General features: G+C 39.4%; 14 protein-coding genes across 21 annotated transcripts; 9 read left to right on the top strand and 5 right to left on the bottom strand.

Moving 5' to 3' along the window:
- Window positions 1–2444: 2444 nt before the first annotated feature.
- Window positions 2445–5577, top strand: LOC122671771 (1,4-dihydroxy-2-naphthoyl-CoA thioesterase 1-like). Its single transcript, XM_043869199.1, has 3 exons — window positions 2445–2649; window positions 2894–3085; window positions 5408–5577. Exons 1-3 carry the CDS (start codon window positions 2521–2523, stop codon window positions 5558–5560), a joined length of 474 nt encoding a protein of 157 aa, XP_043725134.1. The 5' UTR covers window positions 2445–2520; the 3' UTR covers window positions 5561–5577.
- A 4127-nt stretch (window positions 5578–9704) lies between these two features.
- Window positions 9705–12872, bottom strand: LOC122671471. The gene is made up of 4 exons (XM_043868701.1): window positions 12588–12872; window positions 10274–10324; window positions 10049–10182; window positions 9705–9952 (listed from the first exon to the last, which is right to left on the bottom strand). Exons 1-4 carry the CDS (start codon window positions 12867–12869, stop codon window positions 9904–9906), a joined length of 516 nt encoding a protein of 171 aa, XP_043724636.1. The 5' UTR covers window positions 12870–12872; the 3' UTR covers window positions 9705–9903.
- An 8641-nt stretch (window positions 12873–21513) lies between these two features.
- Window positions 21514–22449, bottom strand: LOC122672574 (agamous-like MADS-box protein AGL80). Its single transcript, XM_043870034.1, has 2 exons — window positions 21887–22449; window positions 21514–21766 (listed from the first exon to the last, which is right to left on the bottom strand). Exons 1-2 carry the CDS (start codon window positions 22447–22449, stop codon window positions 21514–21516), a joined length of 816 nt encoding a protein of 271 aa, XP_043725969.1.
- Window positions 22450–23720: 1271 nt separating this feature from the next.
- On the top strand, window positions 23721–25090 carry LOC122672573 (alcohol acyltransferase 9-like). The gene is made up of 3 exons (XM_043870033.1): window positions 23721–23752; window positions 24290–24995; window positions 25085–25090. Exons 1-3 carry the CDS (start codon window positions 23721–23723, stop codon window positions 25088–25090), a joined length of 744 nt encoding a protein of 247 aa, XP_043725968.1.
- Window positions 25091–29482: 4392 nt separating this feature from the next.
- LOC122671470 (guanosine deaminase-like) lies at window positions 29483–46601 on the top strand. The gene is made up of 5 exons (XM_043868700.1): window positions 29483–29638; window positions 30706–30765; window positions 42857–43047; window positions 46174–46278; window positions 46385–46601. The coding sequence occupies exons 1-5, from the start codon at window positions 29623–29625 to the stop codon at window positions 46571–46573; spliced, it is 561 nt and encodes a 186-aa protein (XP_043724635.1). The 5' UTR covers window positions 29483–29622; the 3' UTR covers window positions 46574–46601.
- Window positions 46602–55306: 8705 nt separating this feature from the next.
- LOC122672572 (probable WRKY transcription factor 47) lies at window positions 55307–58569 on the top strand. Its single transcript, XM_043870032.1, has 6 exons — window positions 55307–55462; window positions 55629–55709; window positions 55854–56003; window positions 57119–57577; window positions 57674–57787; window positions 57889–58569. The coding sequence occupies exons 1-6, from the start codon at window positions 55340–55342 to the stop codon at window positions 58567–58569; spliced, it is 1608 nt and encodes a 535-aa protein (XP_043725967.1). The 5' UTR covers window positions 55307–55339.
- Window positions 58570–67212: 8643 nt separating this feature from the next.
- On the top strand, window positions 67213–68134 carry LOC122672571. The gene is made up of 2 exons (XM_043870031.1): window positions 67213–67541; window positions 67639–68134. The coding sequence occupies exons 1-2, from the start codon at window positions 67213–67215 to the stop codon at window positions 68132–68134; spliced, it is 825 nt and encodes a 274-aa protein (XP_043725966.1).
- Window positions 68135–70945: 2811 nt separating this feature from the next.
- Window positions 70946–88538, top strand: LOC122671752 (G patch domain-containing protein 8). Of its 2 annotated transcripts, none has more exons than XM_043869161.1 (8): window positions 70946–70964; window positions 71529–71602; window positions 72076–72271; window positions 75325–75479; window positions 75724–75867; window positions 76024–76127; window positions 76269–76422; window positions 88424–88538. In XM_043869161.1, the coding sequence occupies exons 2-8, from the start codon at window positions 71537–71539 to the stop codon at window positions 88505–88507; spliced, it is 903 nt and encodes a 300-aa protein (XP_043725096.1). In that variant the 5' UTR covers window positions 70946–70964; window positions 71529–71536; the 3' UTR covers window positions 88508–88538. The 2 variants fall into 2 exon arrangements, with proteins under 2 accessions (XP_043725096.1, XP_043725094.1); XM_043869159.1 differs by lacking the exon at window positions 70946–70964 and adding an exon at window positions 71199–71272.
- Window positions 88539–89993: 1455 nt separating this feature from the next.
- Window positions 89994–97915, bottom strand: LOC122671751 (probable transcription factor At3g04930). 2 transcript variants are annotated; one of them, XM_043869158.1, is made up of 2 exons: window positions 97846–97915; window positions 89994–91233 (listed from the first exon to the last, which is right to left on the bottom strand). In XM_043869158.1, the coding sequence occupies exons 1-2, from the start codon at window positions 97898–97900 to the stop codon at window positions 90029–90031; spliced, it is 1260 nt and encodes a 419-aa protein (XP_043725093.1). In that variant the 5' UTR covers window positions 97901–97915; the 3' UTR covers window positions 89994–90028. The 2 variants fall into 2 exon arrangements, with proteins under 2 accessions (XP_043725093.1, XP_043725092.1); XM_043869157.1 differs by lacking the exon at window positions 97846–97915 and having other exon boundaries at window positions 89994–91380.
- LOC122671753 (rubredoxin) lies at window positions 95962–99395 on the top strand. Of its 4 annotated transcripts, none has more exons than XR_006334379.1 (3): window positions 95964–96786; window positions 98984–99022; window positions 99069–99395. XR_006334379.1 is itself a non-coding variant. In XM_043869164.1 (3 exons), the coding sequence occupies exon 1, from the start codon at window positions 96154–96156 to the stop codon at window positions 96754–96756; it is 603 nt and encodes a 200-aa protein (XP_043725099.1). In that variant the 5' UTR covers window positions 95964–96153; the 3' UTR covers window positions 96757–96786; window positions 97289–97290; window positions 99033–99395. The 4 variants fall into 4 exon arrangements, 3 of the variants coding, with proteins under 3 accessions (XP_043725097.1, XP_043725099.1, XP_043725098.1); XM_043869164.1 differs by lacking the exon at window positions 98984–99022 and adding an exon at window positions 97289–97290 and having other exon boundaries at window positions 99033–99395; XM_043869162.1 differs by lacking the exons at window positions 98984–99022; window positions 99069–99395 and having other exon boundaries at window positions 95962–96095; window positions 96137–96952.
- A 2991-nt stretch (window positions 99396–102386) lies between these two features.
- Window positions 102387–106475, top strand: LOC122671749 (protein S-acyltransferase 18). The gene is made up of 9 exons (XM_043869153.1): window positions 102387–102603; window positions 103108–103221; window positions 103310–103633; window positions 103738–103806; window positions 103949–104020; window positions 104108–104236; window positions 104349–104429; window positions 105543–105704; window positions 105786–106475. The coding sequence occupies exons 1-9, from the start codon at window positions 102520–102522 to the stop codon at window positions 106296–106298; spliced, it is 1548 nt and encodes a 515-aa protein (XP_043725088.1). The 5' UTR covers window positions 102387–102519; the 3' UTR covers window positions 106299–106475.
- Window positions 106476–109613: 3138 nt separating this feature from the next.
- LOC122671750 (probable polygalacturonase) lies at window positions 109614–113713 on the bottom strand. 3 transcript variants are annotated; one of them, XM_043869154.1, is made up of 6 exons: window positions 113617–113713; window positions 112577–112894; window positions 111956–112076; window positions 111702–111876; window positions 111482–111552; window positions 109614–110627 (listed from the first exon to the last, which is right to left on the bottom strand). In XM_043869154.1, the coding sequence occupies exons 1-6, from the start codon at window positions 113632–113634 to the stop codon at window positions 109930–109932; spliced, it is 1401 nt and encodes a 466-aa protein (XP_043725089.1). In that variant the 5' UTR covers window positions 113635–113713; the 3' UTR covers window positions 109614–109929. The 3 variants fall into 3 exon arrangements, with proteins under 3 accessions (XP_043725089.1, XP_043725091.1, XP_043725090.1); XM_043869156.1 differs by having other exon boundaries at window positions 109614–110600; XM_043869155.1 differs by lacking the exon at window positions 113617–113713 and adding an exon at window positions 113381–113448.
- Window positions 113714–117006: 3293 nt separating this feature from the next.
- LOC122670535 lies at window positions 117007–121093 on the top strand. The gene is made up of 6 exons (XM_043867456.1): window positions 117007–117197; window positions 117301–117354; window positions 119952–120009; window positions 120120–120251; window positions 120698–120865; window positions 120983–121093. Exons 1-6 carry the CDS (start codon window positions 117118–117120, stop codon window positions 121070–121072), a joined length of 582 nt encoding a protein of 193 aa, XP_043723391.1. The 5' UTR covers window positions 117007–117117; the 3' UTR covers window positions 121073–121093.
- A 3246-nt stretch (window positions 121094–124339) lies between these two features.
- On the bottom strand, window positions 124340–126744 carry LOC122672664. Its single transcript, XM_043870135.1, has 2 exons — window positions 125604–126744; window positions 124340–125567 (listed from the first exon to the last, which is right to left on the bottom strand). Exons 1-2 carry the CDS (start codon window positions 126742–126744, stop codon window positions 124651–124653), a joined length of 2058 nt encoding a protein of 685 aa, XP_043726070.1. The 3' UTR covers window positions 124340–124650.
- Between the last annotated feature and the right edge of the window lie 14713 nt (window positions 126745–141457).

Raw genomic sequence — 141457 nt, 5'->3', positions numbered from 1 at the left:
TTAGTGAGTGTGTATGTTTGCAAACACTATGTAATGTCTTCTCCTACTCTTATATATAAGGGTAGTCGACCGTTGTAGCACGAATAGTTACAGAGATATACTTTGGAATTTGGATCTTCTACTACCGAGCTGCCCGGCAGGACTGTGCTGCCCAGACACGATGTTGCGCGTAATGTCCATCTTACCCCTGCCCAAAAGCCTTGCTCAAGTGGGGATAAGACAATCTTTGTGCGCAGCGCCGTGTCTAGGCAGCACAGTCCTACGCCATTAACATGTTTAGGGATGAAGAAATCTCTTCATCTATTACAGTGACGATGACATTTACCCTTGAATTAGGTCGTTGTGAATATGTGTCATTAAAGTAATAGGTTTCAACTTTCAACTCGAGAAAAAGAAAGAGCTCTCCGTTTTTTTCTCAAATATTAGAAATAATAATAAGAGAAAAATATATCTGAGCTGTTGGGGTTTCCTAGGCCCTCTCATGAAGTTTTTTGTTTTGGGTTACCAAAAATGTAATTTAATAAGGGCAAGAGATTACTGATTGGTCGTAGAACCCCTCTATCAGTGCGGGGCTAATGAAAAAGCACTTAATCTATACACGGGATTTTTTTATTTCAAAAGAAATTAAACGATAATTTTACATGTTCCTGTATGGAGGGGCAAGAACCATGGTCAAGCAACTTTCTTTTTCCCCTTAATTATTCTCTGTGAAGGGATGCAAGATACCGATTCGGAGAACTCCCTCACTCTAATAAAAAATCCTAAAAGATCATACCATTTTTTTTATTTAAAAAAAAAAAAAGTCAAATGGATAATTGGATATAACTTGTAAGGTAAGGTGGCAAGTTACCCACCTACCACTTTTTATTTTTTTAATAAAAAAAAACAAGTCAAATGGATTTAACTTGTAAGCTAAGGTGGTAGGTGACCCTCCTACCACGTTTTATTTTGACACCAAATTATCCAACACTGGATTTTAATCCTCTTCAATTCCTAAAAGCGTGCAGTGCGATAGTGCTAGGTGGAGATGTCGACACCTAATGGATTGGGCATCTAACGTAAGATTATTTTTTGATTGTAGAGCAAAGGAAAGTGGAAAGTCACTGGCAGCGCTACATAATCCTATTAGCGCAATTAGGTAATTACATTATGGGGGAATAGAACACTACCTGATCGTGTGTCTTGCGTGGCGACCACGCCTAGGTACAGAACCACCTTGGGATGTCCTGAAAAATCCACCTTTATATGGGATAAGACAGTCATTTTCAGGAGCCCCAAGACACTTCTGTGTCTAGACTCTGGACGTGGTCACCACGCTAAGCACAAGATCGGGTAGCATTTTTTCTCCCTTACATTATATCAATATACCAATATATCATACACTATAAGCAAAAAATAATGGAGACGATCACAAGGAGAATCAACTTTGATTGTAGGGTTGGACCCATTGGGCTACGTAGTTACCTTGACTATGTGAGCCTATGAAGGCAATGATTAGATCACTCGCAGCGACTTCATCTTCGTTGGATCAAATTTTTTTGGTGGAGAAGAAAGCTTCGGTTGCATATGGGAAAAAGATACTTGAAAGGCAACACGGGATCGTGATCGTCTACGGTGCACTGTCCGTAGTAGTCATAACGGCCCAGACACATCGCCTCACGCAATGTCCACCTTACCCCTGCTCGGACATTGCACGTGGCGATGTGTATGGACCGCTATGATCGCTACTAGCAGCGCACCGTAGAGGATCTGAATTGAGGCAACGTGTCCAATGTGCTCAAACGTCGACATAAAGTTTCACAAAATGACCATCCCACCCCCATATAAAGCGGAAATCCTACCCTTATTGATGCTTCTATGCACTCTCATTAGTTGTTGGGGTTAGGGGCCATGTTTTCAGGGAACCTTCTCCCACTGCATATTTACAACGTAAGGAAACGTGTTCTCGGTCCAGGAGTGTGGCCCCCCAATCCAACCTAAGCAATGAGAATATAGAAGCATCAATACGAGTAGGATTTCAGTTTTTCATAGTGGTGGTCCGATAGACCACTCATTTGGTCATATATTGTGTCTAGACGCAGGCACCACGCTCCTTAAGAGAGTCCTTTACCTTTTTTGCAATTACCGGTAAGCAATTAGTTTCATGAACAACATAAGCAAAAACCCTGCAAGCGAGCATACAAATTACAAAGCATCAATAGGTATCGAATTTCTGTTTTACATAGGGTTGGAACGGTCATTTTGTCCCGTTTTATGTCAGGGACCCTGACAAAGTCGTTCTCCAGTAATTACAAGGAAGCAATTACTTTCATGAACAACATAAAGAAAAAACTCAGCAAGCAATTAGGATTTAGGCGATGTTCCTTTTCGTCTGTCTACTCAATCCCATATTCAGACCTCGTCATCATCGCATCGATCTTCGGTTCCTATCTTATAATAGAGAGAGGGAGAGAGGGAGAGAGGGAGAGAGGGACAGAGATCCTAGAAACAAATATTGAAGAGGTTTAATATCAAACAAGAATGGCAGAGCCGCCGAAGCTGATGGGTGCGGCCGTGGACTTCCCGTTGGAACTAATAGGGTTTGAGATAGAAGAACTGTCTCCTCAGAAGGTCGCCGGCAAACTAAAAGTCACCCACAAATGTTGTCAGGTGAGACGGTGCTACATGACATACTCCTGCACAGTCAAGAGCTTCCCCTTCCATCTGTTTCTTAAAATTTTGCTTAATTGATTCTACTCTTCTTCCTGTATAGGATATAGGTTAGGGCTTTTTTTTTTTTTTTTGAAAATAAAAAATTTCTTGATTATTACAGAGTACTGACCTTCGATTTGGGTTTTGGGGATGGTCGGGCAATGAATGAATGGATGAATTGTATATAAATATGGAAGCGAAGCCATTCAAGGTGTTACACGGAGGAGTATCTGCACTGATAGCAGAGGCTTTGGCCAGCATAGGAGCCCACCTGGCGTCGGGCCTCCAGAGGATAGCGGGGATTCACCTCAGCATCAATCATCTGAAGTCAGCTAAGCTCGGCGACCTCGTTCTTGCAGAAGCCAAACCCATCAACGCTGGCAAAACCATTCAGGTAACTAAATTGTTCCTTCCATTGTCATGAAATTACTATTCTACTGTAAGTCTCTGTGTAACATATACAGCCCAGTTGTGTATAGTATTCATCAAGGGAATCCATCTTCTCTGTCTATCCATATTCCCATAATCCATCATATTCCTCTCTATTTTGGGTTTAGGATGTATGGATGGAACCCATTTACATGTTTTTTGCTTTTTGGAAGAGGGGGGGAAAAAGCTACTTTGAAGTGTGTACCAATTCTAAGTTTTTAAAAACTCAATTTAACTGAAAACAGTTTTATCTTTAGTTGAATCCAGTTTGTTCCATTCTTGAACTGGAAATTTAGAGTCTGTAACTCTGAATATATATATATATTTTTCATTTTGAAAAATAGAACAACAATTTTCAGAAGCATTATCAAACAACTAGATGTCTTAGCACCACTTTCTGAATTAGGATTTTGTTGTGGGGCACGAGATCCCAGCCATTAACTTGGTGCAGTCGATCCTTGTATTGTTGCAAAACACTCTCCCTGGTCTGAGTCGTCTGACATAGTACTTGATATAGGGGAAACAATAAAAAACAAGGTTTAAAAACTCAGAATCTGGTTTGGAATTGATTTTCATTGATTCTGGTTCGAAACACTCTGAGATATTTGGATTCACCCAAACTGGTCTAACTTGATTGGATCTAATACTTGTAGAATCAGGATTAATCGGACAGAGCCCTGATTAATTCTTAGTCAAATAGGCAGATTCACCGATTTCCCGTACATGCTTTATAGCCCTGATTACAAAATAAGAAAAAATTTATACAAGAACAACTATTTCGTTTTGGTGTTTCATGGGTTTGGTGGATTATTCTTCCATCTTTTCTTGTTATCTTTGACTCTTGCAGGAGGTTTGCCGCCTCTGTTTTTTTTTTTTTTTTCCAATAACTTCTTGGTTGATGTTGTTTAAAAAAAAAAAGGAAATTATCTTCTCAAGACTTCAAAATGAGGTAAAAAACCATAGCATTTTTCATTGGCAAGAGCCCAAGAGCACATTCTAGTTATTAAGGATGTGGAACCAAATGTAATTCTCATGGACTGAGGCAATGAACCAGCAGCTTCTTTCCTACTTACTTCCCTTGCAACTGCATGAGCCATGACTTCTCCATCCACCATTAATTTCAATATTTCAATACATATAATTAAGATCAACAAACAAGTCGACCGACCTTTATGAATTTTCTTTTCTTCATATAATTCCTTTCTCTAATCTCCCTCTGTATTTATCCATCCCTTAATTATTTATTTCTGTGTTTGGTGCACTGCATGCATGTCTTCATGAGGTAGTGTTTGCTCTCTATCATATTTCCATGTCTGATGGAGGTTTCTTTCTTTCTCATTTACATTGATCTTGTTGAGTGTCCCCTTGGATCTTGTATGTATAAGGTGATTCTTCAAGAAATGAGAGTAGTTTCTCAAACCTTTCTGCTTGGTTTCCAAAGTGGGAATAAATTCAAGGTGCCAGCTATAGATGTAGATGGATAACAAAAATCCATATTTAATTTAGATTCATATGTGCTTATCTTCGATATCTATTAGGTAATTGGATATCAGCTGCATAATATATATCCACTCCAAATGTATCTTCTCCCATTATAATCTAAGCTTCCTGATAATTGTATCCTTGATACATTTTATATGTTCCATATTAAGATCATTTCTGTAAGTTTGAAGTAATACTATTACTTATGTAGCATAAAAAGTATCTGAGGTATTATTGGACCCAAATTTGAATATCATCTGATACTTAAGTGAAAATATCCATCGAAAGCTGAATTGGATTCTGATGATGGATAAACTGACCAGATACAAATTTGGATACTAAGATTATATCCACTCTGGATGTATCCATCTACCTATGTAGTAACAGTCAATATATCTCCTACGTATGTATTCATTACAAATTTATTTATAGGAGTTTCTTATTGACACCCCTCTTGGTCTCAAATAATTTGTAACCTTACTTTTTGCCATTTTGTATTACATAATTTTTTTTCTTCAATAAAGGTAAATATTATCATTTCACATGTATACTCAAAATATGTGCATGACAATGACTTCTTTTGATAATGACATAATGATATATCACTTTAAATTATATTTGAAAACCTTTTTATTCCCCTAACTTAAAATACTTTTGAGAATAAGTCAAGGGGCAATTAAAAGGTGTCAAGTTCTAAGTGCATCTATAGAGGTGTCATTCATACACAACATCCTTTATTTATTTATGTATTGTTCCCCCTCTTTCCACTATGTAACAACTGACAAGCAAATGTTTTTGAGTAAAGGTGTGGGAGGTGCAACTTTGGAAGATCGATCCTTCAAACTCTGGGGGCAAAGCCTTGATATCATCGTCGAGGGTCACTCTCCTATGCAACATGCCTGTGCCGGAACATGCAAAAGATATTGGACAAAATCTCAAGAAGTATGCAAAACTATAAGTTTTTGAGAAAGTTTTCTTGCACTGTAGGTGAAGGAAAAGTACACCCATCTAGGTTATAAATGCTCTGCCTAGTTTTTATGAGTTTGCATCACATATTTGTATATGTACGTTTCACGTTGAGTAAGGTGATGACATCTGTCCTACTTGCTGCCATTGAAATGCATGGAGGAGTATTTATGGAAACAAAATGGAGAGATGTCATCACCTAATCCTACGTGAAGCGTACGTGGTTGTTGGTCTGTTGTCGTTTTTATTTATTATACCTGCCTCCAATTATGTGCAACATAAATCCAACCATAACCAAAATACACTTTTGAGTTATTGCACATTTTCATATTATATGGGAAATCATATGAATAACCTACTTGGTGGGAACAAACAATTTGGTTGTCACTAAATGATGGAATTTGTGTATATGTTCATTAGAACCCCCATTGGGTGGTGTGATATTCTAATGTCTATGTATTGGGGATTTCCACATGGCCTTCAAATATAGTCCTTTTTTTTTAGTTAGATTTCAAATATAGCCGTTAGAATGCCCAAATTATTAGTAGTCTATAAGGCTTCATTTGTTTCCAATGTAAAATGCCCGGAAGTAAAATAAAGTAGGGAAAAAAATATATTTTCCCTACAGTATTGTATTGATGGTGGACACAAAATGGCGTATCCAATTGTTAAATTTCTATTTCTACTAAAAAAATTCTTAAATTTCTATGAAAAAAATACGTTTATTTATTTATTATTATTAAGGGGAAATTCTTCAATTCATGTGTATATTACTGGTTTTTTTTATCCCGTTGAAATTTTTAAACGTGTAAAACATGTACCGTCCGTTTTCACAAAATATTCTACATGATTTGAAACCGTACTTGATTCCCGAATCCATACCAATTGGAATCCTTGCTAACATAGACCCGTAATATAAGCTTATTTTATTTGGCCACCCATTTGAGCCATATGTTAAGCCCAACATTGGATGAAGAATTTATCCCTCCAAATGGCAAAATGTCAAACTTGCATCCTATCTTTTTTTAACTCCCCCATCCCACCCCACCCCCACCCCCACCCCCACCCCTCCAAAAAAAAAAACTGGGGTTCTATCTCAACCATGGTTAGCAAAAATAGGAGTGGCAAAAAAACGGAGTCCTACAGAAAACGGACGTTAAATAAAATGATCAAAAAAATAAAGAACGATAAAAAATAGAAAATAGACATTACGGGTTTTTGACGTTTATATTTTAAAAAAACAGCATTATTCTCATATAATTGAGGAATTTTTATTTGAAATATGCTTCTATTTTCGGCATCCTTGCATTAACCTTGAGTTGAAGGTGACATCATAAAAAATATAGCCCTTCGAGTCATCTTTACGTCGGTGAAAGAATCAAGCTGATCAAAGTCCGAGAGAGAAAGATATGGTCAATTAAATCTAAGGGCTTAAAAAAGGCCAAAAAACAGGAACGTGTTTTAAATGTATTTTAAATGCGTTTAAAACGGGAATACTTACCGTTTATCATTTTTTACCGTATGTTTGGGTAACGTATAGCAAAACGTGTTTGAAATAATAAAAAACAAGAACACATTTAAAACGGACGCATTTTTACTAACAATGATCTCAACCATCCACATATATATATATATATATACTGAACTTTGACACACATATCACCCATTGGAACAAAAGATGCAAACTTTTCAACAATTTCCAAACCTCGGTATATATATATATTAGTTAAAAACCTTGATATATTCACATATAGGAAATTGTGTTTGGACTGAAATTTAGCAGGTGGATAGAAGGTGACGACATCAACAAGATATTCACAAAGTTGCCGCATACAACGTGACACAATCCATATTTCCATTTCTATCAAGAATTGATTGGATTTCGTAAAGAATTCAAAAAATGGAATATCATGAGTTCGAATATCATATGGTTAAGATGTGTTACAAAATTCGACATAGAAACAATCCATGGGGTGCTCAAACTACACTTCAAGGACAAAAACTCTGGCTATGCTACAGTCTCTCTTCGCTATAGCCTATAGGTGCCTCAAAATGATCCATCTCACTGACGACACCTCCCATTCAAGATGGATCCAGATTCCACAATGCACAACACCAGTAAAAATTTAACAGTTTCATCATCTTGCGGAGGCCTCCTTTCAGGTCTAACAACTTCCACTTCTCTGGATGTAAGCAGTTAGTTGGCTTCCAACCCGAACATAGAAAGTCAAGAGGGGTGAGGGGATACATTTAAGGGCATCACTGGGAGCTGTGTAATGAACCACTTAGTGTTCATTTTGTTCATAACCACCTGAACCTCTGAAATTACGTAAGTCAGCCTCCGTTTCTTTCTCCCCATTTGCACCACATAGTCTGAAACTGGAAAGTCATTGTCTAGCAGCATTCTAACTACACTATTTCAACCTGAACCACCATAAATCTTCTCATAATGGTGTTTATGCTTTAGTGAACAATCAATAAACTAGTATGATGAGCTGATAAAACCCTCAATTTCCATAAATCCATTAGAACAAAGCACCAAAATAGTTGCACAGCCTTTTGAGACTCATAACAGTTGCAACCAAACGATAACCATACAATACCTACATGATTAAATCTTCCAACATAGTATTTTAGATACCAGTATCAAGTTTAATATCAAGCTAATTTCCATGTTCTCCAATGGTCACTATCATCCTAAATCCTCATCTTCAGATCCATTCTCCAGTCGCTGAAATAACATCAGCCTTCTTGCTAATCCTCTACATTGAAACTGGAGTCTTCCTCTTGAATAGTGTAACAAAAGAAACAAGAGAACCAGGCCAAGAGGGTGGAGAAGAGAGAAGTGGACTGATGTTATGTTGGATCGAACTAGTCAGTCCTCTCTCACAAACCTTTATTTATATACGAATCCAAAGTACAACCAAAGATTCCTAATCCTACTAGGAATCGTAGAAACAACATTAGAAACACACTAGGAAACCAACTAAGACTAGGACTAACTAAAACCCCTAATCATAATCATAAAGTGAGACACCTAGGAGCTAGGTATCTCGATTAGAACAAGGAATATTCTTATCAAGATACTCTCTAAACCTAGGAGCTTGATATACATGTACTTCAACACTCTCCCACAAGCTGGAGCATACAAATCACAAGGCCCAGCTTGGAACAATTTCTTCTAAAGGCAGGTCCAAACAGCGGCTTGGTAAACATATCACCGAGATGGTTGATACATTGAAGAATCCACTGAATCTGCAGTCTTCAATAAGGTTCCACTGATATGGATCAAAATCAAGGTAGTAATGATCTCCAATCGAACTTGGTAAGTAATAAAACCCTAGTTTTCAATTGAAAACTACATCTAGGGTTTAATCTGTAACAGTATGCAGCATAGGGTGCTGTACCCCTTTAAGAGAAGCTTGAGAAGACCTTCAAACCAGAGTCTGATTCAACAACCAACCATTGATTGCGCTCTGATACCATGTAACAAAATAAACACAAAAGAACCAAGGCTGAGAGGGTGGAGAAGAGAGAAGGGGACTGATGTTATGTTGGATCGAACTAGTCAGTCCCCTCTCACAAACCTTTATTTATAAGTACAACCAAAGATTCCTAATCCTACTAGGAATCATAAAAACAAAATTAGAAACACACTAGGAAACCAACTAAGACTAGGACTAACTAAAACCTAATCATAATCATAAAGTGAGACACCTAGGAGCTAGGTATCTCGATTAGAATAAGGAATATTCTAATCAAGATACTCTCTAACCCTAGGAGCTCGATATACATATACTTCAACAAATAGCATCTTACCTAAAATCACAATATCACTCAACAAACTCTCACCAGCATTCACATAAATCTTGTCTCAGGTGGACATTTTTCATTCCTCAAAGTTTTCTTCCATAAAGATCAAAACTGAAGTGTTAACTCAGATAATTGGAAATTGAATTTCACAATAAAACAGATAATGAGCCTAATAACATACAAATTTCTAGGATTTTTCCTCTAAAAAATAAAAATAAAACTTACTTCTTTTCTTTTTCACTTTGGATTAATTATTAGTTAAGGAAAGAGGCAAAGGAAATATCCACAATCATGAATGAAGGAAAACTGCTGATATGCACTATACTAACTCCTACAGATGATAAAACTACAATTGTCATAGAACCATTAACAAAATATGAATTACACACAAAAAAGGAATAGGGGTGCATGCAATGCAACACATCATGTCATTATATATCTACAAAGTCATTGTACAGCTTCACTATTGCCTTGCATGTATTAATCTGTTATAAGATCATTCGTTCCTCCATTTGGCCTTCGCTAATTGCTCCTGCCTTTCTTTCCAGTTTGATATCCAGTTATTTTTTGCCTTCAGAACCCACACCAAAAAAAAACAGGAACCCTCTTTTCATGTAATTATAAACACACAATGGCAATCAGATATAGGAACTGGCAAGCACATTACCTGAGAGTGCTAAGTTGTTGAGTCAAATCATTAATCTCAATGCCAGATAGCTTTAGAGAATGCAATGTTCCAGGCACCTCTTCTGAAACCACCTTTGACAGTTTACCCATTGAAGCTGATAATCTTCTAAAAGCCTGTTGTGGAAGGAAGGAGGAGGGATCATATGAGCTGAAACTACATTAAAAATGAAACTAAAAGCAAAAAAAAAAGTATTAGTTCACCTACATTCGTTGTCGGGATTGAAATTAAAGCCAGTAAGAAAATTGCACCAGCAGCCTGCAGGGCAGTCCAAGGAAAAAGTTTGACAAAAGTGAGGAACTGAGATACACATAGGTCAAGCAATGAAACAGAGGGAAGCACCCCTCATTGTTCCAAAAATTTTAAAGAATTTTATGCTTATTGTCCTTGTAAAATATAAACCTGTTTCCATACTAAAATATAACGCTTAGTAAGAATTTTTTTGTTGTTGCAAGAATATGAAACTGAGAATAAGGATTTTTACAAAAGTAAAGCAAGCAGAGAATCAAAACAGGTATGCCTACACAAGGAGTGGCACTGGCTAGATGATTTAAACGCTATTCAATTTTTCTTTGTTTTATCTTCTCTAAGTTTGGGTAGTTAGGGGTTATTTTGTAAGTTTTGGATTTTAGCATGGTTTGGTTTAGTGAAGTTTTGTCTGGTATGTATTATTCAGATCTGGGTCCCACTTAATCAACAACTCCTAGGCATTTTCTGACGGATAGTTCTCATGTCCTTAGCATTTTCTGTCATTTCTATTCACTTATCTTTATACTTTATTTTCATTATTGGAGAGAGAAACAATAATTCCAATGCTGGGTTTAATTTCTGCTATAAATCCATGGTTGCGATGATGTATGTTGATCTTTGTGAGAAACAAAGAGAGTTAGTTTCATTCTAGTTTGCTCGGATCTTTTTCTTCTTTCTTCCTCCATTATTTTCTCAATTCCAATAGTTGGATTACATGGAAGGATACCTCCACAAGTCCAAACCCTTTCCCTCTTACTCGGTACACAATCCTATTCTCCAAACCCTACAACCCTGACCTGCAGACGCCAAGCACCTAGATTTTACTAAATTTCTAGTTTCCTCGTAACTTTACATCCTATTTTAATTGACCAGACTTAGTTTTCCATAGAATTATCACCATTTCAACTTTTTAGCACTTTCCATTTTCAAGGTCAAATATAGTTCCTCAACAAACTGGAACTCCTCTGTAACTGTTAGCATTCTCCATCTGATAAGAATTGTGGACTCGTTTTCTGGCATTAAGCAAAAAGTGATAAAAGAGATTACAAATGATTAGAAAAGAGAACTGAAGTTGCCAGCTCATTAAGTCTGCGGCATATTATACGCCAAGATATGGGATCAAGAAGAAGAAACGAAAGAATAGGGGAACTCAAGGTGCAGAAAAGGTTTGATAGGTTTCCTCAAAGGTTCCGCAGTCATGGTCAAATCTCTTGGACAATTGGAGAAAAGTCGCTCCTAAGAACATATAGTCAGGCTTAGTGTTTGTAGAAGAGTGAGATGCTGAGATTTATGGTTGATCATTTAAAAATAAAAAGAATAATATATTGAAAGACATGGATATCACCTGATTATGTACTTTTCCAAGATCCACAATCAGGGGTCATTTTCTATGTGTTGATCCCTATAGCATAATTGTGCAAGAAAAAAGGGAGTGGATATTAGAGTTCAAAGAAAGATAGAGAGAAAAGGCTATTCCAAAGAAGAGTTTACAATGCATTCAGGCACAAAATATTACAGAAAACATTTCACATCCCTGCAGCATTAGCAACACCATGTAGCATCAATGTAACCTTTACAAGTTACAACAACTGAGAAATTCAAACGAATCCATGACTAACTTTTTAGTTCTCTCTCTCTTTGGGGGGAGGGTGGTCAAATGTGCACCAATGATGATGCGTAGGCATTCACAGTTTCACACCTAAAAGACTAAAACCTCACCTGTGTTTTTTAAAATTGAACCCACCATTGTTTGCCAGAGTTTCCCTAGCAATTGAGAAATTACCACTCTTCTCTATCGTTTCAATCGTTAGAAAATGCAGTGTGATGTGAGCAAGCTAAGAGCGTCATGTGGAAGAAGAAGGAAAAAGACGACCGTGGAACAAATTTTTTAACCTAAAATAGTTAGAATAATTCAAGCACATTCTTCTTTGCCAAAGCACAGACTCATCTCCAGAATCCTATCTTTCCGCTTCAGATGCCAAGTTCAACAACTTCACACGACATATGGAGTATAATATGAATTTTTTTTTTTATTTGGGGGGGGGGGGGAATGAGCATATGAAATGTTCGTTTCCTCAGATTCCATAGCCAACCTCAAAACAAAAGAAATACATTTTATGATTTATGGATTGGTACCCTAAAGCAGCACAGCAAAAGCATGGACAACCATCCCATAGTTCTCCATGAATGGAACGATGAATTTCCAGTTATACCACCAAATTTCCCCCCCGGCGGGGAGGGAGAGGAAGGGGAAGAGAGGGGAAACAATTACCGTAGAGAGCACGAAGACAAGGGAAAGAAGCCCAAGTTCGGGGCTCGGACGTCGAAGTCCTAATCTTGTGGCCAAATGAGAGATGGGTGCCGCAGTCGAGCATTGCTTATAAATAATTGGAATCGGTTTCTCTGATCCAGAATTAGATGCTGCTGCTAGAATCAGATTCGCAGGTGAAGCGACCGCTCTCCGACGAAGAAGTGATGATGGAATCCGACGAGATGTCGTCTGTCTTATGGTCAGCTGCTGGTTTGAGAGGAGCAGAGAAGATGTTTGAAACATTGCTCCAACTACAGTGGCAGCAGTAACAGTTTTATGGTACTATTACTTATATCAGACTGACTAGTGACTACTTGTGATGGGCAGAAACCAAGAGAGTCAATGCTTTCATCTTCGCTGCTGCGCGAAGTGCCCATCCAGACAATTAAAACTGAATCAATATGCTCATCATTCAAAGTTGTAGGATCATGATTTCATCCTTCCTGTGTAACTAAGGTAGAAGCAATCCATCCAAGTCAGGGCTTTAAAAATCAAAATCGGATCCATTGGTCAAACAGACCAATCCGAACCAAAATGGGACAAAGTTTGATCCTGATTTTTTCCGATCCAAATTAGTGTTGAACACTTAGTTAGATGGCAGTGTGTTGGTGGTCATTGTTGTCAACATAGTGTATGGCAGCATTGTAGGGGTTTGGGAGTGTACACAGAAGTCCCAGAGTGATTGAGAGTCATACAGGGGCAATTTTGTTATTATAGTGAATTGGTAGTACATATGGTAGCATCCTTAGCAGTTTGGCACGATGGATGTGCCTACACAATATGATCTAACATGTGTACATATAACCTAGTGTTCACAGGTGACGTGAAAGAGTTGGGAGTGTATCGGTGGGGTGGCACATCGTTTGTCAGTGATGTGGGAATATCAGAGATGTCAAGTAGTGATGTTTTAGTGTTTACATGTGTCAAACAACGATTGGAGAGAGCAGATAGCATGTTGGGGGTGGAAGATTGGTCAAACAGTGGTTTGACAGTAATGTGGCATGTTGGAGTGATTCCCGAATATCCAAGCTCATGTAGCAGCATATGACACTTCATTGCAGGTTTATATTGTGTTTGGCAGCCTTGGATAGCTTTGGATGAAGGCTAGATGCCCCCAGAATGTTAATTTCATAGGTCTATGCACTGGCAACAGCCAACAGGTTCATTAGCATTTTCGAAAGGTGAAATGGCAGAACTAGGCAGAGTAATCTAATGAGAAATGTAGAGCATCGATTCGTCTTTCCAACGCAATTGAAAACGCGACGTTTTCGATGCCGGATGATGAAGATATTGCAACTTCCGTGCAATCGCACAGATTAGAAGTTAAGTGGGAGAATTTTTGGAATTCTGAGATGCATTCTAGAACATTTGACTGATTTTGGATATGTGGAGTGATAGTTCTTCTCGTCAAGAATGTGACGTCCTAAACCACACCCAAAAATTCTATCGGATGAGAGATATGGTCTAGATACCATTTCAAGTGTTCTGGTAGGCTGGGAGGACAAAGAAAATGGTGCACTGTCAAGCATCAAGTCAAACCTTGAGTGGCTGATGTTCTGCCACATCAACAAATTCGATTTCAACAGCCTAGATCAAGGTTTGTAGGTGCGCGATCCACACCACGAGCCCTCCCATTGGTTCGGATGTACTGATGACCATAGACTATGCTACATAGAAGTAGATAGTTGATTCTGTGTATCGCATGTGTACGTGAACAAATGATAAGATTCCTTCTGCAACACTGTCCTTCGATGGGCATACCGAATTAATATGACGCGCCACATAAAATCAGGCCCCATGTAGTCACTTCAGTGTTTCACCAATGATACACGCTCTCCAAGATTCCTCTTCGTGAATTCTGATTCACGGTGCTTGAGAATACCAATGGAGACACGAAACGCGTCATTATCACTTTTTGAGCGACGATTGTCATCGTCATGACTATTTGAATCCAACAATACAGATACGTCGACCGATCTGGGATTCACGCTGACACGTTAGACCACGTCATACTCCGATCTGACGCCTTTTAAATGAGATGCCTGTCAAGATTCCCATCCAAAGGTCTTTGTTGTAGGCGCCCATGCACATGCGCTCCACTCGATCAAGCAGCGTTATAGATTTGCACACGCACACGTATATGCTACCTGGAAGATTCCATCTAAGCCTCTCTAAATGGTCGAACTTCAAACTTTTTTGTTTCTAGCCTCTTTGAATGGCTGAACTTCAAACTTGAATAGCTCCCTCATTTGATGTCTGCTGGGGGTGTTGCAAGTTGCAGAATGCTCAGGAGAATGAGCTCTACATATGAGTTAAAAATCGCAAAACCGCATTCCCCCTTGTTGTATGCATTTGAATCCTTCCTTTACCTATGTGTTTGCATTCATGGAGCTCATTGAAGATAGAATGAAGGCTAGGATTGTGTGGTTTATTGCATAAAAAGAGAAGAAAAAGAGAAGAGAAAGGGACAAGAGGATTTCCTTGATTAGGTTGCTAAAGTTATAAGAAATTTTTGCTCATATATCCTTTCTGAATGAGAAAAAGTGTGAACACATCCTCACCAAGTTTATTTGTTATGCATGTTTATGGTGGGATGTCGTATTATATTCAAGGCTTGTTAGGCGTCTTGAATCCATTATAACTTGAGAGGCCATGAAGTAGATTCTGAATGAGAAGTCCATTCCTCTTGATTATGAGAAGGTATTATTTCATAAATTGGTTAATTTTCAGTAAGGATGCAAGGATGTGGATTCCTACATGACAGAATTCTACAAATTGTTTTTGAGGTATCGACTTTTGGAGATAGACCCCATCAGCAAATTATTGAGATATATCAGTGGGTTGAGTATCCAAATTTGACTAGAGTCGACCAATGGTGATTTCGAGTATGTTAATGTAATAGCTGCCAATGCCAAGCAACTAAAGAGAAGTACAGCTATTTGAAGAACATGCTCACAACTTCTTTAGCTTACAAATTTTCCACCCCAGATCATGAATCCAACATAGTGGAAGGAAGACAAAGGTTATCAAAGGCAATGAGTGGTTGAAGAGCATTGTATTCTTCGACATACGTGTCACCTTAGTTTCAAGATAATTACAAAGATATCCTGGGTTTGCGACAAAACTCAACGAAGTTGAGTTCTTTTAAAAACATGAGAGTTGATGCAATAAGTCACAGGAATAAATAGAGATATTTACATATGTTTTTTCCTTTTATCTTTATCTTCTTAGAGTCGTCGTTAGAAAGTAGGGTATAAAGTTTTAATTGCATTCAAACTTGTTTTTAGTTTTAGACTCCAGTTATGAGGCTTTCTTTTATGGGAAAAGATCCATTCCATTCTTAATTAGTTGCACCATCCCTCCCCCCCCCCCCCCCATGTCCTCCCACAGGGCACCTTGTAAATGATGTCTTTTCCCCATGGGTGGATACCAAGGTATGCTCTCCCATTGGCTCAGACGCTGGAATAGATACCATGCGACCAAGCAGAGACCTCTTGCCCTTCTTTTATTTATCAACTGGCATGTAACCTAATAATAAGGGGGAAAATGGAATGAAAGTGATTATTGTGCAGTGCGTAGAGTTGTGCACAAAAGTCTATTCCTCTCCTTCCAACTCCTCTCTTTTGCTAAGTCTGATCTCACCTTCTCTTAGTCTAATCGTTCAGCTAGTATATTCTTCTTTCCCGCTTTCCTCATATCTGTTGAGCATCCTTTTGATTTCTTAGTTGAACCCTGTTTGGGCGGTACTTTGCAGCCCCAAATCCACGGACAACCTATTTTTGTTCTCATTGGATCAACACCAGATATGAAGAGGTGATCATGATACTAGGAACAACCCAAATCGTAGGTTCTACATTCAAAATGCAGTCATAGTAGGAAGTTTTAACCAGATCTTTGAATTACTACTGGTCCCTCTGATTTCAAAGATTTGTGGTTAAGTATCGATCTGGTTGCTATTTCCAAATAGGGAAGTATTTTTCTGTCTAAGAATGTGGCATACATCAGCACTCCCATGTGTCTATCTCTCTCCTCCTAAAAAACAAGGGGGCAAAGGTATCTTTTCATATGGGGAGGAGAGAGAGACTCATGGGAATGTTAGCGTAGGCCACACTCCCTGATAGAGACCTTTCTCCTTTCGAAATATTATAGGTTATGAAATCGACACACTATAGGGTGATCAACCTTTTCCCGAAAGTGTCGAGTTAATTCAAGCTTGTTTGAAAGAGTTCGAACACCACACCTCCTGCTAATTCAACTAGTTGTACTGCTCCCATAGTGAGGAAGAAGAAGCATTCCTTATTATTAAAGACAATTTTATTCTATTTACACAATATCCCTCATACCACCAAGTTTGTTTATTTTATTCCTCACCTTTATTTTAGGTCTAAAAACAGCCCTTCACTTCTAGTTTTCTATTCCAGTTTGACCTTTTCACTTGTTACTTGACATATAAGGTGCATACTTGCTTCTAAAATTACAAGATTGCCGCTGATCTTCTAAATTGAGTTTTTTTTTCCTTGGTGGGCCCATAGTAAACCAATTTAAGAGTTTTGGAACCCGAGATCACGTCACTATTCACTTATTTGGGCACATGATCAAACTCAAAGACACAAGGTAGGACGAGCCACGATTTTTTTACAGTACAACCTAAGAAACGCACTTAGAAAGAAGCAGAGGAAGAAGACAGCCAACATACAGATGAATTTTTAATTTTAAAAGAAATAGGAAAGTTTTTTATTTGTATTTATTATTGTGAAACCTACCTAAAATTCTTACTGAATTTTTTAAAGATTAAAGATTGGCATAATGTCAGCTTAATCTCAAAATTGCATGCTGGCACCCCTCATAAGACTCAGATTATTGTAGCACACCCCTTGTAAAATGTCTAATATGCTCCTTACTTTTAATGTTTTCCCATAATGCCCTTCTTCCAAGCCATGACGCTAATGTGCAAATTCTTGCACATGCACTCACATCCAATCCTCACTCTCGCATCCCACCCGTGGACCTCACACACACACTCTCTCTCTCTCCCATTGCTAAATGACTCCCCTACTGGATAATTCAAACATCCACCCCCTCATTGGTAGGAAACTGCATTATGGCATCATAACGATCCTTCTACCTTCTCAATTATACTTTTAAATTTAACCTTTATTTTACTTTTCAAGTCAAAAGGATTTCATTGCAGTAAAGCAATATTTAAAAAGATCCTTACGGCGTCAATGTGTAGATTCCATCCAATGTCCTATTACATTCCATGCTATGGACGCCACACTCTTTTTCTTTCCACATTAAAGTTTAATAAACTTTAAAATTTAATAAACTCGAATGTTTTAGAGTTAATCACATGTCTATTGACGGGAAACTACATTCCTACATCATGGGAAACCTTAGCCCAAAATATTTATTACTAAAGTTTCTGTTTTTATTATTGATTTCACTTGTCTGCCCTTCATTTCCTCGCAACTAGACAGAGCCTCTAGGCATTATTCGTAATCGATCGAGAAAATACTTAAAAGTAGAGAGCATTTGTGGCCAGGTATTTTTGCAACTACAAAATACTAAATCATTTCATTTTGGACTTCTACATCATATGAATGCCCAAAATGCTAGAACTCTTGACGAACACTTCTTAAGTCTGTCACCAAATATGAAATATTTAAAAACAAAAAAACTATATTTATTTATGATCAAACTCAAAGACACGCAAGATAGGATGAACCACAAATTTTTTTCATAATATAGATTAAGAGAGACACTTAGAAAGAAGAAGAGGAAGTAGATAGACAAGATACTGATGGATTATTAATTTATAAGAAATAGGAAAGTTATTTGTATTTATGACTGTAAAACCTACCTAAAACTCTTATTGTAATTCTTTAATTAAGAAAAAGAAGCTCACGACGCTAGTGTGTAGATTCCTACGCACGCACTCTCACATCCCACCTGTGGACCTCTCTCTTTCTCTCCTTGTTAAACGCCTCCTCGAATCATCCACCCCCATGTTCGTAGGAAATTGTACTTTGGCGTCGTAGTGATCCTTCTCCCTTCTTAATTATACTTGTAATGTAATCTTTATTTTAATTTTCCAATTAAAAGGATTTCATTGCACGAAAGAAAAATTTAATGGAAAAAGATCCTTACGACATCAATGTGAATATTCCACCCAACGTCCTCTCACACTCCATGTTATGGATGACGCCACACTCTTTCTCTTTCCACATAATTGCTCAATGCATACAAATCGCTTCCATGACACATATTGGTGGGAAACGCACCGACGTCCACGATGTCTATTGGCGGAAACTACATTCCTACATCATGGGAAACCTTAGCCCAAAATTTAATAAACTCGAATGCTTTGGAGTTAATCGCAAAGTCATGCAAAATATTTATTACTAAAGTTTCTATTTTTATTATTGATTTCACTTTTCTTCCCTTCATTTCCTTGCAACTAGACGGAGCCTCTAGGCATTATTCGTATCGATCGAGAAAGGACTTAAAACTTGAGAGCATTTGTGGCCAGGTGTTTTTGCAACTAGAAAATACTAAGCCATTTCATTTTGGACTTCTACATCATATGAATGCCCAAAATGCTAGAATTTTGCCATACACTTCTTAAGTCTGTCACCAAATATGAATTATTTAAAAACAAAAACTATATTTATTTATGATCAAACTCAAAGACACACAAGATAGAATGAACCACAAATTTTTTCCTAGTATAGACTAAGAGAGACACTTAGAAAGAAGAAGAAGAAGTAGATGGACAAGATACTAATGGATTATTAATTTATAAGAAATAAGAAAGTTATTTGTATATTATGACTATGAAATCTACCTAAAACTCTTATTGTAATTCTTTAATTAAGAAAAAGAAGCTCATGACGCTAGTGTGTAGATTCCTACGCACGTATTCTCACATCCCACTGTGGACCTCTCTCTCTCTCTCCTTGTTAAACGCCTCCTCGGATGATCATCATCACCCCCATGTTGGTAGGAAATTGTACTTTGGCGTCATAGAGATCCTTCTCCTTCTTAATTATACTTGTAATATTGTAATCTTTATTTTAATTTTTCAATTAAAAGGATTTCATTGCAATAAAGAAAATTTTTAATGGAAAAAGATCCTTACGACATCAATGTGAATATTCCACCCAACGTCCTCTCACACTCCATGTTATGGATGACGCCACACTCTTTCTCTTTCCACATAATTGCTCAATGCATACAAATCGCTTCCATGACACATATTGGTGGGAAACTGCACCCTGACGTCACGATGTCTATTGGCGGAAACTACATTCCTACATCATGGGAAACCTTAGCCCAAAATTTAATAAACTCGAATGCTTTGGAGTTAATCGCAAAGTCATGCAAAATATTTATTACTAAAGTTTCTATTTTTATTATTGATTTCACTTTTCTTCCCTTTATTTCCCTTGCAACTAGATGGAGCCTCTAGGCATTATTCGTATCAATCGAGAAAGGACTTAAAACTTGAGAGCATTTGTGGCCAGGTGTTTTTGCAACTAGAAAATACTAAGCCATTTCATTTTGGACTTCTACATCATATGAATGCCCAAAATGATAGAATTTTTGCCTAACACTTCTTAAGTCTGTCACCAAATATGAATTATTTAAAAACAAAAACTATATTTATTTATGATCAAACTCAAAGACACACAAGATAGGATGAACCACAATTTTTTTTCCTAGTATAGACTAAGAGAGACACTTAGAAAGAAGAAGAGGAAGTAGATGGACAAGATACTAATGGATTATTAATTTATAAGAAATAGGAAAGTTATTTGTATATATGACTATGAAATCTACCTAAAACTCTTATTATAATTCTTTAATTAAGAAAAAGAAGCTCATGACGCTAGTGTGCAGATTCCTACGCACGGACTCTCACATCCCACCTGTGGACCTCTCTCTCTCTCTCCTTGTTAAACTCCTCCCCCACTGGATGATTCGAACATCCACCCCCACATTGGTAGGAAATTGTACTTTGGCGTCATAGAGATCCTTCTCCCTTCTTAATTATACTTGTAATATTGTAATCTTTATTTTAATTTTTCAATTAAAAGGATTTCATTGCAATAAAGAAAATTTTAATGGAAAAAGATCCTTACGACATCAATGTGCATATTCCATCCAACGTCCTCTCACATTCCATGTTATGGATGATGCCACACTCTTTCTCTTTCCACATAATTGCTCAATGTATACAAATCGCTTCCATGACACCTATTGGTGGGAAACTACACCGTGACGTCACGATGTCTAATGGCGGGAAACTATATTCCTGCATCATGGGAAAACTTAGCCCAAAATTTAATAAACCCGTATGTTTTGGAGTTAGTCGCACAGTCATGCAAAATATTGAGTAGTAAAGTTGCTATTTTTATTATTGATTTGATCACTTCTCTTCCCTTTATTTCCCTTGTAACTAGACGGTAAGAATTATCCCTAATCAGTCGAGAAAGGACTTCAAATTTGAGAGCATCTGTGGCCTGCAGGTATTTTTGCAACTAGAAAATACTAATCCATTTCATTTTGGACTTCTACAGCATAGCATCTGAATGCCCAAAATGGTAGTACTCTTGCCCAACATATCTTAAGTCTGTCACTAAATACAATTCGACTCCTCTACTTCAGCCTGCTATGAATTAGAAGAAAAAATGAATTATTTAAAAAAGACAAACTACATTTATTTATGATCAACCTCAAAGACACACAAGATACACTAACACTGATGGATTATTTACCGACAACTCAGCATAGATTATAGCTACTAGATATACTAAGAATGAACTTGCAGATGGAGAAACGACACCTAGCAGACACCACTATAAGCATATATAGATGGAGATCTTCTTCAAGGAAAGAAAGGACTATTGATCCAGCTGGTATTGTTATCCATATAGGGCATCACCATTTCATTGGCTTCAGCGGGGAAGCCCATGTTATGATTGTGGTGCATCATATTCATATCCATGAACCAGGGTTGTTGTTCTGCATGCATAGCCTCCACGGCCGCCACCTGATCTCCTCCACCACTATTCACTTGATCTCTAGTAGGAGCAGCAACAGCAGCAGCGGCAACAGGAGTGTTGTTGTTCCTCATGATCCTCTGATTCATGGCGTTGGGCATGTTCATCATGTACTGGGGATGGGGATGGGGATCGGAAGAGGGAGGGAGAGGGAGAGGGAGAGGGAGAGGGAGAGGGCGAGGGGAGTTCAACATGTACTGGGGATGGGGATTGGGATCAGAAGGGAGAGGGAGAGGGGTGTTCATCATGTACTGGGGATGGGGATGGGGATCAGAAGGTGGGGGGGTCCTGCTGAGGAGTTGGATCCTATCTATAATGGCCTTCTTCTTGACATCGGCGAGCCACATCAGATCGCCCAGATTCTCGAGGGTCAAATCGTTGAGATCCTTTTGACCTGACATGCACTGGAATAGGAGTTTAGTGTTCTCCTTCTCTTGATTGTCCATGACTTGCTTCTTCAGTTTCTCCTTGAGCTTCTCGATCCTCTGCATCAGGAACTCTTCTTGATTCAACATCTTCTTGCATTGTTCCATTTCAGGCATTCTCTTAAACCGAGCCACCACACGTTTGGCTTCCTGTGGGGAAGGCCAAACCTCTGGCTCTGATTCGTTGGGCCCGTACACGATGGCGCACGCACTCACACCACACAGTGTGCTCAGTTCACTCACTTTCTTCATAATCCCCATCTTCCTTTTCCTGAAGGTGGCTCTCCTGGCGGAGTCATTTTGAATAAATGCCAGCTTAACCTTCTTCCTAGCCATTTTGCCAAAACAAAACAAAACAAAACAAAACAAAAGTGATATTATGGAGATCAGATCAGAGCACTTGGCTTTCTGAGTGTGGTTGAAGCTAAAGAGGAAGGCCTCTCTATATATAAATCAATACTCTCATATATATCAGTGAGTAGCTAGTGAATGGAGATATCATGATAAGAATGACATTGATGGTCGTCAGAAGATATTTTTAGTTTGAATTCATATATATGCATTGAACTGAAGAGAGAGATTTTAGGAGAGCTTTTGACCTGCCTGATAAGCTGCTTTGTTTATGGAACTTATATAGAAATCTCAGATTTAAATTAGATTTGGTCATTAAACTGGCGTTGTGAAGATCTTTTACCCATGATTTTTGTTGTCATGAATCTGTACTAGAACGGTAATATGGTTATCCTGTTAATGTTTGCTTGGTTGTACCACTCTACTTCCTAATAGGCAATGTACGGTCTTATTACTGTTCTAAATATATGGCTTTGGTAACTTTTCTGGAAAATCCACAGACCGCATCAGGGATGTCTGAACCTCGTTAGCACATTAAAATTTTAAGTATCCAGAGAGAGAGAGAGAGAGATGTTTTGATCAATTCTTCCAATTCTGTGAATTCGGGCAGCCGTGTGCAGCGACTGACTTCAGGCAGTGCGTTTTGACCACCTTTTACCCTTACTTATACGCCTTGCCCGAGCAGGGGTAAGGTGGTCAAAGCGCCTTGAGCCTAACACTGCACATGCAGCCCGGATGCACTGGATCTTTTAAAATCTCGTTTGATGATAATAAGAGATCTTATTTCTATAAGATATATGGTATGTCCATAGGTCTCATTATTTTCCTCACTCAATGGCCAATTTAATGGCTAATTAAACAGGTCTCATTGACAACCAACTTTCTAGAACATTACAAGCTCATGTAGAGATCGCAGAAATTAACAAGGTAACCGGTCGGTCGGTCTGATCACCGGCTCAATATATATCCAACCATGCATCTTAATTAACCAACTATTGCTCAACCGGAGGTTTTGGAGTCTGAACTGACTTTTACGCTGCGAATAATGAAGTACATCCGGAGTTAATAGTTCTAAATCATTAGTACGTACCTCGGTCGCTCGGTAACCAAATATATACGATACTCAACTTAGATTCCAAAGAAGTTAATTAACTAATGGATCAACTAATATACGATATCCAAATTAGTTATATGATGTTTACCAAGAAAAAAAAATTAGTTATATGGTCAACAATTTTCTTGTGACCATTTTATCAATGTGCATTGACTATCTCTGCGAAATTGAATGGTAGGTAATTAGCAAGATCGAGAACCTGATAAAATTAATGAAATAAGGATTATGTTTTTTTTTAATGACAAAAACTAAAGGGAAATCTTCACGTACCACCCCTGAGGTAAAAATTAATATGTGCCCACATTTCTTTAGTTTAGGACTAACAACGTTAAAAATATGAGGTGAACTGACAAAAATGCCCTTGTAAGGAAACAAAAAAACCTACAACTCATCTTCCCAAATCGATTGGGCTGGGAAGCTGAGTTGAAGGTATTTTCTTGCAAACATGGGCCCACATCACGACCAAGTCCAATGATCCTCTCCCTATCTCACCATTCCATGATCGCCACATGTTGAGACCAAGAAACCCTCCAAACATAACATTCACACACCTAGAATACCAATTCGGATCTTCTACTGCCTAACTGTCCGACAGGACCCTACTGCCAAGACACAACAAGGTGGTAAATGACCGCCTTACCTCCACTGGGGCAAGACGCTCGGGCAGGGGTAAGCCTTGCTGTGTCTTGGCAGTAGGATCCTGCCGAACAGCTCGGCAGTAGAGGATCAGGGTCCCCTGGAATACAGCACCACCACCGGCACCGGCACCAAAATTCAGTCTCAGTGGCTGGAAGAGGTGCTGCAATCCCAGTCAAAATCACTCGTCCCCATAAGCTTAACCTTCAACCCCTCTCAGATCCTCCACCTCAATAGGCTCTACGTGCCATCGCTAAAATGCACTTCATTCGAGACCTTGGCATCGCACACATGGCGATTATGGATTCAGTCCCTATGCCCACCACTATCTCTGAAGATAAAGCTCCTGTTCTCTGTGAACTTAAGGAAAAGATTGACGCCAAAGCTACCAACGGGTTACTATGGCAATAGGTTCGTGCTAGGGTGTGCTGAGACGACGGTGAGGGAATTGGTGGGAACTAACTACCCTAACATCCACCATGGAGTGAAACTGGTGCAAGAAGCCAAGGCGGTGCTCACAGAAGAATATGTGAGGTCCATGCTCGATTATCTAGAGGAGCGACGTGTGAAACCAGACCTGTCCATGAGTTTCGTAATATCTCAATGGGCGAAACTAGGGTTAGAGAATTTGGATTTTGGGGAAGGGATGCCCATCGACATGGGTCCCTTAGCTAGTGAGATCTACTGCATTTTCTTGCCGCTCGTCGGCGACTTGGATGGGGTTCGTGTAACGGTGTCGGTATTAGAGAGTGTTGTAGAGAAATTGGGGTGTCCCCAACAAGTATACTTGCAACTCATCTTTCCCAAATGGTTTTTTTTGTCTTCTAAGGGAATTTTTATAAACTCACCCCATGTTTTTAACGTTGTTAGTTATAAACTAACGGAATGGAGGCATGTGTTAACTTTTGTGAACCTCAAGGGGGGTATATAAAAATTTACAAAACTGGGGGTGTGTTTATACTTATGTGATACCTCAGGGGTGGTATGTGAAAATTTTCCAAAACTAAATTATCAAACAATTAGATTGTACAGGATGTGAATGTTAAACTAAAAGATTAAGTTTCAGAATTCAGTGTGCATTATGGTAATGAAAGGAAAATGTTATGGGTTGGAAAAAGGCTTAGGTTAAAAAATAAGAAGGGTTCTGGAGACGAGTTTAAGGTGAGAATAACAAGAAATATAGGGAAAAGAAAGTAGGGATGCAAGAAACTTCAAGAGATCTATTATTCAAGGTGGATCTTTGAAGTGAAACTCTTCAAGGCTGCACAAGGGAGATCTTACTCTTTTAGGCAAAGAAAACTCTTCAAGGTTTCTTTAAAACTCTTCTAGGCTCTCATAAGATGCAATTAGACAACTTGAAATTTCATTAAAAATAACATCAATGAAATGCCTTACGTTCAAGGGAGTTCGAGTAGCCTTTATATAAGCTACTTGAATGATGTTAAAAGACTAAAAAACTCTCCCCCATTACATTGAGAGTTGTTGCCTAATTAACTCAAGTTGTAGTCCCCAGACAAACTTAGCAAATAACAAGAAAAACAAAAACTAATTTTAGACTTTTGTTGAAGTCTCCAAAACTAGAACAACTTTCTATGCTTTGATGCAAGCTCCTAGGAGGTGAGAGGAGAATCAAAGGGTCTTCTTAGCTGACCAAGAGAAGGGAGCCTTCAAGCTTGGAGAAGAGCATGAGTCACTCCTAAAGACTCCAACAGAATTTTCGAACAATGGAGCTTGGGCCAGCTTTCTTGGTGCTATTTGATGACCTGGTCCATAATGTAGTTGGTGCTTGATTATACCTTGGTCCAGGGCCAAGTAAGCTTAATGGGCTTGGACTTTGATGTGGGCTGATCTCCTTAAAGGCTTGTGAGTATAGGCTGGATGCACTTGGGCTGCATCCATTATGGATCTCCTTCAATACCCTTCCCCTCTAGTAGCATCATTAGCTCCACGAAAATCCCTCTCTTCTTCTTTCATCAGCCTTCTTTTGTTCAACAAAATCGTTGAATCTGTCTCTCCTCCCAAGTTCCTGTCAATGTCTCCCAGTCGAGAGATTAATTAATGGTAGTAAAAGTTCCTTCCCGTAAGGTGAATCTCTTCGGTCCTGATTATTTGAACTTGATTGGATTCAAGGAATTGTGAATGTCGTCATTTTTTTTCTTTTTTGATAAGGAATGTCATCATTAACTTTCACCCGGTATCTTCGAAGTTCTAAAATATCCTGCTTCCCAACTCAATCAGAGGGTAATATCCTGTGAAATAAGAGATTATCTTTTCACAATGGTTGAAGGAAAACTTGATCCATTAATGACTACCTTCCCAAAACAATTAATGTTTTCTTTTTCCTATTGTATCGTGGATATTGAGTCCTAATACGTGAAACTTTATGGCATTCATACTAAAAAAATAAACTCTTTCCTTCTGGAAATATAGGTTCCTTTTGCTTCAATGTAACTTTTTCCTTTCGGAAATATAGTTTCATTACTTACCGAAGAAAAGGACATATATGTTCATTATGATCATGGTTTTAGTGCACGGTATCGGAATGGGTATCAAATATAAAACCGATACGATATTGATACGGTATCATCCTGGATCGACTGTATCAAATAAAATTACCCCTAAATCTCCTTAAAAAATGAGTTTTCTGATCATTTTACCTCTTGTTTGTACCGTGCCACCGATACGGTATCGGCACAGTGTCGATATCAATGACTAGCAAAACCGATACGTATCGCCAGATACAACCGATACTTAGAACCATGATTATGATTAAATGTAAAATTGATCGCAGTAAACCCTAAATAATATAGAGCTGTGGAGTGTGCACTTTGGTGTTTTTTAACTTTAAAATAATCTTTTTGAAATATATATATATACTGAAAATGCCTCCCCATAGTAGCAATAAACATGTCTCTAATTAATTATACTATGTAGCATCAGTTTTCACATATTAGATTTGCTTGTTCCACGAGTACCCCCAAAAAATAAAAGTATTTTCTTACACACTAGTTATTAGTGACAACACATGTTAATATAGTGTGCATATATTAAGATACTAAAAGATAGTGATTACACGTAAGAGATTATAATAATACCACGTTAATTAGGATTGAGTGCTATCTTCTATGGATGTTGCATGGATTTTTCTTGTAAAGAGTGTCATGTGATTGTGAAATTATTCATATATTCAAGTACCCTCCTTGGTATGCATTGTCGTAATGTATTCTAGGTCAATAATGCATTTCAAGAAATCATATAAAATATTTAAATACACCCACTATTTATTTAATGTAATATTTATCATCCTATCTTTCTCAATCTCAACACACTCTTAAGATCTCAACTCTAAACCGTGGCTAAAGAGAATGAACTATACAACTATATTTCAAAAACATTTGTAATCGTATAATGGACTTTTTGAAATTCAGGTACGTTTGATATGAATTCTTGAAATGCATTATTGACCTAAAATTCATACCAAACACAACAAAAATTATCCAATATAATGTAGAAAGCAAGTAGTTTTTGGAGGAAAGTACATAATTGAAAAGGCCCTACAGACAAATCGTTTAAGCATGGAACATGAAGATTGGATGGTGAGGTGCAAGGCATCAATTGTCTTCTAGCTAGTTAGGACGTGGTATATCTGTCCTTATTAGGAAGCTTTGTCCAATATTCAGAATTTACTTTAAACCTTTTTAATATGGAAAAAGTTACCAAATGAAGATTATGAAGAAATAATATCTGTCCTTATGGGCCTAAGGTTACCTCATTCTAGATAATAAAAGAAATCTTCTAGATAAAAACAAAACTTTGTCATCATTTATCATTGGTAAAATTTACTGATCATCGATCATTGTAGTTACCGTAAATCGATTAATTCGTTATTTTTCATCGAAATCACTAGGACACAACTCGGGAAGAAGCACCAGAATGTACAACTCCCTTAGAGCCGATCTGAGTAAGCTCATAATAGAGTATACCCTAACTCTGGGAACTAGGGGACCATCCTTCGTTTGTGGTCGACATTAGGCCTGAAAAAAGGATCTCAAATAGCCTATCTTTTGTAATTAGGGGTTTTATTCGCTCGTCCACTCTTCTAGTTCAAATAGTTCAAGGGGTGAAATGACCTCATGATTGGATTATTGGGTCATCATTAGTCTCATATTCTTATTGATGAAGTTGAAACTAAACTATCATCCTCTATGAAGGAAATCATCATTCACCATGAATGACGGGAAATTTGGTTAAAAAAACATGGATGGTCATACCCCATAATCTCTCCCCAATTGTTAGGTGGAGTGCCCAAAAAAAATTCAAAAAATTCTTGGCATACCTAACATAATTGTATCTTTCCTTTTTAAACAATAAAAAACATTATAACACGCAACAGCCATTGATTAATGGTGATTTAACCACAAATTAAACAAAAAGATTACTGGGGATTCGCCTGCATGTCGGCCTTTCCGCGTGGTTGTGAGTTGTGGGTGACACAAGCAAGTGTCTGTTCACTGGTGTCCCTTGCATTTCTCCCTCTTTATCAGGGTTTTGTTAAGCATAAAATCGGGCTGAAGCCGATTCCGATACTCCCTCAATCCGGCTCGGATGAATCCTGTATGAAAAATGGCCCATATATCTGGATTATGAGTAGGGGTGTAAATGAATAGTCGAAATCCGTCTCCGTATTCATGTCCGTATTCGTTTAATACTATCCGAATCCGTCCGAAAGTTAAACAGATGCGAATATGGATAAGTTATAGCTATCCGAAAAACTATATTTACATGTAAATGGATAAAATATTCGATCCGTATCCGTGTCCGTATCCATTTAGCACTATTCGAATCCGTCCGATAGCTAATCAGATGCGGATGCGGATATAGCACTATCCAAGACGAATCCGATCCGTTTACAGCCCTAATTATGAGGCCGATATAGGTCGACGAATCGGCGGAGAATGGATCCGGCTCCGGAATCCATGTTTTCAAAACCTTGCTCGCTTTATATCTCTCGGTCGAATCCGTCGGTTTCAAGTAAATTAAATGGAGTGTTCTTTCATAATCACACGCTTTTAAAAGCAAAAGGACAAATGGACAAGTGGAGAACGAGAGACCAAAACGGAAACAACACCCCTTTCTTGACTCTTGGTTATGTTGGGGTCTTTCTTTCTTTGTTATTCTCCATACACAACAACACCCCCCCCCCCCCCCCTAACTCTCTCCAGGGGTTCTGGATCTCGTCTCTTCTCTTTGTGTTTGTATAAATATAAAGGGATACTGGTTGTAATCTGTGGACCAGTTTTCTCTCGCTTCGATTGAATTTCTTCTCTTTTATCTCTTCTTCGTCTTTTCTACCCAATTCGGCATCTATTTGTAATTTGTAATCCAATCCGTTCTTCTTGGTCGCCGGCATGGAAGAAGCTAAAGGTAAGGCCCTCCACCCCTGTTTCCCTCCAACTCCTCTCTTTCTGCTCTCTGGTTTCTGTTTTTTCCGTTCTTGATCTGTGGCATTTTTCTGAACATTTTCTGTCATTCTCTTGCCTTATTGGCTATCATCATTCATTTCACAGTGGTTGGGTCTACGACTCTGCGAATCAATCGTAGTTAATTAATTCGTGATCTATTCTCTTTCTATGTTGTGCTTCTCTGTTTTATTCCAACTGAAGAGTTTAAATTTTGTGTGTGGTTGGAATTCTCAGTTCGAACTTTTCGTCTTTTATGTGGATCATGGTGCTATTGCTTTTCTTCTTCTAAGTCTTCTATTTTCTCATTTCCAGTTGTCTATCTGTGGGTTACGTCCAGTTCCATTATTTTTGGGGTTTTTAGTGTAAATTCTCATTTGGGTCCTCCCCCCCACCTCTCTCCTAATCTCAATTTTCGGGTATATATAGGATTGCAGTGGAAGGTTTTACCTATACTGTGTTTTGAGTTTTCAATAGATTATTCTGATTCCAAGTTGATTCCCATTCCTCGCATTGCTATTGTGTACGACGCTGATAACATGTGGGCCATAATGTTTGATTCGGAATTGGGATTATTCGTCTGAATTATGGTGTTTGTAGGACTATAATTATCTCAGACTTTATATATTCGTAAGAATTAGACTACGTATACGTGTTGCTGATTTCTTTGTATCCGTTTTATTTTGTTTTTTTTAATTTATACGTTCATTATTATATTTGCAAGTTGCCTAGCCATTGTTTGTGTGTGTGATTCCCAGTTGGTTTGTCAGATTGTTTGGATGTCAGCATTCATTTTCTTTTCAATATACATGTTCGTAGCACTAACATGAGTTGGAATCTTCAAATGTTTATTAATTTATCTCTTTTCAGAGTTGTTAATTCCCTTTCTTTGTTTCACTTATATCCTAGTTTGTTACTGAAGGGAATAGAGTCCAAGTATAGTTTGATGATGTTCTTATAACGATTTATCGGAAAACAAAGTTCCAGCCTATCGATTTACTTACACTTCTCTTACTTGTTCTTTTTCTCCAGTGGTGGAAACTAAGGATGGAACCATTTCTGTAGCTTCTGCATTTGCTGGTCACCAGGAAGGTTAGTGCGTCTATATTTTAGCCTTATTATGTCATTAAGAGTTGTAACTTCTATTTTCTTTCTCAAAGTACTTAGTAGACATTATCAAAGGCCCAAAATCCCCTTAAGAAGACATAAAAGGGCTTAAAATGCTATACAAAGGCCCCATGAAATTAATATGCCATATGCTCCTATGCAAAGAAAAGAATAATCAGTTACTGATTTTGGATTGATGCAAATTACTTAATTATAGTAGAAGGATTTTTTTTTCTGAATCCTCGTAGGTTGTCTAGGATTTCTTTTTGCACCACTCACAGGTTGTCCTCCCCCCTTCCCCTTAAATTCTTAGAAATTTAATACACCTGTTGATAGAGTAAATGACAGGCCGATGGCTGCAGCCTAAAGCTCCTCCCCCCAAAATAATGATTAAAAAAAAGCTTGTGTTGAAGAAAGAGGTTGTCAATATAATTTGCACTTACGCACCCCAAGTAGGATTGGATGAAAGTAGTAAGTTATAATTTTGGAAACACATGGATAATTTAGTGCAAGGTTTTAGTCAAGGAGAAAAGATTATTATAGGGGGTTGATTTGAATGGACGTGTGGGGAGAGATTGTTGAGGCTATGAAGGCGTACATGGAGGCTATGTTATCGAAGAGAGGAATGAGGAGGGGATCTAAGTTTTATATTTTAATGTAGCTTATGATTTATCGATTGTGAACATTTTTTTCGAAAAAACGAGGAGCATTTAGTTACCTACAAAAGTGGGCTATCAGCCAAATAGATTCTTCCTAACAAGAAGGTCTAACAGATTTGGAAGGACTATAATGTTATACATGGGGAGAGTCTAACCACTCAACGTAGATTGGTGGTCCTGGATATGTACCTTATTAAATAGAATGGTAATATTGAGGAGCCTACATGCCCTAAGATAAGGTAGTGGAGCTTAAAAGGAGGTTCCTTGAGTTAATTTACTGATAAAGTAGTCAAACAAGGAAAGTGAGACTCTGAGGGAGACAATGATATAATGAGGAACGAGATGACATCTTGTATTAAGAAGGTGGCTAAAAAGGTTCTAGAGGAATTGAAAGGACAAAGTGATGCAGCAAGGGCTCTCGGTTGGGCCAAGGCAGGGCTGTATCTGCCCAATATTCGGGGTTTATTCAAACCCATATCGAGTAGCACAATGCCAGCCCACTTTGCCACATCGTCCAGCAGCATTAAAGTGGATTTAGTTCTAGAATTGAAGTAGTATACTGATCAGTTATTTAAGGAGATATTTTCTGTTCTATTTCCTATTATATCGAGCAGTTTATTTCCAGAACATTATGAGGTGATTGAGCCAGCCTGTCAACAGATAAGTGGGCCCCACAGCCAGCTAGTGAATGCAAATTGAAGACTCAATTGCCAATACAAAGAGGACTCCTACAGCTGTTTTAGATAGGTTTTTAATTAAGATGTTATTCAGTTATTTGATGTAATTAGAGTAGAGATCATTTAGGAATATTTTCTTTATTGCAGCAAAGACAAGAGGAGGTATCTACCCAGATTTGGTGGGCCCATGACAGCTTGCATGGAGTACTTTGAATCCAAGAAGGTTGCTGCCTTGCGTTTGGCTTTAGAAGTTTATTGTTTTAGTTATTTACTGGATTAGTAATGGGAGTTTTATTGGGACTTTTATTTTGAGATATTCCTAGAAGAACTTTGGATGTAATCGGTTGGATTTATAAATAAAGGAATAGGCTGATAACCAGCCAAGTCGAGTTTGAGAAGAAAAAAAAAGAGTTTTGGTTTTTAAACCATGCTATATGCTGTGAGATGCAGTAGGGAAGGTTGAGATGCCTGTACCTGTGAGTGGGTGAGAGACCCAGGAGAGAGTGGGATACTCGATCCATTTCTGTTATTCTTCTCAATTTTCTATTTTCTTCTTTGTTTCTATTTCAATCGATTTCATTGTGTGATCTGCTACAAGTTCATCAATTGTTGCCCAGTTTTTGAAGACCAAATTGGCATTAAACTTCGTTTAAGAAGATCCTACCTGGGGTTAGGTACTTAGTGATCCAGCTCCACATTAAAAAGGCATGCCCCTAGGGAGACTTGGTGGTGAGATGATGAGGTTCAAGCAGCCATTAAGACTGAGAAAGCTAGTTTTAAGACATGGCAAAAGAATAGGAGGTAGAGGATCTAAAAGGGTATAAATTTGCTAAGAATGAAGCTAAGTAAATTGTGGGGTACAAAAGGACGAAGAAATATGATCATCTTTATAACAATCTAAACACAAAAGAAAGGGGAAAAATGATCTATAAGATAGCTAAACTGAGAGAAAGGAAGAGTAAAGATTTTGACCATGTTAGATGTATTAAAATGAAGATGGTAGAGTACTAAATGAAGTTATTTCGAGTAATAGTGTCATAGAAGACGACATTACCCATCGAGACACCATTTGTTGTAGATATATACGCAAAATTAGGGTGTCTGAAGTAAAAGAAGCTTTAAAAAAGATGAAAGTAGGCAAGGCACTGGCCCAGATGGGGTCACGATAAGTGTGAAAAAGCTTAGGAATCTATGGTTGTTAAAAGAGAGATGTAGAGAATGCTTGAATGAATTAATCGATCATTCAGGCCCTGTTTATGTAAAGAACAGAATTACAACTGAAAATAGAAACTTAATTCAGTCGTAGTCCTACTAGGAATTCCTAATACAACTAGGAATCCCAAACTAGGACTCGACTGGGGAAAAACAATAAAAGGCATAAAAAATAAAGAAAAAGAAACATAAATAAAGTGGGACTAACCACCCTAACTCGACTAGGACTAATCCTAGTAAGCTAGGACAGGTAGGACCAATCCTAGTGGAACTAGGGACCGCTTACCCCAATTGGGTAAGCGATGGCACCTATTTCAACACTCCCCTCAAGTTGGAGCAAAGATGTCGATCATGCCCAACTTGACTAAATTGGGATGAAACAATTTTCCAGGACAATCCTTGGTGAAGATATCGCAAGTTGATCCATGAGATGTCACAAAAGGAATACAAATCAGCCCATCTTCTAACTTCTCTTTGATGAAATGCCTATCCACCTCAACATGCTTGGTACGATCATGCTGTACGAGATTGTGTGCTATACTCGATTGCGACCTTGTTGTCACAAGACAACATCATAGGAAGACGAATAGGAACACCAAGATCTTGTAACAACCCTTTAAGCAAGAGTAACTCACAAATACCCTGTGCCATAGCTCGAAACTCAGCTTCGGCACTAGAACGGGCAACAACATTTTGCTTCTTGCTATGCTACATGACAAGATTTCCACCTACAAAGGAGCAATACCCAGAAATAGACTTGCGATCTGCAGAACCAGCCCAATTAGAATCAGTGTATGCTTCTATCCATAGATGACCATGCGTAGACAAAAGAATTCCTTTTCTAGGAGCTGACTTCAAATAGTGTAAGATACGAAGAACAACCTCCATATGAGAAGAATAGGGATCATGCATAAATTGACTTACAGTACTCACGGCGACAACAATGTCAGGACGAGTGTGTGAGAGATAAACCAACTTCCCTACAAGTCTTTGGTACTGGCCTTTATCAACAGGCTCCCCTTCTTTCTCCTTGAGTCGAACAGTAGGGTCCATTGGAGTATTTGAAGGATGGCAGCCTAGCAACCCGGTTTTAGCTAATAAGTCTAGGACATACTTCCTCTGGGAGAGAAAAATGCCTTTAGAAGATCTGGCCACTTCAATCCCAAGAAAGTATCGTAATTTTCCTAGATCTTTAATCTCAAATTCTTGTCCAAGGAAGGTCTTCAATTGTTTGATCTCATCACCATCATTACCAGTAACTAATATATCAACGACGTAGACTATAAGAACAGCGAGTTTTTCACCAGTCCTCTTTATAAAGAGTGTGTGATCAGCATTACTCTGCTTATAGCCCATAGAAATCATAGCTTTGTGGAACCGGCCAAACCATGCTCGAGGTGACTGCTTCAGCCCATAAAGTGTACGCTTCAGTTTACACACTTTTCCTTGGTTTCTTCCACAAGAGAACCCTGGTGGGACGTCCATATACACCTCCTCATCCAGTGCTCCATTTAGGAAGGCATTTTTTACATCTAGCTGCTGCAAATCCCATCCAAGGTTGACTGCACAAGATAATAACACACGAACAGTATTCAACTTTGCAACAGGTGCAAAAGTTTCCTGGTAATCAATGCCGGATGTCTGAGTAAATCCCTTGGCCACGAGCCGTGCCTTATACCTATCCACAGTGCCATCAACCTTCTGTTTCACCACAAACACCCATTTGCATCCAACGATTTTCTTCCCAGGTGGAAGAACCACAAGCTTCCATGTGTTATTTTTCTTCAAGGCCTCCATTTCTTCCATCATAGTTGCCTTCTACTTTCTGTCTGATAGAGCTTCCTGCCAATGGTTAGGAATACGAATAGAAGAAAGAGAGGAAACAAAAGCATGAAAGGATGGGGAAAGTGAGTTATAAGAAACAACATGAGATATGGGCTGCTGAGTGCAAGCCCTGACACCTTTGCGAAGAGCAATAGGTAATTCAGGAGAAGGAATATTACCAGGTGGAGAGGCAGGTTCTGGATCCGGGTTCGGCAATTGGATGGGTACTGGAGCAACAGTTGATTGAACCTGCTTATGTTTCCTTCCATAGGTCTTCACAGTACGGTCATCAATCCTCCTCTGAAATTCACTAATAGTCCTCTGGATAGGAGTCTGGATTGGGGTAGGTTGTACCTCTTGAATAGAGATAGTCTCCCCTTGTATAGGAACCTCTCCCCCTGAGTCAGGGGAAGTACTGGGGACAGGCCGAACTGGTTCAGACTCGTGGTAAACAGACTGAAGTGGAGGTGGAGAGTCAATAGTCAGCACATCTTTACTAACACTCTCCCCCTGAAGAGGTGGGGACACATAATATGAAACATGTTCATGAAAAACAACATCCATGCTAACAAAAGTCCGGCGGGAAGGAGGGTAATAACACTTGTACCCCTTCTGGGTAGCAGAGTAACCTAAGAAAACGCAGCGGAGACTACTTGGGTCAAGTTTACCAGGGGACCTTGTATCCCTGGCATAATAAACGCAGCCAAACACCTTAGGTGGGACTATAAAGGAAGAAGAGCCAAGTAATAGCTCAATAGGGGCCTTGGAAAGAAGAACCCGACTGGGCAGCCTATTAATTAAATAGGCTGCAGTAAGAACTGCATCTCCCCAATAAAGGGAAGGGACATTGCGAGCAAACATAAGAGCTCTAGCCACCTCCAAGAGGTGCTGATTTTTCCTCTCAGCCACACCATTTTGGGCTGGAGTGTCAACACAGCTGGTCTGATGGAGGATTCCATGGGCAGTAAGGTATTTTTGGAACTGACCTTCCGTATACTCTTTTCCATTGTCACTCCTCAAAATTTTAAGAGTGGCAGTAAATTGGGTCTTAATTAATTGATGAAAGTGCTGAAAGCAAGAAAAAACTTTATTTTTTGTGTGCATAAGGTATACCCAAGTGAACCTAGAATAACAGTCAATGAAAGTGACATACCACCGATGGCCAGTCAGGGTAGCTTTCCTACTAGGCCCCCATACATCAGTATGAACAGTATGAAATAAGGAAGAGGATTTCTTATTAGATATAGGATAAGTTGAACGTGTCTGTTTAGCCAAGACACAAGGTTCACAAAAAAAATTTTCCTTATTACAATCCTTAACTAATGTTGGAAATAAATTTGATAAAGTTCCTAAAGGGGGGATGGCCTAGTCTAGAGTGCCATTTATGTATTTCAGAAGAGAAAGATGCCGAAGGTAAAGACTGAGTAGGTGTAGGATCTCCATCAAGCAGGTACAATCCGCCATGCACTTTACCCGATCCAATCGTCTTCCCCGAGTCCAGCTCCTGAAAAACACAGTGAGTTGGAAAAAAAGTCACTTTACAACTTAGGGATTTAGTGATACTGCTAATGAAAAGAAGGGTAGTTGTAAATTTGGGAATATGCAACACAGATGACAGGGTAAGGGAAGGAGAATAACCAAAGGATCCTTTCCCTGAGATGGAGGAGAGGGACCCATCAGCAATTTTGACTTTATCCTTACCAGAAGTAGGAGAATATGTATCAAAAAGGCTAGAAGAACCTATCATGTGATCAGTGGCACCGGAGTCTATGATCCATGGAGTGGATACTACCCATGCACAATGACCAGCAAAAGAAATACCTGTATGGGCAAAGAAGGAACCTGAATTGGCAGCAGACGTAGTAGAAGCAGCGGATGTGTTCAACATACGACGGAGAGCCTGGAGTTCTTCCTGGGAGAAACCGATGTCAGCAGTAGGAGTTGGGGCTACACTTTTAGTGTGATTGGTTTTGCTTTTAGGCTTAGCACGTCCTCGTTTGGCCTCAAAATCAGCAGGCTTACCATGTAATTTCCAACACTGAGCGTTCATGTGATATGGTTTGTGACAATGCTCACATTTCACTGGCTCTTTAGTAGTGGTAGCACCAACACTGTCAAAAGAAGTAATGGGAGTGGAGGCAGCAGTCAGTAATGCTGATCTCTCAACTTTGGGAGTAATCATCATGGCAGCCCTTCTTGTCTCTTCACTGTGAACATAAGAAAAAGTTTCCTCTGAAGTGGGGAAAGGAATCCGACCAAGGACTTGTACCCGGATAGGATCATAATCATCATTGAGGCCAGCCAGGAAATCATAGACCCGAAACTTAACAACATAGGAATGATAGGCAGTGATGTCAGTAGTAGTAGTAGGTGAAAACCTAGCATAGTGATCCAATTGCTGCCATAAACACTTGAGGGCAGCATAGTATTTAGTGATAGACAGCTCCTGCTGAGTGGTATGTTGGAGTGTCTTCCTGATGTCATACACCTGAGCATCATTACCTGAACGGCCATAAGTTCCCTTAACAGCAGTCCAGATCTAGGTAGTAGTGTCAAGGAGTAGATATTGACTGGAGAGGTCAGTGGTCATAGAATTCGTAATAAAGGACATCACCATAGCATCATTGGCAGCCCATTTAGTACGGGCAGCACCTTCTTCAGTAGGCTGTGTGGTGGTGCCAGTAAGATGGCCAGTGAATCCCCTACCAGCCACAGTCAAGGAGATAGATCTGGCCCAGATGAGTTAATTTGATCCCTCAGGTTTAATAGCTGCAGCATAAGGGAGAAATTCTGTCCGCGGCTGAGAATCAACTTCAGAGTTGGCCGTGGTTACATCTGAGTCCCCCATATTGCAGACAAAACAGTATAAAAACTGAAAGATGAGTCCCTTCTGTAGCAACAAGAACCCGCAGTAAATAAAAAATCGATAGGTAGGGTTTTGAGGAAACCCTAAAAGAGAAGTCGATTGAGATTCAGGGGTCTTCAAGTCGTAAAAAAAATTGCAGAATCTGTCTTCAAAGTTGATGCAGATCTATGCAACAAAACTGCCCACGCAGAGAGGAGAAATAAACCAGATCGAGAAGCAGCAGGCCTTGAATATTTGTTCAAAAAAAACCTGGAGAGTGATATGGATATATGCCTCAATGGTAGGAAGAGAAACAGAGACAGCAGCTGTCCAGAAAAAACTGCAGTGTTGGATCCCAAGAAAACCAGCCTATAATTGTAAGAGAATCTGATCTTCAATAAGGGAGAACTCCAAAAAAATTTTGCAGAAGTGTGGGCAGCAGCTATCGATCAAAGAACTTCTTAAATCATCAATTGTTGAGGTGAAAAATTAGGGCAGCATCTACAAATCACCTCATTAGATCTGCCCTAAGTGGAGAAAACACCAGAAAAAGTGAAGAGAGTTGAGTGGGGGGGGGGGGGAAGATGGAGATCAAGTGATAATGGAAGGAGGGGGGTGGCTAGGAACCAGGCTAGATCTGAGGGACTAGCTCTGATGCCATGTTAAAAGAGAGATGTAGAGAATGCTTGAATGAATTAATCGATCATTCAGGCCCTGTTTATATAAAGAACAGAATTACAACTGAAAATAGAAACTTAACTCAGTCCTAGTCCTACTAGGAATTCCTAATACAACTAGGAATCCCAAACTAGGACTCGGCTGGGGAAAAACAATAAAAGGAATAAAAAATAAAGAAAAAGAAACATAAATAAAGTGGGACTAACCACCCTAACTCGACTAGGACTAATCCTAGTAAGCTAGGATAGGTAGGACCAATCCTAGTGGAACTAGGACTGCTTACCCCAATCGGGTAAGCAGTAAGCAGCCTATTTCAACAATGGTTTATCAGGTAACCAAGCTATTTAATAAGATTATGAGCACAAAGAAAATGTCAGATGAATGGAGGAGAAGCATTGTGGTCCTGATTTACAAAAATAAAGGTGATATCTATAGCTGTTGTAACTATAGAGGCATAAAATTAATGAGTCATGTGATGAAGTTATGGGAGAGGGTTATTGTGTTATTGAAATCCACCTAAGAAAGGAAACTACTATTTCGAAGAACCAATTTGATTTTATTCCAGGAAGATCCATGATTGAAGCTATTTTTCGTACTTAGGAGGCTCATGGAAAGATATAGAGAGGGAAAGAAATATCTCTATATGGTCTTTATAGACCTAGAAAATCCCACGACAGAGTCCCTTGGGAAATCTGGCATGTACTAGAGAAGACAAGGGTCTCAAGTAAATATGTGGACATAATTAAAGATATGTATGATGGTGTGGTGATAAGCGTAAGAATTGTTGGGGTAAGTTAGTAAAATTCCCAATTTCAATGGGGTTACATTAAGGATTAGCCTTAAGCCCTTATTTTTTTGTGCTTATCATGGATGATTTAACCAAAGACATACAAAATGAAGTTCCTTGGTATATACTTTTTGCTGATGATATTGTTTTGGTGGATGAGATAAAGCAAGAATTAACGTCAAGTTGGAGTTATGGAGATCAGCTTTGGAATCAAAAGGTTTTAAGATAAGTAGAACAAAGACGGAGTATATGGTGTGTAACTTTAGTTAAATTAGGACAGTTAATGAGGTGGTGTATATTGATGAGAGGGAGATTCCACAAAGTATCATGTTAGGTATCTGGGCTTAGTCGTAAATAAAGAAGACGCTATAGAGGAGGATGTTGCTTAGAGAATTAAAATAGGATGGATGAAGTGGAAATCCAGAGTGTTGTGTTATTGGCGTATTTCTTTAAAGTTTAAAGGATTTTTTTTTAGAATTGTTATAAGGCTGGCTATAATGTATGGTGCAGAATGTTGGGCAGTTAAGAAATGTCATACAGATAAACTAAGTGTAGTGGAGATGAGAATGTTGAGATGGATGTGTGGCAAAACTGTGGAGGATAAAGTTAGGAATGACCATATTAGAGCTGAGTTGGAGGTAGCTCCAATACATGATAAGCTACGAGAAAGTCGTTTGAGGTGGAAGGTCTTGTTCAACAGAGGCCTTGGAATGCTCCAGTCCAGAGAAGTGATTTGATTCAGATGGAAGGATCTAAAATAGCTAGGGGCAAGCCTAAATTAACCATAGAAGAAGTGGTGAGGAAAGACATGCATAGTTTAGGCCTTGTTTCATGTATGACTTCGAATAGAGCTGATTGGAGAGCAATGATCCATGTACCCAACCCCATTTAGTTGGGATAAAGCTATGTTGTTGTTCTTACAAAACTTGATCTTAACAATCATGACCTGTGAAGAAGAAGAAGGAAGAATAAGAGAAGAGAGAGAGAGAGCGAGAGATACGATAGGAGAAAAGGGGAGAGTATCCTAGAGCAACGATGGGATTTAGAAAAAATAGTATAGGATGGCAGAACTTGAATTATATCAAAAAAGTCAAAGGGGTGGCAATTCATAATTAAACAGAATGTTAGAGGATTACTAAGCTAGACAAATGAGAAGAGGACACAAAGGGTAAGGGTTTGGCTCAGCAACGAAGATGCCAACAGAGATATCAAAATTGAAAATAGAAAACTTTATGTTAGTTAATTGTAAAAAGGAAGTTCAGGGCCCACTTTGTACTTTTTTTTTTTTTTAAATAGAAATTTTATTGAAAATATAAAAGAGGCAAACAAGCCTATGACAGAATACTGGCAAAGAAAGCTAAAGCTTAACAAGAGGGAACTCAATCCTAAACCATATTGGCGAGGGCTTCAAGCTACTCGCTACCTGAGAGAAAAAATAAAACAAGGCTACGGGGGATCTGCGAGGCGCACTGAGGGGTTCCTTGTCCTATTTGATCGTCGGGGGATCTCAGCATATACACCAAGCCGATCAAAAGCCACACGAGCCAAAAGAGCCTCCTCCTCTGGTGAAAAGGGAGATGAATTCTCCTTTTCAACCAGAGGTTTTTCTACTGCCGTGTCCACCGCTTTAACACCAGGCTTTGCCTTCTTTTGACGTCGAGTTCTACCAATAACTGGAGTTGCCATACGGCAACCCACACGACCACCTCGAGGGGCATTCCTACGGCCATCACGATTTTTCGACCCAACACCTGAGTCCACCCACCTTGCATTTCCTCTTGATCAAATTGGTCATAATCCGACCCACCCACATCTGACCCAGATGCACAAGCAGAACCCATACCCATATTTAGGCCCGAATCCACTCCATCCGACCCACCTACGTGAGGGTTCAATCTGCCAGAAATACGAACATTATCCCTAACCATAACAGCCTCCATCGTATGAGGCTGATTAGGAATTTGAGATTGAATCAGATTCCTACCATTCTCGACTCCACCGTCCACTGTCCTCCCCACAATAGATGTTAAGTGAGGCTCAATAGGAGATTTAGATAACTCCAAAATCTTTCCACCTAACTCATTCCCAACAGAAACGCCCCTTTCCACATTTAACTCCACGATCAAAGGAAGCCCAGCTCCATTATGTCCAGCTGGCAGGAGGGGAAACTCTTGGCACATTATAGTGGTCACCACGTTCTCTTGCACATCACCTTCAACCGTCCCTCTAACCATTGTTTCTGGTTCAGTCTCCGAATCCGCTGCCTGATCCGAACCCGGATCCGATTCATAATTCCCTTCTATACCAGCCTGGTGGTCAATGCAAGGGTGGAGAACCACCTCTAACGTGCCCCCAGCTTCCTTATTTTTACTCATAAATCCACCATATTCGTTGGATTTATCTCTCACCACAATATCTCCATCCAATAAGATAATAGAGTCTTGGTGCGCCCCATTCCCCTCACTTAACTTATTTGTTTCATCCAAACTTGGAAAGTCAGGTGTAGTATCTTCCTTTTGGTTGTAGTTTCCTTCTATGTCACGATTCTCAAGAGAAGTGTATTCATGGGATGCCTCTTTCCTTTTACGGCGACGTCGGCTCGGCCATCATCTCCCTCACCGGGAGGAATGTTGTTACAGTCATCTCCACTGACTCTACCTTCATCATCACGTTTAGCGCGGCACTTATCTGATGGATGACCAACCTTTCTGCATATGCCACACCAACCAAGTTCATCTTCAAACACAATGTTCTGCTGGAACCAAAAAGGTTCATGTGTTGTCGGGTGCAAGTGTTCCACTTGAATTTCTCGTATTCTGTCGGGCCCACTTTGTACTTGGAACACTGAAAACTTTGAAACACAAATTCCAAATAAGTTCCAAAAGAAAGTCAAGAAAACCAAACTAGCCTACTACCAAACATAGACCCAAAGTCTAAAAATTATACGAGTATCATTGTTGGCCCAATCTAGTTCAGTCACCCTTTATAGTTTTTATCAATCTTTGAACTCACGTGGGTTCCATGGCCTAGTCAAGCTTCCTTATGTGTCTACCTCATGCTAACATGTCAGATCAGAATTCAGGATGTATTCCTCATCAACTGTTGCTTTGCTTTTTTCTATTTTAAATAATAAAGTAGATTGAATAGTTATGATGGGCCCCATAACAGAAAACAAAGTAAGATTATAACCACAGAAATTTGAACATCCTGGGTTGACATTTGGTCATGTCTTTTTGGCAAGAGCCATGCAGTTGTTTCATTGTCTTCCAGTCTTCCAGACAGTATCTTATGTTTCTTCTTCTTGACTAGTGTTATGGAAAGTAAGAGTGCACATATTGTTGTCTTGTTGGTACATGTGATTACATTTGTTCTTTTCTTTGTTGCACTTAACCAGCTGTGCAGGACAGAGACCACAAATTTCTAACAAGTGCAGTTGAAGAAGCATATAATGGGGTAGATTGTGGAGATGGAGGTCCTTTTGGTGCTGTTGTTGTTCGGAATGATGAAATTGTTGTGAGCTGTCACAACATGGTCTTGAAGCACACAGACCCAACTGCCCATGCAGAGGTGACTGCCGTAAGAGAGGTTAGATCAAATATAATTTTCTGTTCAAATGTCATTTGGGATGCATCTAATTAGAGTTACTCAGGTGACTATGATACCATGTAAGGGTAATGTACCAAGGGCATAATAGTGTTTCTTGTTCATAGGGCCTACCATTTGATAAGTACTGGCAAGAAGATCTCAAACATATAAACATGGTCAGGTTACTTAATAAAGTATATATAGTGGATGGCTAAAAAATTGGTTGAGTGTCAGTGGTTGGAGAGATGTGGGCGGGTGTTTGGTTATGTACCTGCGATTTACTTACCCTGCTTCTTTCATTATTGATTTCCTTCTTCACTGCTTCTCAAGTTTGTATGGGGAATTACACCAGAATCTTGATTAGGTTTGCATAGTGTAGTTGCACGTGTATGCATGCATGTTTCCAACTCAATCATGTACTCTATAATTCATGATCTATGCTTAGTTGTATTACTTCGACCATTTTGGCTTTTGTGCTTATTGTTTTCTTCTTCTGCTTCTTTTTCTTTACACTTTTTTTTTTTTTTTTTTTTTTTTGGGGTGGGGGGTGGGGGGTGGGGGGAACATGGTGAGGGTGAAGGTTGGAGTCTATGAAGGATTAGAGGGAGACAAGCAAACCTTTCCCCCTTTCTGCTTTCATTGAGAATTACTGCCTACCTTTGGAGCGGTGTGTTTACTTTCTTAACCTTCTTGTGCTGAAATGAGGAATCTAAGGTGGGATTTCTGATGTCACAATAGAACAGGAACTTGGAGATATTGACTTCTTAAACTCTGAAACCTTTGTTTGTTGGGATTGCCTTGGACTGCATGTTCCTCCCATTAGGGGTATACTTGTCCAGTAGCATCTCGGATTCCATTGGAGTGATTCCACAGAAAGCTGGCCATGCTGGAAGATTGATGCTTCCTCTGATGGTCTACTTGACCTCAGCTTTCCATACACGTAATGTCTCTTTGGAAGATGTGAGCCTTGGTTTGTAGTAAACAAACTTTTAAAAGCTCTGATCATCAGGGTTTAAGTCGAAATTTCGAGATTGTGCTGGTTTTAGAGTCTCCAGAATTAGATCCAAGGATTATTTAATTTGTTTCAAATTAAGAAATCTAGAGAAATAACTGAAAGGATGGAGTACAAACAGGTAAGAGTTTGAAGATGTTAACTGACGAGAAAAAGTAGAAGAAAAACCAGAACTTATCAGAAGTCCAGAGATAGGTGTTTCTGGTGGAACACCGTCATTAGCAATGGGGATATAGTATTTTGAGAGCTTTAGGAAAATGAAAATGGGAAAAAGAGGTCCAAGGAAGAAAATCAGGAGACAGGAGAAAATTTCTTTCATAGATATAGGAGTAGAAGTAGGTCTTTGAATGAGAGGTAAATTCAAAGAAGCTAAGAGCCACAACATAGCCATAAGGTTTGGGTTTGAGATATCTGATTAGGGTTGCAGTTTCAATCTGAGAAATTTGAACTTTTTTTTTATTTTTTTATTTTTTAAATAAAAAATTTATTGAAGATTCACAAAGGGGCAAACAAGCCTAAAGACAGACTAAAGGCAAAGAAAGCTAAAGCTTAAAAAGGGGACTCAGTCCTAAAACATATTGGCGAGGGCAACAAGCCACTCGCTCATCCAAGAGAAATAATAAAATAAGGCTACGGGAGATCTGTGAGGCACACCGAGGGGGTCCTTATCCTATTCGATCGTCAGTTGATCTCAGCATATAAACCAGGCCGATCAAGAGCCACACGGGCCAAAAGAGCCTCCTCCTCTGGCGTAAAGGGAGATGGAATTTTTTGGACTATTGATCTGATTTAACATTACAAAAAGTTTCGTGTTTGATCAGCATGAAGTGGAGTGTGGATTTAGGACTGGTTCATTGGAAAAATAGGCTGGGAAAGAATGGTTGGAACAGTGGTGGATAGATATATATAAATTTTGACCATAACTGGTAGTCTGGTAGGCAGAAATAAATGAGGCTGGATAGGGGATTGGATCAAACACTTGTGACTGTGGTGGTGTCACAATCCAGCGAATTGAAAATAATAAAAAAAAAATACAGGGTAAATATTATTTAAATATGTCAAAGGTTTCTTGAGTGGCCTCAGGCTCTTTTGCTAGAGTTTTAAGTCAATGTCCTTTTATCTACTGATCATTGTGGACCTTTTGCTAGTTGCAACCATTGAAGACTAACCAAGCGCTAAGTGAAACACTTAACCGTATGTTACAGTATCAGTTCCTTTGGCACCAAAATCTTTGAGCCTAACCAACCAATAACAAAAGGGAAAACACATCTCTTTGTTTTTCTTTGTTACTTCTTCCCTGTAGCATTCCTAATTCCAGTCTTTATTCCCTGAACCACATACAGCCCCCTTTCTTTTCAGGTGGAGTTTTGCTAGCCTGATGCTCACCTTTCAAGGGAATGGCAGTCTATTCCTGACATCTCACTTGGGATGGCCCCGCATAAACAGCAGAGTAAAACAGATCAGGAAAAAACATAAAAAGGAGAATCCAAGTAAACCTTTAGTCTGTCAGCCCACTCCCAATACCGTAAGGGTAGCATTTTGTTTTCCTCTCTTCTTTTTTTGAGGGTTGTGGCTAGGGATCATTAAATTTGTATTTATGTTTATTCCCATAAAAGTGGTGGCATACATCTGCTACTTCTTTTTTTTTTTTGGGGGGGGGGGGGGGGGGGGGGAGATTGGTTGGCAGGGAAGCATTAAGTTTGGATTTTTTGTTTACGTTAAGTACGAATACATATGCGAGAATCAGCTGAGCCATTGTTATCCTACTGTTAGTGAGGTCATTTTATCGCACCCATTCCCCTCCCCCTCCCCAAAAAAAAATTCTCACATAGAATCAAAAGTGAGTACTAGGGTGTAGATTTCCCCATACTGCTGCATGCTCAAGCTTGTGGAAGTTTCATGATATAATGAAAATTTTACCTCAATTACCATGTGGGTGTCGAGCATAACCTTAATTTATCCTTATTTGTCTGGCCATGTAAGAAGCTTGAAAAATTGCATTGCTTTGATCGTGAAAAATTTCCCTATACATCTATTATCGTGGAAATTGCATCGATGTTTCATTTCTACTTGTGTATGGTTCTCATCTTAGACATTATTCATCCTTTGTTTAGGCATGTAAAAAACTCAACAAAATTGAGCTCTCAGATTGTGAAATATATGCCTCGTGTGAGCCTTGTCCAATGTGCTTTGGAGCTATCCACCTTTCACGAATCAAGGTCTGGTTTTTTCTTCTTTCTCCCTTCCATGTGATCCAGTCTTTACAGGTGCATGTTTGGGTTGCTACACGAATTGTGTGCTTAATGTCTGGCGCTTATTTTGCAGAGGTTGGTTTATGGTGCCAAGGCCGAAGCAGCTATTGCCATTGGTTTCGATGATTTCATTGCAGATGCACTAAGGGGTACCGGGTTCTACCAGAAGGCCCACTTGGAGATAAAGCAAGCTGATGGTAATGGTGCCATTATCGCAGAACAAGTCTTTGAGAAGACAAAGGAGAAATTTCGGATGTACTGATTTCTCTCATATCACATAACAGGATTATCAGAGATGAACACCAATTTGTTTTGGGTTTTTAATAATTTTTTACCCTTTTGACTTGCTAGTTATCTAATTCAAAGATTGTGAAACACTGGGACTGTGATTACATCTGTTATCTAAATTCAATTGAATCTGATGATTGTTTCATATGAATCTTCAAATTCAAATCCTTATCCTATAATATTAGATTACTTTGATGACCTATAAATATCAATAATAATAGCAATAAATTCCATTTTCCTTCTTTTTTTAAAGATAACACTCATCCCTTCATCTCCTTCACGAAATAATGTACAGACCATCTGTCACACTTTCCATACTGGTGGACTTGGGTTTCAGGAACCAAGGATGCATAAGCGCCATGCTAGTTTGACATTTATTTCGTGATCTTGATTCGACTCTGGCGAGATTTATGAAATCGGTGTATTTTCCTACGAGAATTTCTATATCGTTAGACCAAGGATCTCAACCATCATGGGTGTGGTGCAATATCCTAGGAGGGAGGAAGGTTCTTAAAGCAGGCTTACTATGGAAGGTCGGGAGGGAAAATCAGATTCACATCTGGAAGAATAATTGGATCCCAACCCTCCTACCCATCTTTAAAATTCAGCTTACTCGGCAGCTTGAAAACTCGATAGTGCTGGTTTCGGAGTTGATAAATGAGAAAACACACTTTTAAATTTTGTAATTTATTTCACCCATTGAAGCAATGCCCATTCTATAGATTCTTTTACCTTTGTTTCCGTAGGAGGATTACATGGTGTGGGGAGCAGCGAAAGAAGATGGTCGGTTCTCGGTTAAGTCGGCCTATCATCTCGAATGTATACAATAGAAAATGAGGGGGGATTCAAATCCGGCTTCATCTCGTCTGAATTCTTGGAATAATGCATTGACATCAGTTTGGAGGAAAATATAGAGGTGTTATATATTACCAAAGATAAAGAACTTTCTTTAGCGAGCATGTGTTGATGGATTGACCTCAAGGGAAGGATTAACTCAATGTAGAATGCCAATTGATCCTATGTGTCAGCAGTGTGGTGAAAGAATTAGAGATTCCAGCTCACATTCTGCTAAATTGTTCTTTTGCCTAGGCAGTTTGGTTTGGCAGCTAAGTTATTGATTTGAGGTTCGTATCATTTTAATCGTCCAGGAAAGTGGATTAGTCGTGAAAGTTCTAATCTCTATGGCTTTATTGCATGGTATATATATCTGTGGAGGGTTTGGGATGAGTTAGTATTTTTTTATAAACAATGGTATCCCTTTGAGGTCATAGTAGCAACACAAAATGCGCATAGAATTTCTTCAATGCCGAGCTCAGCCAATTAATAATTGTTGCCCCAATGTCCCATGAGCAATTACTTAGTGTGTGACAAGTTTGGACGCCTCCTCCGGTACACTAGCTTGTATAAGTTGAACTCTGATGCCTCATGAACTATAGAGAATCAAAAAGGGGGGTTGCGGCTTTTTATTAGTGATCATACAGGTCAGGTGCTCTGTGCCATTTCTGAACCTATCAATGTTAATTCCATTATGGTAGGCAAAGCAATGGCAATGAGAAGTGGATTGCTGGAAGCAATCTCAAAGAGCTTCAAGCGGGCTTATGGTGGAGACGGAATATGTGTTCAACCTGTGATTGAGGATATTATTTATTTAGCCACCTACTTTTTAAAATAGAATTATTAGTATATATCTAGGGAGATTAACCTTGGAATTCCTACTTTTTGTTGCATCTTAGTTAGGAAAACATTGTCGATGATAGGTAATGCAGTTTGGTCAAATTCCACTTTATAGACAATAAAATCTTGTAATCTAAAATCTATGACACTTTCTCATCCTAATGAATAGAAGTCTTTTTTAAAAAATGTGTATAAAATACCTTTACAATTGAATAATTTGTCCCAATATATGAAATCTCTATGATTGAAATTTTTGTTATTGTAATCTAATTTAGGAATAGTTCTCTATGTGGGAGCGTGGCCCTTGCATGTGTGGGGCCAATAGGAGCGCACAAAGAAGCATCAATAGGTGTCTTGGCGCAATGCACTCGCTCCCTATATAAACCTTTTTCCTTTATTTGTTTATCCATACTATAGTGTGAGTATGTAGATATTAAAAGTATGGGTTAAAATGAATTTGACAATCACATGAGGTGTCGGCAAGAAAAACCTTCAGGGTTTGAAATGTTCATATTTACAAGACATTTGGGTCCAAGCAAAACAGCTATGTATAGATTAACCAAGCCAAGCAAGATAAAATAAGGGATAAAGAATATCAGCTGATCGTGTAGTACACGTCATATCTGCACCCAGACATAGGAGCGTGCTAAATGACCGTTGCACCCCTGGTCATTTCAATCTTTCCAAAGAGGTGTGGTGGTCATTTAGCATGCCCCTATGCCCCTATGTCTATTTGGGCACAGGGGGCATGTACTACACCGATCGGATGGCATTCTTTCTCCCATAAAATAAATAATAAATAAAGGGATTGGGTAGGTCAGAACTGATTTAAGTCCTCTATAACGAGATAGAAAATATAGTATATCATCCAATGGCCTACAATATTTGGACACGCAACCCAATACCCCGTCCAACCCAGATAGAGACTGGGAGTGATTTAGCTCTCTCTCACACACACACACATACTCACGGAGGATGAATTAAATTCAATTGTAATTCGCTTCAATAAAAAAACACGGAGAGAGAGAGAGAGAGAGAGAGCCTTAGAAGTCATAAAGCTTGAAAATAGGAGCACTAGCAGAGAGAGAGAGAGAGAGAGAGAGAGAGAGGTCGCTATCTAGAAGCTTAAGGTCGTCCTCCTTTCAAACCTTCTACGAATAATTGAACTCAAATCAAAGAAAAGAAAAGAAAAGAAAAGAAAAGAAAAGAGATGGGCACTTCACTTTAATACCAGCGTCTTACATATATAGTCATATGGTCCCACTCCCACCATAACGGGTGAATGAATACTTACTTTCTTTTTCGGAAAGCCAATCCACCCTGACCAATGACCCTCCCTGCCTTTCTTTTTCTTTGCATTTGCTAGACTCTCACAGAGCCTTCTACAAACTCATAATTAATTAAGATAGATAGTTTGCTCAGTGCCAGTGATAAGAAGAGGAAAAGCATCTCTTTGTCATTTTCCATCACTAGATGTACTTTCGTAGTAGAAAGTAGAAAGTAGAAAGTAGAAAGTAGGAGAAGGACTTGGACTGAGACTCGATCGCAGTAGGATCCATGTGGTTGGTACATGATTCCGATTGGTACTGAGTGGTGAGCCTTCCCAATTCCCATATTCCAATCCATCTTTCTGTGTTTTATCTCCAACCCAATGGGCGGATCCAGGAATTAAAATCAATCACCCTCCATCAACACCGGCCAACACGAGAATGAATTAAGCTGGAGATCATCAGGTTATAGTGTGGGCAAAGACTAGCTAGCCCGCCACTACTTGACCTTGGGGATGATTAGTTTGGGGTCTTCCTTCTCCTCCTCCTCCTCCTCCGCCACTACGCGTTTCTCTGTCTGGGCCAGCCTTCCTTGCTTTCTTTCTTTCTTTCTTTCTTTCTTTCTTTCTTTCGTGGGTGGAACGACGACTGGAGTCAGTGATGGCTAGGATCGCACATCACTTCATGATCAAGAACTAAATGGACTATAGACTCTACTGGTAGGAGACCTGTCGTTGCGTTGGAAGTTGGAATTGGAGTGCCGGCTCGGGCGCTGCTTTCGTTTTCCACCTTCTATCTATCTATCTTACCCAAATCCACTCTTTCTTCCTTCTTACTTCCTCCATTATCTATCTCTTTCGAGTTACTTTCTTCTTCTTCTACTACCTCACATATTTGACTCAATAAAGGATTCCCACGTCGCACGTGTGTGACTGACTGGGACATCCTCCTCCTCCAAGACCCATTAAAAGCCTTTTAGGCCGTTCCCCACCCACCGGCCCATCACGATTCTTATATATATAAACTAAATTAATAGATACCTCTTTCCTTTCCTAATTAGTCAAATATCTCTCTTCTCCATTGATCTCGATTTCTCACCATCCACCATCACCCCCCCACCCCCCCCACCCCTTGTGGTTGTAGTTGTAGTTGTAGTTGTAGTTGTAATTGTAGCTGTACGTAATTAAAGTAGGGGGATTGTTATTTACGTACGTGTGCCCACTTCTATCTAATACTAGCTAGCTAGCACTAGCTACTAGCACAGCAAGCTACCTAGCTACATTCGTGATTCGTCCAGCTACCAGAGATGAACTCCAGAATTGTAAAATAAATAATATTTAGTTAGTAGTAACTCAAAGTCGATCTCCTCTCATCACCATGCATGCGTCCTCCATTACGACCATTCACCAATCACCATGCATCAATCATGATCAAGTGATCATGGCCGGTTTAATTTGTGGTCCTCCAGTATTCCATTGTCGTCCATTGGAAGCCTGCCATGCAATCACCAATCAATCATGGGTCCACAGGCTTGATCAGCAGAGTATATATATAGTCGTGCGCATTGAACTTCAACTTGGAGTAGTAACCTTATTTGACGGCCCATCGTTTCGAAACCTAGCTACCCTTTTTCAATAATCCAAAATAATAATACTAATAATAATAAAAACTTATATTCGACTTTTCTAGTTCTTCGGTGGTTAATGACTTAAACACGTTAGATGACTCTAATTGGGTCTCAGACCTTAACCACTGCGACCCGGGCCCCAAGTTTCAATTTCATGCAAACCCAGTTGATGATCACCTGGATTCATTTATCCTTCACCCAAAGGATTGACTTTGATTCTCCAGTCTCCACCACGTATGGTAAGAGTCGTCGTAGGACATCTAGACAAATGCTTAATGATGTTGTTTCCTTTCTGTTTCCTCTTCCTCTTTTATTTTATTCCTTAAATTAAGAAGTATTTTTTTGAATAATTCGAATCTTACCCACAATATCCGGAGAAATCCAACTTTGGCCAATTAATTAAGACCTGGTCCCATTTGGGTTCGATCAGATCTTGGGATACTCGATCCACTCGATATGAAAAAAGTCTTCCATCAAAACGTATGTTATATGTGCAAAACCACGGAATAGTCTTACATTGCTTTAGATTAGATGTGTCATGCAATGCACATATATATTTCAGTCTCTTTATTTGACATGATACGTTTTTAAACCAAATCATGCAGGCCTTGATCCACGGAACCACGAAATAATAGATCCGGATCGTCACACAGATAGCGACGCAATGACCGCCCTACCCAATACTACAGCACCAATAGAGGATCCAAATTACGGAATTGTCCCACAATGCCGTGTCATATCATGGGGCCGAGTTTGTTATATTAAAACCTCCTTACACGATATATAAATAAAAAGCTTCTAAAGTCTGTTCCCCCTATTTCATTCACTAAAAAAGAAGAAAAGAAAAAAAGTCTTATGTGGAATTGTATCATCAAACGGTTCACCCCTCTGTCAATTTAATTTCTAATAAAGAAGAAGAGAAGAGCGTTGGGTAACCTCTCTCTATCTCCAGTTTTTTTTATTAACTTAGTACTTGGATATTAATAAAAAATGTAGACAAGGAAACATTTCCATTCAACCCTTTTTTTTCCTTATTAGAAACAAATTTCTCCCAACCAATTACAAGGAAATTAAGAAGATGAGAAGGGCAAGTGCAACATGGTCTAGGTTTTTGAAAGTGTACAAGTTGGAAGATTTGAGGTTTTTGGATAATTTTTTGATTGGATGGAGGATCGGCGAAGGGTCAATAGGTCATGGGAGATGCCGTTGTTGACATAATTGGATGAGAAGAAGAAGTATTATTATTATTATTATTATTATTATAGCTCTCTTTTTCAACTACGTAAGAGAAAACGAGTAGAAGATATCCTTTTCCTCATTGACAATTTAGATATCTTTCACATGGAAAACCTCGCCTAGACCTGCCTTTTATTTTTATAGTATGAGAGCTAGAGGCACCCCGCCCCCTCACCCTATCATTATCATACTTAAATGATGGCTAATTAAATGTAGAATCGTAGAGGGGTGAGTGAGGGATACGTCTTCCCGTCCCTGTGGTTTTCAGTGTCTACTGTCCACAGATAACCTCTTACTTACCAACCACAAAACTTTCAAAATCTCTTGACCAACGAAACTGAGATACATGAACATATATATAAAATTAGTGTTGATAACACTCCTTGCATATCTAATTTTTTTTTTAAAAAAAATAGCCATGATCATCTTCGTGCCATGTATTTAATTAGAGTTTCGGGGAAGGAAAGATACTGATATCAATCTTTCTTTTTTGGAAATAGAAAGGACATAATTAATATCAAAAGATTAGGGTAATCTTTATCTAACCTTTAGAGGGGAAAAAAAGAATCTCTAGAAGGTCTAAATAAGTTACAACTTACAAGGCATGGATCCACGTAATAATTATAAGGGCAAGAGATTATTGTTTGGTCGTGTAGCACTTGAACTAGCACGGAGTCAATGAAAGCCCATGCAAAAGCATCAACATAGATGTGATTTTTTATTACATGTAGGGTAGGGTGGTATTTTTGCACGCTCCTATGTTTAGGTGTAGGAGCCATGTGACCATGTAGTGATCTTTTTCCCTAATTATAAATATAGTTTTATGTCGAGAGTGAGGCCAACGAAAGCGCTCTCTTGGTTTATCTCTCTCCTCCTCCAACAAGGGGCAAAAATGTCATTTTGTAGGGGAAAAGAGAGATAGACATAGGGGAGCTCTAGCATAGGCCACGCTCCCTGACATAAAACATTTTTCCTTAAGGGCCCGTTTGTTTGATGAAACGGAGATCGAATTGGAAAGATGATTCCATAAGCTCTACCTTTGGCCTTCATTGTGTTCGTTCAAGACTCATGAGCACAGAAGAAGCTTATAGAGATTAACTCCACCTTGCATGGAAAATGAAATTGCAGGGTTGTTGAAGATAGAGAATCGACTATGAAGCCACTGTAACACTGCTAGAGTTGGAGAAGATGAAGCGATAAAGAGGAAAAGGTGAAGAATTGAAGAATTACAGAAGAAGTCGTGATCATGAAGAAATTCGTATTTAGTAAGACGTAAGGACTAAGGAGTAAGTGAGTCTAAGGTTTTAGGGCATTAAGGGTTAACCGTCAACTTAGAGTCTTAAAACATTAAAACTCTAAACCTAATAAACTATTAGGGTTTTAAGTTAATTTTGAAGGCAAATATTTGGTTCGGATTCAATTATATCCTTCGGTTTAGTGGGTAAATCCAGATCCGAACCAAACCGAATTCTAATGAAATTTTCAAGTCCAGAACTTTATCATATTAAATTTGGTCTGGATCGATTCAAATTATTCGATTAAGAATCGGGTTCAACATTTGATTCTTGGTTCCTCATTGACATCCGTAATTCATTGTTCTAAGAATCCAATCATAGTGTCCAATCACCTTGGATGAAAAAATATTCAGACTTCAACCTGTGGACCGAAAACTTTATCCTTTCATTATAAAATCAAGGTTCAAGTTTTTTTTAGAGGAATATCTTCTTTACAATCCATTGGTATCATCGGAGGAAAAGATATTTAACTTTACCATAGGGCGGAGGAACACTTAATCCAAAAACTTATTTCATTTTTTTTTTTTTGGGGTAATTATTTGCCTCCTTTTCCTTGTCACTATTGAAAGGAAGAAGTCAATATCGAGAAGACGATAAGAAGATGAAATGAGCCTCACGAGCCAATGCGCGCGTTTCTCTTTGTAGTCAGTCAGCAGTCACTAGTCAGCTCACCATGGGAGAAGGGCCAAGTGGGCCCTAGGCTTCAGTGACGGTCTCCTTCCACCTTAAGAGATGTTGACGTGTCCTATGACGTGTCATAGCAGGTTAGTCAAGGTGGGATTAGGTTAATTCCACAGTTGGGTGAGGACCCGCCAGGTGCAACCCTAACTAGTAACTACCGTCAGCAAAAGAGAGAGAGAGAGCCGTGCCGTCAACTGCATTGACCGGGGAAGACGCTCACGTGGAAACTGAGGAAAGCCCCTGCCTCCCGGATCTCGATAATCCTCAAACGTGGGAAACTATACGTACATTTAGAACTAACGGTGACTAGAAAGACCGTTTAATCCAACTCTTACAATACATATTTACTACTTGCTACCCACTACACACAAGTAAGTCCAGAATAGTTAGTTTAAGTTACTACTATTATTATTAATAAATCGTAAGACCGAAACAGCAAAAACATTAGAAACACACGACACTCACACACACACACACACACATATAGAGAGTAAGAGATGTTGACGGAAACAAAACGGTGGATCCGTTTCGCACGCATGCCGCCCGTTCCCACTCTTAAATTGCGACAATTGTCATCTCACGTCAACTTGACATCATTTTGTCCCGCGGAAAAAACGGCTGGTCTTCGCTTACTTTTCTCCTTTTGGAGTTTTCTTCCTTCCTTCCCCTTCTTCCCTCACTCACCCTTATTTTGCCCAAGCGTCTTAGAAATGCTAAAGACCCAAAGACCTTTTTTTTTTAATTTGAGAGACAACCTCATCTTATCTATCTATCTCACCAGCTGCTGATCTCCCCTCTCAGCTTTCCTCCTCATCTCTCTCTCTCTCTCTCTCTCTCTGGCTGGCTTACTCATGGAACAGTGCCGTGAGATGGCGCTCTTGCACCAGGCCGGCAACTTTGTCCGGCCAAATCAGCTTACCGAGAATTCAGTAGATGCTGGAAGGCACACCATACAAGAGATGGATTTCTTCTCTGATAAGCGTCATCTGAGGATAGATGTCTCCGGATCCAGTAATAGTCGGTCTTCCCATGACAATAAAGGCAACAAAGAAGGATCCACAACTAATACTCGGGTCGTGAACGTAAGTTGTTGTTTTGAGTTTACTGAAGCTGCTATATAATTAATTTAATGATCTACCTAATTCATTAATTCATACTGTATTAGTTTTTAGTTGTTTATAATTATCTCAAACTGGATTAGATCGATTAACATGAGATAAGAGTGTTCGATTTCTTGTATGTATGTAGACTGGATTGAATCTTCTCACTCTCAATTCTGATATAGAAGAACCATCATCAATAAATATGGAAACCAAGTCTTCATCCAAAGTGAGTAGTAGTAGTAGTAGTTTTCATCGATCTCTTTTGAATTTCTTCTTATTGTAATTAATATATATTGATTAATCAAGAAGCTGGAATGAATTGTTGAATTAATAATGATCTCTAAATTAATTCATGGTATTGGACGTGTAGATGAACATTCTTCAAGTGGAATTGGAACGACTCAAGGACGAGAATGGGAAACTAAGAATCATGCTGGATCAAATATCCAAAAATTATACTACCCTTCATACTCAATTACTTCTAGCAATGCACAAACAGGAGAATCATCGACTTGAACAGGTGACTTTGAGTTATTATTCTCACTTGTATTTCTTATGTATTCCAAGTCAATTTCGTATTTTTTTTTTGTTGATTAAAATAGTTGTTTTTATTACTCAAGAATGTAAAATCGACTTAGAATACATTTCAAAAATACAGACCACCAAACACTACCTTAATCTCTCTCTAAATTACTGTTAATAAGAAGATAAAAAGGTGGTACTTGGTGGAGTGGTGGTACATAGACTTTTCTAAATTCCAGGTGGGGCAGCTGACCGGAGTCTTGAGTCTGAAGATGTTACGAAACTTCCACACCCTATGCAATCAATATTCTCATCGTATATCTCGAGGTCCTTAACTGTAAGGTTTAATAATAAGTAAAGATAATATGAGATAGTTCCATAAATAAAAGTGAGACTTATTTAAATGAGAAAATGTGACTTCGGGATCTGCGATATATATATATATATATATATATATATATATTACTTACCTTTTTCAAAATCCCTAACCTTATTAAACCCATTTCACACCATCTAAAGATCAGATAATATAAGATAATGTCTGGGATTACACTATACTATTCCCCTGCATCATTTGAATGGCAATGTTTATTTTAATGAGAGGCCCGAAGATACCACGGCGCATGTTACAGTCTACGGTAACACCTACATATAATTTTAGGGTTTCCTTTTAATTAGAGAGAGAGAGAGAGAGAGAACCAAATGTTACAAATTAGAATTGTATAGGGGAGAATTTGGATCGTCTACGGTTTGCCTGCCCGTAGCAGCCGTAACAGCCTCCTAATGAGGTGCAGTGCAATGATCGCCTTACCCCTACTCCTGATCCGGAATCTATACGCCACTCACATGTAATTAAAGCATGGGAAGGAAGCATCAAACCATCATTGTATATACATGGATCCACAGCGGTGTGTACAACCTTTTTCCTTTTGGTTATTCAAACGTTTTTATCAGACCAATGAGAACACTAGCATGAGCATCAACACAGAAGGAATTTTTTTTATTGCAAAAAAAAATGTACAGTAATTTCGTGTACTCTTATGTCTAGCTAGATAGGTTCATAACCATGAGTGATTTTATTAATTAAATAAACCATGGTTTTTTGTTGATTAGAAGGAGGAACGAAATGGTGGAGCTAGTACATCGACAACAACATTATCAGCCCAACAGTTGATGGAACCTGGTCCTTCTGGTGCACTAGACATTGATCACGACGAGCCTTCTGATCAGTCAAACAACAATATTGAAAACTGTGATGAGACAACCCAAGAGCAGTCAGTTTCATTGACTAACAACATTGATCCTTCAGTGGTCATATCCAATCAGGACCACCACCAAGATCATCATCATCATCATGAAATGGATCTCATTTCTAAGAAGCGATCTTTTGTTGAAATGGCTGAACCGGATCATGCATCAACCACTACTACTAGTTCATCAGGTGGACTCCCTAAGAGCCCTAAATTGGCACCGGTGAATAAGGGAGTAGTAGTGGATCATCAAGTCCCTGCAGATCAGTCCCCTTGTCGAAAGGCAAGAGTTTCTGTACGGGCACGCTCTGATGCCCCCTTGGTAATTAATCATAATGAAAAATCATCTTTTAATTGTTCATTAATTACTTATTACTAGTCGGAGTTTATTAATTAATTAATTTTGTGATTTGATCAGATAAGCGATGGATGTCAATGGCGAAAATATGGTCAAAAGATGGCAAAGGGTAACCCCTGTCCTCGTGCTTACTACCGTTGTACCATGGCCATTGCATGCCCAGTTCGTAAGCAGGTAATTAAAAATAATTGTAATTTAAGTTTTTCAATTGTCGATCTTCTCTGATAGTATATATGGTAATGGAGGGCTATGAAAATCTGATAAAAACAAAACAGGTGCAAAGATGTGCAGAGGACAAGAGCATTCTGATAACAACATATGAAGGAAACCATAACCATCCACTTCCACCGGCAGCCACAGCGATGGCCAACACCACATCCGCAGCAGCAACGATGCTCCTCTCTGGCTCCTCCACTAGCAAGGAATCATCATCATCATCATCTCTCACAAATATTGCTTCAGGTTTCTACTCACCTTTGCCTTATCCAACCACCATGGCAACCCTGTCTGCCTCTGCACCTTTCCCCACCATTACCCTAGACTTAACCCATCCCCCAATTAATAATCACAATTTCTCACACCATGGCCACCCATTCCAACGACCACCATCACCTTTCCCTCTACCTCTGCATGGGCATGGGCATGGGTTCCCCCAACTCCTAGCAGGTCAACCCACTTTCATGTCTCCTAAGTTGCCTGTGAATATAATGCAACCACCATCGTCTTTGCAATTGGGGGGGCAGCAGCGAAACCCTTCCATGGTGGAGACAGTCACCGCAGCTATAGCCACCGACCCTAATTTCACAGCAGCGCTAGCCGCAGCAATCTCGTCGATCATTGGTGCACCTCGGAGCAATGACGGTAGTAAGAACAACAACATGGGTGGCGGTAGCGGTAGTAACAATAGTAGCTCACCCCAACTTCCTCGGTCTTGCACCACTTTCTCTACCACATAACTAGAACTAGAATGATAAATTCTTGATTATTGTTGGTGTATGTTCAACTTCAACCTAGCTCATACTTAATTTTTAACTCTTTTTAAGAAAGAGAGAGACCCATATATGCCCTCATACTCATAGAGCTAGGCAAGAGTAGTGATCTCTATAAGCTACACACAATATATAATAAGACATGCATGAATTGTCTCTGGTGATAATTTTTTTTCATATCTTAGCCAGAAATATTTGGGAAGCTCTGGAGCATCACAGTGAGGTGTAAAATACAATTGATGGAGTAGATATGCTTTGTCATGCATAAGAAAAGGGTATGATATCTTGTATATATAAATAAAATTTTCATACATAAAAATAATGAGTGACTAGATGAGAAATATTTCTCCCAGAAACCTTGGCTCTACATACAAGACTATCATACAAGACTATCATATGGTGGTCATTTTGCTCGCCCCTGTGTCTAGGTGTTGAAGAACGCTCCTCCTAGCATCATCTTTGGGCAATTGAAGCGCCATCACTTTTAATTGCCAATGGGCAACGAGAACTATCATGATACTATCATAATACATCTACTATGGTAGAGATGTCACTACAAGAAAAGGCGTCTTTTACGGCGTTTTTTAAATGTCGCCGTAGCTTAAAAACACGCCGCTATATGATTCAGCGGCGTTTATTACAAACGCCGCACATATGTCGTCAAATGTACCGCCGGAAATGTATCGCGGCGTTTATGCCATATGCCCGTGTAAGTATACTTTCACCGGCGTTTGTTAACAAATGTCGCCATATATACTTTATAACGGCGTTTTTTTGAAATGTCGCTATATATTGGTAAGCGTTGGTATAATTATGATTTATTTGCGACATATTTACATAAACGCCGGTAAAATATCCTATAGCGGCATTTAGTAAAAAACGCCGTTACATATAGTATTTTTTAAAAAAAATTTATTTACCTAATCCTTTAACCTGTTCTGTTATCTTATCCTTTAACCTATTGATGTGAAAAGACTTAAGACTTCCACCCAAAAAAGAAAAAAGAAAAAAAAGAAGAACATTCATCCCTAAAAACAATGAAATAATGACAGGATCCACAATAGTTTAAGTTTACCTGTACAAATGACTGTTTGAAACTTAATTACATTTAGTCTACCTTACCCCAAAGGACACTTACAACCTATGACAAATTATTAAAATTCAAAAACAAAATAAACAATGTATGTACTTTGCTCTATGTCTTCAATCAATGAACACCTTAGACAAGGAGTGCTGTAAATCACCAAACAACTCCAGTAAACACACAAAATTTAGCAATAACTCATTGACATTAGTATTCAAATGGACGTTTCCTACAACAATATAACCAAGTACCAATCTTTATTAGCTTGATCATGTCGAAAAGTGTTTGGTTTGAAATCAAACTCGCAATAGGCAGTACCTGTAGCAATATAACCATGTACCAATTTTATCAGCTCATATCAGCATGAAGTATCATAGAGAACAAAGAAGAAGAATCTACAATGATCGATACATCATCTCTATGTCACTGTATAGTTCAATTATATCTTCTAATGATATCCCCAAAAGAACAAACTAAGAAAGAACTACTGTAGACACATTTTTGCTAACTTTCAATTAAGAAACATGGCCAGATTTTCAGTACATCATTTATATCCAATTTCAACCAAAGAACATGCCTAAACTACCATGAAAAAAATAATGCTAACAGTTATATCTTTAAGGTTAAAAATAGAGTTCCAAAAATACCCAAGTTTGAAAAGAGAACAAAGGAAATCCTAAACCAAATGGAGTAGGTTCCCTACTTGAGTTAGAAAAAGATAATAAAGTCAAAGAACCCAAAAAACTACTACTCCCTTGGCTGAAAATGCTCGTTGTTTTTCTATTCTCCTTCTCTGACCTTCCTCTCTCTTGTCTCATATAACTCTACAACAATGTACATTGATCTAACAAGGGAAACATATAGACACATTTATTCGAAAGTGAAGAAAATAAATACAAAGCAACAATTAAAAATAAATAATGTGGAGAAGGAAGCCGTGTTTTTTACAAAATTTGTTCCATGAAACAACTTCTTCACGACTGAACTGCCATGCAAAGTTCCACCCCACACCACAACACCTATCTTTGCTTATTTCTGGAGTTTCTAGAACAATATACAAAATAAAAAAAAAACAGCATGTATGAATCAAACAAATTTCCATGTACCCTAGAGTTGCATTGGGGAGCCAATAGCAATGGGGAGTGCAGTATACAAAATGGGAATTAGAATGAAAGGAAGAGTAATTATTGAGAAAGAACCATGAACAACTCTATGCCATCAAGTGAAGTTTTTGCTACACGAAAAGCTACTCATTTAAAAACATCTAGACCAATTTACAAAAGAAGAAAAGACTATCCATTACCTCATCAACATCTCCATTGTCATTATAAGAATAATAAGTAAGTAGGCCAAGAGAAAAGTATGAAGTCAAATTCAGATTACCGTAGATGTTGGAGCATAGGACATCATGTTTTCATCCCCAAGAAACTACATAGATGGTGTCCAATCATTACTCTTGTAACAGGAGGTGGGGGAGCAATCATCTACGCTGGAGATCTCAAATGGGTAGTTGAAGGTGGTGTTGGTGAGAAAGAGGAGGATTCTCAGCAGAAGTACGTAGTTATAATGCTACTGATCATCTGGGATTAAGAAGATTAAGAATATGCTACGACTGAACAGAAGAGATTGTTTGGGATTACACCATTATCAGTGCTAACTACTCCAGTCACTCTCAATGTCTAGACCGAATTCTGAAGTGAATAATTTTCCAATCGTTGACTACATTAGACAGCTGGGTATAAAAAAGAAAAAAGCCCAAACAATGGACCATCCATCCAAGTGGGTCAATATGTGGTTATTAAGTACACTTTAATAGCCAATGTTAGTTAAGTGCGTTACCCAAAAAAAAGTTTAGTGCCGTCTCTTATCTAAATAGAACTGCACTGGTTTCGTTAGAGTATGTAGAACCCATGAAATCCACCGCTGGGTATCTCCTTAGAGAGAGAAGTTGTGGCAGAACCGGTCAATGCCATACTATTGTCAACGAAACCCAACATGAAAGACTCACCAAAGCACAATAAAACTGATACCTCAGGAAGAGACAATACAATAGTGCAACACTGCAACCATCAAATTCAGAACAACAATAAAATAAAATAACCCAGGTAGTTTAAGAATGAAGAAGGTTCCCAAAGTGTACACATGTTAAGAAGCCATGAAAACCCAACATAGTAGACAAAACAACAGTTCTCAGTCAAACAAAACTGGAACAAGAGCATTCATGCTCATGCCATTCAAGCTAATATCACTACAAAAATAAATATGCACTAATATATTCATAGTAGTAGAGGAAAATCTTAGACGATTAAATAGGAATACTAAGAGAAATACAAAATGACCACCCACAGGAAGAGATGAAAGAATACTCAGAGCAAAGAGTCGAGAAACATAGGTAGAAGAAAAGTGCATCTTTTCTGTAATCAAGTAAATTAATAGATGTAAAATTAGCCATCATAGGTTTGAACAGATTCAAAAAACGCAGAATCATTAAAATCCATAATATCAAATAAAACAACGAAAAGAGAAGGAAAAATTACCAATGCCTTTAGGAATGTAACAGTAACAAATTAACAACAAATAATTTAAAGAACATAACCTGTCAAACCAGAATCATATCCAATCCAAAATTGATTAATAACCATCTGAATCAAAACTGAAACATAAGAGAGAGAAAGAGAGAGAGACCTAACCGAGCCAACATCAACATCCAAAAAGATAGAGGGGAAGGTGGGGCTATGTGCATCTTCAACGCCGGGAAGTTCAAACCACAAATCTGCAGAAGCACAATGAACATATATTGGAATGAGACAGATGCAAACCATGTTCAACATCCTATCCATTGCTATTCGTTAGGGAGATGGATAAATTTCGCACTTAGATCTGTAAAGGTAATTTAATTTGGACAATTTGTATGGATTGAAAGATTTTTTTTTTTTTTGTGTGTCGAAATCAATAAAACATCTCTTTGGAGAGGAAGAGAGAGAGAGAGAGAGAGAGAGAGAGAGAGAGATTGTTGCTGTTGTAGATCTGAACTATAGTATTTGTTATTCATGATAGTCATCTAATACTTTCACTTGCAATCTAATAACGTTTATGCTTGTGATGTAGGATCTTTTCTTAGCTGGTCTCTCAATCTTACTGTCAATACCTAATTAGTAGCAGTTATTCATGATTTTTAATGTCCACATGGTGTCTTCTCTACATGAATGTTAACTTGCTCTGAAATACACACATCATGCAACTACAATGGCTCTAGGAGAGGAAAGAAAATAATATCTTATGAGACCCTAACAAATGTATAAACCTAAGTAACAATGATTTAACACAAATAGGATGATCAAAGAGCATCAATCAATAGTCCTTTATAACTTTTTCAGTATTGGGCCCATGAAGCAAACAGTGATTCTTCCAGTCACTGCTACATGAAACTATCTCTTTGCAAACTCTGTTATGTGAAGTTCGACACCACACCACATGATGACTGTGGAGTATCCATGCGTGAATTGAACAAAAATTCCCTAACAGATTTGAAATTTACACAACATTTATCACAGGCATAGCATCAAACATTCTAAGTGCAGTTAGATCTCCTTGACACTTGGTTGAATATATTAGTTATTCACCCAAAAACAAAAAAAAAAGCAGCAGTCTATGATTCTTTCAATGAAATTCAACCACATGAGATCCAAATGAAAAATAGATGATAAAGATTATATATTGAAGAAATTTGTCAGATCTCATAAATAGAAACTGCTGATTGTTATGAGTTCCATTGAAAATCAAAAGCATATGTTCAATGGGCAGACACTTATCCACATATAGCCAACAAAACCCTATCCAACCTCAAAAAAGACGCAGGGAAAAAATGGATAAAAGAAGGAAAAAAGTAATAATTTAACGGTTCACAGACGATTACATCTCCATTAATTCAAATATAGGAGATTTCCACGCATAGAAACGATAGCACACACAAAAAATGTTAAAAAAAAAAAATTAGTTAGATAATTAGGGATGTAGAACAACACCTGATTCCAAGAAGAGATAACTGTGTATTCTTCTCTGTTCTACAATGTAAGAAGCCAATGGAGGGATGTATCTCTGAAGCCAGGGAAATGAGAGAAGGACATTCGAGAAAGGGAAAGGAACAATAGAAACAAAGGAATAAGCAGTAATTAGAAATTCATCAAACAAACAAAAATTGCAGAGAGGAAGAAATGGCTGTATGTAGCCTCAATCCTATTTGTACCAAACTTGAATCGCTTTTGCAACCCCCGCCTGATTCCTGGAGCAGCAAGAAAGGGCAGTATGTAGGAGAGAGGGTTGGGAGATGGAAGATATACACATGTTGCATGCAGTGTGTCGATGGGAGGTGTCCATTCCTAGAGGTCAGCACTGTGGATGGACGACGGTTCAGAGGTGGAGGGGAGAGAGAGGAAGGTTTGCATCTGTTGGGTGAGGGAACGCTTTTTTGTCATTAATGAGAAATTAGTAGAAGCGCATTACCTCATAGAAGCAGCAAAGGGTTGTAAATAATTTAATCCTTCTAGACAGAGAGAGAGAGAGAGAGAGAGAGAGAGAGAGAGAGAGAGATTAACATTAAATTAAATGAAATGTTCATCTGCTATTGAGCTGTAGAAGAAAATAACACCTATACATATATTACAATGAGTAAAAGCTTTCTCACATGAATACATAAATACATAATTAAATTAGAAGTTCACAAGTGCTCTTTTTCCATGTTATAAACCTAATAACAGAATAGGCTGCCAAGTTGGCAGATGATTTTCAAAATGGGCATGCAGGAAGTTCAACATTTCATGGACACAAGTTTTTAAAGCTCATTAGGTGAAGTGCCATCATTAAACAACAATAAGGAAAATAGATAATTTCCTCAACATGCTTCTATTTAGCTTAATGATCCGATCATGGTTTCTGTTAGCACTTTTATCATTTTCCGAAAAAATCAACCCATATCTAGTGGCCATTGATCTCATAGCCTTGAAGATTGCGACGAGCACTAAGAGCTATCTCTTCAGATTTGTACTCAAAGATCCCATAACCTTTTGATTTTCTCGTTTCTCTATCAATAACTAATCTGGAATAAACAAAGCAAATGAGGAACTGAAACGAGGCCCATGCAAACATTTATAACAATGTAAAATATATCCTATGGACCTAGAGGACTGCCAACTTGAAATTCATCCAGTTCATGGCAGAGTGGAAAGTCGAGCAGTTTATAGTTTCATTAGAAAGTAGAAAGTGATGCAACTGCTCATATAATATATGATGGCATACCATTGTTTTCTTACAAAAGAGAATTCGTGTCACATCAATCAAATCAATTTACATTCAACAATCAATTAGAATACTCCCTAAAGTAAGCTAAAATAGGAATTGAATACAGATGGCTAACACACAGTTTCAGGAAAGAGAACATTGATTCATTCAGTTTAGAGTTAATATCTTGTGCATAAAACCAGTACAAATAGTTTCATCAGAATATTTCTCTCATGCTTAATCATAAGGGTTCACAACAGTTTCCAAAGCAACAATCTTGAAGTTAAAATGGGTGCCCACTATTTTGCTTGAAAGTGAACTGTTTTCTTATATATGGAGATACATGTGGTGATTGAACATAGAGGGCTTTCGGATATATATGAGTTTGTTTTAATATTGGCATAGTACCTCTACTGCACAATTGGCATTTATAACCAATCCAGGCCTCCAAGTTAAATGTAAGGTCAAATCTTAACACCCCCAAAAGGAGTTTACTTCCAATATGGATATACAGAAATATTCCCCCTTTTTTAACCAAAACAAATACAGAAAAGGAAAAGGTAGTAGGGGGAGGGGAGAGAGAGATACTGTCCTGTACCATAAGATAGGTCCAACCTATATACAAATTTGAATTAGCTATTCTTTAGTCGCATCGTACGGTATGTTTCCAACAAAATGATTCAAACGAAATCAATGGAATAGTTGAGCAAACCATCCAATTCAATCCTGAATTTCATGCCTATCACCCGAAATTCATCACTAACAATGAAACCTAATTATATAATCAATAACTTAGACAGAGAGGGAGATGTTTATAACAAACCAAATATGTGCCCGTGCTGAGAGCTAACCATCTTTCATAAGAAGAAAGAGAAGCCATCTTAGAAGAAGATTATTAGATCGATCTTCTTCCTCAACATTCTGCTTTTCCAAAAACTACCTTCTTTTCTTCCTTGGGCTCTTTGTCTCTCACTTCTACTTACGAAGCGGTAGATCTGCTCCCGATGATGACCAATATTCTGTTTTCTCTCTGCCCATCTCGTTTCAACTATAGATCTGCTCATGTAAACAGCCCAATAGAAAACCCCATTTCTCAACAAGCCCCTACCAAATTTATTCGGAACCCTAACGCAGAGAAGACGAAACCAAAATATTGTAGGGAAAGAGGCACCTTTGTCTTCCGACCACCAGGAGAAAAGTAACCTCAAGCAGAGAAGACAAGACAAAAATCTAGAAATCTAGAAAGGAGAGAGGCATAAACATGAGAAAAACGTAATCAGCGAGCATGGTTAAAAACCCAACTCTCGATTAGGCCGATGACGCAGACTAAGAAGAAGAAGGAAACCCAGATTAAGAAGAAATCGATTGATCAGGTTGGGGCAAAAAAGAGATCCTGATTAAGAAGAAGGAAACCAAAGAACAGAGGGTAACCAAAAAGCACAAGAAAAGTAGAAGTGGGACAGTGAGAGAAGAGGGACGGTGAGAGATTGAGAGAGATTTGAGGGAGAATGCAAGAGATTGAGAGAGATTTGAGGGATTGTGATTTGAGAGTTTAGAGAGGATATCATTAGGGCGCGGCAAGAGGCGGGAAATGAATAGAGCTTGGAGTTTTTTCGTGAAACTCCTCATATTACGGCATTTTTTCCTAAACGCCCTAAATGAATATAGTATGATACTACGGCGTTTACAAATAAACGCCGTTGTATTTTTACATACCCCGACAATTCAAAACAAATGCCCCTAAAGATGTATGCTACTGTGGCGATTACAAATAAATGCCGTTGTATCGTTACATACCCCGGCAGTTTAAACCAAACGCCCCCAAAGATGTACTTGTAGCGGCAATTACATATAAACGCCACGATATCTACTTATTATACTTTATATACCGACGTTTGTTCATAAACGCCGTCGAATGTTCCTATATGACTGCGTTTACTAGAAAACGCCACTAAGGCCCGTCTAAAAATGTCGTGAAAAATCCTTTTTCTTATAGTGTGTCAACCTCCATTTAATTTAATAGAGAAGCAATACAAGCATCAGCACTTTCTCTCAACCAATCTATATATAGGCCTTTTATTTGAACTCAACAATAGAACGGCTTAATTGAATGGATTTCATTTAAAAGTTTATAATACCCAACGTTTGTAAGTGGCAATGTTTCAAGTATATTTAAATTTTAGAATTTCTACCCTAGCACCTAACAAAAACTTTCCATAATTTAGAAACGTTGACTCAAATTGGAGTGGATGGGGAGTCGAAATGGTGTTTTCTCTGCTCGGAGTGCTTATCATCTCCTTTCAAATAAGGAGTCTTCTCATCGTTTATCTACTGCATCTGATTCAAGGATTCATGACTGGAGTATGGTTCCCGCTGATGTATGGAAAATCATCTGGATTTGTAGTACTTTACCCAAGATCCAACGGTTTCTATGGCGGGCTTGTGTTTGTGGACTTGCAACAGGAGATGCTCTAACTCGGCGTAATGTCGCTGCTGATCCGTTGTGTGGTCGTTGTGGTGAATGTGAAACAATTTCACATCTTCTATTAGGCTGTTCATATGCCCGAGTGGGCGAGTGGTATGGTTTGGTTGCCCACTTGGCTCAACCTCTTCGCTGAGTGGTAATCCTTCTCTTTCAGATTGGATTTTAAGTTGGAAATCATTTTCTATCTTAGGGAAGAAGGAATCCCAATCATTGATAGCCTTGTGAAGCTTTGTTTGTTTTTTTTATGGTTATCACGTACTGATCTGGTGTTTGGGCATAAAATATGGCAACCAAATGAGGTAATTTGTGCAGCGGTTAAAGCATTCCAGGAATTCGTTGATATTCAAACTACTGTTGATACTACTCCATCAACTGTATCATTACCTCAACAATGGATAGTGCCACCTGCAGGTTATGTAAAATGCAACTGTGATTCCAGTTTGTCTATGGATTCCTGCAAATCGGGGATTGGATTCATTTGTAGAGATCATAGTGGAGCCCCAATGGTTGCAATATCAGATCCAGTTTCTTTTTCTGATGTTTTGGTTGGTGAGGCAACTGTAATTCGATTGGCATTGTTGGAGATTATTTCAACTCGGTATGCGCGAGTCATGGTTGAGTCTGACAATATAAATCTGGTTACATACATTAGGGATGGTGGAGGGACTTCTCCTTTATTGATTTGAGTGATTATTGAAGATATCATTCAACTATCTTCTTTCTTTGTAACTTGTACTTTCACTTATGTTCCATGGGAGATTAACAGCGTCGCTGACTCCTTGGCTAGGAGGGCTTTGTCGTTAACATGCACGACTGACTGGTCCATTTCCACTCCATGGTTGCGTGAGATTTATCTCTCCTCGTTACCATGAGTTTGCATGTCTTCTATTAATAAAGACTTTGTTTACCCAAAAAAAACAAAAAAAAAAAAAGGGGGAGGGTTGGGCAGCCCACTCCAGGTAAGCGGGCGGACTTGCCCAATGGGAGAGGCAGGGTGGTTCTTTCCCATGGGGAGGGGAGAGAGATAGACACAGGTTTCCACCCAGGCAACATGTCCACCCTTTCCCAACATATATAGCTAAAGTATTTTAAGTGTTGGTCCTGAGTTGGATTTTGAGATATGGGTGCTTTTCTCCTATATATAATTTATATAATTTTTATTTTACTTTATCTACTTGTTGAATTTGAACAATGTTACTAGGAAAATGAATTTTGATGAATTATAAAGTTAAAAAGAAAAAATATTTCTAAGAATAAATATGTTGATATCTGAAATATAAAATAAAAAATAAAAAAAAGGAGGGAGAAAATTGCCAAAATTCTAAAGGAATCTGTTTTAATGAGCGGGGTGGCCTAAACATAAAATCTTTATATGAGAACGTAATTATTCCATAGTTGCATACCGAATGGGTTCATTGTTTACTAACAATGTGCATAGACATTCATGGGAGGCCACACCTATATAAGAGAGGATAATGATCTAATTTGGATCAAAATTTTGACATGTGGTCAATTCACACTTTCCTAGATGTCCAATGGTCAGAATTATCACATCAATCTATATGATAAAATGAGATGTACCTATTCAACGATTGGGGGCTGTTTCCTTGCATAATTTTCATGGAAGTCTCGCAATAATCTTATCTTTGGGAAGAATATTTGGACCCAAAAAGAAGTAATTGAGGCTGCTCAGTTAGCCCATTTTGAGTTCTTGAAGGCCCAACCCCCTGTGAAGAAGAACACTCCCAATAGTTTGCCTCCATCTGTGGATACTAAGAACTGGTCTCCGCCATCATGGCCCTTTATGAAGGTTAACGTTGATGCTTCTAGAGATCCAAGTAATGGGAAATATGGTATTGGAGTAGCGGTTTATAATCATATATGCCTGAAGGGATGTTAGTCTTGGACAAATCGAAAGTGAGTTGCTTAGAGGATATTGTCACATGCACACATGGCCTCTGTTGTGCCGCCGGATTTGCAACGTCGTCCTGCCGATACTGCAGAGGATCCTGATCCGATATTGTTGTGGGTGAAGCGTTATCCATTAGGAGTGGTATTCTTGAGGGCATCTCTCTTGTGGTGAATCACATTATCATTGAATATGGTAGTAAGGATGTGGTATCCTACCTTAAGAATCCCTCCAAGGCCCTCTGCCGTCCTTATAGCCAATTATTCCGAATATTAGGCATTCAACTATCTTTCCGCTTACATGTAACTTTGTTTTTATTCCAAGAGAGGAATCAATATTGTCGCAGACTCTCTTGCTCGAAAGGTCTATCTATGAGGTGTACGATAATGTGACCAAATTCCACTCCTTGGCTGGTGGAGAATTGTATTTTTCTCAAGGTGTGTTGTTCTTTGTGCCATAGCACAGGCTGCACTCAGGCATATGGGGTGGGCGCAATGACCACCCTACCTCCCTGAGTGGCAGGTCCATGTGCCTAGACGCAGCCTGCACTGCGACACAAAAAACATTCTCTCTTTCCTCGGTTATGAACCCCTCACTTTATTTTTTTGTTAAACAGTATGAACCCCTCACCTTTCGTAATATAGATCTCCTCTTAGCATAAAAAAAAACACTCAAGGCATCGAAGGGGGCAGGTACTGCCTTTGATCAAACCACTCCTAGTGATGTGAACTGAAGTATTGGTCTCCCACAAGTCACTAATTTTTACAGTCGCTGGTGCTATTAGGGCTCTTGGCAAATCATTCATCGGGGCCACTGCAATTACGGCTTCATTCTTCCATCCTCCATAGGTAGGAAAAGATGAAAGTGGATAAGTGAAGAGGCAGGGCTCCCTTGCCATTTCCAATAGATTCCGTTTCTTTTCGTCTTATTGGTTTAAGATTACATCATTACAAAACCCATAGCCTGTAGCCGGTTGTCTGTTGGAATTTGCTCTTAATTAGATCCACGGTTCTCCATTCTCCAGGGGTTGGTGTGGCCGTGTGGTAAACCTTCTCACCAGCATGGTTCGTAATCTCGGGTCGGATTGGATCGGTATCAATAGAGGCTGATCCCGAGATTAGATCGATACGGCAAGGTTTGACTGGATCGTTTTCTGGATTGGCCAACTCAGTTGGATCGGTCGATCCGATCCAACCTGAATTTATTTTTTTTCAAAGTTTTTAAGTTTTTTTTTTATATTATCTTAGCCGATATTCTAATCCCGAGATCAAAACATCCACCAACTTTGTCCGATACATGACCCGATCCATAAAAAAACAATTTTGAAGGGTTTTTTGACCGATCCGGACTGATTTGTACCGATCCGATCCCACGGAAAGGTTTTGGCAATGACCGAAACCGAATCCGATACCTGGATTTTTAACCTTGCTCACCAGTCACCATTGCTATTTTAAATTTGGCGTGTTAAGTATCTGTTAACTTTCCTGAAATTGTATTTTTCCCAAACCATTCGAAGTGGGAATTCGTACGTTGAATTGCGATCCGAAGATTTGACGATACATTTTGCTCTTAGTTTTCTGCTACTATTAGCTCTGCAATCAAAATTGGTTGTGTTTTTTTTTTTCATATACCTTTCATAGTCGCCTTTTCAGCATGAAATTCTAGGGTTTGTTGAATAGGAGTCGGTTTCTCGAATTCTAGGGCTTCTGGATGGCTTCACTGCTTGAAAGTGCTTCCTTCAGTTGAATTGGATTCAAGCTCTTCATTTTGTTTTGCTCTTACCATATTTTATTAAGAAAGACTACCCCTCAGTAAAAGCGGTTTGGTAGTACTTCTTGATTTCTTTCGCGCAAAGATTGGCGTTCTGAAATCCTCGCTTGCAGGTTTTTGCGTTTGAACTTTGATATTAGTATTGGTGAGTTTGATCCTTTTTCTATAGTATTTTGAGTATTTCGGAATCTCCCTACTGCAACCTTTAACCTTAGATCAGTAACAACTTTATTGAATTCTATCTTTCAGAAAGTAGTGGTCGATATTATCGACTCCTGTTCTACTTCCTTCATTCTCTGATAAGTGGATTATAGTGCAATGCCTTTGCTACTCTACTCTTTTTTTTTTGGGGTATCTGGTTTTTGTACGTGACATGTTTGTTGTTTGGCGTATGATTTCAGGGGTTTAAATGGAAACAAGATGGCATGATAGCAAACCGGAAGCAAGCAATGACGATAAACAGCAAAGAGAGGAGGTATGCACTTTGGTAATTGACATTCGGCTAGTTTATATTGACTGTAAATCAACTGTAGTATTTGGATGATTAATGAACAGTCTCTTTTCATCTTATGAGTTTGGAGAATTATGATAACTTTGTTTCCTGAATTGTTTATATGTCATTCGGGTAGAACAACTACCACATAAGGGAAAAGGAAAAAGTCATTGAGGTCATGTATCAGATGATCTTTGGTCTGTTGAAAAGCAAGTGAAATTTATAGGACTTGGGAATGCTATAGTAGGATGTCCAAGGAGACCATGTAATGGCTCTTTGTAGCTTAAACTTTTGTTTCATGAATGACTTCTGTATTTCCTGAAATATGTGGCATTTACCATCTTTACTTTTCTGCTAGACATTGTGAAGGTGACAAGAACAACTGACTCCTCAATAGATTGGGATATTTTATATATAAATTTTTTGAATTTTTGCTGCATGTTCCGGTGGTATAGGTTTATGAGACTTCCCTCATTGAAGATATGGGAGAGGATTTTCGTCTGCCAATTAATCACAAGCCAACTGAAAATCCTGATCTAGACAATGTGGAGCAGGCGTCATTGGAGACGCAGCTAACATCATCTAACATAGGGTTTAGGCTTCTCCAGAAGATGGGCTGGAAAGGGAAGGGCCTTGGAAAAGATGAACAAGGTATTTAAATTTTGTGAGTTTATTGGGTTAAGTACTTAATATCTTGTGCAGTGTGTTTAACGGCTGCAACCTTAGTTTCCGTATCATGTTTTACATGAGGATCTTTTTATGTGCGATTGCACGTTCTTTGTGTTTTAACAATTGATAGCTGCATATTTGTCCGTCAAAGAAAGGTCCCTTCTTTTAATTCCATATTTTTTTTTACTGTTATATGGGTTTAAATTGTTCTAATTGCAGTTTACATGTACATCAAACATTTGAACCTCAGTATAGCGACTTTATTAAAAAAAGAGTGACCCAGTACATGAGGTTCCCACTACTGCAGGGTCTGGGAGGGGCACATGTATGCAGCCTTTCCCCCTGCTATGCAGGAGAGGCTGTTTCCAAGTTTTGAACCGCAACCAACAGGTTACAACAGTAGCGCAACGGTTGCTGCAGGGTCTGGGAGGGGAAAATGTACACAGCCTTACCTCCTGCTTCGCAGGAGAGGCTGTTTCCAAGTTTTCAACCCGCAACCAACAGGTTACAATAGCACAACTTAATCGTTGCACCAAGGCTAGTATAGCGACCTCATTATCTATCGTAATTTCTCTACTTCTGTATTTGTTTCTTTTTCGGCGCGGATTGAAAGTTTTGGTTGTTTTCCTATGATCTGTGGACACTGACATGAGTGTCCTGTGCTGACATTCACTAGGATTGTTGGCAACTTGGCATGTCTACCCCTCGAAATCCTGAAAGGGGAAGTAGCCATGGAGATCTGATTGATCAATTATCCCTTTACTTGTATTTGAATATCTCCAGAATAAGCCATGCTCATCGTTGAAAGTGAAATCTCACATTGGGACAGCTTCATGCTTAGACATTAGAAGAGTATTTTTTATTCTCTTGGTTCTCTCAGTGTTAGAGAAAATTATATTACACAGGTGAAAAATTAAGTTGATAGTCAAAGTAAAGGGAATGGATATATTTATATGCATTAGGGTGAATTGTAATGCATGCAAATAAAGCAAGCCAAAGGTAACAATCAAGGAGAAATTTAGTGTACAAAGTAAAAAGTAGACCATCTTCGGCGCCTAGAGATGCCTAGCAGTGTCCAAACAAGTGTTCCACACAATACATGTGAACAGACAGGAAATGTTCTATGGGGAGGCAACCCCAAAACCATAGTTGATTTTTAAGTTACATTCCGCTCTATTCAGTATCCTCTTAAACAGATTCTGAAGAACATTGATCTGCGACTTTCTTTTAGTTGAAAAGGGGGGGGGGGGGGCGGAGGGGCAGGAGCGTGTGGGGGAGCCCAAGTTTTGACCACAGCTCGTGTCATCTTATTATGAGAATTTGGCAGATGTTGTATGTTAGTTATTATATTGAGATAAGAGCTTGTCATATCCTCTTGAAAGGCGGAATAATTGATTAACAAACTCTTCTATAAAAATTTAGGAGGTCATCTGACTTGGATAAACTTTCCAGTCTTATTTATCCCACGTATCTTTATTTTGTGAGTATTATACCCGTTTATTATATTTGTAGAATAACAAACAAAGCTATATATTGGACGCTACACCCACGCTCATTGGTCAAGTTTCAGTCTCAAACAAGGATGGGGAGTGCATCAATAACATAGTTGTCAAAGCATCGCCTAAGCGTCGCTTAGGCTTCCAGGAGAAAAATCTGGGCCAAGGCAAGCTGTCGCCTTATTGTGGAAAGCACCTGGGCGTCAGCAGCACTTGCTCACCCCTGCAACTCGACCCCCGATAAAGAGGAAACAACAATAGAAACACTGCCGCTACCACTGCCAGCGCCAGAGCAGCATAATAAGTAGTAGAAGATGAAGATGGAAGGATGGGAAGGAGGAAGAATAAGAAGATTGAAGAAGCAGTAGCAGTGGCAGCCACAACAATTGCCACCGACGAAGAAAATTTGCAGCGGCCACCGCCACGCTATCGTAGCTACCATAAAAGGAAAAAAAGAAAGAGGAGAGAGCATACCTGTTGAGTTCCAGCACTGCTGTCACTCCCTTCAACGGTGTTGCAGCCTCGTTGAGAACAAACAGCCACAGAGTCATGCTTCTTTCAACGTTGTGCATAGAGCACGTTTCCAGGAGGACAAGTGTTTTTTGCTATGCTATTCCCCTTGGTCCTCTAGTCCCCGCTTCCAGAATCCATCAACATGAAGAATGCCCTCAACTCCCCTTTTCTTTAATAAGATATTTATTTATCTTATTTTATATATTAATTCCCTCAACCCTGCTTTTTTTAATTAGTATTTGTGGCAGAATCCATCGAGAATGTCCTCAACCCCCTTTTTCTACTAAGATATTTGTGTATCTTATTTTAATATAAATAGGAGTATTATAATTAATGTATAAGTAAGGGCTGCAAAGTCTTTCTGGACATTTTAAGATTGAGATGGTGAAAAATATAGGAGAATACATTAATAAATACCAAAGCGCCTAGGCGACTCCTTGTCGCTTAAGCACTTAGCTGATCCTCGAACGCCTTGGAACTCCTAGCGCTTTGACAACTATCATCAAAAGTGTGTCCAAAGTGACAGTAAATTACTGATTATTCTAAATTGTCATTTTGACAATTTAATGTAAATTTGAGCTCACTTTTAGCCACTTACCTTGCTTATTTTGGGCAACAATTTGATCGATGAGATGGGTCTGATGTCTGCTATCACATAGTCTAACCCGCTTTTGTCCATGTCTGCAACGGAAAGGGATTTTGACTTGGTGATGGGCTAGTTGTTACTAATCTTGGTGACAATTAGATTTTTCATATTATTTAATGTCAGTCAGTGAACTGAACTAAGTAGAGGACTATGATTTCCAATTTTATGCCTGGTCGCAAGATTGAATAGGCATAGCTTCGTATAATGTAATTTTGTTTTGTGACAACATTTTATGGTTATCTGCAGGCATAGCTTCATGTAATTTACTTTTATTTTGTAGAGGACTATGATTTCCAACTTTTTGCCTGGTCGGAATATTGAATAGGCATAACTTCATTTAATGTACTTTTGTTTTGTGACTAACTTTTTGTGATCTGCAGGAATAGTTGAACCAATAAAAGCTGGCATAAGAGATCCCAAATTAGGAATTGGGAAACAAGAGCAAGATGATTTTTTCACTGATGAAGAGAATGTTCAACGGAAAAAGCTTGATATTGAGCTAGAGGAGACTGAGGAGAATGCAAAAAAGCGAGAGGTATGTTGTCAAATCCATAATCATCTGCACATAATCTATTACCAGATGTTCTGAGGTTGATGCGTTACCTTTTTTGAAACATACATCTAATAGCAGAAGGTAGCATATAGCATATATGTGTGTCTTTTGACGGGAATGATTTATCATAAGGGAACATCAACTTTGGAGGGTCTTGAGTATTTCGTGCAGTTTTTATTACCTGGTGGCTTGTACTGCCTGCTTCGTGCACATGATGAAAATCCAGGTGATAGCAGAACGTGAGCAGAAAATTCAAACCGAGGTGAAAGAAATACGGAAAGTGTTCTATTGTGATCTTTGCAACAAACAGTACAAATTGGCCATGGAATTTGAAGTTCACCTTAGTTCATATGACCACAATCACCGTAAGGTTAGTCATATCTTCCGTTGTCATATATGTAGAACTTTATGTAGGAGTACCATAGAGATAATTGGTGGTTTTGTTGTTGTTACCTCCCCTCAACCCCAATTTTATATTGTTAGGGTATTTTTAAATCTTGTCATCCCCTTCTTATGAGGTTTGCAGCGATTCAAAGAAATGAAAGAATTGCATGGTAGCAGCAACCGTGACGACAGGCAAAAGCGAGAACAACTACGTCAGGAAAAGGAGATGGCCAAGTTCACTCAGATGTATCCTTTCATATGTTTCTTTCTGTACAGTTGTTTTGGCCTTCATCCATGAATGTCTTGTTTCTTTTATTTTCCTTTTCGTTTACCTAAAGAGGATCATTACAATATCTTTTTGTTTTTCAATTCTTTAACACAATTTAGTGCAAATGCCAATAAGCAACTGCAGCAACTACAACAAGACCAATCCGGGGCAACTCCGATTACCAGAGCAATGGGAAGTGCTACTGCACTTGAAGATCTGGACCAGCGGAAGACATTGAAATTTGGGTTTTCTTCTAGAGGTGCTTCATCCAAGGTATGTCTTAAGTTGCAATAGTCGCTACTTCTGATTTTGCCATTGAAAATTGATGTTACAATGCATAGAAACCAGTTCAGTCCTATTTTACTAGGTATTTGAATGGATTTTACTAGGTATGTCTTGAGTTGCAATAGTCGCTACTTCTGATTTTGCCATTGAAAATTGATGTTACAATGCATAGAAACCAGTTCAGTCCTATTTTACTAGGTATTTGAATGGATTTTTCAATTCATGATTTTCACCTCTGCTTCTCGGGCTATCAATAGATTTGATCGAACTCAAAAAACCTAGTCTATCCAAACAAATTATGTTCTATGCTAACTAATAATTACAGTAGGTCCTTTTATAATCAACATTGTATAAATAAATAATCTCTTTTAGATAATATTATTTGAGGAACTAAAACCATTGGCTGTTGAGCACTACAGCCCACTGAAATTTTGTGATGGGAAAGCTAGAGCCTAATGGGTTTTCAATAGTGCATGTGTTTCTCCTAAGAGTATAATACAATATCTAGATATAAGCTTCAACTAAATTAAGAGAATGAGACCTATGGCAACAATAGAGGTAGGCTTCATTTGGTACTTCAAACAACTTGGAGTTGCTATGTATTTATTTAATGAGTACAGGACTTTGTATAATAGAATGATACAGGGCAACAGTATAGTTTTAGGGTTTTTTGGACATAAAACTGTCATTGATAAAGTATTTTGGATTGGCTAACTGAAAACATAGGCTTGGAAAACCAGATTTTGAAGATTGGGTGATGGGTGTACAGGCAATTGAGTTGAAGTTTTATAATGGGGGTAGGATTTGCTACGTGACAAGGGACTTTTCTTGGAAAAAAGAAAGGGGAAGGAAAAAAAATACATAAGAAAGAAACTATGGGATTTTGGCTTTAGAAGAAAGTTGAGGAATTCCGAACTTCAAGAGATCTCCAACTTAATAATTTGGATTGGAGATTCTTCCCCTCATTTAATGAACTGGGTAAACAGGTTGGTCCTTGTCTTGTACTGCCTTTTTTTTTTTATTTTAGCTATGATCCCTCTTAATTGCTTGCCAACAATCCTAGACAGGTTTTCCCTGTTGTGCAGTATAAGTACAAGTTGTTTTGGAAAAGCCAGGTGCTCCCAAGTATGAGGCTTTGGTTTGGGAGGGTAGTCATGAAAAAAACCTAGAAGGGTGAAGAGAAGCTTTATTTTCCCCAAGGTATATTTGATGTGCATGGTGAGCTGGAAATATGCTTGTCACCTCTTTCTCCTTTGTCCCTTAGATGTGTGACAGTATGGGCCCATTTTGTGGCCCTCTTCAACTATAATAAGAACTACCCTTCTAAACAAGGAAATTTGTAGATTTTTACCGTTATGGTAATCAACTTCCTTCTACAAAAGGGGAAAGTTGTGATTTGGTGCTTTGTTTGCTTGGTGGTTATTTGGACTAGACAAGTAGAGAGGAATGACAGAATGTTCAGAGGCTAGGTGAGGCCTTGCTGGTTTCATCACTACGGAGTTGAAGGCTATCATGAAAGTTCTCGAGATTTACTCATCCTACAGATGACTTGAGTTGATTATTGAGGGTGGTGCAGCCTTGGTTATGAAGTGGCTATCCTCAGATTCTGGGGCCCGTGATGGTGCCTGCATCTTGTCAGAAAAGCTAGATGCCTCAGTGTTTGTGGCAATGTCTCTTTCACGATCAGATCTGTCAATGGCCTAGCTTATGATTTAGGTAGGACTGCTGTCAATACATAGGGCTTGTATTTGGGATCTTACTCTGTTGTGCAGCTTATCTGTTGGTTTGTTGATCCTTATGACCTTTGTTGCTATTCTATGCTATTCTCCTGTACTTTCACTTTCCTATGAAATTTGTTATCTTAAGAAAAAAGATAGATTTTTTTTTTTTCTTGTTTCTTGTTTTTTATTTGGGTTGGGGAGGGTGGATGGAGAAACAGAAAAAAGGTTTAGATTGGATGTACTGGTGTTTTATCAATGGATCTCATAACTTGCGGGTCTTGAAAGCATTACTGTTAAGAAACTTGGATTGGACACAAATTCAGTGAGGTAGTAGAAGCAATTCTTTGTTATCTTATTTGAAGAATAAAGTGTAATGGACCTTTTATACACTTCTAATTAATCAAACACCCAATCTACCTCAACTTTAAAACAGAAAAACCATGTCATAGACTGCTATCATACTAGTATTTCAGAGAAAATATTGTCTAAGAGAAGTATCAGGGATGGGATGCTGACTTAAACTTAAAATCAACTAGAATGGAATCTAGAAAGCTGGAATAACAGATGAGATAAGAAGAAATGGAGATAAAATAATTCCTGAAAAAAAAGATAAAATAGGGAAAAATCAAGTTTTAGCCCAGATAAGCAGGGGAAGTGCCTCAAAAGTGAGTCCCAAGTGGCGCTTGCCTGGTGACAAATAGAATTGGCATTGGATGCTTTGTGCCCCTGCTTAATGCATACATAACATTTAAATGGAGGGCATCTCATGTTATTTTGTCCAAAATTACATGCTGAGGCATCTAGTGTAATCTTATTCTAGTTAAAGACCACAAGGTGCTCTTTGGAAGAGGTTGAGGGTTATGTTAGGGAAATCCTTTGTTCCTTCAACTCTGGACCCTCCTCCCTATCTTTTCGCCCAACTTCACCCCTATCAATTCAGCTGTTCCTAAAGATTGATGAGATATATAGGAACACCCCTTTCTGTCTCCCTGATCATATATATGCACGGATGGTGCCTATCTCTTTCTGATTAGATTTGAAGGGACGGAGTCCGAACTGAACCATGGTGGCAAGGAAAAGTTTGATTCAGAGTGAGAAAAAGTGGCAGAAATTCAAACAGCAATATGTTTTGATACGTTGATCCTCCCAAAGAATACAAGCGAAGTTCCGTCATTGAGTAAGAAATGGGAAATTCATGTAAGATTAGAATCCCCACCACATAATAGTGCACCATTGCAACTTCATTGATGTTTCTCAACCAGAACACTAAGAGCTATCTATCAGGAGAATCTTGTAGATATCTAGGAATTGTTCATTCAATTGAGTCCAAATAAGTCGTCGTTTAAATCAAGATTACCTCTGACTGCGACACCCTCAGCTTCTATTGAAATTAAGTCAGAAGCTTCCCCGAACCCTATCCTACCTTGCACCTGTTATTTTTCTGTCTTGTTCATTCCCTGTTTATTATACAGTTTAGTTTTCAAAATGGGATACTTAATAGTTGTTACAATATCAGAATTAGAAACCAGCAATCATAAGATCACAAGGGAGAAAATGAAAGAGAAGAAGAATGGAGATTGCTAGGAAGACTTGCAACTGATAGTTGCAGCCTCCCCCCTCCGCTTCATATCATTGTATAGAATTCACATTACACAGTTTCCTAACAGAACTAGGAAAGTAAGTCAGCAAGGAAATTGAATCTAGAGTGAGAGAGAATAATACCAAGTCCCACGGTTTAACACTCCCCACTACCGCTGGGACACAAACACCAATAATCCACGATAGGGGGACTCCCCTATCGTGATATACAATAATACCAAGTCCCATGGTTTGACACTCCCCCTCAAACTGGAGCATATAGGTCACCCATGCCTAGCTTAGAACAGCCCTTTGGGAACACAGCATCAAACAGAGGCTTGGTAAACAAGTCACCAAGCTGATCAGCAGAGGAGACAAATGGAGTAGTAATCAGTTTCTTCATGACAGCATCTCGCACAAAATAGAAACCAACTTCAATGTGTTTGGTTCGTTCATGGAACACTGGGTTGTTGGCGATGTAGATAGCTGCTTGGTTGTCACAAAACATCTGCATGGGTTTAGTTATCGGAAAACCCAATTCTTGAAGTAGAGACCTCAACTACATCAACTCAGCTGCAGTATGAGCCATCACTCGATGCTCAACCTTAACTGATGTAAATAAGTCACTTAGGGCTTATTTTAGTGGAAAATAAGCTTTGGGTCGGGTTATATATGTGTTGGGCTTTTGATCCCATGGATTTATTTTGTAATTGGCCAATTTAATGGGCCTAAAATATGGGTAGAAAGTAGGAAAACGGGATCTACTTAGTTTAGTTAGAGTCCTATTTTGAGTTTGTTTTCTTTATTATTTAATTTTCTTAGTCAATTTAGGTTACCTTATTAGTTAAGGATAGGGTTAGGCCTTTCCTTTTTAGTGTCTAAGTCTATTTTTGAGTCTTCTATATAAGTTTGTAACGGAGGCCAGCATTGTACACAAATTTGATTAATGAAATATTGGCTTTAGCCTTTCCAAAAATCCTAAGATGGCTTGGGTGAGATGCCCATTCCCTTTCTCATCCCCTTCCATTACTTATGGAATCCAAACCTAATTTTGTTCAAATCGAGTTCAAGAGTGCTACAAGCTGTTGGGATTTCTTTCAACTGATTGTCACATTGGTTTCTTGAAGATTATTACATCAAGATCATTGCTGCTTCAACAGGTTACAAATATGTGGTTTTTTATTTGTTACTTCAACCAAGGAAATTGTTCCCTCATTTGAGTTCCCATTGTTCTCTTAGTTCCCTCATCCGATTTTAATTCCCATTGTTCTCTTGTTTCCATAGTTGTCAAGGCGTCGCCTAGGCGGCGCCTTGGTCGACTTGGTCGCCTAGGCGGGCGCCTTGGACGCCTTGTTCGCCTAGTTGGTGTCGCCTTAAACTTTGGCCCTCTCCACCGCCTTGGGTCGCCTAACCGCCGTGACAACTATGCTTGTTTCCCTTATTCATAGTTATTGTTCTTTTGGTTCCCTCATATGATTTCTTGTTTATTGGATGTGTGTTTTTTTCATTTGATCATGCCTGGGATTAGACCTATTCAGGTTGTAGTCTTACATTATTAGAACTACTTCTAGCCACCATTGTTTGTTTCTTGCTTCTCCAAGTGACTAGATTTCCTCCAACAAATGTACAATAACTTGTGGTTGACCTACGATCACCATCAGCACCAGCTTAGTCAACATCAGAAAAGCCAATCAGATCAATATTGTGATGAGGACGATAAATGATCCCCTTCCCTGGAGCCCCCTTTAAATACTTCAACACACAAGCAGCTACCTCCGAGTTAATTTGCTGTGGTAACTGCATAAATTGACTAATAACAACAAAAGCAAATGAAATGTCTGGTCTGGTAACGGTCAAGTAAATTAGCTTTCCTATAAGTCATTTATACTGATGCATATCTTTGAAAGTGTCACCATCATTGGCCCCAAACTTCTGATGTGGATCCATAGGGGTGTCAACTGGCTTGGAAGCAAGCATACTAGTCTCAAATAACAGGTCTAATACATACTTTCTTTATGATAGACGAATACCTTTCTTGCTTCGTAGGACTTAAATGCCAAGGAAATACCGGAGGGCACCCATATCTTTCATTTGAAAATGTTGATAAAGATAATTTTTCACCTCTGCAATCCCAGAGACATCGTCTCTAGAGATAATGATATCATCGACATAGATAACTAGTATAACCACCTTAGAGCCTTGGTGTCTTGCAAACAAAAAGTGGTCAGAATAGCATTGTGAGAACCCATAACAAGTAATGATGGAGTTGAACTTGTCAAACCAGGCTCTAAGTGATTGTTTCAATCCATATATTGCCTTGTGAAGTTTGCAGACTTTGTCAGAATTCTACCCCTGAGCAACATACCCCGGAGGTTGCTCCATATAAACTTCCTCTTGTAGGTCATTATATAAGAATGCATTTTTTATGTCCATCTAATACAATGGCCAATCTAAATTCACAGCCAATGAGCCAAAGAGATTACACGAATAAAAGTTAAACAAGCCACAAGAAAAAATGTCTCAAAATAATCTACCCCATAAGTCTAAGTAAACCCCTTGGCAACCAACTGAGCTTTAAGGTGCTCAACAGATCCATCTTGGTTGTATTTGATAGTATAAACCCATCAACACCACACAATATCTTTACTTGGTGGGAGATCCACAAGAGTTAGGGGTGTCAACTGGTTGGGCTCGGTCGGTCTCAGTCGGGCCTCGCCAATTTTACAGGCTGCACCGTGTCTGACCGTTTAGGCATTCGGGCTTGCCTTGGGCGGGCATGGTATGGTTTCATTTCGGTCGATCGGTGTTCGGTCTTTCATCGGGGCAGCCTTATTCGGGCTAAACGGGCCTAAACCGGGTCTAAAACGGGCTAATGAGCCGTTTAATTCTAAACGGTCTCTAAATGGTGTGGGCTTATTAATTGACATGCAACCAGAATTTTAAGTTCAAACCATCACACCGTTGGGCAGTCACTGTACACCTCAACTCAAAGTCAAATAGAGCTTATCCCAACTAAAATAGCAGCACAACACCGAATAGAAGTACATCTAACAAAGTAAGTAGAGGGAAAAATAATAGCAGCACAACACCGAATAGAAACACATCTAACAAAGTAAGTAGAGGGGAATAAAAAAATAGCAGTCGGGCTATAACAGGGCGGTCTAGGTCGGGCCTGGAATCGGTCAGTCCGGTCGGGCGCTTGACGGGCTAGGACCCCACACCGGGACCACCCGATTACTAAACGTGTCGAGCTTAAGCCATTTTCCTACCAGGGTGAGATAAGGCCTCATGATGGTTTTTCAGAAGAGAGAGAGTAGACAGAAAAAGCGAATTTGTGAATCAGAGATGGAGGATGAGTAATAAACACATAATTTTCAATGGGGTAGGCAGTCAGAGAGTTTTGAGTACAAGAGTGAGTACCTTTTCAAAGAGCAACTGGTAAGTCAGCAGGATGAGCAGAGCCAAGATCAAACTGTGTGGTGGGTTGAGCGGAGGTGGAGCTCGATTGTGGAGACACTATCTTCTTTCGCTGTTGATATGCATATAGTGGAGGAGAATCAAAGGGAACAACCCTCAGAATGGGTGGTGCATTTTCAGTATCTATCGGGGACAATATCGATAGTAGTAGGGAGTGAGTAATATGAGGTATTCTCAAAAAATGTTACGTTAGCGTCAACAAAATGTTATGAGTAAGCGGATCCTAACATCAATATCCCTTCTGAGTTCTAGAATAACCAAGAAAAATGCACTTAACTGCCTGGGGAGACGACTTATCAATGTGAGGTTGTAAAAGATGAACAAAACACACACAACAAAAATTGAGGGTGGAATAACAAATAAAGACTCATTAGGATACAAAACAGAAAATGGTACTTGGTTGTCCAGTACCGAAGAGGGCATTTTGTTAATGAGAAAGCAAGCAATGAGAATAGCATCACACGAACAGTGTTTACGGACGGACATTCATATGCAGCATAAGAGATCGTGCAACTTCCAAGAGTTGTCTATTCTTATGGTCAGCCACTCCATTTTGTTGGGGTGTGTAGGAGCAACTTGTTTGATGAACCATACCAGTAGTCAAGCAAAATCCAGAAATCTCACACTTTAACATACTCGAGAACATTATCAGACCAAACAATTTTAATGGAAGCATCAAACTGGGTTTTTGTTTCTCGATGAAAACTCTTAAAAACATTAAGAAGTTGGATCGATCTTTTAACAAGTAGACCCAAGTCAACCAGGAATGATCATCCATAAAACTGACAAATAATAAGCACCTAATCGATTACGAACCTGACAGGGGCCCCAAATATCAGAATGTACTAACGAAAAATAAAGATGAATTCCTAGAGACACTACAAGAAGGAAATAACGACCAATGATGTTTCGTCATTTCACATGCTTCACATTCAAGACGGGAGATGGACTTGCAACTTGGAACCATTAGCTGATGCTTAGATAAAGATAGATGTCCAAGGCGAAGATACCATTGGAGAGGAGAAGATCCACTTGTAGCAGCGGCAGCAGTAGACGATCCAATGTCATCCAAGTAATAAAGTCCCACTCGTTCAAGCCCTCCACCAATTGTCCTCCTTGTCTGAAGGTCCTAAAAGATACTATAAGAAGGATTAAACGTAACAGAGCAGTTAAGTGATTTGGTGAGCTGACTAACTGATAAAAAACTTAATGGTAAACTAGGAACATGAAGGACTGATGGCAATGACATAGATGATGTGGGTGAAACTGTACCCTATCCTATTACCATGGTGGAGGATCCATCAATAAGAATGACAGGAGATGAATGATGAACTATTGAAAGGGAAGAAAAAAGATGGGACTTACCGATCATATGAGAAGAAGCACTAGAATTAATAATCCACGGAGTAGTGGTGGTGGCAAGAAGAGCAGAGTTACCTGAGTGGGCTAAAGTGGCTGTAGAGATGGAGGCAGATGACTCAAGCTGTTAAAGACGCTTGAGAATGTGGTTGTAATCATCCCGAGACATAGACACTGTAAAAGAACTCCAAGATGCAGACAGAAAAGTGACTAACTTATTGGCCCAATCTAGACGACCATGCTTAGCCCAACATGTATCAATGTATGATTTGCCTTGCCATAGAAGGTACATTGTCGAGAAGATTTGTCAAATGGCTATCTACCTGTACCACGACCACTAGGCCATTGTCCACGGCCTCTCCCAGAGTAACCTGAACCACGTCCTCAACTAGCAATAAAGGCTGAACTTTCCTTTAGAGAAGGAGAAGAATCAACCTTGGAAGGTGTGAAGTGCATTGAAGACAAGAGAATGTTTCATTCAAGGTAAGCACTTTCTCACTAGCAAGGACTTGACTCTTGACAGACTGTTAGTCAGGATTAAGACCGGCTAGAAATTTTGCAACATGAAACCCAGCTCGTTGAATCTTCAATTGTTCCAGATCAGTAGTTGTAACGACTGAAGCATCCATTCAATGACTGGTCTGTAATTGAATAATTTCTCATACAGCTCAAAAGTCCGAGAAATATTTTTCTGGAGAGAAATTTTCCTTGAAATCATTCCAAACCCCCCTTCGCTGTAAAATGAAACACGATATTAGCAGCAATAGTAGGGTCAATACTATTCCACAACCAGATCTTGAGTGTGGAATTCTCTCACATCCAATCTTCATATGTCGTGAGAGAAGCAGGGTCTTTAGGATCAACTGTAGGAGGATCATCAGTAAGGAATTTCATCTTGCCTTTAGCATGAATGTAGACAAGGACTGCTTGAGACCATAACATGTAATTGGATACACCATTGAACTTGATGTTGGTAATCTGAATATGAAGAGAGTCCACCGGAACCTTTGGATCAGCCATCATGCAAGTAGGCAATATGGGGATCAATGAAAGCATCAACAGCACCAAGAAACAGTAGCAGATTCACAGTTTAGGAGCAGTAGAAGAGTTCTGAAGTAGAACAGCAGCAACTAGTAGTAGCCGGCAGCTTTAAATTTCCAGAAGAATACAATCGGTACCTTAACCAGGCAGAATTAAGTGATTCTAAAAAAAGGCAGCACTGCAGGTCTGATGGACCTAAATCTGAGGTCGAAGAACTCCCTGGCTATAAAAAATAAATCCCCAAAGTTGGGTAATGATCTGGTGGTCAAATCTTAATTACCACTGGAAATTGAGATGTCCAAAAACACCTCAAAAAAACAGAGTATCACCCGCAGCCTTTTTTTTGTTTTTTTCAATGACAGTGTAATCACACAAACCACACACCAATCCCAAAAGGTGTCACCTGTAGACTTGGAGAAGATGTATAGCAGTTAATCGAAAACCTTGTGGTTGGCCAATATGGATCGAAGGTACCTCTCTGGTTGTGCAAAATAGTGCTCAAAGGAGGAAGACCATACAATGGCCTAAAAACAAATATAGGCAGCTTGATGATGGCGGTAAAACAGAGGATCCAGAATTGATAACGGCAGTGATCTTCAAAGAACTATCAATGTCAGTAGTCAAAGAACTCCATCAGCAGGTAGGTATAGTATAAAAAAGCCCTAGTTTAGTTTGTATTCATAGCATCTCAACTAGGGCTTCGTATGAGCAGTAGGCAGCATGGGCTGCTGCAACCAGAACCGAGGCTTGTTTGTGTGACTATCAAACAAGAGAAGGATGAACGGTGGTAACTGGTTAATAAAGCTCTGATACAATGTTACAATATCAGAATTAGAAACCAGCAATCACAGGGGAGAGAATGAAAGAGAAGAAAAATGGAAAGATTGCTAGGAAGACTTGCAATCTATAGTTGCACCCTTCCCCCTTCATATCATTAGATAGAATTCACATTACACAGTTTCCCAAGAGAACTAGGAAATTAAATCAGCAAGGAAATCTAATCTAGAGAGATGGAGTTCTAGACTAACAAGGAAGATACTAATAAGAGAGAAGAGAGAACACCTAACAACCACTACTGCTGGAACACAAACACCAATAATCCACAATAAGTGGACTCCCCCTATTGTGATATACAATAATACCAAGTCCTAAGGTTAACAATAGTAAAGATAGAAAAAAAAAAGTGGCTCAATAAGGAAAGTGGGACTTTGAGGGCAACACTCATACGATGTGGAACGAGATGATAATTTGTATTGAGAAGGTTGCTAAAGAGGTACTAGGGGAATCGAAAGGTAAATGTCATTCCCCTGTGGAGACTTGGTGGTGGGATGATGAGGTCCAAGCAGCTATTAAGACTAAGAAAGCTAATTGTAAGACATGGCGAAGGACTAAAGAGCTAGATGATCTAAAAAGGTATAAATTTTTCAGAAATGAAGCTAAGAACATTGTGGGGAAAGCAAGGGCGAGGAAATATGATCTTTATGACAATCTGAACACAAAGGGGAAAAAGGATAGCTAAAGTAAGAGCAAGGAAGAGTAGAAATTTTGACCATGCTAGATGTATTAAAAGTGATGTGGTAGAGTACTAATAAGGGATGAGGACATTAAGGAGAGATGGAAAGAATGAGGATGATGAGATGGATGTGTGGCAAAACTAGGAAGGATTAATTAAGGAATGACCATAGAGTTGAGTTGGGAGTAGCCCCGATTCATGATAAGCTACGAGAGAGTCAATTGAGGTGGCATAGTCATGTTCAACGGAAGCCTTGTGATGCTCCAGTTCGGAGGAGTTATTTGATTCAGATCGAAGGAACTAAAAGAACCGGGGGCAGGTAGGCCTAAAATAACCACAAGTGAAGTAGTGAGGAAACTGGAAAGACATGCATAGCTTAGGCCTCTTGTCTTGTAAGCTTCAAATAGACCCGATTGGAGAGCAAGGATTCATGTAGCCGACCCCATTTAGTTGGGATAAAGCTATGATGATATTGTTGGGAAAAAGGGTGGCTAACAGTTAAATTTCTTCTTCCAATCAAAGAAGAGCTTTTGCAGCATAGTTCAATCACCCGTCTTTCTTTCTCATTTCCTCTTGTAGAAGCAAAGATCAAGCAAGCCCTTAAGCAAAATTTATGCCTTGATGGTAAAGGCTGCTTCAGCAATCTGCACAAGAAGAAACCCACAATCTGAACCCTTTCTTCTAATTGTTGCATCGACATGTAACTAGAAATCTCAAAATGCACCCCAGCTTCCAGGCTGCACGGGAGTTTTGTGTTTTGGTAAAATTATGTGGAAATACCCCCATCCACCAGGCACCTGGTCGCTTAAGTCTGGGGCATAGAACATCCTGTGCCATCATGAGGCCGTCATGACAAAAAGATTTTGCCATTATAAAATGGAATTTTCGTAAGAGGACGTGATAGTGCAATGGCTATCTTGCCTGTCCGTTTGTTAAAGCGTAAAAGCCATGAAAAAGGAAAATTTTCAGGTAATTTTATATTTTTGCACTGGTTTTACCTAAGATTTTTCCTTCTACATGGATTTTACCTTGCAACAAACGGAACCTTAATTGTAATGTTGCTTTGCATGAGTTGGTGAGAATTTTGTTTGAATGAGCTTATGATATTGATATCAACTAAACTTCGATTTTCACCAAAAATGAAATAAACTTTGTTGGTTTCATGTGTGTGCGCTGGTTTTATTCTTTGCATAAAAAAGAACCGTGGATGTCCCATGTATCCTGTATTAAGCATCCAACCCATATTATATACAGTATTTTTTTTCCTTAAATACTAATTCTATGTTATAAATTTTTTCAGAACTCATTTAGCACTGCTTTAAAGAAGTCGAAAGTACCAGTAAAGGTATCATCTGTTTTTGGGAATGATAGCGATGAAGAATAGCATGCTTGGATCAGTGGTGACTGCTTGTACCTGCGTTTAACTTGAAGGGAATTTCGTGTTAATCAATGACAAAAAATTGCTCATAAAACAATTCAAGTGGTTGAGATATATTGTACTTGAAATAATCAGGTTTCTTTCCTTTGACTGCTCTGTCTTATACTGTAACTTGAACTTCATATCACCTTGGCTATATGTTTTTTTATTGATGTTACTGGCCAAGGAGCTTCGCAGGTTAAGGATGGGATTGAGGACCCTTTGTTGTTATTGTTACTCTTCTTCGCCTATCTCCCTTCAAGCAATTCAAGCTGCCACTGGTACACAAATTGATCATGGAACAGCTGTACGGGCTTTACAAGTAAAACACGCTGGCACTTCCCACAACTCATGTTCCAGGGTGCAAGTCTTTTGACTCTGTCAAACTTTGGTTTTCTATTTGGAAGAATCACGTTTTGATGATGTGATCCGAGTCTTCGTTCCTGGCTATGGATTTATTTTTGGCTGCCTATGAATCTAAAGTTCATATCAACTATGTGCCATTTATGCACCTAAATACTTATGATCATGAGTTTGCACGAACAGTTGCAATGCTCCCTATTGTGGTTAGGGAGGATTGCTGATGACACTATTTAATCAACCTCACCAGAAGTTAAGAGTTCACCAAAGAACACAGTACAGAGATGAAACCTAATCATGGAAAACCTGTGAAACTTCAACCCATCGTGAACAAATGAAACGGGACACCAGAATTGTATCGAGAGATTGTTCGGAAACAATAAGAAAGAATTTTGAAAAACAAAGGGAGACAGCTGGAAAAATAGGGAGAAGTAATCACAGATAAGTAGCAAACCGATTCTGGCTTTGTTACAGCAGTTTTTGTTGGGAAAAGCTCCTCAAGACCTAAAATTATACATTGTAGCATGATTTAAAGATCGAAATCCGCGTAAAGAAGTCTGCCTTGGTGTAAATGAAATTTGGAAGAATCCAATTGAGAGACCATACAGGAAAAAAAAATTTGAAATACTAAAACCTCAAGTTGTTTCACCCCGAGTAAAGTTCAATCACAGACCTCTCCACCAGAGTTCTTTACATGGGTACTCCATAAAAGGGGAGACTTCCCAGATGCTTTTAAGGTCGTCCTTGCAGGGAAGGACTCGAGCCAAGAGTCCTTCCCTGAAACTGAATAAATGGAGCTACAAAATTACTTGTTATGCCAAGAATATCCAATATAAACTGAATAAATTGAACCACAGGAAAAACAAAAACAGGGAAGAAATTAGGGCAAGTATATGCTATATACAGTCTTAAGAACCATTGCATCAATCTCCTCAAGTTTTGTTTCTCAAATCATAGACTACAGTACAGATACGGAGGGAAATTAAATTAAAAATGAAAAAGGAACGGGAGAAGAAAAACTACTCAATTGTTCAACTGCCACCCACCCAGATGCCTAGATTACATCAAGAGATCCCATCTGCAACTAATCTCCACAGTAAAATAAACCAATAATTTAACAATTACCCATTATCCATCCATCGATTTCAGCTTCTCTAACGCAGACTTGATCTGATCTTGCACTAGTTCAATCCGTTTCGAGTACACCTCCAATTCCAATATCTGCTGCTTCCTCCACTTCTCGTCAACGACCTCCCCACCGGAAAAATTCAAGGAATTATTGCCTCCAAAGTTCAGGGGAAGGGGATTCAGAGCCAGACCACCACCATATCCCCCAGCGTTACAAGGCCCACCACTACTGATGGCGCAATAGAGCAACTCCTTGAACAGAGGCGAGAGGCAACTCCTCACCGTATCTTCGATAACATTCGGAATTGATGAAGTGGTCTGATTATGATAATTTGATAAGTGATCCTCCGCAGCTCTCTTTCGAGACCGTCTCTGTGACCTCGACATCTTAATCTCAGATTTATTCGCATCAACGTTGGAATTGTTGTTGATATTGTGGAAATTCTCGTTACAGTTGGTGGTGTTGCTCGTAGGATTTGGATTCCCTTCTTCGTCTTCCAATACAACCTCTTCGACTCCTACCCCAACAGTGCCGCCAGTACTGCTCCAAATCTTGCGAGAGATCTCGAAGGTGGCTTGGTCGTGAGGACTCTTAAAGGAGAATTCTTTGCCGGAACTGATCCGATTGAGGACGTTGCGGTACTTCTTTTTCAACCTACGGAGCTTCTCGACGAGCTGGTTCTTGTTGAAATCGAGATGCAATTGAGTCTTGATCTGGTCGTAGAAAGGGGCCGTGTCATGATGGTGAGAAGAATTGTGGGTTCCTCGCTGCATCGTGTAGTCGAGGAAGCCTTGTAAAAGTCCAATCTCGTCCCCATCGGTCCACAGCCGTTGGAATAGACGGCGAGAGTCGTCCAAGGCGGGGGGTTTCTTCCCTTCGGAAGCAACAGCAGAGGGGGTAGCGGTGACATCGGAGGAGGTCCGCTGACGCTTGTGGTCGGGCGATGAGCCGGCGGCCGGTGCTGCCTTTTCGTCGGCGGATCCATTGAGGGCGGTGGCGGGGGGAGGGATGGAGGAGGCGAAGGCAGTGGTGATGGTGGTAGAGTTGGTGGGGTTTTGTTGGACAACGTTAGAAGAAGAATCCTTGTTAGGGTTGTCTTCGGACGAGGAAGACGTTGAAGGAGAAACGGAGTTGATATCCTCCTCCTCGTCTTCTTCCTCCTCATCGTCTTCGGGAGGCTGGGCTATTATCAAGTCATCATCTTCTTCTTCTTCTTCATCTATATCTCCATCTTCTTCGCTCTCTTCATCATCAACTTCTTCTTCCACTTCTCCGCCGCCTCCGCCGCTGCCGTCGCCACCGCTGATTTTCTGTTCTTCTTCGTTGGGAGACATTTTTTTTTCTCTGTTTTACAGTGTAAGGTTGGGGCCTGGGGGTTGCGATCTGTTGTTGAATGATTTTTACGTCTAACTCTTTCGTCTCGTGGGTGCAGAAAAACCTTATTAAAGCCGCTTCGAATTGAAATTGTAATAAGAGGATTCGAAGTGAAAGAGCCAGAGCGGAACCATCGATTTAGAAATTGGGGTTTTTTCAGATCTTATTAGGGTCAATCTCTTGTGGCGACTGGCGAGGCGAGGTGGTTGGGCCGCAAGGCCCGAAACAGCAGAACAGCTCACGAGTCACGAGCTTCTTTAGCTTTTTGACGTTTTCTCCCTGCCCCGGAACTCGATATGGTATGTCTCTCACGGTCTTACCTGGTCGGTGTATTCCTAGCTCCAGCGTGGGGCCAATGAGAGCACGCATAAGGGTACATACACGGATAGGACTTTGATTTCGTAGGGGCGATTGATAATTTCACACACATGTGTATGCCTGGAATGCAATCAGACAGTGTTCTTTTTTCCATATTTTTTTTTTAAGGAGTATCATTAGGGTGGCAAGCAGATTTCTCCCTCATAGTGGTAGGCTGGTAGCGTGGGAAACCTCTTCCTTTATGGCCAGGTTTGTTTGGCAGGCAAAAAAGGGTGGTAAAGATAAAACCATTAGTTTCACATGTACTGGGGCCAAGGGTTAGCAAAGGCAAGGAAACGAAAGAATAGTGAAGGATGGGTGGAATAATAAAAATAGGGCAAGAGATCTCTGCTTGAGGCCAATGGGTGACACGCCTGGGTATCTATCTAGGGGTAGAGACGTCATCTCACAATGCCGTATGAGGGGGCGTAAGAAACACTACCAAGTAGAGATCTTTTTCCTAATAAAATAATATTAGAAATCCTATCTCCCCCTTTGCCTACAAAATCCTATTGAATATTGTGGGACTTTAAAGAAAGGTGGGGTGGGATAATTCCCTTGCCACTTTAGCACTTGTCACTTTGGTAGACTACGAATTTAATGCATGTTGTTTGTTACTCCACCACTTGATACAGACAAACAACTTTGGTTTCTGGAATTGGGGGAGAGGTTTTTTGTCCAAGATTGTGGTCTCTACGCCAACACAAGGGTCAATCCGTCAATGGTAACGCGTATGTGGAAGCATCAACAAAGATGGGAGTTCCACCATTTCTGGGGGTGGGGTGATCATTTTGCCCCATCCTATCTTGGTGTAGGTACCATGCTCCCAAATAGAATCATTTTTCCGTTTTTTTTTTTTTTTTTTTTTTTTTTTGCGATAGCAAATCATTTTTCCCTTTGGAATTTTAAGAAAAAACTTCAAATTATCTCAACCCTTTATTCCAACCGCAATCCATCAAACAAATAAGGTCTAAGAATTACTAGATAGGAATTATTCCTAAATTTTGATTCCAATGTAAGGTTGTTAATTGGTATAATTCCCATTCGATTCAAGTATGAAGGATATAGGATTTTAATCCTCTCCAATTCTTAAAGTTGTGCAGTACGGCAGTATTAGGTGGAGATGTCGACACGTGACAGCTTGGATACCAACAGTTCGAGCTCAACACAAGTCAAAGAACTTGAACTATTGGATGTCCGATCTACCACGTGTCAACATCTCCACCTAGCATTACAACACTGCATAGCTTTAGGGAATTGAAGAGGATTATTTTCTGAAGGGGTATAAACCAAATTGAGCGGTTTATTAAATGTTTCCAATATTCAAAGCGAAACCAGTTAATTAACGGTTCCGATTAAACAACTCTGATTAAATGTTTTTTACTGGTTTCAATTTCGCTTTTGTTTGTGGATTTGAGTTAATAGTTTTGGACCCAATTAGGAACGGGTATATTTTTTAAGCCCAATAAAGAAATCTGATATTGTTGGGCTTAAACCACAGCATCTAGGCCCAAATTGCGATTTAAGAAATAAAAATAGTTTCAAATAATTTACATGATGTAAATCCATTTCAAAACACCAAAGAGCGTAAATCCATTACAAAACACAAAAGAGCGTATAAAGAATGTCAAGACTAACTGATTTTTTAATTGATTTATTGAGTAACATATTGGTTCTAATCATTTTTTATTGGTTTAAATTGATGGTTTAAACGATTTTACTTCTTAAAACCAAATTTCAACCTATAGTAGACGGTTTATCGGTTCTAATTTAAACGATTCGATTCGACAAATTTATTAGTAAATGATCTCAAGATATCTCCTTTTAAGTTCCACCACCTTATCCAGAGGTAAATGAGTTGAGCTCCAAAGAGTATCCAGCCGTTGGGTTGTGCTGCATACATCCCTAGGCGTTCATCAAGATGTGTGCAGCATAGCCCCACCCTTGGATACCCCTAGGCGTGCCCTAGGCGCTGAGCTCCCTAGAAGAGCTGGATCCGAGGTAAATAGACTCACATTTCTCATTAATCAAGGTAATGAGACACATATCTATGACTATTAATATCTAGGGAAATTTACGAAACACCCCCTGAAAAATGGGTCGAAACTCCGATCACCCCCTAAAATTTGAAAATACTCAGATCACCCCTGGAATAGAGCCCAATACTCAGATTCAACCCTACCGTTAGTGGTCCACTGTTAAACGATGAAGTCAGCCATTTAAATAATTTTTAAAACCCTAAACTACCCTTGTGCAATGTAAAGTTACAATATTACCCTTGTTGAGAAAAACCCCCCAAAGTATAATGTTATCTTCTTCGTTCTTCACGCTCTTCCCAAAAAACCTGCAACTCCAAAAGTGAACTTTGTCGGACTGAAGAAAGACAATGAATTTCCTCTTCTTCCTATTTGCTTTTCTTCTTCTTCTTCCGCCAGCACCAGCATCATCACCACCACTGCAGCCGTCGATCCTCTTCCACCGCCATGGCTGCCACCAATCAAACCCTCTTTGCAGCAGCAACATAAGAGCTTTTTTTCATCTGCCATCCAACCCCTCACCCCAGCTACTGTACATCACCACAGTCCTGCCATCATCCACCTCAATCACCCACTGCCAAACATCTCACCGCTGTACACCACCGCAACAAGCCCAGCTCTATCATGTCCCTGTGCATCCCATGTGCATCGTAAATCTGTGGCGAAGCAGAAACGAAATCCCTCAAACCCATCTGAAACTGAAACCTAATTACCACTAGTTTCTCTGATAAATGTAAAAATAACCCACAAAACCATTTTCAAAATTGGTGGAAACCATAACGATGAGATGCATACAGAGTTTGCAATAGGAACAAGAGCCATGAATTTAATCGCTAGTCAAAGAATCCAAAAGTGAAAAAACAATCGAACCAACAAAACCCATTCTAGATTACTCATAATATGGAATCTTGAAGAACAAAAACGAAAGTAGAAAAATCAGGCTTTATTGTTCGTCTTTCCAAGCACAAGTGCATGTTGGTGTTTGATTTGTTCAATAAAAAAGAACGAAGAAATGAACTCCAAAATCAAACGGGTTCTACCAAAATTCCAGGGATGACGCAGGTTGCAGGGCTTGGTGATTGTGACGATGCAGCGAAGGAGGCCATTATGCTTGCACTTGCAGACCAACGTTAGGGCTCGTCCTAGGTTCTTAGTGACGTCGGAGAAGATGCAGTGGACAGGGCGCTCGTACAAGGAAGAGGTGGGTCAGTGGGTGAGTGCTTATTTGTCTCTCTCTCTCTCTCATCCAAATTCCTGAAAAAATCTAACCAAGTGACTTGGGGTGGAGATGAACAGTGACTCTCCTACCCTTTACCTTTCCTGTCTTTTAGCCCTAGAAGAAGAAGAAATGCAGAGAGGAAGAAGAGGAGATCTGTGTTGAAAGAAAAAAAAAAATTAGAACACCAGAAGAAAGAAGAAAAAGTATGAGGTTAGCCAATTAAAGGTTTCTTTTCAGCTTCTCTTCCCGGGGTTATTGAAACCCTAAGTCACGGGGTTATTGAAACCCTAAGTAAAGAGAAGCAGCGGCAGCAGCGGCGGCGATGGCGGCGGCAGTGCTGCCAGCGGAGTTGTAGGGAAGGGGTGGGGTATCTTAGGTTGAAGATGAAGGAAAGGGCAGTATTGTAAATTTAATTCTAATGATTTAGTACAAGGGTAAAATAGTCTTTTTACATCAATAACTAACAGCAGACTAACACCGTTAGTGTAGAGGGGTTGAACTGAGTATTTTCAAATTTCAAGGGATAATTCAAATTTTGACCCATTTTCAGGGGGTGTTTCGCAAATTTCCCTAATATCTATGCTCTGTAACTAAGTTCTTCTTCGATATAATCTTACAATCCTTTATTAACTACTTAACGAACATTCCTACCACTCCCGCAAGAGGATTGGACAACTATATCATCAAGATGAGTCCAAAGAGTGGCCCACTTTTCCAAAGTAATATAGGGATGGTAGTGAGTATATAGGGATATGGTGAGCGTTGATGGCTTGATAGTTGACTGCTTCCATTCCAACGGTGGCAACGTGTACTAATTACTCAGTTGCGATGGCGACGGCACCCACCTTATCCTGATTCTGAGCTTCACAAGTCACCACTAAAGAGTGGAGTGTTGGAATCTCTGAGGCCCAAACTAAGGGCATATGCTTTTACATGGATCCATATGGATCCCTCTCTGCCTCTGTGGTGTTGTCTCTCTTCCGCTTCCCCATTTCCATCATCAAAGCCTAACGGCAATCCACCTGAATCAGAGAAACTTCTGTTAAGATTTTAAGAAAGCCTAAGACCCAGAAAGAGAACTCAGAGAGATTAAGCAACAGAGAGAGAGAGAGAGAGAGAAGGAGATCTGAACCCGTCAATGGCTTCTGCTACAACAAGACCGACCTTCTCGTTCCACCTCCACTCTTCACACACTCAACCATCACGCACGAGGCCAAAAACCCTTGTCAGCATTCCCACTTTCCACTCCCAGAAACTCCTTGTTTCGCCCTCTTACAATCCCCCAAGACTGCAATTCACTTCAAAATCCGTGGACGTCTCCAAAGAAGACAAACCCATTTCTGGAGAACCGGATTTAACGTCAGCTTCCGATGATACTCCAATTCCAGAAACGGAGAAATTCGATAAGCGTCGTCTGGAAGAGCGGTTCGCAGTATTAAACACCGGCATCTACGAGTGTCGCTCTTGTGGTCACCGGTTCGATGAGGCTGTCGGTGACCCATCGTACCCAATCCCTCCGGGACTGCAATTCGATAAATTGCCCGAAGACTGGAGGTGCCCGACCTGCGGGGCGGCTAAGTCGTTCTTCGTAAGCAAAAGTGTGGAGATAGCCGGTTTTGCTCAAAATCAGCAGTTTGGGCTGGGCGGGAATGCACTCACGTCTGGGCAGAAGGCGGTGCTTATATTTGGGAGCCTCTTCCTCATCTTTCTGCTGTTCCTTTCTGGCTATTTTCTGCAATAATCGTAATTAAGGGGGAACAAGAGTTTGAAGGTTAGAATCTCCTTCTCCCCTTTCCCACCTTCTTCTCCCTCCCATCTCACCTTCTATATATGAAAATGGTTCTAATTTTTTCTGTCTACTGGTAATGTATTAGTGCTGGATTGAAATAATGGAATTCTGTTCGAACTCATTGATATCAAAAAGCGTGTTTGTTTCTGAATCTTTCATGTGTTAGTGCGTTACTTAGATTTTGGGTCCTCAATAATTGTATAGAAGGAATCAAGGACAGAGTAAGAAACGGCTGTGGATTGTGAAATTTCAAAGATTCTTTTATACATTTAACATTTTCTCCATGATGTGCGGCCAACGACCAAATCACCCATGTCAAACTGGAGAAATAATACTGATGAATCAAATAAATAAATTTAAGTTCCTTATGTGATAGTACAAACAAATGGTATACTATTGCCATAAGAAAATCAAGGTCTTCTTTTTCCTGTTCCTTATTCATTCTCTTGGGTGATCCAAGGTTTATAAGAAGATGACCCGGAAGCTGTGTACTTTTCCTCATCATTTACCATGTATTGATTATAATGGCTGGATTATATTATAATGCTTTGTTTTAAGGGAAAATTGGAGTCTTCCCTACATTTCAAGATTTATTTATGGTTTCATATGCAGGTTTTTAAAAGTTATTTATGAATTCACTCAACCAATTAAATCTTGTAACTTTTTAATTCCACTTCATCAACCAAAACAAATTAGGTTTCTCAAGTTTAACTTTTTATCCATTACCTAAGAACTTCAAAAAAATTCCTAATTTTGCCCTATTCTTTCACACTCTTCCCCCCTTACTCATAATGTTGTACTTGATTTCCTTCTTATAGTATTCTCTTTCCCAATTTCTCTCTATCTAGTTTCTTGAAGTTATTAGGCGAAGGAGAAAATATTCATATCATTCTTGTTGGTTGGTTGGTGATATGGAATAAATTTAATTACAAGAATTTAATTGATTTCATGAATTTATAATTTGCTTTTGAAAAACAAAGAAATCTTTAAAATAAATACTATATATTTGGTTTGACATTAAGCGAGTACTTTTCACTAGACCTAACTCCTCTATGTTGTACCTGAAGTTAAAGCATGAATCAGTGAGGAAGGACATTAATTAAGAAGTTTGAAACAAACTTGGTAATGACTACCAGATGAGCACAGCATTTCCTACAGAGAATTTTCTGAAACTGTGTGGTCCAATTAGCCCATCATAGTCTGATAATAAAAAATAAAAAAAGAACTCTTTCTCCACAACTATTGCGGCTTTTAATACATACAAGCCCCTCTCGTTTAGACCATTTCTTACTAATACATTGGACAAAAGGATCAAAGGAGTATGGCAAAGCACATAAATTGATGTGCACCAAAAGAAACTAACTTATGGAGCATTTTTTAAGCAATCCCTGCTGTACAGAATCATGAGTAAACTAAACTAGGATTGAATGACCTTTTGACCTCGAATAATAGAAATTTAGGCACAACAAATGTGTCTTTATTCATGACATTTAAGTCTCTTAGCCACAGAACTACTTGAGCAAGAAAGACAGTTCTTCTGGGAAAAGAAAAAGGGGAAAGATGACATTCAGCAAAAGCAATTACCAGTTGTCCAATAAACTTCTGGAAATGTAAAACTGGACCCATCACAAGTTCTAGAGAAAGCTGCATGCATGTTAAGTGAATTAATGCAATCTAGAATTACAAATTGCAATAATATAGTCAAAATTGAGAAATTGAAGAGATCAAGGACGAGGACACACACCCACACTTCCTCACATTCTCTAAAGGGTGATCAATTAAATAGGCTTGTTGCTCCATAAAGATTCATTTGGTTAGATCAAGAAAATCCCTCCAGAGTTTCTTAGGTACTCTGTCCAAGCCCCAACTGATGGCATTGCACTAGCTGCTGCCCAGCAGTGTGAACTTTCTTCTGTTTTATCTAATCCTGGTGATCAGCAAAGTTCTGGTTATTGAGAAGGATCTAGTCATCTTCTAGGTGGCAACCCTCACCCTTGGGCTTCTACAAAGCAAGAGTAGATGGTTCACTCTCAGATTCTTCTGCTGCATGTATGATAGCATTAGTGATTTTTCTGGATTCCACACTCCTATAACTCGCATTTGCATGACTGGGGAAACCCATGGATTCAGAGGTTTCCGATTCTTGCTTGAACTAAACCTGATACTATCATTGCTGAAGAAGATTCACTGTCAATTGTTCGATTCAGCTGGAACTGCCTCAGCAGCAGGCTCATATGGTCACCGTTTGTTAAGTTGGAACTGTATCAGCAGCTGCTCATATGGTCACTGTTTGTAGAGATCTTGTTCAACAATTGAATTCAATTCAAGCTAGTCACACCTTGGAGATGGAAATACTGCAGCTCACATCTTTTGCAATTGTTTTTGATGATTCATTTAAGGTACATGGGGCTTTGTTTGGCTGATTGTATTGCATCTGGCATCTCTTCAGGGATGGTATGTAATGGTTGGATAGCTTCAAAGATATGTTGGACTGTGTTGCACTTGATTAAATTGCATCTATCATCTCTGTGGAGATGCTATGTAATAGGTTATGACTGATGTGAATGGAATTGCCTTTGCCTTTAGCCAAATGATAGAACTCAAATGTGCATAAATATAGGAAAAAAAATAAAAGTTGTTGTGAATCAAGCTTTCTAGTCCTCCAGGAATGCGTGGGTTGGTGGTACTTAATAATGAAGGACAACTGGTTATGGCTTAATCTGTAAGAGCCACTAATACCAATGTTTTGTTGAATTTACAATATCATTTAAACTGGAAGGATGAAGACAGGAAATAATCTTTTTTTTTTTTTTGGTAAGAGACGGGAACTAATCTGAGAGAGTATGTTTTCTCTATTAGCAAATCAAGATTTCTGTTGGAGATAAGACAGACGAAGAAGAAGAATCTGATACAGTAGCAAATTCAGAGTTCATAGAAAGGAGGAGGAGAAACAAAGGAAAAGATAACACATTGTAAGTAAATGGTTGAACTCCCAGACATAGCTGCCATAAAAAAGACAAAAGCCAACATCCCATGCCATATGAAAGCAAATGCCTGGAAAGCAAATTTATTGAAAAGTTGGAGCATCACGACTGCTGTTAAATAGGGGGTGATGGAGAGCAAATTTATTGAAAAGTTTTTTTAAACAACCAATTAAAATTGCTGGAGGGTAGCGATGGAACTCAAAAAACATTTGGTCACCTATTTTGAGGATCATCTATTTACACCATTGATTAAATCAAGATAACTGACCACAAAATTTGTAGCACTTTATTTTTGTGGGGATCCAATCAAGGGAGGGTTTTTTTTTTTTTTGGTTTGTGTGTTTGCAGGTGATGCCGACTCTGGTACTGGTTGCACTGAGGTTATCGTCGGCTCCGAAGCTCTAGTCGCCGTTCAATCTTCACCAATCCTCTCCTGTCGCTGGACGAAGCTTCACTTGCTGATCTAATAGAACCTTGCAGATCTGTTCGAAAGTTGTGGCAGCGATTCTGGTGGTCTTCTTGCCGTCAATCGAAGCTCCACTAGTCGATCCAGCAATCTTTGCTGATCCGACAGGTTTGTTTGAAAGTAGACTGTGGCTATTTGTCGGCATGCGTGGGTAGTGTGGCGTTGGACTGTTCGACACGTATGCCCCCCTCTATTGGCACGTATATGCATGCGCTTAAAATTAGCTGTGTTTACAGTCTGTTATCTAGGGAAGTGGTTGTGAATCTTGTGACCCAACCGCTAGTCTGGATGATCCAGTCAATGGCATATGAGACTTGGTCAATTTTTACTCCTTGGTTTTGGATACCGTATTTTCATAACTTGCGTTTATCATGTTCTCTATCTGTTATATGTATTTTGCTTTCTTTTGCTTGGCGTTGGGTGTGCATTAATGAATAGCCTTCTTTCTACCCCCAAAAAAAAAATTAGATTGGGGTCGGAGTGGCTAACCATGGGTAGGAATTCCAATTCTTCGCCTTGGTCAAGAATCTGGAAGCTTAAATTACATCCAAACTTCAAAATTTTCTTATGGAAATTTTTCAATGAGGTTGTTCCTAATAATATCATAGTTGTCAAGGCGTCGTCTAGGCATCCAGGCGCCTTGATCGCCTACTGGCGACTTGGTTTCGCCTTTATTTTTTACCCTCTCCACAGCCTAATGGCAGATGACAGTTTAAGTCTCTAAACTAATGAAGCAGAATGGGCATCTGATTTTGTCAGAGATAGGACAACTTTCATTGCCCATTTGAATTATGGATACAAAGATTGAGCCCAGGAATTAGGGGCCGCAGGCATCCATGATCCAACAGGGACTCAGCAATGCAACATCCATGGGGGGGGGGGGGGAAACCAAAGTAGAAATCTATGTTGATTCATTGCAGATGATGGATTTGTTGAATTCTCAAGATGCAAAAGTCATGGATGTGAGAGCTTTTATATAACATTAGCAGACTACTTAAATTCTTTAGATCTGTAATATTTAAGTAAGGAGATCAAAGACTACGTTTCCTATGTTCACATCCTTGCTCACAAAGCAAGGAGGGGAGTGGGAAGCATTCTTGCATGCTAACTTATTATATGTTGAATAATTTATCTAGTTATTTTATTTTTTTACTTTCATTAAAATAAATCACCGATGTTACTGTGATCCAAATCTGGATTAAATTATCGAAGAGGATCTCAGGTCTGAACACCCCATTTCATGCCACCCAGCTATGAAAAATTGATCCAACAACTCCAACTGCACAAAAAAGGTTCTCAAATCTCAATCGGTTGATCTTGCTCCATTTTGGTTGTTTTGGCATTAAAATCCCAGTTTTGTAGACCCAAATCAAGACCAGTTGATTATGTAATTGATCTCAAGATTCCAGCCTACAACTGATTATTAAACAATCACTCTGCCTCGGTCAATTTTACTCTACATCTGATGAATTATAGAGTAGTGGTTTTCCATAATGCCAGAGTGAGAAACTCCACCAATGAGAGGGGTCAAGGAGACTAAAATTGTCAAATAGGGGCTCAACCTACATACTTATTGAGAGAATGTATTAGTGTGGGTTCTATGAGTCATTATGTAAGAGGATGTGCAGATTCCTATGCAGTCCAGTATCTTGCATTTTTACTCCCCTTATAAGGCAAAGGGCCTATTTTAAACTCAGTGTCATTGCTTAACACAGCCCCATATTGTTTCCAAGAAACACATACAAGGACTAATTTATTGTAGAGAGAGGATTCTCCACAACAACGATATGGAGAAGAATTTGTACATCACACCAATGGCAATGCAGAGAATGATATCATCTACATAAGACCCACATGGGTCAAAACAGGTGAGCGGGTATCAGTATGACCTCACTTCTCATTAGGCGAGAGGAATGTGCACTCTGCATCACAAGGTTCTTTTTTCCTTCATTTTACAGAGCAAAATTAAACCTGGTTCATTACAGCGTGGGGCCGGGGCAGTTTTGTGTTTAGCCCGCTCCACTGTCATAGCAATCCAGTTCGGTTTAGTTGGGTTGTGTTTAGGGTCTTTTACTCCTCCGGGCGCCGGCCCTACTGGATGGAAGTCTGGAAGGGGGGGAAAAAGGAGTGAGTTCAAATTTTAAAATTCCGTCAACTGGACCGTTGGTCTAGGTTGAGCAAGAAGGGGGCGTGGGATCGGAAAAATCAAGATCGACCATCCCGTAAATGCTTGACGCTCTTCTGATGAATTTGTAGGAAGCGAAAATGTTCGACCGAAGCTGGAAATTTCTACCAGAGGTTAGAAATATGAGGCGCCATGGCTGGGAGCGTCCTCTGCACCCATTACAGGTTATTCTTCAACATAGTCAGTGAACATTAGGAAAAAGAATGATCGACAACCTTGGGTTCTTTGGTCTCTCTTTTCATGTATCTTCCGAGAAAAAGATTAAGCTTTGAAATGTTGGATCATCGGAATCTTACAATGTATGCTAGAAAGTTTTTGATTACCTTGGAGCCCATCGGCTCAGGTTGTGTTTTAATACCATAAACTTATCTATCCTATTTTTGCTATTCATTGTCGAAACCTGAGTTTCCATCAATGAATGATGGTAGATTCGTGGGTTTGACACTCAATCTTTACTAGTTGAAATTAACTGAGAAAATCATATCTCCTAACTTTCCTACCTAATAGATATAGGTCTTCAATTTTCGGTTTTTTAAAATTTTTTGAAAATGTAGGCGAGGTGAATATCTCAATTTAAAATCCCTTTCCTTGAACACTGTAGTTTGGATTATATAGTAATAGAGATACAGAAACTCACCAGCAAAATCACGTTTATTGTTGAATTGCAGATAGTGGGGATGGCAGTATACAGTTTTCTTCTTGTTGCCTTTTATGCCTTCCTGGGGCCTTTTCTAGGAAACAGACCCGCCGAGATCACAGTTATCACACTATTTTCCTTCGTGGTATGGTCAAGTGCTTATCCTGATTACCCAAACCAACTAGATTTTTATTGTCAAAGTGGCTTATTTATCATGATTTCACATCTTGCAGGCACTTTCTGTGATCTTTCTGTTTGTGAGGTGTACTGCCATAGATCCGACTGATAAAACCAGTTTCAATAATAAAAGAAGACCCAAATCTAGAAGGTTTTTGAAACTGAACTACGGTCACATATTGAGTCAGATTGTATTAAGATTTATCAGGAGGATGGAGAGGAAAATCCTTAGGTACTGGATCAGGAGGAGATACTTGGACCCATTGAAAACTGGCATTCAGTTGGAACCCTTGCTACCATTCCCCCTTGTGGCCGAGGATGATGCAATTGTGCCTGATTTGAAAGAGGACATCTCATTTTGCTCGCTATGTGATTTTGAGGTGTGTTGGGAAGTAATACAATTTTGAAATCAAAACAGACTACATATGTTCTTATTGGGTTTTATGTATTCTATACCTCTAAGTTGGTGGAAGCTTCCTCTCAGGTTAAAAGGCGCAGCAAGCACTGCAGGATCTGTAACCGGTGTGTTGAAGGATTTGATCACCACTGCAGGGTGAAGAGCCAACTCTGCTCTTCTTTGCCTTCCTTTTTCACCCCATACTCCGAAAATTGATTTTTTTTAACATTCATATACCGAGTAAAAGAGCAAAAGTAAGAGACAAAGGTGCATGCTCTGATTACTTCTTTGGTTGCAGTGGTTAAACAACTGCGTTGGGAAAAAGAACTACACCACCTTCATCCTTATGATGGTCTCAGTTTTGACAATGGTTAGTTTCTTCTTATCGTTCTTTCCTAAAGGATATTTGGGTTAAATCATTGTGTTCGTCATTGTTCCCACTTTCATTTTGCTACAGTTATTTATAGAGGGAGGAAGTGCAGTTGCCATTTTCATCCGGTGCTTTGTGGATAAGAAAGGGATTGAGCTGGAACTAGTGAGAAAACTGCACATAGATTTCCCCAGAGGAGTTCTTGCAACGATATCGGTACTGTTTTTTGCTCGAGATGTTTCACCATTTCATTCAGGAGCCAATAAGCTATTTCATTTTCATAAGTTGTAGGTTTTTTTTTCCTTTTCACACAAACTACTTGCAACAGGTATTCCTGGTTTTAATGACAGCATACGGTTCTGCAGCCTTGGGCCAGCTTTTCTTCTTTCATGTCGTTCTAATTCGAAAGGTATTTTTAGGATTGTATAAACACAAAGAAGTGGTTCTGTTTTAGGCATGGATGATGTATTTAAGATAATATTCTTCCAAGAGTTCAAGGAACAATTCTCATCCCAATTATTTTCAATGATTCATTGGTGTTAATTTCTTTCAATCGATGAACTTGTCGGTCACATGGGGTGGGGGTATGGGATGGTGGTTTCCTTGTAAACTATTTGGAATACCCAAAAAAATACAAAAAACATAAGAAAGCAAAATAATATGATTTTCAGTCCATCTGATCTCCAAATGCCTTTGATTTTCATGTAGTGTTGTTTGGTGAGGTTGGTAAGAAAGGTGGCATGGATGAAAGATGATAAATTCTTTCACTACTGTTTCTGATTTTTTTTTTTTTTGGGGGGGGGGGGGGTGGGGGGAGAGTAAACAGGGTTACTTGTAAGTGGGTGACGATCTGCTAAATTTCATATCGGTCTTCGGTATTGGAGGTGAGGGAATCAACAGGGATACTCGTAAGTAGGTGAAGGTCTGATAAATTTCATGTAGGCCTTTAGTATTGGTTTATTTGATTTCACGACATTTCACCGTGTAGGCAAGGATCTATATGTCAAATATGGCAGAGAACTCAATTTGAAATCCTTTTAGTGTAGTTTGGATCCTAAAATATTTGAGATATTGAAACTCACCTGCAAATCAATTCATTGTTGGGTTGCAGATAGTGTGGATTGAAGTGTACAGTTTTCTTCTTCTTGCCTTTTACAACTTCCTCGGGCCTTCTTTAGGAAAGAGAACTGCCGAGACCACAATTATCACACAATTTTCCTTCTTGAAGAGGAGAAAAGAAAGTAGTTGCTTTTTTTTTTTTTGAACGGTGGGAGGAGGAAGAAGTAGAATTCGAAGTTAATATCCTTAATTTGAGTGACCAGGCTTTTTGTTCTTATAAGATTACTTTTTGCTTGAATTGCCATATATTAAGTATTCTATATATTACAGTATTAACTGTTCTTCCATTTTTAACTATGAAAGAGTAACTCTCGCATAAACCTTGCTCTTCCGCAGTTAGCCACCTGACTATTTATCTCCAAAGTTTTGATTAATGTACTGAACCCCTTGATTATTGCTTCAGGGAATGAGAACATATGATTACATACTGGCAATGAAGGAAGAGAGCCAATTGGAAACATTCAATTATTCAGATTTTTCTTCAGATGAGAGTACTGACTCTGACTTCCCAGAGAGAACCACACTTATGTCCAAGTTTACATGCGGAAAAAGCAAAACATCTCAGGTTAGATATAAGCCTTTTGTATGCATTTTTTGCATCTTTCCTTACCATCTTCCCATTTTAACAGTTGCCTATAAATTTCAGAAACCAGTGAAACTGTCCATAAGAATTGATGGAGGATCTGAATCCTCCAACTTCAACAAGAAGCCTGGCTATGCTGCAAGCATTGACCCATGGAAGCTGATAAAGATGAGCAGAGAAAAAGCTCTAATAGCAGCTGAAAAGGCAAGGGAAAGACTAAGGAAACAGAAGCCAGCAGTAGAACATCAGTCTTTGAAGCCATTGCCATCAGAAACAAAATGTGGACCACTGATAAATCAAGAGAAGAACATAATGAGTACAGGATCTGGGACTACTACGCCTCTCATTTCCAAAGGATGGTTTCCAGGTTCACCAGGGAGATTTTCGAGCCCAAGAAGGCGGTTTTCCAGTTCACCAACTGTGTTACCTGGTGCTGTGGTGTCACCAAAGCAGAAGTACAGAAACAGTTTTGATTTGAAGCTAACAGAGGTGTCAAATGAACTTGAGACATACATTTCTAGGCAGGTGTTGTGCTCTGTTTTGAAGAAGGATGGAGATGAAGCATCCCCTAGATAGTCTTTTTTTTTTTTTTTCAGTTGCATTAATTTCATTTCTCAGCCTTTGAGAAAGGTTGGTTGTTTAACTGTGTGTATTCTTTGTGAATTTATGGTAACTTTTTATATTAAAAGGGAGAAGGGGTCATATTTATAGAGTTCTTACACTTTCAAAATTTTAAGTGATAAATATTGGAAATGTTATTGCTTTTTTTTTGGGGGGGGGGGGGTCGTGAGGGTGTCTAAAAAATATGAATACGTGTCAGTTAAATTGGCAAATTGTTCATGCATGGATAATGCTTACCATGGGTGGGATCATTGCCATTGCCTCATTTAAAAGCACATTCATGCCTTCTATTGTGAAATTGTCTGAATGAACATCAGCATGGTCTAACTTTACTATAATAGATTCAGAATGCCAAGAAAATTGTAGAGGATGCTTGTAAAGCAGTCTGTTTGGTTTCAGAAAAGTATCAAATGCAAACAACTGAACTTGGAGGAATTATGCCAACACATGTGCAGCAATGCTTGGCCTCTGTGGTTCAGGTCCAATGGTTGATAGGTGGTACAAATAAGCCTTCCAAGTCAATATCCCTTGTGAAAAGACAGCCTTTCCAATGCTGCCAGAGGTGTTCCTCTTTCCTCTATCCTCCTTTTTGTGTTAAGATGACACCATTAGCAGACAGAATGCTAGCTATCAAGTATCAATGTGATTTCAGACTATAAAGTGGCTGTGTGCTGCTTAAACACAAAAATAACGGAAGCCATGACTTTCTTGAGATGTGCGATACTAGGGAGAACTTCTATTGTCGAGATCTAAGCCAGATTAAGTTCATCTATGTTTGTAAATTTTTATGTCTTTCATATGATTGTGCAGAGGGCAGGAAAATCTGTCCAAATTGTATAATTTTGTACAAGATCAGTTATTTTTCCAACATATTAGATTTGGGTGCTAGTGGGTGTGCATATGCTTGATTAAAACTATAGTCTCCTTCTAAACTATTATCCATTACTTGTGGAAACAAAATGTTGCAACATAGTCCACACAGACTAATTGGACAAACAACCCAGGTTATATCATGAACCTGACAAACTATAAACTAATGAATATATTTTCCCTTTATGTGATGGCTTCTCTTTGTACATTTAATTCATCTTCAAATGGTGCCACCCCAGGTTACAGTAGAACACATTCAAATTTTGTATGGGCCAGTTCCCACTGAACATACAAATATTTGTGTAGGCCCAAATTGACTGGTGGGTTAGGTTTTCATACAAGTTTTGTTCATAATCTATCTCTTCTTCTCAAGTTATCATGGAGACTCTTTGGGCCTCCATTTTAAGGGAATTATATTTTAGAAATACTACCCTTTTAGATCCCACTGCTTCCTTTAAGAATGGTTCTTGATGTTGAATGGTATTAAAAAAGTATTACCATATTTGAGGAAGATAGTTTGTTGACATGTGGGTACTGGTACTCAAATTTTTATTTGGTCCGATCCCTGGATCCCGCGAATTAATGGGTATTTTTATGTGCCTCAGTCAGTTCTGCCTCAGTCAGTTCTGCCTCATCCCTCTTATAAGAAGGTTAGTAAGCTTATGATATATAAGGAATGGAATAGCAGTTTATTATTTTCTCTGTTTCTTAGATATGTTGCTCAATCGATTTTGAATATTACTATACATAACAAACCACATTTGGATGTGCTTTTCACGCCTCACTCTAGGACAAGTAAGCTTTCTACTAAAATTGTTGCTGAGCATCTACCTAAACTGACTATCAGCAATAATCTTCTCCTTCCTTTTCGGAATTGCTTTGGAAATTGAATGTCCACCCTAAGTAAAAGATGTTCTTGTGGAAGTGTTGGTAGCTGGCATACCTACTAAGAAAAAGCTTGCTAGTTTGTGCTCTTTAGATATTGTGCATTGTGTCATTTGAAAGATGAATTAGAAAGAAAACTGGTTGGAGCTTGAGCTGGAGATCCTTGCTAAATTCAGTTCTGATATCACTGTTAGAGAAGCTCTGCAATCTCCCTCCTTTTGGAGTCTATTCATGATCTTGTTCCTGAAGACATCATGCATCAGATTCTCTCCATGAGATCTCACATTAATGCTAATGGGTTGGCATATCTTTCTTTCATGTGATTTCTCTAAACTGGTTTGGTTTGCAGGGCCTATGAGACGGAGAACTGAAACTCTTCAGGCTCCTTCCATTGTACAGTTATTTAATGCCTTTGTTCTCAATTCTCATTTTAGTAAATTGGAGGTAAATCGTATATTTGCTATATCGTCAATTCTCTTTTACTTCATCTGGTTAACCCGCAATCAAGTCTGTTTTTCAGACCATAAGCCTAGTTCTGTGGCTATTGCCAACATAAGTAAATGGACATCCGAATTAGGGATCTTGGAAATTCGGTCCTCAACCATACAGTCTCTCTCCCTCTTTGTTTTAGAGGTCCTCTCCTTGTTGGGTCAACGTCATTGCACAGGAGCACCCTGTATTGGTTATCTATGGTTAATCCCTTGGCAGACATATCTGGATGGATATCCTAACTTGTCTTTAATCACACTATTACGAGGTTTTATGGATTTCAGTGTAGATTGCTCATGGCAATGGAAATGGGATTCGTAGAGCTCAACGTATGGACTGCTATTGGAGATTCAGCAAGGTGGTTTGATGATCATCAGCGTTTGGTGTGACCGTGGGAGTATTTTTCTACTGTTTTAGCAGTTTCAAAACTTATACCATCCTTCAAGTCTGAAACTTTTTATATTAAAGAACAACAGCACTTGTATGTAGTATATAATCTGGCAACAATGGCTTGTAACTCACAGGTTAGAGGTCCTGTGACTATGGACACTCTTTTACATTTTTGTCTTAACTTTTAGTTTTAGTATCTATAAAAAAAAAATGAACCACACACACATTGAACCAGAAAGGAGTCCAATTCTGGTTTTCCAGTTTACAAGAGTCGAGACCCTGAAACCAGGAATAAAATGTTGGATGGTTTGATTTGACCCGGTTCAACAAGTGGGTTTTGTCCGTTCAAAACCATTGCTGGAACTGACTGCCCTGCAATTACAAGGCCTATGTGGGTATTTTTATTTTTAATTAATCTGAAGCAAGGCTTGTGAGTTATCTAGGAACAAAATGCTGGTGGAATCTTTCCATCAGGATCACGAGGCTCTTGTGTTTTTGGCATTCAATACTCGTACGAGTCTCTGTATCGAGGGAAAACTCTTGGCTGCAAATAAATTTGTGGAGCTCAAGACATCTGATCTCTTACACATTATATTAGAAAAGAAAGTCTTAAACACTGAACAGCACAACAAGCAGTATTTTGATCTATGATGAATCACTCAATTATTTGTCAATACACACAAAGTTACAAAAACAAATAAACAAATCATCAATCGAGACTTGCAAATCAACATACCATTACAAGCAGGAACTTTCATGTCAGGTAACTATTTCCCTGTCCAAGACACTAAGCAGTCATGTATCATGTTGGGAACATGGCAAGAATCTTCTTCTTTTCCTTTTCTTTTCCTTTGGAAAAAAAATCACAAAGCTCAAATGGGAACACAAAAAATCAAAAAGAAAAAAATGGTTATTGTCACAATTGTACTGCAGGTTATGTTTCTGTAGAAACTCACCGTCGTAGCAACCAAGTGGGTTTGTTTCTACCACTTGGGCATCGCAAATGGTTGGAAAGGTGGTAACAAGCTGTTGAATGTCCAGGAGTGATTTTCTCCCTGAGAGGTTCACAAGTCTCGGGAGAAACCATGTCAGAAAAGCCTTGAACATATGAACAGTTCCATGGGGTTGTTGTGGTTACGTTGAGTGTGATGTTGGATAGGCAAATGTTGAAGAAATTATCCCCTTCTATGCCTTCTAGAAGGCCTGCAGTTCTGATGTTTTCTCCTCTGATATCTTTGATGGTAATATTTTCTATGATAGGGAGAGCATTTGGATCATAAAACTCATCTGGGTGCTCACCATACTGGCCTGTGAACCTGATCGCTCTCTTTACATTGGTCAATGTTATGTCTGAAAAATAGATGTTCCTTACAAAACCACCCCGTCCTGGAGATGTCTTTATTCTAATGCCAGTGTTCGAATTGAAGAAGTGAAGGCCCACTGCATAAACTTCTGATATGCCACCTGACATTTCACTTCCAATTGCAACTCCAGAGCTTGATAAGCTTTCTCCAGCAATGTTTTTGATGATAATGTTTGAACTGGGTCGAGCAAATGAAATGCCATACTCATCCCACCCACTTTTTATGGAGATCAGATCATCACCCGTGCTGATGTAGCAGTCTTCAATGCAGACATCATTAGATGAGTCTGGATAGATTTAAACAAGAGGTGTTATGACTGAATTGATTATTCAGAAAAGGGGAATTAAAAGATTGAATGTTTCACCAAGGAAGGGGCAGATTCTTGGAGACAATAAAACTACTTTAATCAACCAAGGCAATTCATTTTGCTTTTCCCTGGTAATACATGATTTGGAATATGAGGTGACCATGCCAATCTTCAATACATGGTTTAATTTAATTTACAACATCCAATGAAGTTACCATGCAGTAAATTGGTGTAACCAGACCAGTTAGACATATGGAGTAGGTCACTCTTGCTTAGCATAGGACCTTTACACACATCCAGTCCACCTAATCTAGTTCATTAGAAATTAATTGGAAACCATAAGTTTCAACATAAATGAAACTTTATGCTTCACTCTTTACGTACCTTATCCTAGTTTTTGCATTAAACCAAAAGTTGTTTCCTGGGTTTTTTGGTCGAGCTCAAAGATCTGAAGCAATTCCTTATCATCTTCTACTTTAATGCAAATGAATAGTTCCCAAATATTTTCCGTCTTCTATTGTCTAAGACATTTTTTCAAGTTGAATGAAAATCTCCAAAGTCTTAACTATATTTATTAAGTTTATGTATTACTGTTCTTTGAGGTTTTGAATTTTTATAGTACATATCTCATAGCCTATAGGATTACAGTACACTCTGGGGCTACAGCTAACTTGCTGGAGAAATGGAACCAGTGAGTTCTCTAGTTCTTAGGTTCATCTATGCTAGAAAAGGACTAATTCATTTAAGAGCTACGAAGTGAGTGAAACCAATATTAACAGAGCTACACATTTTAACAACTACAAAATTAAATATTCAATAAATGTTGAAATCACCTGGATCAACCCCGTCTGTGTTTGGTGAATCAAGAGGAGCTATGATAGTGACATTCTGGACAAGAACTTGGCTGTTCATCCAACAAAAACAGTCTCAATTCTCCCCCTAATGCATAAAAAATCTCCATGTGCATCGTTTTATAGTAGGCAACATTTAAAGTTGAAGGATAATGAGAAAGAAAGGCAATTTAAAAATTTTTTAGGAGGGGGGAAAACAAACCTGCAATATACAGGGTGGATGGTCCAAAATGGTGAGTTCAAGAAGGTCAAGTTTGAGATGACCACGCCAGTCGTATTCATTAACTCAATTAGATGGGGCCGAGTGTAGTTCAGGGTTCCATTATTAAACCAGTTCCACCAGACACTTCCTTGACCATCAATGGTTCCATTATCACCTGCATCTTGAAATATTCAATGTCAAGAAACTGAACTGGATAGACATATCAATGCGAGTTTCACATCAATTTTGTGTACCTGTTATAACAACATCTGTGAGATTACATCCATAAATGAGGCTTCGATGCCTTCCACCAGGCAATTCCCTACCTCGACCATATGAAGGAAGAGGATCAACAACTGGCCAATCATAAGAATGCTGAAAGAAACCAGACAAGTACTTAATTAGGATAATCAAACCCTTGAATACAGATATTTTATTCAAAGGTTGGGATTGATACCGAAAAAATGTAGAGGCGATCATTGCTTTCTTAACTAGCTGGCTGTATCACATACATCATATATTTACTAAATATGTAGGTACTAACAATTACCATGATTACTCTACACCCCACCCTCCAACATAATATTGAACTGAAGTAGTTTTTAAATTCTACTAGTTTCAATGGATGTGCCGAGTGCAGCTGGCTATTGTAAACTAGGTAATATTTTTGTAGTATAGTATTTTTTTTTTTTTTTGGGGGGGGGGGGGGGGGTTGGGGGGTGGAGAGGGTGCGGCAATCACATAAAGGACAGGTGAAAGTATGATTTATCCCGGGTCAGTGCTACAATAAGTAAGTGACGTTATCAGCTAAGCTAACTAGCACCTTCACTTGCTATGAAATTGTTGAATCATAACTTACAGGAGCAGAGTCTCACCATTGATCCAAGAATTACAGCATCCTTATGTAATGATAAAGTTAGATGACTGATGAGAATAAAGCTTCCAGTCAACCATCGGCCGGCCGGGACAAAAAGCTGGGCCCCACCCTTGTCAGCAAATGAGTTGAGATAGAACATGGCATTCTGAAATGCTTTCGTGTTGAGGGTGATCCCATCTCCAATAGCTCCAAATTCAGTTATGGTGACACTATGGGGTCGAACTTTCCCTGAGCTTGTTTGCTTGCAATGTGAGCTGCCCATGACAGCCCATGGAGCTTCGCCAATCGATGCAAGTACCAGAAGCACTTCCATCAGCTGAAAGAGAATGCACATCGGGTTATCAATCAGTAATTTAATAATGGAAACAAAGTGTCAGTAGTTTAATTTAGATACTTTCTCCATTAAAAAAGGTTAAATCCCAAGTGTGAATCCTAGGTACTTGTAACTAACAAAGTATCTAGCAAGGAAACAGAGAAATAAGAAGCAGAGGGGGAGAGGAGGAAAGGTGGGGAAACCTTACATTACATTCTAACAAAGCAAAGGTTAAGGGCCAATAACAAGTTTACTGGCAGATAAAAGGGAAGCGAATTTGTGAGCGAATAAGGTAATTTTTTACACATTGTCAAGCCAGAGGATTCATACATGATGCAGGGAAAAGCTGGTTGGCCAAGTAAAGATGAATCACAGACAAAGAACTAAATTATAAAAAAACTATGAAGAACCCTATTTCCGACTGTAAGAATAAAGGAGAATTGAAGAAAAAATGTAATTTTTTTTTTCTTTTTTTCCATCAGATGCCACCATATTCTTTTTTCTTACGGTTGAACATGGATTATGCAGGCTGTCCTTCCACAATGTTTCTTTGCAGAAAGAATAAAAAGCAATTACCCTCAGATCTCGCTCTGTTTTCTCTTGTACTTCACAAAGCTGGAGACTTAACAATCCTTCAATCCCGCAATGGAAACAGAGGCCAAGAAAGAGAAGGATAGAAGAAGAAGAAGAAGGAGGGGAGGGTGGATAAACGTCAGTGTACTTACAGTATAAAATCTCCTCATATGACTGGGATCAGCTCTTCGCCTTGGCACAAGACCCCAAGTTTCCGCCTTAACCAACAACCACTCTCCCCCTAGTTACTCTCGTCTGAAAAAAACAGTAGAAACTCAACTGCACCCAAACAAAAAAATACAGCTGAGGTGGTTTTGATGGAAATCAGCAGCAAAATAAGGGTGATACGATGATGGGCCTTTGAGAGTCTTCTCCACCCACAAAAAATCATGGAAAGCGACCGTTGTAGCCCGCCAAAAATAACAAATAATAATAATCCTGGCCCCAATTCATCAGGAAAAAAGAGGAAAAAAAAAAACAATCTTGGCCCCAAACAGGACTCTCGTGTTTGTCTCAACTCTCAACTCTCAAGTATTGATTGACCTCCTCCATCAGGACCCCTCTTGCTCACTGTGATCGAAGTGAAGCAGTGAAAAAAAAAAAACTCAAAGAAATCCAAGAAAAATACCAAAATGTGGAGTTGCAGAGTGATGGAGTTTGATCTTAGAGGTGCCTTTGCCAGCAGTTTTGAGACAGAGCATGAGGAAGTAGGGTGTGCTGTGTCTCATTAATCATAGATTAAGCTGCACGGGAATCCTCCCTCATGAACGAAAACATTAACAGTTATAAATTTAATTATAATAATGATTCGTAATAAGATGGGTGGGAGATCCATCAATGTCAAAATTGTCAATGCTTCTTCACGGCTTTTCCTAATTTTCCTCTCTCTGTTACCTCTGAACTGAACCAGTCGATCATGAGCATATCAGGTTATAAATTTATAATACAAGTTCGGGCCCGTTACGGCGTTGCATCAATTTTCGGATTCGATCATGTGTACACAAATAAACAAATAAATAATGGATTCCTCTCCCTTTGAAACCAGTCAAATTCTCCCTTTTAAATAAATAAATAATTTAAGGATTTCCATTCTTCTCTCTTTATAATTTACTTTCTTCCATAAATACCTATAACCATTCCAGAAAGAGTTTCATTCCTATGACTGAACTGTGCATTTCTATGGAACCCACATTCCAGCCAGGGCGGTAGGCCCAACTAGCAAAAATAAATTCAGAAAAACAGAGCAAAATTATGATGTGGAATAAAACATGAGACCAAGTGGGCACAGTGGTCGAGAGACAAGAGGGGCAAATAGCATATCTGTACAAATCTTCTTCTCTATGAAGAGTCTTAATCTTGTTCTCAATTTATCAAAAAAAAATCTTAATCTTGTTCTCAGCAAATCCTCTCCTTTATACTTATGTTGTTGGGCAGAAACCATAATGGAATTCTATTTCACCCAGAAAAAATTGCAGGAGGTATTAGACACAGGTGAAGTGTGTTACTTTTGTTTAGTCAAAAGGAAGGGAAAGGGGGGGTCTAGAGGAACATGGTGGTAAAAAAGTGTAAAAAAGGAAATGCCGAGAAAGGAGGGGACAAAGGTTGTAAGCAGAGGACAAGAGAAAAATACAGAATGGGCTTTTCACTTTTATAATGGAATGAGAAAAAGGAAAGGTTTCCAACTGGGGATCCAATGCGCGATGACATGCCAATCCAAGTTCCCAAACACGCTCCTGAGCCCCGAGTCCCTCAACAAACCCACCCAATCCCCCCCACCCCCCCACCCCCTCTCCCCCTCCCTCACCATAAACTTCCCATCCAGGTGGTGGTGGTGATGGTGTGTTGCCATAGCTGTAAGCGCTAATGGTCATCATAGTTCATGTGATGTATACGCAGAATTGCAATTCGGTTTGAAGAGGTCAGTTCCGCCATGGTTTGATCGGTTGCATCTGGTTATCAGCACTAGTTGATCCCATTTCGGTGGAGCGGTACGGACCAATGATTTAACTATTAAGAAACCTAATTTATTAGGTAAATCAGGGGTTCCATCGATTTCTGAGATGGTCGATACCTGATCCGATATGGTGCACTAAATCCATGAGTTCAACTTTCTTCTTCTTTTGTCTTTCTTTTGGTATTTTGTGACTTGAATAGCATCCGGTTTTCAAAAAATACTGAATCAAATCGAGAATCGGTTGACACTGATTCTGATTTTTTTACAATTTGATACAACCAATTCTAGGAAGAAAACTCCAAAATCGTTGAAATATTCTTAGGATCTACTATTTCTAAGGTCTTTTTTCAAATCGATTCATGTTCGATTAATTGGAATCAACATTGACTGTTTATGTCACCCATTCTTAGCCTCTCATTGTTTTTGTTTTTTGGACATCTTGCAAACAAAAAATCGTGGCTCACTCTTTCATGGAGGCCGAATACAAGGCCTTGACTGATGTCTCGGCTGAATTGATATGTCGTGAGTCTTTGTTTGGTAAACATGGCTACCTTCTTACCAAAAAACAAAAAAAAAAGAACTTGACTACCCTCTTTTTGGTGCTCTCATTTTATGGTGTGATAACATTGGGACGACCTACCTTTCGGTTAATCTTGCGTTTCATGTCCGCACGAAACACGTTGAAATTGAATTTCACTTCGTTTGTGATCGTATGGCCAAGAAACAACTTCAAGTACAGTTTATTTCTACTCAAGACCAACTAGCTGACACTCTCACAAAGGCACTTGGCATTACTCATTTTCAATTTCTGAAAGACGAGCTGAAGATTCGGGTGTTGGATTCTCCACCTTGAGGGGGAGTATTGAACGATACTCTCCCTCTCACATTTTTCTCATGTGTAATTGATTTTCATCAAATGTGAAATGGATCTTTTCCTTAAGTTGCAAGTTTTGATTTGAATCTGTCATATTTTATGTAATCGTACCTTGTAAAGTCTACTGAGCTCCCTCACTCTTTGTAATCTCTATATATTATCCAATTAGAGAATCAATATTGAAGAATAATGTCAGAATTATCAAGTTGTTGACGATCTTGGGCTTCTCCAACCTTCCCTTGAGCCCTTTCTCCTTGTCGCAGGCCATGCTCTTCCATCTCCATTACCCTTCGGAAGGGTATCAGTTCGGTCTCCATTAACGATATAAGCTCCATGTAGGTTCAGAGGGGAAGGGCGTAAAAGAGTCATTTGCACTTCACATCTAATTCCAAAAAGGGAACGTTTGTAATTTTAGAGAACACAGGGGAGGATCTTAAAAATATGATATAATCCAGGGGAGGTCCGTGTAATTTCCCCCCCAAAAAAGATACCTTCTTCTATTATGTGCCCCCCCCCACTCCCCTCTACTCTTGATGGCCCATTTCGGAGGCGCTGATTGCACCGTCTAAAGACGCGCTTGCTATAGAAGCCGTTGAGCGTTCGTTGTGTTTCACCCCCGGCGGCATTGGTCTTTTAGACCAACGTAGTCACTCTCTCTCTCTCTCTCTCTGTTTTTCTTTCGCTGTGCTACTGAATAACTAAAGGGTCAAAACTAAAACGACGCACTGGCGGCACTGCCTTTGAGGTTGTGAGGTTTCAAACGTTGTTGTGTCGTCGAATTCCTGTCAAATAATAGAGGGTCCTGCAAATTTTGGGCGTTCAACCATGCGAAAGAGGAATAAGAAGGCTGGAAGTTCTCATGAATCCCAGAAATCTCTCCCTTTAATTATACAACAACAGCAACAGTAAGTTGTGACTCATTATCGTACCTCTCCCTCCCACCCCCCACCCCACCAAATGTTTCAAGGTTTTTTGTTTTACTGACATAGTAGTTTTCTGTGGGTTCAGGTCTAAGTGTTATGAGGGGGAACATCTTGATCGTCTACTCAAGTCAATTGGAAGGTACTATCTACTCAAAACGCTTTTATCTGCTTCGATGTATGCTTTTCTCTGATTCTTGGTCTATTTCCTTGAATTCTAGGATTGTCGAACTAATATACTACTGGAGCCTGAAAATTTCTCCTAAAACCCACATCAGTAAAAGAAACCCCCTTTCCGGAGAGGGTTGTCGACTGTCATCGATTATTTGTGGTATCCAACTGTGATCATCCCATCACCAACTTAGGCATATATTTCATGCTTGATTACCTCCTCTGATTTGGAAAAAAATCTGACTCCTTAATTTCCTTATGTATCCTGCTGTTCATATTACACATTGCAGGGATCGAACAATGTTTGAGAGCATGAACTCGGGTTTCTTTTTGTGTGTGTGTGTGTGTGTGTGTCTTATCCAATTGTGCACTGATCCGTCAGCCGAAGTGGGTTGGTAGAACAGAATGGCTGTGCTAACGGCCACTGAGGTGGAGTGTTTGTGGTCCTCCATCTCCTTGTGCTGCTTAGGGCGTTCTAATTCAATCCTCTCCAGTATACATTGTAGTCTAGCACAAAATGGCAGTTCTGTCTGACCACCTTCCCCATCTGCCCTAGTTGTGGTTGGTCGTAGATACATTCCAACTTTCTTTTATTAAACTGTGTGTCTGTGTGATGGGAACTGGGAACCGAACAACTGTTGGTGTTCCCTCCAGTAAATCCTCCTTCGGTCTTCTTAACAGAATAACAGGTTTACACTTCCGTTGTCCTGCACAACTGCTGTATCAAACATGAGATGTGAAAGCTTCACGTTCCACATGACTCCTGGTCAATGATCAGCAATTAATCTTTGTTTTGGTGTTGATTGTTGTGTGCATGGCCTGCTTCCATCAACAGCATTTGTCGGTTATGCATTGTAACATGTTTTAATTTTGTCTCTGTTCCCCATGCCCATTCTACTCCTCTCTCCAAAATGTTTTACATTCATTCAGAATCCTCCTCTGAATCCATGAGGACTGAGGTTTTCTTTTGATATTTTCCTTACCATAAATCTGTTTGTGAAGATACTTCACCTTGTGTAACTTCTAAGTATTATGAAAATATTTGATTAACTATTCCTCTTCATAGCTTTGAGAAGAGGGCTAGGTTGGATGAATGCAAATCTTTGAGTCCAACCATCCTTATTCTGGGAGTCAAATGTGGGGGCACATTGTTTTAAAAAAAAAGTTGTCATTGTGTCTTGATTGGTGTATCCCCACCATAACTTTAATGCTTTTGTTCTTGGTCCATGATATTTGCTTTAGGTACCAAGAAGGTATTCCTTATGAATGCGGTATTTTCCTCATTCATCACTTTGACCACAACTGTTATTCTAGCTGGTGGTAGCAGTACCTCTTGCCAGCTCTGCAGTCTTTATTTGATTTGGTGTTGCAAGCTCTTGAAAACTTCACTTTTGGCTTTACTAAGTTCAATCGACACCTCTGCGTTGATCTGCCCTCCCTTTTTTCTACCACCTCTGCGTAGGTTGGTTGTCTTCTCCTCCCCCCCCCCCCCCCTCTCTCCCTTGTATGTTCTTTCTTTTCCCTGCCCCCCCCCCCCTGGGGTAAGGTAATACATATTTATTCTCCCAAAAAAAAAGTTCAATCAACATGTCCAGATGTTTTCCATTGAGTATATAGTCTAGTTGCAGTATGAAGTGTGTCTTTCTCTATATGCCATCTGAGCACCTGATCTGTACAGTATGGCTGAATTGCTGCATTTCACAACTTGACAAATGCAGATGGACCTGGAGAATGTACATTATTTTCTGGTTCTCAGCCAGGTTTGCACAACAAATGAACAAGTGTTGGCAGCTGATAGTATATGGGATTGTCCATACTACTGCTGTAGCAGCGTATGTATGATATTGGAAAGAACCCATGATATAAGTTCATGCTTAATGCCCTGGATGAATGAGTACTTGGCTTAGGATGATATGGCCCAAACACTCTCAAGTGACACATTGACAATGCAGCAAATGTATGAGTTGTCTCCCAATATACTACATTTATCTGGCTCATTTCTTCCATGACGAGGATATTTATCATCAGCTGGTTCTCAATTTGTTCTGCGGTTAGAGCCTTAAGATTTCCTCGTGATGAGTTGCTCTGTTGGTCATCAGTGATCTTCATCATTTCAACAGATTCACAGGAAGAAGTTTCTTTTTATTTTCCATATTGGTGCTATGATTTTGGGAACTTTTGTTTGTCAGGGAAATGTTTCCATTTTACCTTTTTGGGGCCAATTTCAGTCTGCTCAATTTTTTGGCACATTGGTTCTTTTGTCTATTTAATTTGTTGCAAAATAATAAGGTTGGGGATCCCCATGTGGCTATGGAGTGACATCAGAACTTGGTACTTTCATTGCTACATTCTTTACAACACCCTTGAACCAGTTAGCTGTTTATATAACCAAATCTGGCATCTGTCCCTTAGATTCAGAAAAATCAGTGAGCTGCAAACCATGTAAATGAACCCATACTGGATGGCTAATTCGTAGCTTTTTAAGTATTTGAATTGTTTGATTCGGACTCTATAATATTGAAGTGGACACTAGATTTCAGAGATTCGCTTTTTTGATTTGTCTGGCAGGGAGATAGAGTCGGGAAAGCTTTCAAAGGGAGCCTTGCCTGAAAAAATATGGATTAAGGTGACTACTGTTTGGGTGTAATAACTATTGGCTTTAATGAAAATCCTTGTATTGTATATTTATTTTATGATGGAAATGACTTGTATCTCATATTATTGGCATTGTTTTAGCAACAATTTTCTATTGGGGTCAATGATGTCACCCGTGTACTGGAGCGGATGATGCCAAGTGCTCAGTTGGGAAATTCAGCACTGAAGCCTCTGGTAGCTGGCAATTGTCGTAAACCTTCAGTTCAGCTTCAGGCAAGTTAATTTTTTTAAGCACACTTATTTTCTCCACACACCCCCCCCCCCCCCAACCACTCCTACTTCGCAAAAAAGAATGAAGAAACATGCTTTCCCTGATCAGCATGAGTCCTCTGCTTTCTCAATCACCATGAATTCATGTTGACCTTGTTATTTCTTCTATTTGTTCCCCCACAAGAAAGTACATACTTATTTTTAACTGTCCAAGAATATGGCAATTCAGATTGCCATCCATACACACTGTATTTTGTAGTGCTACAATGAGTTACAAGTTTCTCTGTTTGATGGAATAGCTGAGATTTTAATCCACACAACAAAACTCGGGGTTGTCATCCTCTGATTGGTGGGAAAAAAAATATTTATACGTGGCAGAGTGATTGTCTCCAAATTTTGTGCATGACAAGGTTCTCTATATTTCATCGTGCATCTGGTTGTGGATGTAGGCTGTACTTTTGGCTTCTGATTGCAACCCACGGTGGCTGTCCAGGCATCTTCCTAGCTTGGCTTCTTCAAGAGAAGTACCGCTGATTTTTGTCAAAGATAGTAGAGGTGGTTCCTTGAGATTAGGTGAACTTGTGAAGCTTAAGACTGCTATTGCCATAGGTGTCAAGGTATGGATGTCGTCATCATGTGGAACTCAATTCTCTTCATCTCTGGCGAATTGATGCAACTATCTTACGACCCTTCTTCCCTTCCCCCTAACAATTGCAGTTTTTCTCACCTTGTAGGCTAGAGGAAGTGGTCTCAATAAATTGTTCCAGGGAATCCTTCACGATGACCAAATTGTTGGGGACAATGGAGCGCTTGAAGCCTGCTGATATGACGAGCACAAGCATCACTGGTCTGAATTAAGGAATTGAGTTATTTTAGCATGCATCACAGAGGAATGAGAGGGAGAGATGCTGAGGCATCATCAGGGGATGAGCCAATGGAAACATTTATATGCCCCTATCATCATCCCATCAAGATCCGCTGGGTCATGCCGATTACTTGCAGAAGGGCCATGCACGGCAATGATGCAATCTTAAATCAGAGGATGTTTTCAACCTAAAGCACTTTACTTTATGGATATACTTATGCAATTGTTCAATCTTTGGCTGCCAGACCAGCGATTCTGCCTACAGGAAACATCTCCAATAAATGGATAGGAGATTCACCCTCCACCCCGTTTGATTCAGTTTCTTTTGGATGTAGGCATCAGGCTACTTTGGATGGTTAAATCAGTAATTTAAGACTCCAGATAATTCTTCCGGTGCATTCAACGTGTCCAGTGTCTCTCATGTTAATTGCTAAAGGACTTGTGGTTTTAATGCTGTCTTCGTTTGGATCTAGTCACAGAACCTTTGCTTTGGAGGGGAAGTTTCTTCTGTTGTCTATGATGTAAGAAGCAAACGTTAGAATGATTGTTCCAATTCAAAATATTACTTAAATCTTATTAAAAAAAAAATTTGAAGATTGCAATGCAACTTATGTTGTATCTTGCCTGCACTGGTACACCGACAGCTCAGGTCAATTTAGGGTATTTAACATTGTAACCATAAACCATGTGTACTTGAGTAGGTTAGTGGTCGCGGGTTAGTCTGGAAACAGCCTTTCCGTACAGTGTGGGTAAGGCTACCGTGTGCAAGGCTGTGTATATTATGACCTTTCTCCGGAGTTTCGTGCACTGGTTATGCCCTTTAAAGGATACCTCTCATTAATAACTATGGTCTACCGAACCTTGAGATCGAGGGTTTATTGATTTATTGAACAAGGCTGAATTTAGTCTTTGTAATTTATAATTATTATTTTTGTTTTCATATTTTACCCATTTAACAAATGAATTTGAGGACTTACATATGGCTACATGTTAATGTTGACCCAGATTGAATTTATCCAATATTCTCATTCACATAAAGATTACGCAAAAGTTTTGCTGTACCATGGATTCAAGAAAAGGGTCATAAATGTGTACCCCTCGGCCCCTCCCTGTATTGTTTGCCAATATCTTCTGCCCACCTCTCGTGACCGTGGCTGAAGGAAAACCATCCCCTAAAGATTAGATCATTCTTCAAATGTGGATGATCTTTGTATTACTAATCAAATAACACTCAATTACCTTTAGTATGAAATTGGAAGTCCAGCATAGTTATTGTAGCAAACTTGATCAACCTGAGAGCATGGAAGTCAGATTTTATTAAATGAAAGAAAGAACTGCACGCAATATCATAGCAAGGTTCTCATAATGCACACATTCCAAAAGACTTTAATGTGGTGGTTTTTAGTAGGGCTATATAGCGCAGAATGTAGAGCAAGTTTATTCTACAAATTTACGTAAACAAGACAAATCATTCTTCCTTTTTAGAGAACCAAAACTGACTTGTTCAACAATGTAATTACATTGAGCTCCAGAAATTAAAGATGGTTGTCACTCAGAAGTGTCCATAACCACCCACCATCATGAGGTCAGATATCTGATAATATATGATATATCCATCTATCTGCTTGCAAAGACCTTATTTCAAATTGGTTCACGACAGACATTGTACTTCATGGATCCCTGAAGCCAGTCCATCTGCTGCCCCGTATCTGCCCATCCTAATGCACTCATGGTTGTCTCTGAATTGACGGAGAATTTGCACAGATGCCATCAGATAAAGATGGCCTACAGGCACTGTGGTGATGATGTCGGCCATCCCCCTGTCTGATGGTAAGGATATGTTCATTCAGTAACTAACTTCATTTGGAATATTCCCAGTAACATCGAAACGTATTGCCACATCTGCCTCTGATTTATCAGTTAATCCAACACAGAAGGCAGCATGACATTAAACAAAGTCCCGATAACAGAATTTATGCATAACAGAGGATTTATTCTGCCCATACAATGCTGGAGTAGTAGCTGTTTTAAGGAAAATATGGGGAATTTTTGTAAGCTTTTGCAGAATACACTGGGCTAGTAATATGCAGTCGTGGCTGAAGCAAAGACAGACAGTTAATAGAGCAGTTCACAAGCATTTTTGGGTTCAACTTCTTGATCACCATAAGAAGCCATGGTGGAGAATAGCTCCTATCGTCGAAGACTGCAGAAGACTTCTCAAGAGTACTACAATGGTGCATTTATCTCTTGCTTTTAGATAAAGGAATATGGTTGTCAATGCCACACCATCTTTGGAACTAGATTCACCTTTGTTGGATGACAAAAGTGGAAGACAGTTCAGTTCCCCGTCGTATTGTGAACAAATGAAAAGAAAGAAAAAATTAATAAAATCAATTTGATGGGCCACATGCACAAGTCCTCTTAAGTTAAGTCTATATGGAGTGCAAGTTTTCCTGATAGTAAAACAGATTGGCCCATCTCAGAATGGTCTACTGAACAGGTCTTGCACTACATCAGTAACTGTCCCAACTTAAAGCAAAGTTTGCTTGAGTTCACAATTTTGTCTCAATATTACTGAAACAACTGATCGGATTCCCTTTTAAACAGAAGGGCAGCTCAGTTTTGCACCATGAATTTTCCATCTTGATTAAGAAAAACATAAGAAGGTTAAACAGAGTATTAACCATTTTTAAATGCCTGCTCTCTAAATGCTTATACAATCTTGAGTAATTCGAGCCCTTGAAAACACCACCAATTAAATAGGAGCGCAACAATGTCCTGTGCCAATGTTGTACATTCCATTTCTTAAATATGTTTCCATTATGTTCGATAGACTAACAGAAATTTTATCAAAGCAGTTTTCAGTCCTCCCTTCCCCCCCACTTTGGTACTAGGTTAATAGTTTAAACATAAGTAAAACGGGAATAAATTACCTATTGACACTAATAAGTGATGGAAACAACCTACTTATTGTTTTATCAACACAAGCACGCCGCAAGAAAAGGGCAAAGAAAAAGGAAAAAGCAACCAAGTGATTTAACTGAAGAGTGAGGAGTTCAACTAGAGCAACCATTTGTTCTACATTAGTCCTTTATTTATTTATTTATTGTTGCAACAAGTTATCATTAACCCAAAGAAACCCAGTGTATACATACAGTTCATCACATTCTGCTGAATCTAGAACATCTATATAAACCAACTAGCATGGTAAATAAGAAAATCTAACAAGATGAATGTAGAGCATGTGCTACTAAAATGTGTTTCCAATTTATACAGCTGCATGATCTAGTAAGCTTTAAATAAGCTAAAATAATGTGTTTCAAAGTCATTAGAGTTAGCCAAATATGTAAACCAAAACTAGCACAAAACGAATATATTTACATGAAGGGGGGAAAATAGCAGAAGTTATGATACCAAAATGAAGTGAAGCAGGTCTCACATCAAACCAAATACGTTATGGAAGCATGTTTCATATCAACCCCATGATTCCATCAAAGTAGTTAGATTACCATAAAGCATAGCTTCTGCAACTAATAGTCAGTTCCCCATACCAACATAAAGCAAATCTGGCGGAAGTGAAGCCGGATCAAGCTCCCAACAGTCTTTTGGTAGGTCTGGGGCCTCAGTACCACAAAGCTTCCTTGAAGGAATCTGATGCGAAAATAATCGAACATCATCTTTCTCAAGCCATCTAATAGCATGACATCCAACCTCTTGCCTCTTAAAGATTGTCTTGAAGCCTTCAACCTTCTTGAGGTACGCCATACTCAATCCGTGCAACTCACTGTAACTAGTGAGGAACACGACTATGTCATAGCAACGGTTATTGCCACAAGACAGGAAACTTTCATCACCATTCAAAGATTCCCCTTTATAAAGAGCCCAGACTGAACCCTTTTTTGGGTAAATACAGTAAGCCTCCTTTGCCACTCTTTCACAATCCACAAGATGTGAAAAGAAATTCACTGAATTGAAGGCAGTCTTCATAGCGACCTTGAACCTTCCACATGAGATATGGAAACCTGAATTCTCCCAACAGATTGAAGATGCATCTCCATTGTTCTGTATGTTTAACCAACTCATCTTCACCTCAAAAGGATACTCCGAGATGACCTCGTCAATCAAACCATAATGCCGAGGCATGGCATCATCATCATCGTAAACAGCCCATACCTGGCCTTTTTTAAAACTATGTTCCATCCTATCCTTATCAAAATCATAGAAATCAGAATCATTCGCAGTCCAAGCTTCAAATCCATTACTCTTTGAAACCAGTTGTCTCTCCGATGGCTTCTCCTTCTCCTTGTTACCTTTCCCCCTCGTTCTCTCCTTTAGCTTTTTCTGAACTTTCTTAATACCATGCCTGATCCTATCATTGTCTAAACCATACAAATCCAAATCTTTGACCACCAAATGCCTACTCTTTGAAGAGTTTTGCCTCTCGTTTTCCTTATCCTTCCCCCTTTTATCTGTCTTCTTTATCTTTACGGTATCCTGAGCTTTCCTAGACCTAAGCTCCATCTTATGCTTGTGAATACCATTACTCTCTGAATCCTCGACCGTAGTAATTTCGAGAACACCATTCTCAGAACCCACAGATCTCTCACTCGTCCTCTTCTCCTGCTTCCCTTCTGAGTAATCCGTATTCTCAGAACCCACTGATCTCTCCCTCGTCTTCTTCTCCTGCTTCCCTTCTGAGTAATCCGTATCCTTCATCTTTTCCTTGGCTGTCATCCTCTTCAAATTGGCTTTCAGCTTTGCTTCCAATTGCATCTCTGCCAAGGTCATTTCGCCTCTGGGCTTTAACTTCTTGGAATGAGATGCCTCCAATGATGAATCAATAGAATCGATCTTCCGCTTCAGATTCACATTTCTCAAATGTCTTCGCACATACGTTCTTAGATTTTCCTCCTCCTCCGCCTTCTCATTCTTCTTGTTCTTCTGGGTAGGAACCCTAGCACTAGAAGCTCTAACCCTAACCGCAGTTTCATCGTCTTCCGACTCACCAAACGTAACTTGGACAGCTAAGAAGCTCTTCTTACAGCTAGGGCACATGAGACGGTGACCAATATAGCGTTTTTCGAATTGGTGGAACAAGCGACAAGTCGTACAGGCAGTCCAGAATGTACCGACGGAGGATGAGGTGGTGGTGGCTGCTGCTGCCGTAGCCTGGGATTGTAAAGAGATACGAAGCTTGAGGTCATATTCTTTGCGACGTACCTTATCGGAGAGGACTTGGAAGGCTTCGCCGACGCGCTTGAAGGCATCTTCGGAGGCAACGGAAGTGTTCTTGTCGGGGTGTAAAAGGAGGGCAAGCTTCTTGTACTGTTTCTTGATGGAGTTGATGTGGGAGAAGGGCTCTACTTGCAGGATCTTGTACCAGTCAGGAAGGGCAGAAGTGTGGGTGGTGGACTCCTTGGAGGCGATGCGGAGGATGTCCAAGGCGGTGACCAATTCGGAGATGCCTTGTAGTTGGGGATGGAGGCGCTGCGCTCTCTTGGCGAACTTTAGGGCAGGTTTCAGCTCCGACTGTATGTATTTTTTCTCCGCTATGGATTTTAGCCGGACTGCTTCCTGTTTTTCTTCTCCCCCTCCTCCTGCTCCTCCTCCTCTTCTTGTTTTCCCCGCCATTCTCCCCGTGAAGCAAAGTTGCAGAGAGAGATGGATGTATCATATGTGTAATAATTAGGGTAAGAGGGTCGAAGTCTCCTTAGTTGGACCCGGGCCCAAGTCCGACCTGAACCTGGTTCAAGGCCTGGAAAATCCAACCTTGAGCCGGGCTGACCCTGTTTAGCCCTAATCATGGGGAGGAAGAAAGGAGATGCATGGGTTAGAGTATTAGACTGGGCCAAGTAGAAAATTAGGGGATCTTCATGTACCTCCCCTAAGGTATCATGTAATTACAAAAAACGTCCCTTAGTTCACTGCATGCCCTGAGGTTTTTAAAAATTAATACATACTCCCATTCCATTAGTTTAAGACTAAAAATGTTAAAATCAAGAAATAAAGTGATAAAAATGCCCTTGCAATTAATAAAAAAAAAACTTACAAATCATCTCCTCCAAATCGTTAAGAGTTTGAAAACAAAGAAAGATGAGTTGCAGGTATCCTTCCTGTACATGTTTGGTTTAGGCGACGATCTCATTATTGAGTTTCCAGAGGTGTCATGGCTCATGGATCTTTATCACCTCCAGTTTTGCGACCGCCCAGTTCCCAGCTTCCTCTAACAAAGGGGGCTGAAATGACCTCTCTACCCATGCCCAAACACCCTGCCCGGGTGGGATCCACCATCCCCTATTAGAGAAACTGAGGAACTGGGCCGGTCAGCAAACTGGAGGTGATAATTTTCCCATGGCTCATATGGCTCTACCTCTTGGTTATGTTCTTCCTCCTTCTCTCTTACCTTGGAATCCATGTCTTCCATGCCACTGAAGATCGACCAGGCTCGACCTTTGCCGGTAAATTTTCGAGTAACGATCACCGTGAAAGAAGTAAATCCAAAAAATCCCAGTAACAGTGACAGCAACTGCTCACAGATTGATAACAAGGTACGCCTAAATTAAGATTCTCTTTCACTACTTTAATTTACATCTCCTCTTCTCGTTTTAGCTTGATTTCTTCTCTGTTTTGATTTTCAGAATCCTTCAACCCCTAATCCTTTTCTTTCCGTAATTTTGAAGAAATCTTGGATTCAGTAAGCATTTCTTTTCAATTAACTAATAGTAAACGAAATTTCTTGGCAAGTAGTATTTCGTGTGAATCGAGTAAAGCAAAAAAAAAATTAGAAAACGTTTTTCGATCCATTTTTAAGTTTATTTGCGCTTCGATTTCTTGAATCGTAGTGACTTGTCTGCAATAAGAGGCAAGAGGTATTAAGGTAGGATTTGGACTCTGAATATTACTGAGTCCTGAAATGCTGTATGGTATTTCTGGAAAAAAAAAATACACGTTTCTGAAGTTTAGAATACACAGAAATTTGTATAGATCGCACTTAATAGAATCATTGTTGTTTATTAAAAATTACATAATTACCACATACATCATGATTTTTATATTTATGATTTTGGATAAATTATACGTCATCCTTGGTTTTCAAATGAAACTCAAATCATCCTATGATTTTTTGAAAATAGTCATCCGTACCCCTCTATAGTAACGATGTCAACTTAAATCAAATCAAAAAGTGAAATAACAAATTTAACCTCAAATTTTGACTTTTCATTTTCATCTTTTCTTTTCATTTTCATTTTCATTTTTCATCTGTCTGCTATTTCACGATAATCTCTTCCGTCTCTCTCTCCCACTCTCAAAGAAGCCAACGGAGATGGAGATGCTGCCGTTGTGCTGTGAGCGCAAGGAGAAACCAAAGAAGCCTAGGGTGGAGTCTAATAACAAAAATAATGGAGGAAACTTGAAAGGACAACAATGGAGAGTAAAAGAAATAAATTGAACGAACCTTCATAGTTCTCTGCCAAGGGAGGTTGAAACTCCTGAGTCTTACGCAATAAGATCTTTGTTGATTTCCAATCTCAAATCTTCTTAGCGACCTAAACAGATAGAGATCTCGCTGGCAGGCGATTCGGATAAGGAGAATCATCTGATCACTTCAACGCCATCCAAGATCGTATCATTAGATGCATCTCTTGCAGAGGATCTGAGTTCGATCCGGAAGAAGCTCGAACAGTTGAGATTAGAGAAGGAAAAGACAGAAGAAATTGAGAGAGAAGGATCTAATGTTGGATATGCATCTGATGGAACTCCAAAGGAAAGGTGAATCACAGTAGCAGTTCGAGATAATGGTCGAAAAACTGCTGGCACTGAAGAAACTCCAGTCTACCTGCATTAGAATCACTCCCATTCAATTACTCAGAGAAAAGGAACAAGAAAAGAAGCTTAAGGAAAATCAATTGCATTCACAGGAAATGAAATCTGATGAGAGAAAATGTGCCAAAAAACCAAAGCTGGGTCCTTCAGCTGATGAAGTACCAGAGAAGGCACCGGATTCGTAATGCACAAGTGGAACAATCCCTCCATGTCCCACTCCCACACAGTCCCCAGGATGGCAGGATCTCACCTGCTCTTTTCTGTTTTTCTTTTTTTTTTGGAGAAAGATATATAGCATCTCACTTTTTTTTTTTTTGCAAAAGAGTAAATCCAAGATCAGAGCAATCCCTGGTTGAAGGGATTTTGTTTCTGAAATATACTTTTGAGAGTACTAGCAGTATCCATCCACAGTTCCACACTAGAATGGTTTATTGAATTTGGCACTTCCGGTTACCAAATTTTAAAAATAAAAGAAATAAAATCTTCTTAGCTACCTGCTTTACGCTTATTCCTCTCTGGAGAATTCTCTCCTAAGAGCCGTAACTCAGCCCGCCGCCCGCGCGGAGGGTTCGCTATCGCATTTGAGAGTTGGTTTTCAGAGAGTAGGAGACAGGGTTTCGAAGAGGAGGAGACAAGTTGGATTTCCATGGACGATGGCGGAGCAGTCCCCTTCGTTGCTGAACCAACCACTATCGCCGGAAGAGATGCTGATTCGAATCCTGGGTTTGGTATCTCTTCTTCGGATTTTGTTTAGGGTTTCTATTCTTCTTTCAGAGAGAGAGAGACAGAGATGCAAGGACTGGTAGCGGTGGGTTTAAGTTCCTTTTTGCAGGTTGGATCCATGGTTGATGCAAGAAGAAATAAGCAGGGTAAGAGATGCAAGGACCAGTGGCGGTGGGTTACAGGTCATATGAGGAAGATGACTGATTTTGGGGTTTTTGATTCAAAGGTAATCGTAAATCAACCCTGGTCAAGGGTAGTTTAGGGATTTAAATCTACAGTAAATTACAGATCATCCTCTGTTTTTCAATCAAAACTCAGATCACTCCTGATTTTAAAAAAACTTAAATATTTCCTTCTACAATAACGGTGTTAACTTAAATCAAATAAAAAATTTAAAAGACAATTTTAATCTCAATTAAAATAAAATAAATAATAACAATTGAGGTATCCAATGTTTGTAGAAAATGTACTTTAGATACCTAAAACTTGTAAATTATATTTAAGATATCAATTTTATTATTTCCAATTATACCCCAAATCACCACCACCGCTACAACCACCGTTGCCCCAGCCACCATCGCCACCCACTGTTACCACCATCACCGCCGTGCAGCCTCATCCCACACCATCCTCTTCCCTGCGCGATTATCACTACCCCCTCCCCCTCTCTCTCCACCCCTTCCTCTCTCCTTCTGCTGCTCTTCTTCTCCTTCTTCCTGTTGCCACCGCCACCGCAATCAAACTGCTCAAGAGTGTGGTGAGGGTGCAAAGGGATAGAGACAAGAGTCACGGGCTGCTGTGAATCGTCTCCGTTACGGGAGACTGAACCAGAGATATGCAAAGTACACCATCATAACCAAAACCCGTCATTTAATCACCCACCTCCCTTCGGTGATGCCGACGCATCTGCCGTTGCTGCTGGAGTCCCTCCTTTCTCTGAGTTCTCAATTTCCGACCTCAAAGCTGCCACCGATAACTTCAGCTCCGACTTCATCATTTCTGAGAGCGGCGCCAAAGCCCCCAATCTCTTCTACGAGGGCTGTCTACAGGATCGCCGCTGGATCACCGTCAAGAAATTTAGCAAAGTGGCCTGGTCTGGTCCCAAGCAGTTCGTTGTATTGCCTCACCCCATTTAGCATTTGGGTCTTTAATTTTCTGCTTAATTAAATCCGTTTTTCTGAACATTCTTTCTTTGTTTTTGCTTTTTTTTTTTCTCTCGCTTTCCTTAGGTTTTGTAAATGTTTTTTGATTGTTGTCTTTTTCGGTTTCCGTCTCTTTCCTCGGCGGGGTTTAGGAGGAAGCGTGGAGAGTTGGGAAATTGCGGCATCGTAGGCTTGCAAATTTGATAACCTCCAAACTGTTGCCCATTTACCTCCAAACCGTTGTCGGCAAAGAATACGGTAACAACAGAAACAAATCAAGGAAGAAGGCGACGATATAAGCAATACTATCTTGTGTCTTTCTGATCTATCTTTTGGTTTTGGAAGAGTAGAAGAATGTTGTTGCAGAGATGTGGTCCTTGTGGAGCTGTAATCTTTCCATGACTTGTAGAAAACCCATCAAAGTAATCGAATCCCAATTCCAACTCCGATAATTGTTCTTTCGTTTCCAAATAGGAGTGGAAAATCGGGGACCACCTACAGTGCCATGCTCCATCTATTTGCGGAAATGTCAATGAGACTGATGACACGTCGTCAGGTGTGTTGAAACAGCCACCGTCTCCAACGCCTTCCTCTTGCTTTGAATCGGGGTTAGGGTTAGGGTTAGGGTTTGGGTCACATGAGGTGGTGGCGTCGACGACGGAGGTGGCGGCGGAGAGGCGAGAAAGGGCTTTCGTTCACTTGCCGTAGGTGTCTACTTTGGAATTCGAGTTGCAGTTTTTTTTTGTTTAGTAAAGTAGAGTTGCAGGTCATGTGAGGAAGAGAGGTGAGAGGAAGAGGATGATTTTAAGGTTTTTAGATCCAAGGGTAAAAAAATTACTTTACACTGGTCAAGGGTAGTTTAGGGATTTAAATTGTTTTAATTGGGTGACATCATCACTTAACAGCATAAAACTAACGTCAGGGACTAATTTGACATTTTGGGGTCTAAATCAGGGGTGATTTGAGTTTTTTCCAAAAATCAGGGGGTGATCTAAGTTTCGATTGAAAATCAAGGGGTGATCTATAAGTTACCCTTAAATTTACTTAACTCGCTAACATCATCACTTAATCGCATAAAACTAATAGGAGGGACTAATTTATCATATTGGGGTCTAATACTGGGGTGATTTGAGTATTTTAAAAAACTTAGGGGTGATTTGAGTTTCGTTTGAAAACTAAGGGTGACATGTAACCCTCTGGTTTTTTTAGAAAAAAAAAAAAAGGCAAACATCACAATTAAAAACTACTTAAATTGTTTAGGCAGTACAATCATGAGTTTAAACAAGTTATATTACAACTGAATTTTAGAGTTGAAATAAAACATAAACAAAAACAATTAATATGATCAGGTTCCATATTAACAAGAAATATGCAACATCCAATACAAAATACTTCGGCTGATTTCCTCTTGGTGGATGAGTCTGAATGCCAGTCTTGAGAACATTCATGGACGCATTCATCAATATCCTCATTGGGCTTGTGGGCGTCTACCCACTTGAAATGTCCTACATGATCTTCATTTGCAGGGCATAATAACCATAGACAACATAACTTTTTCTTCTGCGTCTTCTCTTTTTAGTTGTTCCAAGTACTCACTAGACACACGACCATTATGAGTCATTCCTAAGAATAGATCACAAATTAAGAGGTAAAAATTAAATAGGGACACATATTAAGAGTAAATTAAACTTAAACCATTCAGAATCCAAAGCAATATACCATCCAAAGCATTAAAAAAAAACATTAGTTCGACCATTGTTTTCCATCACCATGAGCAAATAAAAGAAAAAAAAAAAAGTATACTTAAGTAACTTTTTCCAAACCAACCAAAAAAAAACCATTATCACTCTAGGTGAGTCTTCACAGAAGAGCAAAGTCGGAATGCGAAGATGAGAGGTCAAGTTGCAGAGGTCGAGCGCGAAGATGGAGAGGACGAGTTATAGAGGTCAAGTGCAAGTGGAGAGGTCGTGCGCGAAGAGGAGAGGTTGTGTAGCAGAGGTTGTGCGCGAAGATGGAGAGGTTGAGTTGTAGAGGTCATAAGCGAAGATAGAGAGGTCGAGCTATAGAGATTTTGCACGAAGATGGAGAGGTCGAGTTGCAGAGATTTTGCACGAAGATGGAGAGGGCGAGTTGCAGAGGTCGTCGTTCAAGCTAAGATGTGTTGAGAAGATGAGAGAGCCTTTGCGATTTAGGGCTACTTTTACACATTGTTATGTTTTAGATGGCAAATTCCATTATTGCCCCTCTTTAACTTATGTCGTTAGATGTTTTTCTGAAAATTGGTAGAAGTGTTTTTCAAATGTGAGAAACAAACTTTTGGTGTTGCTCATATTGGGCTCAAAAGTGTGCCAGGTGCCCCGTTTGTTTAAAAAAAAAAAACAGAAAAACACATAACCACGTTTTAAGAACGTTACCATAGAGTCTTAGACAACCTTTACCCTGTGTTTTTATTTTTTCTTTGGGAGAGAAGTCGAGAGGGTTCTTTGGGCAAAGGGTATAGAGGAGTGCTACATAGAGGAGACCAATAAGGTGCGATAAAACAATATCGTACATTGGAAGGCAGAGAGATTATCTCATTTGAGAAAGAGAAAAATAGACAAACAGGTGTTAGTCTACCCATAGTTTGAGGTATCGATCTCACGATCTGGATCGGTATTGATACAAACCAATCTCGAACTGCACAATTTTAAGGAATTGGAGAGGATTATTTTCCAGGGTGGACCCTACGTCAGACCCCACCTGAGCAGGGTGCTCCGGCAATGGATGGGCGGTCATTCTGGGGACAAAATTTTGCTACTACATTCCTGCTACTAGGCTGTTAGCCAAATAAATGGGATCTTAAGGGGTATTTTGGAAAATACAAAAACCTAGAAGGATATTTAAGAACCCAAAGAGAAAGTGAGTTATTCCATTTCCTTGGCTGCTAGCCTTGTACATTCCTGCTATGGGCGTAGCAACAAAAATTTTTCCTCATTTCGGCCGGATTTTTCTCCTCTCCATTTCCTAATCTGTAATTTCTTGTTATTTCCCCTTTGAGAATGTGACATGTGGCACAACCAAATCTAACGGTCTGTATTTAAATGCCAACTTTTAAATCCTAACTGACCGACTAACCCGGATTGGTGTAACCCAACCTAAACCTAAACCATGGGTTAACCTCTTCCCTCATCTCTCTATGATTCATCCGAGAGGGTTTTCAGATTTTTCTCCTTCGCAAGAAGAACAGGACCGCAAAGAGGAACAGAACAATAGAAGAACGTTGCAAGTAAATACATCCCTAGCATGTGGTACTATTTGGTGCCGACCATACAGAGTCTCCAACGCTCTTGTTTTACCCAACTAAACAAATCCTTTGTTCTATCAATTCAGAAGCAATAGATCGAGAAGGATAGATGAAAATCTAGTGAAAAAAAAATGGGAAATGAAGAAAAGAACAGTAGCAAGAATCCAAAACTGATGGAACTGATAACAGTGGAAGCAATGGAGATTGCAGCAAGGTCAAGATTCCCCAAGTGTCCTGCAAATGCTTGACTTATTAGAGTCATAGCTTACAAGGCTACACGACTGAAAATAGCAGGACCTGTGATTTGCCATATCTGCTTTGATTCCACCCATATCCTTTGGATCACAGAATCGCTTACAGAGGGATCTCCTATTCCCTCATCTCTCTTTATGGTGGCAGAGGGTTTTCCTACCTCCGCCTCTCGTTTAATAGGTAATGTTCAGTGTTGGAACTAATCCCATTATGAAAATGAAACATTTGTTGCCAGGTGGGTGGAACAGGTCCTACAAAGGAACACAAAGATGCTCTATCCATGACTGAAGATGATTAAACTATAACTTTAGCATGAGCTTATTCCTCTCTATCTCTTTGTATCTCAATCATAATTTCATTGGCAAAGATAATAAGGAAATTTCAAGAAGGATCTCTGGAACTCGAAAACCAAAAATGTATAAAGGGGGTAAAAATTTCATTATTAATGTGATTTCAGTATACAATGTGATTCATCCACAACCATTACCATTAGATCTCACGTTTAATGCCAAGCTACCAGTAAATTATTATCTCCCAATAATGAGTACAAATATAAAAATGAATCAACTCAAATGGATCATCACCATCCATCCATGAATAAACACAAGAAGATCAACCGTAAAATAAGTAAAAAAAAAAAAAGGGGGGGTCAAATAAAATACAAAAGAAATCTTGTGAGGAAATGAATGATGATGGAGTCTTAGATCAACATGGCAAAAGCGAAGGTACCGATAAGGGCAGAGCCCACCATTGCAACTCTGTTGAGTGAACCATGAGCTCCTGAAGGAGGAGTTGTCGTCGCTGCTAGACTCTTTGTAGGAAACCAAAAGGAAATCTACAGAGGAACCAGTCAATGGTGTCAGAGCAAGGGAACCGGTAGCTTCAATGGTGCTTCGGTTGGTGTCTCCAAACGCCGTTGTGGCCCTATCTCCTCTTTGGCAACGACGAACAAAGTAGTGAGTGAAGGTAGCAGCTCCCTCTCATTCATTCGTAATCTCTCCGGCAACAGCAGTTGAGGGAAGGTGCTTCAGTTGGTGTCTTCAAACAGAGTGAGTGAGAGAGATGTTTGCAGCATTCTCCAAATGTTGTGAATAATACCAGGATTTTGCGGAAATCGCCTACCAAGTGTGGGTCTTAATGGCATGAGAAAATGACACAAAAAACAAACATACACAAGAAACACAGGGATTTACGTGGTTCGGCTTTTAACCTACATCCACGGGTGAAAATGGCGAGATGATTTCACTATTGAACAATTTGAGAATACAAGAACACTCTCTCACACAAACCCAAAGCCCAAATACACCCCCTGAATTCTTCCTATCTCTTAAACAGAAATATTACAAGAATTCTATGTAATTCTTTGCTTGGGTTTGTTGTACCTAGGGGTGTCAATGGGTCGGGTTGGGCCGGGCCTGGTCTAAACCCTAACCCATCCCTAGGGCCTTAATCTAAACCCTAATCCAACCCAACCTTGGCAGGGCCTAAGAAACCCTCAACCCGGTCTGACCCTGCCAGGGTTTTCTCTGACCCAACCCGACCCTGATCGACCCTGTCTTGACCCTAGGATTGAGAATACATCCATATTTAGGGTTACACATGAGCATCAAAATGCATTGGATCATTTCTTAAACAGACCTTCTACCCAAAAAAAAAAATTCTTAAACAGACAAAGAAAGCTACTTACTGTATGATGGTCCCCACCTCAAGGCCCTTCAATCGATCTACCCATTTCTCTCTACTTTCTTAACTTCTCTTCCCCGCTTCCCATCTTCTTCGGCTCTCTCTCTCTCTCTCTCTAGCCCTCTCACACTTTTCGTCACGTATAACGTATATTTAAGTCCACCGACTATACACAGCATTAAAAAACCCTTCCAAAGAAGAAACAGAGAAAAAGAAAAAAGAAATGAGAAAGCCGACACTGGGATTAGCATCGGCAACAGCAGCGGCTGCGGTGGCGGCGATGGCATAGGGTCTTCATCGTCGAGTAAGACGCCGTGTTGTAGTAAGGTTGGCCTAAAAAGAGGGCCATGGACTACCGAAGAAGATGAGCTTCTTGCCGATTACATCAAGAGAGAAAAACTGCACACACGAGCGGCGGCTTTTCTCCCTTAAGAGATTTGGAGGAAAAGTGAAAAATGAAAATACATTCTTAGGGTTTAGCCGTCTCTAAGGGTTTTTTTATCTTTTCCTTGATAATATATATATATATATATATACCTATAACATATATAGGGCCGGGCCGGGGCGGGCTAAGTCCGAGGTCTTATCCTGTACCCGACCCGACCCTGCCAGGGTTAGACTAAAACTCAACCCTAACCCGCCCTTCGGGCTGACACATCAGGGTCGGGTCCGGCCGGGCTCAGGGTGGGTTCGGGCCAGTCGAGCATTATTGACACCCCTAGCTGTACCTGATGAGCTTGTCATTTGGTTCAATCCCCTCTTCCTATTTATAGCAAAGGAAATGGAACTGTACATCATGTATCAGTTCTATCTCCTTCTATTAAATGCCCACCTAATAGGCTCTCATTTTTTCTCCTTTGGGATGCACCGTCCAAGACTTTCTCATTTGGAATGTGTTGTCAATGGCCGATGTCCTCTATCTTGTTCTTCAATGTATTGTTTTTGAATGCTACAATGGACAAGTGTGAGGTGAGTAATTTACTCCTTTGACTTAGAATTTGCAATGTTACCTTTTTCAACAATGATGGATGCCAACCACTCGTTCATTAATGTGGGAGAGACACATTTGTCTCCATCTAAATAACTCAGTAGCCATTGTTGACTTCGGCTGCTTTATTCAAGACATAACAATAATTCTCCACCTTGGCTTGAATTCTCTCATGCTCGAAAGTCAATCTTCTCCAGCTATCTCCACCTTAGTCCCCAATAGGGCTCTCATGTGCTATTGACGCCGATCAAGTCCAACCAATGTTTGAACTTGACTACTGGAATATGCTTGGTCATCATATATGCTGGATTTTCTGCCATTGGAATCTTCTTCACCGTGATTCCTCTTTGAGAGATTATATCTTGAATGAAATGAACTCTAACATCAATATGCTTAATTATTTCATGATACATCTGATTTTTGGTCAAATGTATGGCACTCTGACTATCACAGTACACAACAGTCTGATTCTGTTGTAAGCCTAGATCACCAACCAAACCTCTCAGCCACAAAGCTTCTTTCACTGCCTCTGTTGCAGCCATGTATTCAGCTTCTGTTGTAAACAAGGCAACTACAAATTGTAATGTTGCCTTCCAGCTAATGGCACAACCAGAGAGAGTGAAAACATAACATGTTAGAGATCTTCGTCTATCCAGATCTCCAACATAATCAAAATCAACAAAACCGACAATATGTCCACTGGAATCACTGTTCCTGTCATACACCAAGCCAATATCTACAGTACCCTTCAAGTAGTGCAATATCCATTTCACTACCTGCCAATGAACCTTACAAGGGTGTCCCATATATCTACTGACAACGCTGACAGCTTGTGAAATGTCCAATCAAGTGCACTCCATGGCATACATTATGCTGCCAACTGCACTAGCATAAGGAACATGAGACATGTGCTCCTCCTCCTCCTCAGTCTGAGGTGATAATTCACCTAAAAGCTTAAAATGAGCAGTAAGTGGGGTACTTATAGGCTTCGAACACTGCATTCCGAATCGCTCAAGCATCTTCTCTATGTACTTCTTCTAAGATAAGTACAGTCTGCCTGCTCGTCGATCTGTACGTATCTCCATACCCAGAATTTTCTTAGTTGCTCCCAAGTCTTTCATCTCAAACTTACTACTCAACTGAGTCTTCAACCTTTTAATTTCTGACATGTCTTGGAAGTAATTAACATGTCATCAACATACAATAATAAGTACACAAAAGATCCATCTGAGAGCTTCCTGTGATAAACACAGTTATCATACTCACTCCATGAGTATCCGTGTTCGATCATGAAAGTGTCGAACCGCTTATACCATTGTCTAGGAGACTGCTTCAGGCTGTACAAAGATTTCTTCAACAAGCAAACATAATCTTCTTTTCCTTGATTAGTAAACCCCTCTGGCTGCTGCATATAAATCTGCTCCTCCAACTCTCCATGTAGAAAGGCTGTCTTGACATCGAGCTGTCCAAGCTCTAAGTCAAACAGAGCAACCAATGCTAGCAACACGCGAATAGAACTATGTTTCACGATAGGTGAGAATACTTCATTGAAGTTGACACCTTCCTTCTGAGTATAGCCCTTCGCCACTAAGCGTGCTTTAAACCTTGCATCTTCAACCCTTGGAGTTCCCTCTTTCTTCTTGAAGACCCATTTGCACCCAACAATCTTTTGGCCTTTGGGTCGTTTCACCAACTCCCAAGTATGATTCTTGTAAAGAGATTCAAGCTCCTCAGTCAAGGCAATAGTCCACCGGGTAGACTCAGAACCCATGATAGCCTACTGATACGTGGAAGGCTCTTCTACGTTCTCAGCTACAGATAATGCATAAGCAACAAAATCTGCATACCTCCGGGGTTGTCTGATTTGTCATTTTTGTCTGCCAGTGGCAATAGTGTATTGTTCTTCCTCTTCTTCTACTTCCTACTGGATGGGCTGTGAATCGTCTGGAGTTTCAACTTCTAACTCCACCCTTTTACTGACATCGTGGTCTTTTCCTGCATCGATAGACTCCGCCTTTTGCTGGTGTAGCATCGTAGACTCATCAAATTTTACATCTCTGCTGATAAGAAACCCAGGTGACTTAGGATCGGTGCACCACAACCTGTATCCTTTCACACCTGATGCATAGCCTAGGAATATGCATTTTTGTGCCATCGGCTCAAGTTTACCATCATTCACATGAGCGTATGCAGGGCAACCGAGCACTCTCAAAGTAGAGTAATCAGCAGGAGTACCAGACCATATTTCTTCAGGGGTTTTGCACTCAATAGCAGTCGAGGGAGACCTATTCACCAAATAATAAGCAGTATTAACTGCTTTAGCCCAAAAGTCCTTAGAGAGACCAGTGTTTGATAGCATGCAACACGCCCTCTCTAAGAGAGTTTTGTTCATCCGTTCTGCAACTCCATTTTGTTGTGGTGTTTTTACAACACTGCGGTGTCTCACTATGCCTTCATTCTTGCAGAACTCGTTGAACTCATTTTCATAAAATTCCATGCCATTGTCGATTCTCATGCGCTTTATTTTCTTCCCAGTCTGCTTCTTGATCAACGCCTTCCATTGCTTGAAGTTGATAAAGACATCATTTTTGTGCTTCAATAAATACACCCAGACCTTTCTCGAAAAGTCATCAATAAAGGTCAAAAGATATCGATAATCACCCTTTAATTGTACAAGAGCGGGACCCCAAAGGTTTGAGTGGATGTAATCTACTATACCTTTGGTCCTGTGGACCGCCGTGCTGAACTTGCCTCTGCACTGCTTACCAAAGACACAATGCTCACAGAAGTCCAGCTTTTCGGTGTTCTGACCGCACAGCAAACGTCGTTTACTCAGAATCGTCATGCCCCGTTCACTCATATGGCCAAGCTACATATGCCATAGCTGAGTGGTATCACTTTCTGAGTTTCTTGACTCAGAAATTGATGTAGTACCTGATACAGTGTTACCTTGAAGGTGGTAGAGGCCATTGATCAGTTGCCCCTTCATCACGACCAGAGCACCCTTGCAGACTTTGAGAACTCCACCTACAGATGAATATGTGTAGCCTTTGGATTCGAGAGTTCCCAAAGATATGAGATTCTTCTTCAATTCTGGAGCATGCCGCACGTCTGTCAAAGTCCTCACAATGCCATCATGCATCTTGATTCAAATTATTCCTACACCAATAATTTTGCAAGCCATATCGTTTCCCATCAAACGATGCCACCATCAGTTGATTGATAGGTAGTAAACCAATTTTTCTTGGGACATATGTGAAAGGAACAAATCGAATCAAGAATCCATTCATTTTTTGAGCGGCCGGTGGTCACAAACAAGACATTTTCTGTAACATCAGAATTCTCCTCTACGACAGCTGCTTTAGCACTTATAAAGGCTTTACCTTTGTCTCCTTTATCTTTTCTCTCTGGACAGTCTTTTTTGAAGTGCCCTTTCTTATGACAGTGGTAACACTTAATTTTTCTGGACTTGGAGTTTGAGCGACCTCTGTTTCTTGAACCACTTGCTTTGTCTCTACCTCTCATAACCAGACCCTCTGCCTGATTTTCTACTCCAATTTCAGATATTCTCTTTCTCAACTCCTGAGAGTTCAAGGAGGCTTTAACATCCTCCTTAGAATTAGTATCGTTTTCATAGAGTAGAGTATCAACGAAATAGTCGTATTTGTGAGGTAGAGAACATAGCACAATCAAGGCTTGGTCCTCATCACTAATTTTAATATCAACATTTTTCATGTCCATAATGATTTTATTGAACTCATCAAGGTGCTCATTTATTTGTGTACCTTCTTTCATCCGCAGGGTGTATAACCGTTGCTTCAGGTACAGCCGGTTTGTGAGAGATTTTTACAGGTACAACTTCTCCAATTTCTTCCATAGATCGAAAGCCATCTCTTCGTCTGCAACTTCTCGCAACACCTCGTCCATCAGGCTCAATTGTAAAGCACTGTGAGCCTTTGCCAGCAAGTCTTCCTTATCTGGTTCTACCATACTTGCAAGTAACTTTTCTTTACCCTCTAAGGCCTTATACAGCCCTTGTGTAACAAGCGAAGCTTTCATTTTGATACGCCACAGGCTGAAGCTATTTCGCCCATTAAATTTCTCGATCTCATACTTAGCAGTTGAGACGTGTGCAGCCATTGTAACAAAACATCGGTAGATAGTGGCTTTGATACCAGTTTGTTTGAATAATATCAGGATTTCGCGAAAATCACTTACCAAGTATGGGCCTTAATGGCACGAGAAAATAATGCAAAAAATAAACATACACGTGAAACATAGGGATTTACGTGATTCAACTTTTAGCCTACATCAACGGGTGAAGACGGCGAGATGATTTCACTATTGAACAATTTGAGAATATAAGAACACTCTCTCACACAAACCCAAAGCCCAAATACACCCCCTGAATTCTTTCTATCTCTCAAACAGAAATATTACAAGAATTCT

This window comes from Telopea speciosissima, chromosome 8, assembly GCF_018873765.1.
Source record: "Telopea speciosissima isolate NSW1024214 ecotype Mountain lineage chromosome 8, Tspe_v1, whole genome shotgun sequence".
Lineage (NCBI taxonomy): Eukaryota > Viridiplantae > Streptophyta > Magnoliopsida > Proteales > Proteaceae > Telopea > Telopea speciosissima.
The sequence above is the reverse complement of the archived record's forward strand: the minus strand, read 5'-3'. Positions and strand labels throughout refer to the sequence as shown.

Bases quoted from the DNA above. Each gene is read 5' to 3' on its own strand.
- LOC122671771 (XM_043869199.1), top strand. From the start codon at position 2,521: ATGGCAGAGCCGCCGAAGCTGATGGGTGCGGCCGTGGACTTCCCGTTG. The intron at 2,650-2,893 runs GTGAGACGGTGC...ATGGAAGCGAAG, and splicing joins TCACCCACAAATGTTGTCAG to CCATTCAAGGTGTTACACGG. The intron at 3,086-5,407 runs GTAACTAAATTG...TTTTGAGTAAAG, and splicing joins ACGCTGGCAAAACCATTCAG to GTGTGGGAGGTGCAACTTTG.
- LOC122671752 (XM_043869161.1), top strand. From the start codon at position 71,537: ATGGAAACAAGATGGCATGATAGCAAACCGGAAGCAAGCAATGACGAT. The intron at 75,868-76,023 runs GTTAGTCATATC...TGAGGTTTGCAG, and splicing joins ATGACCACAATCACCGTAAG to CGATTCAAAGAAATGAAAGA. The intron at 76,128-76,268 runs GTATCCTTTCAT...AACACAATTTAG, and splicing joins ATGGCCAAGTTCACTCAGAT to TGCAAATGCCAATAAGCAAC.
- LOC122671749 (XM_043869153.1), top strand. From the start codon at position 102,520: ATGTTCGACCGAAGCTGGAAATTTCTACCAGAGGTTAGAAATATGAGG. The intron at 103,807-103,948 runs GTGAAGAGCCAA...CTTTGGTTGCAG, and splicing joins GATTTGATCACCACTGCAGG to TGGTTAAACAACTGCGTTGG. The intron at 105,705-105,785 runs GTTAGATATAAG...TATAAATTTCAG, and splicing joins GAAAAAGCAAAACATCTCAG to AAACCAGTGAAACTGTCCAT.
- LOC122671751 (XM_043869157.1), bottom strand. From the start codon at position 91,363: ATGTCTCCCAACGAAGAAGAACAGAAAATCAGCGGTGGCGACGGCAGC.
- LOC122672573 (XM_043870033.1), top strand. From the start codon at position 23,721: ATGTGCATTGACTATCTCTGCGAAATTGAATG. The intron at 23,753-24,289 runs GTAGGTAATTAG...CCTGCCGAACAG, and splicing joins TATCTCTGCGAAATTGAATG to CTCGGCAGTAGAGGATCAGG.
- LOC122672574 (XM_043870034.1), bottom strand. From the start codon at position 22,449: ATGGCTAGGAAGAAGGTTAAGCTGGCATTTATTCAAAATGACTCCGCC. The intron at 21,767-21,886 runs GTACATGTTGAA...CATGAATCAGAG, and splicing joins GATCCCAATCCCCATCCCCA to GATCATGAGGAACAACAACA.
- LOC122671750 (XM_043869154.1), bottom strand. The intron at 111,877-111,955 runs GTACACAAAATT...TTCAAGATGCAG, and splicing joins CACAGATGTTGTTATAACAG to GTGATAATGGAACCATTGAT. The intron at 111,553-111,701 runs GTTTGTTTTCCC...TTGGATGAACAG, and splicing joins ATCCACCCTGTATATTGCAG to CCAAGTTCTTGTCCAGAATG.
- LOC122670535 (XM_043867456.1), top strand. From the start codon at position 117,118: ATGCGAAAGAGGAATAAGAAGGCTGGAAGTTCTCATGAATCCCAGAAA. The intron at 117,198-117,300 runs GTAAGTTGTGAC...CTGTGGGTTCAG, and splicing joins ATTATACAACAACAGCAACA to GTCTAAGTGTTATGAGGGGG. The intron at 120,010-120,119 runs GTGACTACTGTT...GCATTGTTTTAG, and splicing joins CTGAAAAAATATGGATTAAG to CAACAATTTTCTATTGGGGT.
- LOC122672571 (XM_043870031.1), top strand. From the start codon at position 67,213: ATGGGGAGTCGAAATGGTGTTTTCTCTGCTCGGAGTGCTTATCATCTC. The intron at 67,542-67,638 runs GTATGGTTTGGT...TTTCTATCTTAG, and splicing joins TATGCCCGAGTGGGCGAGTG to GGAAGAAGGAATCCCAATCA.
- LOC122671471 (XM_043868701.1), bottom strand. From the start codon at position 12,869: ATGTTTCAAACATCTTCTCTGCTCCTCTCAAACCAGCAGCTGACCATA. The intron at 10,325-12,587 runs GTAATTGTTTCC...ACTGCCCTGCAG, and splicing joins TTGTCTTCGTGCTCTCTACG to GCTGCTGGTGCAATTTTCTT. The intron at 9,953-10,048 runs GTAATGTGCTTG...TGGGTTCTGAAG, and splicing joins CAACAACTTAGCACTCTCAG to GCAAAAAATAACTGGATATC.
- LOC122671753 (XM_043869163.1), top strand. From the start codon at position 96,154: ATGGCTTCTGCTACAACAAGACCGACCTTCTCGTTCCACCTCCACTCT.
- LOC122672664 (XM_043870135.1), bottom strand. From the start codon at position 126,744: ATGGCGGGGAAAACAAGAAGAGGAGGAGGAGCAGGAGGAGGGGGAGAA. The intron at 125,568-125,603 runs CCGTAAAGATAA...AAAGGGGGAAGG, and splicing joins GTCTAGGAAAGCTCAGGATA to ATAAGGAAAACGAGAGGCAA.
- LOC122671470 (XM_043868700.1), top strand. The intron at 30,766-42,856 runs GTTAGTGCGTCT...GCACTTAACCAG, and splicing joins ATTTGCTGGTCACCAGGAAG to CTGTGCAGGACAGAGACCAC. The intron at 46,279-46,384 runs GTCTGGTTTTTT...CTTATTTTGCAG, and splicing joins TCCACCTTTCACGAATCAAG to AGGTTGGTTTATGGTGCCAA.
- LOC122672572 (XM_043870032.1), top strand. From the start codon at position 55,340: ATGGATTTCTTCTCTGATAAGCGTCATCTGAGGATAGATGTCTCCGGA. The intron at 56,004-57,118 runs GTGACTTTGAGT...TTTGTTGATTAG, and splicing joins AGAATCATCGACTTGAACAG to AAGGAGGAACGAAATGGTGG. The intron at 57,788-57,888 runs GTAATTAAAAAT...AAAACAAAACAG, and splicing joins CATGCCCAGTTCGTAAGCAG to GTGCAAAGATGTGCAGAGGA.